The 141,766-nt window shown below is 39.9% G+C and overlaps 13 protein-coding genes across 40 annotated transcripts in view; 8 read left to right on the plus strand and 5 right to left on the minus strand.

The window, feature by feature from the left end:
* The first annotated feature begins 10,525 nt into the window (after positions 1-10,525).
* LOC131676622 (receptor-type guanylate cyclase gcy-21-like) lies at positions 10,526-34,203 on the plus strand. Of its 12 annotated transcripts, none has more exons than XM_058955806.1 (11): positions 10,526-11,056; positions 16,370-16,515; positions 17,063-17,955; positions 26,158-26,293; positions 26,424-26,638; positions 26,705-26,728; positions 31,706-31,819; positions 31,882-32,362; positions 32,425-32,706; positions 32,762-33,035; positions 33,097-34,203. In XM_058955806.1, the coding sequence occupies exons 3-11, from the start codon at positions 17,675-17,677 to the stop codon at positions 33,315-33,317; spliced, it is 2,028 nt and encodes a 675-aa protein (XP_058811789.1). In that variant the 5' UTR covers positions 10,526-11,056; positions 16,370-16,515; positions 17,063-17,674; the 3' UTR covers positions 33,318-34,203. The 12 variants fall into 12 exon arrangements, with proteins under 12 accessions (XP_058811789.1, XP_058811791.1, XP_058811793.1 ...); XM_058955808.1 differs by having other exon boundaries at positions 17,066-17,955; XM_058955810.1 differs by having other exon boundaries at positions 17,109-17,955.
* An 8,227-nt stretch (positions 34,204-42,430) lies between these two features.
* LOC131676630 (CDP-diacylglycerol--glycerol-3-phosphate 3-phosphatidyltransferase, mitochondrial) lies at positions 42,431-45,903 on the plus strand. 3 transcript variants are annotated; one of them, XM_058955827.1, is made up of 5 exons: positions 42,431-42,763; positions 43,416-43,506; positions 44,042-44,931; positions 44,985-45,193; positions 45,249-45,903. In XM_058955827.1, exons 3-5 carry the CDS (start codon positions 44,073-44,075, stop codon positions 45,666-45,668), a joined length of 1,488 nt encoding a protein of 495 aa, XP_058811810.1. In that variant the 5' UTR covers positions 42,431-42,763; positions 43,416-43,506; positions 44,042-44,072; the 3' UTR covers positions 45,669-45,903. The 3 variants fall into 3 exon arrangements, with proteins under 3 accessions (XP_058811810.1, XP_058811811.1, XP_058811809.1); XM_058955828.1 differs by having other exon boundaries at positions 43,451-43,506; XM_058955826.1 differs by lacking the exon at positions 43,416-43,506.
* Positions 45,904-45,923: 20 nt separating this feature from the next.
* Positions 45,924-48,207, minus strand: LOC131676631 (aprataxin-like protein). Of its 7 annotated transcripts, XM_058955834.1 has the most exons (5): positions 47,998-48,207; positions 47,827-47,876; positions 47,582-47,749; positions 47,295-47,520; positions 45,924-47,236 (listed from the first exon to the last, which is right to left on the minus strand). In XM_058955834.1, the coding sequence occupies exons 3-5, from the start codon at positions 47,735-47,737 to the stop codon at positions 47,055-47,057; spliced, it is 564 nt and encodes a 187-aa protein (XP_058811817.1). In that variant the 5' UTR covers positions 47,738-47,749; positions 47,827-47,876; positions 47,998-48,207; the 3' UTR covers positions 45,924-47,054. The 7 variants fall into 7 exon arrangements, with proteins under 7 accessions (XP_058811817.1, XP_058811815.1, XP_058811813.1 ...); XM_058955832.1 differs by lacking the exon at positions 47,827-47,876; XM_058955830.1 differs by having other exon boundaries at positions 47,582-47,876.
* A 5,139-nt stretch (positions 48,208-53,346) lies between these two features.
* LOC131676633 (CAAX prenyl protease 2) lies at positions 53,347-55,101 on the minus strand. 2 transcript variants are annotated; one of them, XM_058955836.1, is made up of 4 exons: positions 54,944-55,101; positions 54,624-54,892; positions 54,144-54,556; positions 53,347-54,080 (listed from the first exon to the last, which is right to left on the minus strand). In XM_058955836.1, exons 2-4 carry the CDS (start codon positions 54,773-54,775, stop codon positions 53,740-53,742), a joined length of 906 nt encoding a protein of 301 aa, XP_058811819.1. In that variant the 5' UTR covers positions 54,776-54,892; positions 54,944-55,101; the 3' UTR covers positions 53,347-53,739. The 2 variants fall into 2 exon arrangements, with proteins under 2 accessions (XP_058811819.1, XP_058811820.1); XM_058955837.1 differs by having other exon boundaries at positions 54,624-54,843; positions 54,944-55,093.
* Positions 55,102-55,460: 359 nt separating this feature from the next.
* On the plus strand, positions 55,461-80,751 carry LOC131676634 (baculoviral IAP repeat-containing protein 6). 3 transcript variants are annotated; one of them, XM_058955840.1, is made up of 22 exons: positions 55,462-55,738; positions 56,315-56,655; positions 56,723-57,033; positions 57,088-59,552; positions 59,663-59,889; positions 59,952-60,173; positions 60,483-60,671; positions 60,900-61,320; positions 67,287-70,610; positions 70,669-71,347; positions 71,407-71,650; positions 71,717-75,151; positions 75,224-75,390; positions 75,446-76,126; positions 76,186-76,395; positions 76,453-76,627; positions 76,685-76,865; positions 76,933-77,174; positions 77,243-77,697; positions 77,760-77,948; positions 79,087-79,604; positions 79,773-80,751. In XM_058955840.1, coding segments are annotated over exons 2-22 (14,514 nt in total). In that variant the 5' UTR covers positions 55,462-55,738; positions 56,315-56,477; the 3' UTR covers positions 79,774-80,751. The 3 variants fall into 3 exon arrangements, with proteins under 3 accessions (XP_058811824.1, XP_058811823.1, XP_058811822.1); XM_058955839.1 differs by having other exon boundaries at positions 79,087-80,751; XM_058955841.1 differs by lacking the exon at positions 60,483-60,671 and having other exon boundaries at positions 55,461-55,738; positions 79,087-80,751.
* A 7,153-nt stretch (positions 80,752-87,904) lies between these two features.
* On the plus strand, positions 87,905-96,195 carry LOC131676635 (general transcription factor 3C polypeptide 1). The gene is made up of 8 exons (XM_058955842.1): positions 87,905-88,073; positions 88,148-88,484; positions 88,540-89,406; positions 89,464-92,821; positions 92,884-93,863; positions 93,934-94,126; positions 94,199-94,289; positions 96,044-96,195. Exons 1-8 carry the CDS (start codon positions 87,995-87,997, stop codon positions 96,193-96,195), a joined length of 6,057 nt encoding a protein of 2,018 aa, XP_058811825.1. The 5' UTR covers positions 87,905-87,994.
* A 66-nt stretch (positions 96,196-96,261) lies between these two features.
* Positions 96,262-97,574, minus strand: LOC131676636 (TIP41-like protein). The gene is made up of 4 exons (XM_058955843.1): positions 97,410-97,574; positions 97,173-97,342; positions 96,715-97,114; positions 96,262-96,657 (listed from the first exon to the last, which is right to left on the minus strand). The coding sequence occupies exons 1-4, from the start codon at positions 97,425-97,427 to the stop codon at positions 96,376-96,378; spliced, it is 870 nt and encodes a 289-aa protein (XP_058811826.1). The 5' UTR covers positions 97,428-97,574; the 3' UTR covers positions 96,262-96,375.
* Positions 97,575-103,002: 5,428 nt separating this feature from the next.
* On the plus strand, positions 103,003-103,583 carry LOC131676641 (small nuclear ribonucleoprotein F). Its single transcript, XM_058955853.1, has 2 exons — positions 103,003-103,160; positions 103,243-103,583. Exon 2 carries the CDS (start codon positions 103,266-103,268, stop codon positions 103,530-103,532), a length of 267 nt encoding a protein of 88 aa, XP_058811836.1. The 5' UTR covers positions 103,003-103,160; positions 103,243-103,265; the 3' UTR covers positions 103,533-103,583.
* A 60-nt stretch (positions 103,584-103,643) lies between these two features.
* On the minus strand, positions 103,644-107,106 carry LOC131676637 (ileal sodium/bile acid cotransporter-like). 3 transcript variants are annotated; one of them, XM_058955846.1, is made up of 3 exons: positions 106,666-107,106; positions 103,905-105,247; positions 103,644-103,844 (listed from the first exon to the last, which is right to left on the minus strand). In XM_058955846.1, exons 2-3 carry the CDS (start codon positions 105,224-105,226, stop codon positions 103,796-103,798), a joined length of 1,371 nt encoding a protein of 456 aa, XP_058811829.1. In that variant the 5' UTR covers positions 105,227-105,247; positions 106,666-107,106; the 3' UTR covers positions 103,644-103,795. The 3 variants fall into 3 exon arrangements, with proteins under 3 accessions (XP_058811829.1, XP_058811827.1, XP_058811828.1); XM_058955844.1 differs by having other exon boundaries at positions 103,644-103,821; positions 106,666-107,105; XM_058955845.1 differs by lacking the exon at positions 106,666-107,106 and adding an exon at positions 105,393-105,549 and having other exon boundaries at positions 103,644-103,821.
* A 2,993-nt stretch (positions 107,107-110,099) lies between these two features.
* LOC131676638 (delta(3,5)-Delta(2,4)-dienoyl-CoA isomerase, mitochondrial) lies at positions 110,100-111,872 on the plus strand. 4 transcript variants are annotated; one of them, XM_058955850.1, is made up of 4 exons: positions 110,100-110,221; positions 110,279-110,335; positions 110,396-110,425; positions 110,900-111,872. In XM_058955850.1, exons 2-4 carry the CDS (start codon positions 110,290-110,292, stop codon positions 111,760-111,762), a joined length of 939 nt encoding a protein of 312 aa, XP_058811833.1. In that variant the 5' UTR covers positions 110,100-110,221; positions 110,279-110,289; the 3' UTR covers positions 111,763-111,872. The 4 variants fall into 4 exon arrangements, with proteins under 4 accessions (XP_058811833.1, XP_058811834.1, XP_058811831.1 ...); XM_058955851.1 differs by having other exon boundaries at positions 110,903-111,872; XM_058955848.1 differs by having other exon boundaries at positions 110,153-110,221; positions 110,283-110,335.
* LOC131676640 (transcriptional adapter 1-like) lies at positions 111,767-112,968 on the minus strand. Its single transcript, XM_058955852.1, has 2 exons — positions 112,078-112,968; positions 111,767-112,012 (listed from the first exon to the last, which is right to left on the minus strand). The coding sequence occupies exons 1-2, from the start codon at positions 112,869-112,871 to the stop codon at positions 111,886-111,888; spliced, it is 921 nt and encodes a 306-aa protein (XP_058811835.1). The 5' UTR covers positions 112,872-112,968; the 3' UTR covers positions 111,767-111,885.
* Positions 112,969-114,500: 1,532 nt separating this feature from the next.
* The window catches only part of LOC131676642 (GIGYF family protein Gyf), a 43,764-nt gene continuing 16,498 nt past the window's right edge, over positions 114,501-141,766 (plus strand). The window contains exon 1 of the mRNA XM_058955854.1: positions 114,501-114,701. The gene's annotated coding sequence lies outside the window, so the exon portion shown is untranslated. The remainder of the gene's footprint in view (positions 114,702-141,766) is intronic.
* Positions 133,461-139,934, plus strand: LOC131676644 (organic cation transporter protein-like). The gene has a single exon (XM_058955857.1). The coding sequence runs from the start codon at positions 133,956-133,958 to the stop codon at positions 135,705-135,707; it is 1,752 nt and encodes a 583-aa protein (XP_058811840.1). The 5' UTR covers positions 133,461-133,955; the 3' UTR covers positions 135,708-139,934.

Below are 141,766 nucleotides of genomic sequence, written 5' to 3' on the forward strand. Positions count from 1 at the left end.
CTAACGGAGAATCTACACGCAGAAAAATTTAACGTATTTGAATCTAAAATGTATGTTACTGAAATATTTCTTCGAACGATAAAATTTTTCGCCTGAAAATATATTTTTAATAATGCAACGATAAGCTTTTAATAAATACATCGTCAATTCCGATAATTTTGCTCTAATTTCTATAAAACAATTATTGAGATAGGAAACGATAACATTTCCGCTGTTTCTGAATGGGCTGTTTGATGGTCATGAAGTTCTTTAACGATTTAGACATTTTGCAAACGGTTGCTTTACTAGAGATACTAGAGCATTCCAAACTATCGTATGTCTCGCTCTTCGCTGACTCGTTGTATTGACGCGGAAATATCGGATGCCATAGTATAGCACTCAATATTTCCTTGCTCCAAAAATCATCTCACCAGGAATCTCAGGACTTGATACTTTACGACAACTCTAAATCATTTGGTTCATTACTGCCTCAGCGTATAAATTTTGTCAAAAACAGCTCTGGCGATGGACCGTGATCGGTCTTAGCCGTCTAACAGAGAACACAAAAAGAGCTGTCGAAGTGAACCTGAAAAGGATACTAAATTTTATCAGATATATAACACAATAGTCAGAACTTACCGTTCCGTTATCAATAGTTGTTTAAATATATTTTCTAATCCGTGGAACATACCGTAGCTGACTCGGGTCAACACACCGGGAGATAGTGAAACGTGTGAAATTTATTTCTCCGGTAACTAGGCATCTGTCCACAGTAAACATAACATGGTTGCTATACAGCAACTGAGAATCAATAAACAATAAAGTGCTGCTGGAGAAATTATTTTTACGTTCGAATCAAGGGGTCACTCAATGCACGGGTAACTGTTGGTAAATGACTCGCACACTTTTTCTTCAAAATATTTCATTAAGTTTCAGGTCGTGTCGTTGGTTTCTATGTAGTGCAATAATTTCGTGGATAACCTTTACTTCTAAAGTTAAAAATAACTAATAGAAAATTTCGGTTTCTCCGCGTCGCTTTCGAAGGATTTACTAAAAAGTTTTTGCGTTATTTATAAAAGTCATCAGCTTCGCATTTTAAGACAAAATTGGTAAACATTTTTTGAATTGATTTGTGTGAACATTGTATAATTCTATTCAGTACAATGAAAGTTTTTAACGTTCAAAAACTCACTGCTGTTTTTACGAAAATTTGATGAGGGACCGCTATGTTGAAAGGTTAGATGATGAAGTTGAAATACATCCCATGACTTACTAAGTTGTAGGAATTGTGCTGTTCACACACAGAAATGTTTTCTACGCATTTTTTCTCCATTGGGAGTAATATGAACAGTAAGTTGATATTTTCAAAATCAGCAGACCGAAAATTCCTGAGAACCATACCTTTTGCCGAAATGTCATTATTTTAAGAAATTTGAAGATTATTGTAGGACGTAAGAGTCGGCTTTCCGCATGTTCAGCTTGGTGCTATTGTGAGTATACTTTCGTGGAAATTTTGAACAAACGAGCACCCACTCAACCATTACTGTATGAATATCATGTTCATACCAATCAACCGTAGCTGATAGGATTACATGCTTCCCGTCGGTATTATATTGTGATACCCTAGACAGAAATATACTTTCTCTATCAAGGTCACTGGCGCAATTAGCGTGATTTGTCGAAATCGGCTCTGTGGAAGAAGCCGAGCCTCGATCCCCAATCACGGTTGAATGCATCCCCAAATGATAATAAAATGCACCCCCACCAGTAGAGGGTTCAAGGATCATGGATCACATAACATACACACGAAAAAAAATCCCTATCGCGAAATATGTACTATCTCATTAATTAATAATTTAACTAAAGCGCAACATAAAGTCATGGCCATGGTCAACCTCGAACCGCACGTTCCTTCCACTGCTCGATAGCGTACACGTGCGGTTTTGTTACGCATATATTTAATTAGCGCAAAACTTGGGTGCTGTCCACGTGTGATTTTGTGATAAAGAAAACATTTAAAATCCACAGCGGCAGATTCTGTTTTGTTTTCCACAGTTCACATTGATAGAGTATCAGCTAGCACGCCTGTCAGAAGTCGGAACATTGTGTAATATGGTAGGATAAACAATTTTTTTTTTCGAGCGGCTGAAATTGAAATATGGAGAAAAAATATTGTTTCGAAATTGGCAGCATTTTTAGTTATGCTGTTACAAACCGTACCCATTAATTTTACATAACAATGGGAGGGGTTTGTGAAGGTTTCAGCTTAAAAAAACAATTTTTCCATGCAAAAATATTGACAAGCGATTCGGTGACGAAGCTTTTTGTAGAATGTCTCTGGAAAAACACTATTTGCGGTGTTAACTGCCATTCAAACATTTCTTAAACGATTTATTTCAAACTTTGCATGCACATTCTATGTGTAAAATATCTAACCCCAACGTTGAGTTTTTGAGACAATTTTTGAATTAATGAGGTTTTAATAAAAAGGCGCAAATGAAAAAAATACAGAATGTTATTGAAATGATGCAGTATAATGTACAAAAGTTTCAACCAATTCGATTCACCCAAATTTCTTTTTTTTTGAGGTCGCTAGCCGTACATTGAAGAATGCCTAAAACTCTGAACTAGGCCCCGTCGGGTCCAGTCCGTTATCTGTCCGTCTCGTCCTGTCGTGTCTGGGGCTTCCAGGTTACATGCATTCACCAGACGAGACTAGCTTATGTCAGCTTAATTGTGCACTGGTTTCGTAGAATCGAGGCGATCATCGAAATGATAGATCCTACGAGTGAATGCACTTGGCCCAGTCACCTGTCGAGCATTTGTATATTTGCGAGTTTGAATGTTTACGTGTGTATGGGAAATGTTGTGTGTTGAGATATGTGTGTTACCTGTAAATAAGGGATCATTCATAAATTACGTAATGCGTTTGGGGGGGGGAGGGGTCCGAGAAGTTGTGACATGTTGTGACATATGGGGGAGGGGGAGTAAGCTAGACCGTTACGTAACATGTTTTTACTGAACAAAAAAAAATTTTCGAAGAATTTGTTACGTAATAGGGGAGGGGGGGATAGAGAAATTTGTGACAATTTGTTACATGGGGGGAGGGGGGAGTCAATTTTGGGCAATTTTTGCGTTACATAATTTATGAATGGTCCCTAATATGTTAATACAAATATGCATGATGTTAAAATAAGACATGTGTAATATGCTGCTTGCAGTTTGTTGTTCGTTCCTACTTATCTGATTCAATTGAGTATGAAAGTACATCTTCATTTTTCTAAAACCTGGCGACGTCTGATGGCAGCGAATAGTCATTGTTGCCAGCAATGTTGCCCTTTTATGTTAAATTAACTCGGAGAAGTCATCAGAGGAATATGACGCATGAGACCGAATATAAATAAAATAAAATGAAATAAAGAGCAGAGTTAGTACTGTTATTGAATATTAATTGAACAACACACATGTACCATGCAATAAAACTACTTGGAATCGTCTAAATGCCAGAAAATGATATATATTTACCATTAACGACAATTGCATTCCGTTAGAAGTTTCTCATGCTATGCTGGACGGGAATGGATGATTGACGTGCGTCGGTAAATTAATCGTACCTTCATTTATCCAATCCGAATGAATCGAATCGAGTGCACGAATTGAACACCAGTAAAAAGTGACCAACGAATCCCAAGAAGGATCAGCCACTATTCCATCATATAAGCCAGTTCTGCATCCATTCCCTGGTCCATATGTCACAAATACTCAGACAGACACGACTAGCACACAATTGTACACTAGTACCAAAAACTACAATTATTACAACACGACACAACTAATAGGGTTCTACTGTTATTTTTTTTAATGCGCCTGTGCACGTTGACGAGGTCGACCGATAATTCGACACACAATGACTTCCACTGCGAGCCGTGCTCACAAAGACTGCCGTTAAGCTGTTGAACAATGTCTGCAAACACAGCCCACAGAAAAAGTCAATCCACGGCGACCCGCCAATCGGCCACGCCAGTGTGCACAGGCTCTTAGTTGACTGTTAGTTTGGGCTGGTGCAGAGTATGAAAAAACACAAAACATAAAAAAGGCCCATAAGCCCTCTCGGTCTCCTCGATGCACCACTATCGAGGCGTAATGCAATAACCATCTTAAAGCAGTTGTCTACCGTCAAACCCGTCAACCTAGGGGAGGGCAATTCGCTTCACCCAAATTTCTAAAACAAATTTGCAAAAAAAAACGTTTGTTCATTACAACGATTTCAATGACGTCACAGTAAACTGACAGTCACGGAGTAGGAAGCTTGGAATATGTGAGCCGTGACCGGCACCACTGAACACTGTGACGATTAAAATACGCACCCTGAGATCTCGCATTTTTATATTACCGGCCTCCTCTGGTACCGTTGATGTTGTGTGTGAATGACTCCATTTAACTGCACGTAACTAATTTTGACGTTCCGTACCGGTGACGGAAGCCTGATGTATAGCAACGCGGCTGGATAAGTCTAGGAAACCGCAAATTAAAAAAAAAATATCCTTTTAATTCAAATTTGCATTTTCACGTCATGAAAACAGGATCCTATCCAAAACAAGTTTTTTTAAATTCATATTATTCAGCATTTTTCCCATAACCCTTTCATGCCCAACTTTTTACTAGTGTATGTAGGGTTTCAAAACTATTTTTCCTTGACAACGGTGGGGTCAAGAAAAACGAAAAGCCTTTTGCCTTTCTCATATAAAGAAAGGCTATGCAATCACTGTAAAAATCGACTTTTTAACGGAGGCCCGGAGGGCCGAGTGTCATACACCATTCGATTCAGTTCGTCGAGATCGGCAAATGTCTGTGTGTGTGTATGTATGTGTGTGTGTGTGTGTATGTGTGTGTGTGTCATTTAAACTCACACAATTTTCTCAGAGATGGCTGAACCGATTTTCGTAAACTTAGTTTCATATGAAAGGTATAACGCTCCCATAAGCTGCTATTGAATTTTTAGTTGATCCGACTTCCGGTTCCGGAGTTACGGGTTGAAGAGTGCGGTCACCCAGCAAATTCCCATATAAACTGGTACCACCATGATGTTCAAATGATGTAAAACATTAAAATGGATGTAACATCACTCTAGTTTGCGGGTCTGGATCACTAATGATCAATCAAAGCAGCTTTGACCACATTGGCCACCTATGACAGTTCATGACGCCCCCGGGGAACCCGCCAAGTTCCTAAGCTAATATCACACCCATTCCCCAACGAATTCTCTACTGATTTTTACAAACTTGATTTCAAATGAAAGATACAGTAATACCATTGACTGCTGCTGAATTTTATTCTGTTTTGACTCTTGCTTCCGGAGTTACAGGGGTGTTAGTAAGGATACACTGGAATTTCCCATATAAATCGGTACAATCGTAATACCTCAGAGGCTAAAAACTATTGAAATGGTCACCAAATTACTTCTAATCGCAGATCTAGATCACTGATTGCCAATCAAACATTCTTTGAATATATTGTCCACTATCGACGATTCCGGAAGTCCGGAATTCCGGGCATATTCCACAATTAAAGTCACATCGGTTCTTCGGTGATGACTGAACCGATTTTCTCAAACCAAGTCTCAAATGGAAGGCAAAATATGCAGCTGAGTATTGCATCAGAGCCCCTCCGCCCCCCCCCCCCCCGCCTTGCCCTTACATCTCCCTCCTTCATCACTACCGTCCCCTTGGACCACCCTCACGCCCGCATTTCCTTCATCCACCCCGTATACCAAAATAAGATGAAGGATTTCTGACGCATCCTCCACTCCCACTCTACTAACCCCCCATTCCCTCCTCTTTTAAACCCATTCCACCAACATTTCAAAATATAATCACATGAAGATAACATTGAACTCATGCTGATTAAGCTAATTAAATACTATTCTTTTGCCTTTCTCATATAGAAAGGTTACGCAATTGCTCCAAAAACCGACTTTCTAACCGAGGCCCGGAGGGCCGAGTCTCATATAACATTCGACTCAGTTCGCCGAGATAGCAAAATATCTGTGTGTATGTATGTGTGTATGTATGTATGTATGTATGTATGTATGTATGTATGTATGTATGTATGTATGTGTGTGTATGTGTGTGTATGTGACCAAAAATGTCACTCATTTTTCTCAGAGATGACTGAGCCGATTTTGACAAACTTAGTCTCAAATGAAAGGTGCAACGTTCCCATAGGCTGCTATTGAATTTCTAATGGATCCGACTTCCAGTTCCGGAATTACAGGGTGATAAGTACGAACACGCAGAAAATGTCGATTTTAATAAATTCTGCAATGAATGTATAAAGGTGAAATTTTTTCCAAAACATGACCACAACTGCTTCGATTTGTAGTATTAGGTCACTAACATCCATTCAAAGTCTATTTGGCCACATTGGCCACCATCCTCGGTTCCGGAAGCCCCGGCGGAAGTATCTAAATTCAGAATAACAGTCACATCGGTTTCTCGGAGATGGCTAGACCGATTCGGCTAAACTTAGCCTCCAATGAAAGGTATTGCGTCCCCGTAAATGGCTATTTAATTTCATCCCGATTCGACTTCCGGTTCCGGAGTTACAGGTTGTGGCGTGCGATCACATAGCAAATTGTGATTCAAACCGATACTCCGATGAAAGCAAAATAGGTAAAAATTTCGCTAAAATGTCTCTCAAATAACTTAAATTTGCTGTTCTAGGTCACCGACGGCCAACCAAACTTTCGTTGACTACATTGACCACCATAAACGGTTCCGGAAGTGCCCGGGAAAAGCGGCCATCTTTCAAAATTTACGAATTCACATCAGTTTCCCGGAAACGGTTGGGCCGATTTTCACAAACTTAGTCCCAAATGATAGCTATAATATACCCATAGATGTCTATAAAATTTCGTACGGATCGCTTATATGGTTCCGGAAATATAGACTAAACCGTCCGGTCACATATGAAATTCCAATATAAGCCGGAACTCAATTTTTTTTTCAAAGGGGGGACCTCATGAAATTTCAGAAATCGAATTCGTATTTTTGATGCCAAACATCTTTTAAATGCATGAAACGTCGAGATTTTATGTTATACGGAAAATTTTTTTTTTATAAAAATCGACTTTTTGGGACTGCTGATTTCGCACCTTTTTGCCTTTCTCAATAGAAAGGTATTGCAATTGCTCTGAAAACCGACTTTCTAACGGAGGCCCGGAGGGCCGAGTGACATATACCATTCGATTCAGTTCGTCGAGTTCGGCAAATGTCTGTGTGTGTATGTATGTGTGTATGTATGTATGTGTGTGTATGTGCGTATGTGTGTGTGTATGTGACCAAAAATGTCACTCAATTTTCTCAGAGATGGCTGAACCGATTTTGACAAACTTAGTCTCAAATGAAAGATGCAACGTTCCCATAGGCTGCTATTGAATTTCTAATGGATCCGACTTCCGGTTCCGGAATTACAGGGTGATGAGAACGATCGCGCAGAAAATGTCGATTTTAAGAAATTCTGCAATGAATGTGCAAAGGTGAAAAATTTTCCAAAATATGACCACTACTGCTTCGATTTGTAGTATTGGGTCACTAACATCCATTCAAAGTCTATTTGGCCACATTGGCCACCATCCTCGATTCCGGAAGCCCGGCGGAAGTATCTAAATTCAGAATAACAGTCACATCGGTTTCTCGGAGGTGGCTAGACCGATTCGGCTAAACTTGGTCTCAAATGAAAGGTATTGCGTCAAATTGTGATTCAAACCTATACTCCGATGAAAGCAAAAAAGGTAAAAATTTCGCTAAAATGTCTCTCAAACAACTTAAATTTGCTGTTCTAGGTCACCGACGGCCAACCAAACTTTCGTTGACTACATTGACCACCATAGATGGTTCCGGAAGTGCCCGGGAAAAGCGGCCATCTTTCAAAATTTACGAACTCACATCAGTTTCCCGGAAATAGTTTGGCCGATTTTCACAAACTTAGTCCCAAATGATAGCTATAATATCCCCACAGATGTCTATAAAATTTCGTACGGATCGCTTATATGGGTCCGGAAATATAGACTAAATCGTCCGGTCACATATGAAATTCCCATATAAGTCGGAACTCTAATTTTTTTTTCATAGGGGAGACCCCATCAAATTTCAGAAATCGAATTCGTATTTTTGATGCCAAACATCTTTTAAATGCATGAAACGTCGAGATTTTATGTTATCTCGAAATTTTTTTTTTATCAAAATCGACTTTTTGGGACTTTGCCGATTTCGCATCTTTTTTCAGTTCAATATTACCATGGCTGTTTTTTCTTTTTCAAAATTTTAGAACTCGAATAATGATTTATTTTCCTGAATATAGTTGTCATGTGATGTATAATAATAAAATGTAATATATGCATTTAAAAGTTTTGTATGAATATAAACAACGCACACATTCTCGTGATTCATGATTGAGAAAGGCACAATTGCACCGCTAGGTGGATTAAAATAGGTTTTTTTCTTAACGATAGGTGCTTCCCTTGCAGTGCTAGAAGCTGCTCATTTTTTACCTTCCAATGCTCAATACAATTTTCCTAGAATATTTACAATAGTCCACTTGCGTGGAAAACGTTGCTAAAGACAGTCTAAATTGATGTTTTATCAGTTTTCAATAATATTGCAACATAACGAAGATATATGAAAAATTCATTTTCCGTCGTCAAGGTAAACTGTCCCTGGCAGCACTGCGCTATCGGAATCCAATCAGACTAATTACAATAACTTCAGTTCTAGAGCTGATCCTTATAAGTTTTAATACTCAAGTGAAAGGTAACAGTCATATTTATTAGCCTTACTTGTTTTTGTGAGCAAATCTTACTTGAATCAAAAATTACAGCTGTTTAAAAACGTTGTTGTCCACAAACAACATGGGCATGAATGGGTTAACGATTCAATCGTAGCAACCGTGAATTCAGAAGGTCAAAATTGTTCGCTGTCATGATTGTGTCGGGAATAAATTCTCTAATAGCGTTTTCGTTTTTTCTTGGTGCTACACCGGTGTAGTGGAAAGAAAGAGATAGACTGATTACACCCAAGTTTTAATGAGTGTAGCACCGACTACACCGGTGTAGTGCACTGTCAAAATCGAAAATGCCATAAGAAATATATGAGACTGGCAAGATTTAAATTGAATCAAAAGTTCCTATAATATTTTGTTGCCTTAGGATAAATTTGAAAATCAGAACTGCGTGCTAAGAATACGATCTAATGCCGAATCCTCAGTTCAGGTTGATGGCCAAGCTGCCGCAGAAAGCAGATAAGTATTTTTTTGAATATTTGCTATTTTAATGAAATTTATTATTTTCATGTGATACTTGTTTTCTTTGTTCTCTTAAAAAGAGCCTTCCAGTGCCGTTAAATGTTGCACATTGGAGTCGTTTTCTACGCAAACAACCCACTTCCGAACGTGTCCGTCATCTCCAATTTCTCTTCAGAGAAACAGTTATATTGAAGGTTTCCAGATCGCATACAAACTGGACTGAAGCTAAATTCTCGGATACCAAGAATAAGTTTGCATTGTGATAATTAATGGAGCGCCAGAACAAAAAAACGAAAGATCGTTTGAAATAGTCCAGAATAATTTACATCATATTCTTTATATTCACATCGACGCATCTTTATCGTTACCAAGTCGCATTTTTCTAATAAAAATGCTAAATTTTTGAAATATGTGAAAATCTATAAAGTATTATTTTTTGATAATTTGTCAACTAAATCCTCCTGATCGCAGGTTGAAAGTTGAGGTGCCCCATAAACAAGGATGTGATAAAGCTAATTATCTACAAACAGCTAACGAGACTGTTTTAATAAATTTTATTTTTTCAAAGAAAGCAATTTAAAAAAAAGGATAATATCAATTGCACAAGCTGAAATTATAGCATATTAACCCTTTCAGGTCCAACTTAATTCTAATTCCCAATAACTACATATTTCTAGGTTGATAGTTGACATACCTGGCCAACGAGAAACGTTGCGACCGTTGTTTAATCAATTTTTACTATTTTCACATAATTTGATTCTACGAACACATATTTAAAGTTGTACATCTTAGTTGATTTATTCGCTGAGTTCAGTAGCATGCAATTTCCTAATTAGATTTAATTGGAACGAACGACAAACAGAATGCTTTCAAATGTGCAAACATATCCCCAATTAGAGATGCGATGTTCCCCATTCAAAACCGGATCTCTTTTCTACCTACGATTCCGCTAAACAACCGCATCGACGCCGATCATACCAATGTAACCCTAGTGACCGTTATTTATAAAATCATTAAAAAAGCATTTCCAGAACCTCAACCCAACCCTATTTCAATCAGAACTCATTCGAATAGCTTTCGCATTCCCGAAACTGAATCGTCGCCTATTCCCAAAGCTCTGCAAGCAACCGTGCCTTCCATTCTGTGTAGGAAAATAGCATCTCCTGCTCACAGCCTGCCCCGATGAGTATAATAGCACCGCAGCCAGCCCAGGCACAAACATCGATGGGGGCATGGGAGGCTGTGTTATTCCATCCGTGGCACTGTACTGTCGCGTCGTCGTGTGTGAGCTCGAGCCATCACTATATAAACGGCATCCCAGTGTGCCAGGAACATTCAGTATCGCGTGTACCGTTTCCGGAAGTGCAGCTAGGCTCGGAAGTTCGAAGGATGAAATCTCAGCGTGCGTGGTACCAATTAGTTTCACTAGCCATGGGCCCTTGATCTTCATATGCCTACTGTGGATTACCTGTTGTACAGTTGCACTGCAGTCATAATATTGGCATAGAACAATGGATTACCAGTGATTGTAGAGGTCAAGTGCGTGCGAACGTCACGAAGGAAGTGCTACGCGAGGAGAACTGCAGCTGAATTCAAAAGAGGATTTGTTATGTGTACGTTGAGAGAGTGATGAAAATTGGGATCCAGTGTCATGAATGGACAACATAAAGATGGTATAGCGGAGGGAGTGTGATGACTCAATCAGAATATTTTAAAATGGATAGTTTGCATGAAAACAGTGATTTGTGTGAATAGAAACAGCGTTCCTTGACAGATGGTATAGAATATTTTCGTTGCGGTTGAGGAATTGTGAAATTAAAATAGTACAAATAAAATTTAACTAAACTAATTTATTTATAGGTTTTGTGCCTTCCACACGCAAATGTAATTTTAAAAAATTTTCTCCTGACTGGAGAAAAATTGGGTTTTACCTAAATTTTACTATTTGGGGAGAATTATAGCATACTGCATTGGCTTGCCAAGTCGAACCTAGTTCCGATTTTATTAATTCTCATAACCTTAATCAGAACTCCTTTTCTTGCTGGACATCACGCTTCTCTAGGGGTTTGCTCAGAAATACAAATAGTATTTTCGTTTTTCGGGCTAGCGTCTATACGGCGCTAGCTTTTCAAACCCAACTCTGCACAGTAGACCTGACCGTTTTAATATTTGCGACATATTATAATATGCTTCAAATATTATTGTTGACAAGAATAACACTAAAGAATAACTGCAGTGTTTTCCAGGATGCTTTTCAATACTGGCTGCGTAAGGGTTAGAATAGAATAGAATAGAAAATGGAGCTAGCGTCACTAGCTTAGTTCTGTCACTAAGTTAGTTTCGGATTCTGATGAGACGCAAATTCCATAACTAATTCAAATAAAATTACTAAGACATTCAAATTCAATCAGTAAATAAACCAACAGCGTTAATTAATGAAAAAGTTTGATGGTTTAGAATATCTTAGGCAGAATTAAGTTTGTGAAGTTTAAGCTAAAGACCATCCCATTAATCATACTTATATCATGTTGTATAAAATTAAACTGAAAAGCTCTAAAAAGTGTTTGTGATCTATACAATATGGTAATATAATCTATAGTATAGAAGAAATTCAACAATAACAAGATCGACAGGGCTCTCCAAAATATTACGAATAGTAGAAACATTGATTTGATTCAGTATTACGAAACTGAGCACTAAATTTAAAGAAAATGTTTAAGATTATGGTGAAATGGTCTCCCAATTTCTATTTTAACTCATTGACACTTTTATTCGCGATCCCCTCACATTAATAGGTTCTGTGCTGACAAAATGATTCCCAAAATTGGTTTTGTTATATTCATATTTATATTTCGTCGGCATCTTTCCGCACTGAATGATATTCGCCTACGCCAAAGAGGTGACTCCACCATCTGGACCCTAGATAGCGGTCCATTAACACATGGACCAAGGGCTGTTCTTCTTTACAGAACAAATCCACAAAATTGATATTTGCATATGTTGGGTGAACTGTTTGAATTTAGTGTCGCATTTCGATTTATCGTCTAACTGACTCCAAGTTGGTGTCAATTACTGTCGAGTAGAAAACTAAACGAAAATTCCACTTGTTCACGTTAAGCATTCTGCCCTTATGCACAAACTGGATCTGTTTGCCTTTCTCAATAGAAAGGTATTGCAATTGCTCTGAAAACCGATTTTTTAACGGAGGCCCAGAGGGCCGAGTGACATATACCATTCGATTCAGCTCGTCGAGTTCGGCAAATGTATGTGTGTGTATGTATATGTGTATATGCGTCTGTGTGTGTACGCAAACAGAATCTCACTCAATTTTCTCAGGGATGGCTGAATCAGAAACTGAGTCCCACATGAAAGGTGCAACGTTCCCATAGGCTGCTATTGAATTTCTAATGGATCCAACTTCCGGTTCCGGAATTACAGGGCGATGAGTAGAAAATGTCGATTTCAACAAATTCTGCAATGAATGTATAAAGATGAAATTTTTTCCAAAGGTCACTAATATCCATTAAAAGTATCTTTGGTCACATTGGCCATCATCATCGGTTCCGGAAGCCCCGGCGGAAGTATCCAAATGCAGAATACCAGTCACATCGGTTTCTCGGAGATGGCTTAACCGATTCAACCAAACTTAGTCTCAAATGAAAGGTGTTTTATCCCCGTAAATGGCTATTAAATTTCATCCCGAACCGACTTTCGGTTCCGGAGTTACGGGTTGTGGCGTGCGATCACATAGAGAATTCCGATTCAAACCGATACTCCGATGAAAGTAAAAAAGGTAAAAAATTCGCTAAAATGTCTCTCAAACAACTTAAATTTGCAGTCCTAGGTCACCGACGGCCAACCAAACTTTCGTTGACTACATTGACCAACATAGACGGTTCCGGAAGTGCCCGGGAAAAGCGGCCATCTCCCCACAGATGTCTATAAAATTTCGTAGGGATCGCTTATATGGTTCCGGAAATATAGACTAAACCGTCTGGTCACATATAAAATTCCCATATAAGCTGGAGTTCAATTTTTTTTCAAATATTGTCTCAAAAAAAAAATTTTTATGAAAAAGTTTTTGGGATTTTGCCGTTTTCGCACCTTTTTGCCTTTCTCATATAAAGAAAGGCTATGCAATCACTGAAAAAAATCGACTTTTAAACGGAGGCCCGGAGGGCCGAGTGTCATATACCATTCGATTCAGTTCGTCGAGATCGGCAAATGTCTGTGTGTGTATGTATGGGTGTATGTGTCATTTAAACTCACACAATTGCTGAACCGATTTTCACAAACTTACTTTCATCTGAAAGGTATAACGCTCCCATAAGCTGCTATTGAGTTTTTAGTTGATCCGACTTCCGGTTCCGGAGTTACGGGTTGAAGAGTGTGGTCACGCAGCAAATTCCCATATAAACTGGTACAACCAAGATGTCCATATGACACAAAACATATTAAAATGGGTTCAACATTACTCTAGTTTGCGGGTCTGGATCACTAATGATCAATCAAAGCAGCTTTGACCACATTGACCACCTATGACGGTTCATGATGCCTCCGGGGAACTCGCCAAGTTCCTAAGCCAATATCACACCTATTACCGAGCGAATTCTTTACCGATTTTTACAAACTTGATTTCAAATGAAAGATACAGTAATGCCATTGACTGCTGCTGAATTTCATTTGGTTCTGACTCTTGATTCCGGAGTTACAAATTGGTTAGTAAAGGGTACATTGGAATTACCCATATAAATCGGTACAATCGTAACACAGCAGACCAAAAATCTATTGAAATGGTCACCAAATTACTGCGATTCGCACGTCTCGATCACTGATTGCCAATCAAACATTCTTTGGATATATTGTCCACTATCGACGATTCCGGAAGTCCCGGATTCCGGGCATATTCCACTTCGGCGATGACTGAACCGATGTTCTCAAACCAAGTCTCAAATGAAAGGCAATATTTGCGGTTGAGTATTGTGTTGCTACTCAGCACCCCCCCTTCCCTTGCCCTCACACCGCGCTCCTTCATCGCTCTTCTCCCTTTTGACCACCCTCACATCCGCATTTCCTTCATCCACCCCGTATACCGAAATAAGATAAAGGATTTCTGACGCATCCTCCACTCCCACTCTACTAAACCCCCACCCGCCCAACTTCCAAACCCATTCCACCAACATTTCAAAATACAATCACATGAAGATAACGTTGAACTCATGTTGATTAAGTTAATTAAATATTAGGGGGGCCGGGGCTAGTTGGCGGAATCCCTTTGTCACCGTTTCTATTAGACATATAGCGCTGCCTCTCATTGTGTACCTCAAGTTATGTGAAACCCATTATCCAATGTGTTTTTGTTAAAAAACATTTTGTTTTGTAGAAGTTGTGGGCGATATTGTGTTTTCGAGCATACCAAGTAATTTTTTTAAATTTTAAACACTTGTTATTTAGGGTGATTTTAAATCTATTTCCCAATTGATTTTATTTTTCGATTGTGCGTAAAAAAAGCTTTCAGTATCCGTGTAGATATTTAATCTATCCATGAATTAAAGTTATTTTTTAAATAGTTTTTTGTAAAAATGCGGTTCGGGTAATATGGGGGTGACGCACGCGGGGCAAGTTGGCGCTACTAATTAGAGTGTAAATGTAGTCATCAAATATTTTTATTTTTGGAGTTCACTCCAAAGTAAAGCTTTGTGTATCTCGTCAATGCAGGGGATATTTCATTCCGGCAATCGCCTGAATAATTTCAAAAATATGCTTTTGAATAGGAATACGCGTCAAAGTAAAATGCCGCGGCATTGAGACTGAAATATATTGGCAATTGTTGGTTAATATACAATTTTATTGAAAAGACATTCAGCACGAACCTTTGATGTAATTGAATCTCCATTTTCTGGCGTATTCATACATACCGCCAACTTACCCCGGGGCCGGAGTTAATTGGCGGGTTTTCCGCGTCATACATTTTTGTCTATAAAAACAAAGACAATGCAACAAACATTTTGATAAAATTCAGGGATGTTGGCAACAGCCACATATTCTATTTTGCAAGATCTATCTACATCAAAGCTGTGAAAAATGGAAACTGAAAACACCGGAAACTAGACCCGGACCCGGACTTTCGTGGTAGTCGTGGGATACGTGCTAAGTGAAATAAGAATGTAATAGACATTTCCACAATTCTATTGAACAAAACCAGTTAATGAATCATAGTTTAGATAAATGAGAAAGGCGCAATTGCTCTGGGTGGATTGAAACAGGTTTTTCAGTTCAATATTACCGTGTCTATTTTTTCTTTTACAAAATTTTTGAACTCGAATAATGATTTCTTTTCTTGTATACAGCTGTCATGTCATGTATAATACTAAAATGTAATATATGCATTTGAAAGCTTTTAATGAATATAAACAACGCAAACAGTCTCGTGTTCATGATTGAGAAAGGCACAATTGCACCGCGAGGTGGATTAAAGCAGGTTTTTTCTAAATATTTTGCATATTTTTAATGCAACCATTACCAGAATTACCCGCAATCGCCTGCAATATTCAATGACCCTACCGAGAACATCAGACAAATCAATTGCGCTTTCATTCAATGCGAATATAATTCTCAAGAGGAGACGCATAAATAATAAACCCACGACATCACCTTAACCTTAGATTGGCTTTATATTCGCTCTTTAATAGCACTAAATGCATTTGTAAAGCATACATGCTTTAAAGATCATTGAAGCATGTACGCGCTATATCAGCTTTGTATACGTAATGCTACTTTTCGGCTGTGCCTTTATTTACGATGTTTCAGTTCCGGACACTATATTCTCATGACTTGTATTCGCCACACGCCGCAAGCCGGTTGTTTTCTCATATCATAGCTTGCTTCCACTCCATTCCAAATACTTTCCGGGAAGTATCACACCGAACGCTCCAAAAAATTCACACAGTAAAATGGCGGCATTTTTCCTCGGCTTCATCGGAGCGTTCTTTTCGCTCCCTTCTCTCAAAATGGCTGACGCAGTAACGTGAAGCCGCTACCGATCCATAGCACACGAGTTTTTTTACGAAACTACCATGAACGTTTCCAGCATCGTAATCATGAAACCATGATTAACCACGAAAGAAATTTAAGATACCTAAGCTAAGCAAACTGTCAGGAATGAAAGAATCAGTGAGCGGCTATTTCAGCCCCTTATGTCGTTACCCCTACGATGGACGATCTCCCAAAAAATAGGTAAGCCAAACCAAATTTCGTAAGCCAAACCAAATTTCGTCTTCATTAATTCTCATCAGTTTGATCAGAACTTCTTTTCTTACGAACCATCACGCAGGACTAGGGCTTTGCCCAGAAACCTAGTGTATTTTTGAAGCTAGGGTCAATCCGGCGCTAGTATAGCCGTCACTAAGTTAGTGTCGGATTCTGATGAGACGAAGTCGAAACGCATATTTTTTTTAAGTAGAAAAAAGCTGCGTAGAAGGCAATCGGTTTCTCAACTACGCTATGCCGTCCCACAGTTAATAGGTATTTTATAAAACGATGTATTATTCAGTTTCATACTTCGTGCAGTTCGCGGTTTTCGATTGTTTTTGAATTCGTTTAATCGATTAGTCAAAGAATATCTGTGCAAAATTTGAGCATTGTGAACAACACAGATGGGACTAATAGATGTTTCTTCGTGTTTTCGATTAATTTCATCCACACTTAACTGGTTTTGAAAATTTGTTTTACTCTTGATTGACATTCAAAACCCAATTAAAAACTAAAAATCACAAACAAAAAGTAGAAAAAATAATTGAAATCAAGCAAGTGAAACTTTTCGGATCTAGTAGTCGGGTTCGAATGAAAACCAAAAAAGACACATATTTATTGGTCATAGTACTCCCATGACGGCGGTAGCAGCAGCAAGTAAAAGAACACGACACAAACAACGCTCTGGACCATGTCCAGCAGCATGGTGAACTGCAACAGCAACAGTGATCTGAAGCAGATAAAACTAATTTGATTGTTCCGGTGTGATCAGACTGTTCGAACAGACTGTGCCAAGGTACGGTGGTGATGGTGGTTGTTGTTGTTATGTTATTGTTTCGATCCCATTAAATTGCAGTCCTCTGGCGGTTTCACTTCAATACACCTATAAATATGACTATCAGACTGACAAAACAAACGGAAACAAGCAAACGTAGCCTTTCGTGCAGCAAAAATACGGTGACCGAGTTCGAAAATAAATCCCCGATTGCTGCGTCGAATCAATAATGATTTCAATTTAAAATCGTCATCCCTTCGTATCCTGAACGGTTTGGTGCATTTGTAACTGAAACCCCCACAAAAAGAAGACCTTGTGTCGCTGGCCAAAAGAAAAGTGAAAACCAAACTCCCACCGAACAGGGGAAGGATGAAAGTGTTCGACATAACGTGCGACAAACCGACGACGCGTTCCCCGGTGGACCCGGAAGCAATAAGCGTAAAAATCGACGGCAATTGCCTGGAGGACGACCCTTCGGCGTTGCGGCGATACCTGCGAAAGCATACGAGTGCTTCCCGGCGCTCATCACCTTCGATTGCCAATTCCTACTCGCGGCCATCCAGACAGTCGGTGTCGGACATGGCGACGGCCCCGGAACGGACCCAAAAAGTGACCATTTATGGCTGTGTCAAGTTTAATCCCAACTCGAGGTAAGCTATTTCAATGGAATCTATGGGTGAAAAAGGGAAATCAAATTACTTTCATAGAGTTCTTTCGGAAACCATTTTGTTGTGTTTGACATACTGTTGATGATGTTATTGCTAGTCTGCAGAGCAGATTGAAATTTATCGTTGAAAGTGTGCTGAGTTACGACGGTTGATGGTGGGGTTAAATAGTATCTGCTGAAGTAGGTTACGGCAATGGTGAAAACTTTCGCCAAACTTTCAGACATCAATTTAGTGAGAGTATCTATGCTGCGTGTTACTGGGCTGAGAACTGAATCCCGTTGTGAGGCAACCATCTGATAGCGTCAAAGACATAGACTGGTAAACAACCGTCGCGTACTCTGTTAAAGAGATGGAATCTTGCCATGGGGAATTGTGCGATGAAACATTAATTTCGATTCAAGTTCTTTTGAACGGAAGCATCTTTCGTTGCATGTGCTTTGATTTGATAATGTTTTTATTTATTTGACTAGCTTTTCAACAATTAACAAGCAGTTGTTGGTCTCAGCCTGCCAAATATTAATTTCGTAATTGAAACAAATCCACGTACAATACTCAAAAGCTGTAGCAAAATGTATTCCAATGATTGACACCCACTCAAATTAGCATTCCAATTCATCGCATTCAAAATTGCTCAATTCACACCGAAAGCATTTGAATGGAGACACATGGTTGTCAGTGACGGTAAAGGTTAGATAAGGAGGCCATGAAAAATGAACTTTTCCGATGAATATCGTTGATGAGCTGTCACGGACAGATTCGCATTTTTTTTTATGAAACTTAAAAAAGCTAAACCACTACAAACCGTTTATCACCAACGCACTACGGTCCCAAATCTGGAAGGACAAAGGAAGACAAAACTGTTTGCGCCAAAACAGTTGGTTTTAGATATATAGTATCTTCGGCAAACTTTGTTAGTACTTTCTTGCCGATTTTTTTTATATTAGTGTTCTACAAAGTTATAAATCAATCCAATTGAAGCAACTTTTCTGAAGAAACTATGTGGCTATCTCTAATGGTTCATGTGCTATGATTTTTTCAATATTTAAGGTAGGGTGGCTCTTTAAAAATTGGTTTTCTATTAATATCTTTTTATGTGTTAATTTCTCGCTAATACTTTGTTCTAGAGGTTTTTAGAACTTTTGTAAATACACATTTTTGCCGAAGCAATAAAGTTTCTATCTCTTTTGTTTGCATAGTTACAGGCGATTTTCAAAAAAAAAATGGTTTTTTTCAAAGCTATATATCTTCTAATATTGCAAATGAATTTTCAATTTTTTAATTTCATTTGAAAGATCGAAACTTTTGTAGTTTTTGGTGAAAAAACTGCGGGAGCGTTATTTCTGTAAAATAAATAATTAATTTTTGAAAATGGTGTATTTTTCAACAAAAATCGTTCATAACTTTTCAAATAGACAAGATAATAACTTTGTTACTTCAGCAAAAATATTCGCCATACAAAGTTCTAAAAGTGCTGCAAACAAAGTATTTACGATAAATCAATGTATGAAGTGACAAATGAAAAATAGTGATTTTAAGGGGTCACGTTTTCATCGCTCAATCTCTTATGGTAAAATCAACTGTGAAATAGTCATTGAGTGTGATAATACCTAATGTCATGGCAATTCTATTAGATTTGTAAACGTTTTTGAAAGAACAATCTACCGTACATCTAAATAGTACAGTGGATTTACAGTAGTGTTAGCTGCAAACTATCGTTAATTCTAAATCGGCCAACAGAAGTTATCTATGTTCACTTAAGTAAATCCTTTTTGGTTTGGACTAGTGCTCAAAACAAGTACTAGAAAGAAAATGTTGGAAGATATATAGCTTTGAAAAAAACCATTTTTATTTTGTAAATCGCCTGTAACTATGCAAACAAAAGAGATAGAAACTTCATTGCTTCGACAAAAATGTGTATTTACAAAAGTTCTAAAAACCTCTAGAACAAAGTATTAGCGAGAAATTAACACATAAAAAGATATTAATAGAAAACCAATTTTTAAAGAGCCACCCTACCTTAAATATTGAAAAAATCATAGCTCATGAACCATTAGAGATAGCCACATAGTTTCTTCAGAAAAGTTGCTTCAATTGGATTGATTTATAACTTTGTAGAACACTATGTAGCTGAATTTTACATATCTAAGAAGTTGATACTTTGAACACCCTAACCACAAGGACCACCCTAATTCAACTAATATAAAAAAATCGGCAAGAAAGTTCTAAGAAAGTTTGCCGAAGATACTATATATCTAAAACCAACGGTTTAGGCGTAAACAGTTTTGTCTTCCTAAATACAGATTTGGGACCATAGTGCAACGGTTTCAACTGCTTTCGCAGCCGATTCTTAGGGTACGTGCAGTACTACGATCCTACTGACACTGAGAGTTCTAAAACTATAGGCAATACAGAAATCGCTTTGTCAACATGATTGCAGCCTGTATGATGCTGTGGGTACAGGTTTATCGGAGTTATCGAATTTCACTGGTGGCAACCGATGTCATCTTAATATCATTACCGCATTCCATCTAAAACTGACTTTAATATTTACTTAATTTTTATATACGTAACTTTAGAACGATTTCAGTCACCACGATCGGCAGAACAAGTGTCTTCCACTATTTTAAGAATTCACCCTGCTTACCAAAAACGATGAACGGTAGCATGACGATAACTCGGACCTTTTATACCAAGTTTCTCCATTCAATTACACACTTCTACAAAAAGCTGGAATTCATGCTATAAATCAAGAATATCGTGAAATACATTCGCTTCCATATACTTCCTTTCTTCATTTGACACGATTGTTCTAATTTATTAAACAGGTAGGTACCAAAGAAAACCTACATAGTGCATGGTCAATGAAAAATAATCCACCCAGGGAAAGCTTCGAATAAGCTAGCATACAGAATTGTGTTTTAACTGCATATACATTGTACCTATACGACCATAAATTTCAAGCCAAACATCTCGCTTCTAATTTCATTTTGGTTAATAATTAGCTCTAGTAGCAACGTAGGGGTTACTATTTGGAAGTGTTCCAAAATTCAGCGCTGTGCCATGGCTATGTTGAACAAATTCTAGCGTCCCACCTAAGCATAGAGAACACTCACTATATTTTAGCACTTTTTTGACGTAGGACTACGTTTTTATATTCGATATGGAGGTGCAAATTCAAGCTGATAGCTCAGCAATGTAACAATTAATTCTTGATTTTTTTTTGCGATCATCGCACAATAAATTTTTGAAAATTTTAATAATGTAAAGGTAAATATTAGTTAAAGTACCAGGCATTTCCATAGAGAGAGATACGCTTCAAAAAACGACAGATCTAGGCCTCCCGCTTTAAAAAATGGTCGTGATGTGCCCCTTCCATGTTTCTGATTGGTTGGAACGCTTCTACGAATGACGTAAATAGTTCTTTACCGTACAACTAACGCCCTTATCAAAGCTAAAATAGAACATTAGTAGAAAAATGTTTATATAGTTGTTCCATTACATTTCTCTCCAATGGCTAGGAACTTAGGAAGTTAGTAAAACGTGGACACGATTCTTTTTTAGGTTTATGAAGTTTGTTAGAAACAATTGATTAAATGATTTCCACCGCATTATAAAATAAAACCGACTTTTTGTTCCTGAAGTGTTTTGGTAGTTTTACTTATGCACAAATCGCTTGCCAAATCAGAAACTTGTTTAGACTTTATCTTCTTTCGGACATGCTTTGATGTCCGAAAGAAGATAAAGTCAAAACAAGTTTCTGATTTGGCAAGCGATTTGTGCATAAGTAAAACTACCAAAACACTTCAGGAACAAAAAGCGGTGAAATACATCACAACACTAACCTTCCATATTTTCGTCTTTTGAAACCGACCCAGGAAAGTGGGTGCTCATTAAAACATTCAATGCTCCGACATTATCAGTTTTGAGAGAGGGAGACATTTGCCTTTCTCACTTACCCTAGACTGTTTTTATTTTTCATGAGGCGGCTCGCAACGCTGATGCATCCTATACGGACTGTTCTATTATAGCTCACCAACTAAAACAGATCGATCGCAATGCTGAGAAGCAGTTCTATTTTTCGAGCACTATTTTGGATCAGATTTAGAACAGCTCAACTATTTTGTTTTAAATTTTCCAGCATTTGTAACACGAATAGAACACTGTTTGAAATATTTTCCATTATTAGTATGACAACTGACAACAGAAAAAAACAATGTGTCAAATAAGTGATAACAAAACCAAATAAACAATATTTAGAGCAAGTGGATAAATCATCGCATTTAGAACACCGTGTTCTAGATGCATTTTGACAGATCAAAATTATCCGATTGCTTGTCGTTTTGGAACACATTTACATCACAACATTGCGAAGAAATTTCCGATCTGATCCCTTTTATCAGAGGGCAATTGTCCTCGTCGGCGATTATGATCCTCGCGGTAGGTTTATTTACATTGTTGCATACATTGACATCATTTGACGAAAGGTATTCTAGAAGGTATCTCTGTTATTTATGTCCGGTGCTACCCCGTATTGTATGATGTGTATTGGTCTCACATCAACTGATGAAGGGCTTGTTGCAAGGTATCAAGGCTAGCTGATCCAAAACATGAGAACCGAATCAAAATAGGATAAAAGAATGTGCACCCCACAACCGCCCAATAGTCGTAACGTTCTCGGAGGTTTATCTACAGTCGTCCGTGATTTCCGCACGCTTCAAAGTGCCAGACTGATTCGGAAGAGATTAAATTTGCCATCTTTTTCTCCACTTGTCCCGTGATAGCTTCGGTCACTTTCCGGCTAATCTTGGGAGGCCTCAATTTATACCTCCTTTACCAACGCACACAACATTTGCTGATCGTTGACACTTTTTCACTTGGGCTCAACACATCCGAAACTGATTCACACCCGAAATATTTAGCACTACAAGATCTGTTGCCAATCACCAAACAACATGGACGCAACTCTTGCGCTTGTTGAGCAGCATGTAAAACGGTCCACAATGGATGGGTTTGTATGCCAATGCTACCACGATGCTGACGCAAACTTTCACTGACCAAGGCAGCAGAAAGAACGGATGCATCATGATTTTTTGGATCCCGATTTCACGCCATACGTCCTCGATATCACACTCGGTTAAGCACTCTTTCTCACGGGTTCACGACGCCTGTGCTCGCGCAAGTGAAGCTTTTCGCTGGTATCCGACTGATTTCCTTCTCCGAATCAACACGCCCAGCAATTCGCACTGTATTGTCGATGTAGCAGCACAAAAGAAACGTCGCGACTCCTACGCACGACTGCACAATGCCGGCGAAAACACTTTCTGGTTATACGGTTTTTTTCGTGTTTGACTACTCCAGTGCTGCCGTCATCCCGCCACTGTCAAACCCATCGTAAGTGGGGTGCGTTCACACCCTCCCGTTTTTTCGACGGCTTGCCACACGTTCCCGCCCGTCACTTCAATATTGCACTTATATTTCCCTTTAACCCATTTTAGACGTAACATTGATTATGCTTCTGCAGTACTTTATGAGGGCGTCAATTACAGATGGTGGTACTGTATTCGTATCTCCAGGAAATAGGCAGATGCGATCGCAAGCTCCTACTCACCGCTAGTTATTGATACTTCAACCGTTATTGCAATGACTTCTCGCTGAATGAATCCTGCGAGTGGGGAGAATTTAATTGCTCAGTGTATCAATGCAGCAGTTCTAAGAGTTAGCTGGTCTTTGGAATGTACTACTTTGTCAGGTGATGTATTTAAACCAAAGATTTTGTGTTTCTTTGCCCACGGCTACTGTGTTAGAACGATGTTTAGACGCTTCCGTGAACTTTCGAACAAGAATGCTTGTCAGAGTTAGAAATAATCGAAGCCGTTTGTTGACGGCTGAAAAAGAACCTGTTGCGACTCGCGGTGAATAGAAAAAATATTCATTCAACTATCCATCTTATTCATTCAGTTGAATATCCTACAATATATTCATTACACTAATTATCTAGGAAAATGTTTTCAAATGTCGATAAAGCATATGAAACAACAATCATCATCGCTTACATTGTGCCAGGGCCTACTTTGATGCGTTTGATTCGTTGCTGCACGGTCGCTTCGTGTAATAATCGGAGCCGAATGAAAATCTGCATGGATGAATGGGCGGTTTGTTCGTTTGACATTTTCAGCTGCGTCACTGAATATTGAAAATGAATGCGGCTGAATATGATCAATTTTCATTCAATGAATTTGAATATTTTTAACTCTGATGCTTGTAGCACACGTTGCGTGATGAAGAGTAACCTGGTTGCAGTGAAAGCTGATCAGAGGCCCGTTGTGTCTACATGGAGTCAACCATGGGAGCCCTGTTAACCCATACTTTGCTAAATCTGCGACATTCGGTGAACATGTGAACTGCCTTCAACTGGAGTATTCTGGTCTTTATGATCAGATTTAGTTATTTAGTCCAGCTGGTTGTACTGATCAGTTTTACTGAAGCCTCCTCTACCGCCAATAGGAGCTAATGTTTTAAGGACTGTTTCTTTTCATGGCCTTCCAAGGATCTATGCAGTATATTGACTGAAAAAACAACATGAAAATATAAGAAATTGATTTAGAAAACTTAATTAGAACATCAATAGAATGAACAAAATATCTGTCATAGCTCAGTCTGCTTCCTCGTCTCGTACAAATCAACTACATCATACGAGGAGTGTAGTACTAAGAACGTAGCCGAAACAGAAAACAGCGAAGAACAACATGCAACACGACGGCGAATATGATTAGTCAATACCAAGATTCTCTTGTATACGAACGATGATCTGACGGAAGTTCGCCTATACGATTTAGCACCGCGCACGAGCACGGATTATATTAAAAGATTCATGCCGGAGTAGTGGAAGCGCCACAAACGACATTTGGAGAAAATTTTCCCTGGCATTCCCAACAATGTCCGGGTGGTACGAATGCGTATATACCGTCTTATTCGATTTTCGACGGTAGATACCCTGGGCAAATGCTGACGTGCCAATCCTATAACACTACGGTCTGTCACAGCTTTGTTAAGTTTATATTCACTCATAAAAAATTGAACCATATGTTATAATTTACTGTCATTGATTCAATTTAAAGGATTAATATTAATCACAATACGTAGAAGTGGGTTCCTTTTGAAATGGGTATTGGAAGATATCTTTCCAGACATTGTTACTTTATTCCTTCTATTTTTGATTCATGCCACGTTACTGACTTATGAGAATCAGATTACCATGTGTCAATCCTGTACTCAAACTACGGGAAACTCTGTGCGGAGTCTACAAAGAAATTGGCAACCAAAGCAAATAAATTTAACAGACAAACTTTAATATCTATAGCTAAATCATGGATAAAAGAAAGAATTTCCAGGTGTAGATTATGCTAAAAGAGAAAGTATACTGCGTAAGCATCGGGAAACTGACTGCACAAAAGCAATGCATAATAGTAGCTTTTAAATGCAATTCAATTATTCACTGGCCCTAGAAGAATGACGACTGAGTTAAACTAACATATGAAGTCGTGTGAACAAATGCATTACTAACAGAAATCTTGAAGAATCAATTGAAAGTTTCTTCGACGGTTGATTAAAATTAAGAACGGCGATTGCAATTTCCCCCCACCGAATTGTTGTCTGCTTGTCTATGTTTCTACCGGTCAGCATGGAAACTATAGGTTTGTTCCAGTACATGGAAGTTACTCCCTGTTGCTCCGGAGCAAAAAATTCTTGCTCCTTTTTACTCCGGTTTGCCACCAGAAGAAGAAAAAAGAGAAGAAGATAGTACAGGAACGATTTTCTCCCTGTTTGCTCCGGAGTACTTCCAGTTTCTCCTGGTACTGGAACAAACCTTATGTCTGCTGCAACCGACCTCGGTAAAACTGCGCTCAACCCATAGCATTGAACTTTCCGAGCATATTTCGTTATTTATCCACTTGGTACACCTTCTCAATTCAGGTTAAATGGAAAATCGATACTCTTTGGCACTGGACGCAATTTTCAGTCGCACAAATTGTGACCAGACAACCCTAAAATAACTCAGAAATATGGCAAAGTGCCTGATTGTAAATAGAGCAAATTTGCTCTGTACCATGAGATTACTTCATATACTTATGCCCTTGAATAATTGTCTACGCGTGACCCTGACTACGCTTTTTGCCCTTCCAGAAACGGCCGCCGTTGGTTCATGTGCCACATGATACTGGTACTGCTGATCCCAATCGTTGCCGTCGTACTGCAAAACGCCATCCTGCTCTGCCAACAAACGATTAAATACGAAACGACGAAGCGCGTTGATGGAGAAGTATACTAATAAATTAAATTCTATTATACCGCACTACTGTGTGCGATTAGACTTGGATGCTTGTTCCTTTCGGCGTACACTCATGTTTAAACCCGATATTTACTGTCTACTGCTGTTGACCTTTTTTCAGATGCGTATGACAATGAATATGGCGATCCTGGTGAGTGCAGTACAAAAAGAACGCAAACTACTGGCCTACTTCGTGCTGACCCGAAGAAACCGGACCGATGCCGAGCAGGCAATCTCCCAGACCAACACTATCCTGGAACGGCTAGTCGCCCATAGCCAAGATTGGGACATTGAGTTTGGCGAAGGATCAAATCAAACCATTGCGGAAGATTTGAGGTATGTGAAGTTTGTAGGACCCGTCGTGGCTTGATTATATAAATTTTATGATTCAAATATTTCAAGCGAAACAAGGAATCTACTGCTAAGGTAATCGTTCATACGCATGCAACTGGGAAATACCGTTCTGATTCGAATGTCTGAGAAATGGAGCAATAAGGTTAATACTATTGAATTAATTCAAGGACCCTTAATCTCACCCCAAATATAGTCACTACTTTCTACCGAGAAGCCTAACAAAGTATCTGAAAATCGTTAAACGCTGGTCCCATACTGAACGCCTGTTGAATAAATCGATGGACACCGTCGCACGTTGAAGCAATAATTTTTTTTCGTCAATGGTAGATAGTAGGCTTAAAAAAACGTCATCCAGTCGACTAGCGTTTTTCCTCCGTGTTTACAATTTTCGCAATAAAAACATTGATTGCAGTTGAAAATCGAAATATTGAACACTCGCATGTTTGTTTGTTTTTTTGCTATTTTCCGTTTGGGCAACTAATGCGCATCTTGCGTACATTGTAACAAAAATCAGATTGCCTACAATGTATACTATCCTATATTCTATTTTAACTACAGCAGTGTATTTCTAGAGCGTTTTTTTCATTACATCATATCTAACAGAAACGTCAAACGGAGAAAATCGCGTGCAAAAATTTCCTTGCAACCTTCAAATTTATTTAACAATTAAAGCACACAGTCTATTAATTCTACTATCACCTCTGCGTTTACTCATTGCAGGGTCGTATAAGCATATTACATGTTTTTCGCGAAGATAATAGGGAGATAATTGATAACTATTATTTTATTACGTTTTGCCGATCACTTTTGCTATTATGCTCTTTTACATATGCGGTCTTGGCAACACCATTTGTAGATGCCACATTTTACTGTGACGTTTAAGAGACGGACTTGTAGTTGTGATATATTTCAAGTGCTGTATTGCAACCGAGAGCGTAGATATGAGGTTTGGCATTGGAAAAACATACTAACTACAGTCGACTTGGAGAAACATCACAACGCAAAACATCACATCTACAAAATATTAGCAAAGCTTTAGTATACTATATGTGACATTTTGACTTAAGATTAAATTAACATATAAAGAGTTATTATTTTTCTCTATTATTTGTGGACGATAAAGAGTCAATGCTTAGCTTTTATTTGGCATAATAAACTCAGTTTGTTTACATTTGTTAGATATTACGTTTTGAATAAACGGTATAGATTTGTGCGTTGCAGTTATTAAACCGGTCGCACTTCGGAAAATCTGGCCAAAATTATTTAATTGGAATGGAGTGTGATGAAAAGTTGGTTTTGACCTCCTGGCCGGCAGCGATTTAAAAAAAAAGTTATTTCCATTTATGCACATACCTGTAAATAATCTGGTTCCAGGATTTAGGTATGAACTTAATTGACCACCGTGGCGTTTCCGAACAGAGTGCGGAAGACGCCGACGCGACACGAAAATGATGAGCTGCTCGAGCTCCTCCTTCGCCGCCACTTACGCCTTTATGGTCACTAGCTGTAGTCACTATTAAATCACATCACACATCATCTAACGTATCGCGTAAGGTACGTACACAGAATTGCGCAATTTTGATAAATTCAAGAACATCAAAGCATTTAAAAAAACGTGTTGCAGTTTTGTCAGTCGAGTTTTACACTAAAATAGACAATATTTTATTTTACATGGCAGAACGTGTAAAAACCGTAAAAACTGCCAAATACGTCGTAATATTTGTTTGCGTTACATAAATGATACGTTTGTTCTAAAAGTGCAGAACTTATGGCTACTTTGTCTTTATTAGTCTTAGTTTATTATGCGCAGGGAACACTTCCCGCTACTCACCTGCAGATGGCGAATTGAGCGCGATATATGAAAATTTAGTAGGGAATTACGCATAAGTCAAAAATCAAAACATAACTTTTCACTTTGTGGAATGGCATTCCGATGTCAGATTTTTTTCGCTTTTTGTCACCACACGACCGAAAATCAATGTCACGAATAAATTGAAAGTCACTATTAATTATGTCAGCAGGACAGACTATATGTATACCGCCCAAAAATACCTAATTAATATCGAAAACAAATTCAAAATCACGAGCGCAAAAACAACAAACCCAATCACAACAGTGTTGCCACTTGCTCCCAGTTTTTTTTAATTCAAGTAAAACCCAGTAAAGTTCAGCCGGAAAATGAACCGGAATGCTGACTAGTTAGAAACGGCTGTCACTGGAGCCGGAATACTAATTAGAACCAACCAGAATTCCGGCTGAACGTTGCTGGAAAGAGAAACAAAAAATTCTATAGTTTTATTTGATCTCATTTTCTATTGAGTAAAAAGTATGAATTCTTATAGGTTTGGCGCACAGTTCTCTATTGAGAATTCTGTGGATAACAAGCAAGTTTGGTAGATCTTTTTTTTTCGAGAGTTATCCTACTGGAGCTGTAGAGCTAGGTTCTCGGAAGGGCTCCCCGTCAGAATCACATACTACAATTTGCAGACGAGACAGGCAATGTCGCCCAATAAAACACTGCATTAGGCCAATTGTAGCGGGCCGTGATTCTGAATGTGATATTCATTGTACGGTTCAGGTATGTGCGGGCTTAGGGACTCGCGATCGCGTGTATCATCGCGAAGGGCTCGAACATTTGTACGTTAACGTGCTCGATCGCGTGTGCGTTTGTATGTCGCGTGTGCGTTTGTATGTCGCGTGCGCGTTTGTATGTCGCGTGTGCTAACGTGTATGAACTTCGCGTGTATAAATTCTATTTGATAACCGTGTGCCTTTTGCATATTCGCATGTGTTTTAGAATGATCGCGCGCGGACCGTGAATCTGATACTTAATTTTTGGTGTACGGTTCAGATTCCAGAAGAAAGTGGGTTCTTACATATCATTAGAATTCCCATTCATGTCGCCGTAGAACGCGCGGTCTAGTGGATATGAGCTTTATTTATTTTTTTTTTGATTGATCCAACTGAATGTATGGACCTAAATTGCTAGAATGAAGGCTAAAGATTTCCGGACGTGACCGATTCATGATCGCGCGCGTTTGCGGGTTCGCGTTTGAGACCGCGTTTGTAACGTCGTAAGTACTAAAACGTTCACACAATTGCCGGAGTGTTATCAAGTTTACGCGATCTCGGGCATAGGTGTGCGTAGATGATCGCAAAGGGCTTAAGCGTTCGTATGTTGACGTGTTTGTCGCGTGTGCTCGCGCGTATGTGACTTCGCGTGTATAAATTCGATTTTGAAACCCTGCGGCCATTCATATATTCGCGGACCGTCATTTCGATCTTTAGCTTTCGGTGTACGGATCACATTCTGACAGGGAGAGAGTTACCCCATATCACTAGAGTTTCCGATCATGTCGCCATGGAACGTTTTGTCTAGTGGATATGGGAGTTATTTTTCAATTTTTTTTTATTAATTAACAAGGACCTAGATTGTTGGTACCGAGGATAGAGACTTCCGGACGATCCCGATTCATGATGGCGCGAGCGCGGGAGTTTGTAGGTTGACGCTTGAGATCGTGTTGCTAAGTTTATGAGTGCTGAGATTTTCACCTTATCACCGGGGTGTAATCACGTTTGCGAGTTCGTGGGCGTAGGTTGCTTGGAAAATCGCGAGGGGCTCTAACGTTTGTGCGCTGACGTGATTTTGTAACGTGTGTTCTTGAATGGTCGCGCGAACCGTGAGTCTGATATTAAATTTTCAGTGCGCGGTTAGAATTCTGGCAGAGAGTGGGATCGTTTATATCGATAGGGTTCTCGGTCATGTCGCCATGAGAAGTGTTGTCTAATAGGTATGAGCGTATTTTCTTAATTGGTCCAGCTGAAGGCATGGACCTAGACTTCTAGGATTAAGGGTAGACTTCCGGACGTGATCGATACGGAACCGCGTGCGCGAGGGCTTTTTTATAGGTTCATGCTTGAGACCGCGTTGGAGAATGTGTGAGTGTTAAGACGTTCACTATCACCATCTTTGTTGACCCAGCTGAAGGCGGGTGTATAATGGCAGTATAGGACTCGAAAAGAAGAAATAAAAGACAATATATGAGAGACGTAATAGATTAGATAGGTACAAGATACAGCTGAAGTTATGATCATCACATGAGACATACATTAGTACTTCAAACACTACTAATACTTGAATAGCCAATCACCACACATAGCACATCCTTTCTCAATTATCTATTTGTTATTGGTTGATTTTTGGTTATGAGCTGGTAAATAGAGGAAAGGTATAGAACAGAAAAAAGGCTCATATCAGCCCTCCCGGCCTCCTCGACACACCACTATCGAGGCGTATTGTAATCAACATCTTGAAGCGGGCTTCTTATATAAATCAAATCCTCAGTAGTCATAAAGTTTGGTGGATTATTAACATGAGAACTAATTAACCTTTAGTAGTAGAACTTGGTGCAAATAAAAACTAAAAAGAGCGAAGGTCCTTATATTTAGATAACTCTATTGAATCTATTGTGGCTTGATGATGTTTACAATACCGTCAATCCCATCAACCTGCGAGAGGGAACAAGCAAGTTTGGTAGATTTTAGGATGAAATAACAAAGGAAGACAAGTTAGGTGGCTTTGTGCACTAGCTTATATTTCCTTCTAGTAAAGGTTTCTTAGCTTCGTGGATTTAAATTTCAATGAGCGATTGATTACAACGGCCATTTAATAGAGGGTATAATTATATAGTAAAATGGTCCTGATACGGGTTTTAAATATTGAATTACTGCCAGTCTTTTCAGCTAATCCTTCTACTTGAATTGAAAGAACTAATAAGTGCTCTCAAAATCTACTGAATATTGAAAGACTACTATGCGTTTAATTGATCTATTGCACAAAATGATCATCGGTAAAGATGTTTTTGCGATTTGAATCATAATAACGGAATGCAATTTTGGGATTAATAAACCACAAACAGAAAATGATTATTTTAAAAGAAAAAATAAACCTAAGAATTAAAATTGACGCCCGTTCAAATTTTGAATCAGAACGGTATATTCTAACGAAATCGTAATGGATCGTAATTACGAAATTTCTTCCATTTTCAGCAACAATGAAACTTTCTGTGCATCAAACTTCGAGTCCTATAATGATCTCAACCGACACCTGGTGGACCAGATCAGCCAAAGCGTGGGTTTTTTCCTGAGTGGCATCGTGTGGCGGTAATTCCGGTCGTCTATCACCAAGCGCACTAGCCCTAATAGTGATCATTCTCTTCTCACAGGCAACTGGTCGTGTACAAGAATGTGATCGAAGCGGCTGAGAATATCAACATTGCTGCCATTCTGGTGCTGCAGTTCATCAAACGCGGCTGCCTTAGCTTGGATAATTTCGCACAATTCGTTCGAAGGGATGCAGCTGCGATGGATCATCTACGGGCGGCGGAAAACTTCATGGCAAACATGATCATCATGGAGAGCAAAGAATTCCACGTGTTGAGTAAATGGCGTCAAAACGTGCTGATGAACGCATCCACCGAGGAACGGGAGAATGCATTTGCTGAGTATTACCATTCGGTGAACACACTCATCGATAATTTGCAGACTCTACAGGTCGATTTACAGGTCATGGTGAAGACAACAGTCAAAGACGAAATGCAAAACGCCCGCTTGCACCAGATGATCTCGTTCGGCTTAGTATTGCTGATCGTTCTCATCAGTCCCATGCTGGTACTGATGGTTCGGAATGCAACCAACACTATCCAAGTATATTCCACAGTTCAGTATGAACTCCTGATTCTTCAAGTTTCAAATTATTCCCTACCTAGGATTTTTCCACCCAGCTAGTAACTCGCACTCTGGAACTGCGCAATGAAAAGGTCAAAGCCGACCGATTGTTGTACCAGATGCTTCCGCCAGCAGTCGTTCGGCAGTTGAAACAGGAACGCCAAGTTCCAGCGGAAACTTTCGACTCGGTTACGATCTTCTTCAGCGACATCGTCGGCTTTACGTATATTTCAGCCGTCAGTAGTGCGATGGAGGTGGTTACCATGTTAAACACACTCTATCGACTGTTCGACTCGATCATTTTGAAGTACGACGTGTACAAGGTAGGCTCTACGATCACCGATCAACAGTATAGATAACCATCATTCTAAATTTCAGGTGGAAACGATCGGTGACGCGTACATGGTCGTTTCCGGGCTTCCGCAGCGAAATGGAGATAAGCATGCCGGGGAAATCGCGATGATGTCACTGGATCTTCTCTGTGGAATCTCTGGATTTATTATTCCCCATATGAGAAACCGAACGCTCGAAATTAGAGTCGGAATCAACACGGGACCCTGTGTTGCCGGAGTGGTCGGAACGACAATGCCTCGGTACTGTTTGTTCGGGGACACAATCAATACCGCCTCCAGGATGGAGTCAACCGGTGAACGTAGGTATCTGTTATGAAGGGGAAGAGACAGCAATATTGAATAGAGTTTACCTATTTGCAGCTATGAAGGTGCACATTTCAGAGCATACCAAAGAGGTTCTAGACAAAATTGGCGGGTTCAAGATCAAACTACGAGGATCGGTCGAAGTCAAGGGTAAAGGACAAATGGAAACTTTCTGGTTGCTCGGTCACACCAACTTCGAGCACCTTTCGCCTGATACGGCTATCCCGATCTATAAACCGAGCGTTGTGACGGAACCGGAATTTCTACAGATGATTTAAAGAAATGCTGAATGTTTCCAATAGAACTAGTTGTAACTCCAGTAAACAGAACGGCGTCACGGTAGCAATGATGCCATTGATGTTCTGTAGTTGTTTTATGGTATATACCCGCTGTGTAAACGTATAGCATATCTTAATAACAGAGGTAGTGATATAGTAGTGTTGGACATATGATGAACACCCAGCTGACTGAATAATTAAGTAAATTTAATTAAATATTAAATTCGGCAGTGTTTAGGTATTGTTGATCAGATTTACTACGATGAAGTTCCTGTTAATTAGTCAATTACTAAAAGTGGTGAGCAGAACGAACACGTATGTTGCGTTCTAACGAAAATGAATCAAAATGAAACTAGTTGTGGCAAACGTACATTTTAATGTATTTCCTCTTGGTGCTAATGTCCGCAGTAAGAAATAAAAAAATACGTGATAAACAAACACTTTGAGCGAAATATAAAACTAGGTAAATGTGATGTTTTATGTAGAATCTCTGTTGTAAATATTGCCTGACGTCTAGCATTGGCCCATTTGAAATACAATTTAGCGATCGAAATGTGAAATTCTATGAAGTAATTTATTCGCGAACCAATTAGTCACACCTGTGATTTGAAATGAGATTTTTGTCAACATTTCTAGCTGTTTGTTTACAAAACATTTTTTACTATCAATTTCCTTCGCAAAGGAATAGAAACATGCTGAAACGTCGAACAATGTTTAAAAATCAAGATTTTATGCAATGCTACCGAGGTTTGAATGTTTATGCTTAAAGTATACCGAAATTTGTAAAATGAAAATGATTAATGACAAATCTGTGTACCTTTTTCGAACCAGCCGTGGACCATTGAGAACAAAATAAATTTTAGTAACCAAAAAAATTGATCAAAATAAACTATTTACTGTTGTTTATCGGTCCGTTGACCAACAATCAAAGGGACAGCAAGCGACTATACCTATAAACAACCCGTCAAGTAATTACATTATACATACACAGTAATTCACAATTAGTTCCTTTTAAATTCAATAGTAAGTATGTATACTTCTGAAATTTGTGATTTGCTCAGCTTCAGAAAATTTATTTTCTACCTCGCCATACAGGAATGAAAAATTGGTCGAACCGAAGCAGTTAGGGGTAAAGAGACTAGAATAACAAAGAGACGCCATCTTAATTCAGAGAAAACAATTCAACTAGCAACCAAGTTACGGGTCACAATCAACACTGCAAATGTGCAAGCCTCACAAAACCTGTTATGTGCATCATTTGGTATTCGTTACCCTCATGCTGAATCAGAGATGCCAGATACTTTTTTCAAATGTCTGCAATAATAATTTTCAAAGCCTGGGAAGTAACAAAAATGCCGAAAGTAGATAAAACTGTAATTTGAAACTAATGTAACCAAAGGCCTTTATTTTCAAAAATCTGTAAATATCTGCAACCAAACTAAAAAAAAACTGTAAATATCTGCAACCAAATTAAAAAATCTGCAAATATCTGCGTCATCGAAAAAATCTACAGCTAAAATTAAGTCTGCTAATTTGCAGACATGTCTGCAAATTTGGCATCTCTGTGCTGAATTTCGTCCTTCCATCAAATCCAAACGAAACATGGCGTCTCTTTGTTATTCTAGTCTCTTTGGTTAGGAGGAAATTTTATCAATAGGACCAAGTATACCAAGAACTTTCCAGGAAATAACGAAAGACGACAGTACACATTCCTGATTATCACTCTCCGTATAGATAAAAACCATTACCACCCCTACGTCCGAGCGCATCAGCGAGTCGTAGAGTATGGTGATGTCAAATCAGTACACGCTTGGGTATATTTCGCATGCAACGTACCTTACGCGCATTTTGTATTACCACAACCCATGCAGTATCCCAAGTATAGACACTTCAAAATTATTGTGCCTGTTTCTCTACGGAAAGTAAAGCTGATGGGTATTATAGAATCTCGAAAATTTAGTGTATTTAGGGAGAAAGATAACAAAGTCCACTCACCTACATTCGCTGTTGGATCTGAGTCATCATGCGACAGGTGCCTCACGAGCCTAGAGATTTCCACCGTCACTTGTGTTGTTCCGGCCGCTGTTAGTGCGAGATTGAGATCAATTCGGGTGGAATTTTTGAAGTGAGGTTAAATTAGGTGGAAACTATCACGCACGCACTCTTATTTCGTATACATGTATGCGCATACACATTGCAATTGTTCTAGTATCATAGACATCAAATAACTCAATTTCAATCGCACTTTTCTATTCGATTTTTTAATTTTCGCGTCGCACAAAGCACTGCTCCCGAGAAAATCACAATATTTTGCTTCTTAAGAAGTTAATTAACACGACCAGATACGCACACAACCTTTAACTTTCCCACATGCCCATGCGGCCTTCCAAAGAAGATGGCGACCAGCACCTCCGCTATCGCTAAGTAAAGTTTAGCCGGAAATGATGCAGAATTCCGGCTGTTTCTAGCTAGCTTTCCGGTTCCAGTGACAACCGATTCAAGTTAGAATCGGTTGTGTCACTGGAGCCGGAATACCAATTAGAATCAGCCAGAATTCCGGTTCATTTGGATACATCCCAGTAAAGTTCAGCCGGAAATGAACTGGAATTCTGGCTGGTTCCAGTTCGTATTCCGGCTCCAGTTACACAACCGATTCTAGTTAGAACCGGGTTTAACTTGGTAATCCCGGTTAAGCTCAACCGGAAATGAACCGGAATTCTGGCTGGTTCCAGTTCGTATTCCGGCTCCAGTGACACAACCGATTCTAGTTAGAATCGGTTGTGTCACTGGAGCCCGTATACGAACTGGAACCAGCCAGAATTCCAGTTCATTTCCGGTTGAACTTTACTGGGTCCTATAGAGTTCTATGCAAATCATTTCACACACACTACTTCCCAGTTAAGCTCAGCCGGAAATGAACCGGAATTCTGGCTGGTTCCAGTTCGTATTCCGGCTCCAGTGACACAACCGATTCTAGTTAGAATCGGTTGTTGCACTGGAGCCGGAATACGAACTGGAACCAGCCAGAATTCCAGTTCATTTCCGGCTGAACTTTACTGGGTTGGGGAGTTTGTTTTCCTCCAGCTGTCATATATAAAACTGTCAACCAAATTAAACGTTTGAAAAGGCTCGTTTTAAGTATTCAGAATGGTGTTGAAATGCTCTACGTCGCTGAAAAACTTATTCCGAACGCGTACATTACAGGTTGGTCAGGTTCCATCGTGAAGATAATCCGACCGAAAAGTTATTTCCGATATGTTTTTCTCCACCAGTGACAGCTGGAGGAAAACAAATCGTTGAATACACAAATACAGTTACCGATTGTCAAGTACTCTATTAAGGACGTTCGTTGGACCGATTTGGACAACGTCCAAATAACCGTTCAACAAACGTCCATCGTTGAGCCCGTGTTGAACGATTTTGAAACAATTTTTTGGACGTCTCAATGGGTACCCACTGAGAAGCCCAAAAAATTGTTTCAAAATCGTTTATCACGGGTCCAACGATGGACCTCTGTTGAACGGTTATTTGGATGTCGTCCAACGAACGTCCTTCATCGGGCGATTTTGAAACCAACCGTTCTTAGAGGGTATTCGGAATCCCGAATGAATTAAGCACAGACAACAGACGTCCATCTTCAGCATTCAATTTGTGTAAAAATCTCTAACGGTTTCGAAGGTAATTGGGATATTCAAACCAGGTGCACTACTGTCGTCATGTTTTTTTGTGGCTGAGTTTGACTGAATTGACAGCGGTTATTCGTCTACCCAGTCAAACTAGTCCGGAACCGGTTCGGACTTCCAGCATGAATTCCAGCTCAAATGCATCAATCGATAGTCGGAATCGGTTGTTTTCTTTGAGCAAGATTCCATATTGGATCCATTCATGATTTCAAACCGGTTTCGGAAGGGATTTGACGGATAATTGGGATAGGTTGATGTGGCGACGCTAGTGTTTTGTTCGATCATGGATGTGTTCTCTGTGGTTCAATCAAAGATATACTCAAGATCCCAGTTAAACTCATTCCGGAACCGATTCGGATTTCTGAATGGAGCCAGTATGGATTCCAACTCAAATGCAACAACCGATTCCGACTCAATCGGTTTCAGAATCGGTTGTTGCATTTGAGTTGGAATCCATTCAGGATTCCGAATCAAATTCCGATTGGTTTAACCGGGATAGAGTGATCAGGTATTTTCCATGTACCATTGAAGTACGACCCCTCGGTGAATCCGGTTCACCGTTAAAATGACAGATCAACGATGGATTGAAGCAATTCTTTGAGCAACAGCAAGCAACGTCGATCTAGGCGTCGTTTTCACGGTAATGTTTGTTGTCTGCTGAAAGCATGTTAGCACAGAGAACAGATATCGGCCCGGTCAGCGTGGCAAGCAGAAAGTTAGCAAACGTTGAGCAAAGCGAAATTGATGCTGGCAGAGTTTCTGTGAGCATTTTGCGCGATTTGTGCGAGAATTCTGGCAACGAATTCGCTCAAATGCAACAACCGTTTCTGACAGAAGCGGTTAAACCAACCGATGCTGCTCACTTTTATCCAGAATCGAGCCAGAAATGTACGGCCAAGATCTCTGCACGCTTCCTGCCACATCTTTGTCAGATGTTTTGCTCGATTCGTGCTGAATTCAACCAGGTAGAAATTGCCAGGATCTTTGCACAGTTTATGTCCGAGTTATGCCAGGGTTATGCTCGGTTCCTGTTAAAATTTGCCAGAAAACGCGAGCGAAACCGAGTTCGCCCTAGCTCAACTAACCCCACAGGATACGCGCAGAAGGTTTTATCACATTCGCCCGAATGACATTCACCCGAAAGTCATTTACCCGAATGACGTTCGCCCGAAAACCATTTACCAGAATGGACCATTTACCCGAATGTCATTAACCCGAATGGCCCATTTACCCGAATGCCATCAACCCGAATGGACCACTCGCCCGAATGTCATTAACCCGAATACCACAAGCATAATATAAAATCGGTAATTAGTGACTTTTGTGATAGAAGTCCGACTTTAATGCGGTTTTTTTGCCAAAAGGATGTATTTTAACCTAAATAAACCAAATCCAAGCGGGAAATGTGATATCTTTAACAAAAGTTTGATAAACTGAACAATAACAAATGAGCTTATACAGCGGAGCTAATGTGATGCGGCTTGGCCGCATATCCGAGGCCAAGGATCCGAAGCGGCGCAAAGCCGCTGAGGTTCCGTTGGACGAGGCGTTGATCCACCTGTCGCCGGAGTTATAAGCAAACCTGTCATCCTCTTGTTTGCCCAGTTTACTCAAACATAGGGGCTATAGCTAGTTTAAAGCCGACTGAGCGGCAGCGAAGTCGGACAGTGCACCAGAAAGCGATGTGGCGTAGCCACATTAGTCAACCGTACACTGACCAATGTGGCTATGCGACATCGCTTTTAGGTGTACTATCCGACGTCACTGAGGTTCTGTTGCCAACGCCACAAATGCTCTTCAGGTGCAAACTGATGCATATAGGACGCAGTTGTCAGCTCGAGCGGTGAAATCTTGTGATAAACCGGACAAAATAATAAGAAATCTTTCCGAAACACGACCGATCGAGGTAAATATATATTAAGATGTTCCGTTAACGAATTGAATCAATTAAATTAGTAATTATATCTTGCATGGTGGGAGTCCATTTGGCACTACACCGTTAGTAAATAGTAGCTCATAAATGTTATGGGGCGAAGCTGGTGTGATGCGGCTTTGCCACAATTACCGAGGTCGAGGAACCGAAGCGGAGGTCCCTACTCGGCAAACCTGTGATCCATTGGTATGCTTGGTTTACTGAAATATAGGGGTAGATTCCTTCTTTAAATATGAGCAGTTCTTTGAGTTTGTATACCAAATAGACCTCGCAATCAAACCGGTGATCCACTCGTTTGCCCGGTTTACTCACACTTAGGGATTGATTCCTTCTTTTAAACATGAGCAGCTCTTTTCCCACAATTAGGGGTTGATTGCTTCTTTCAAACATGACAAATCCTTGGATCTGCATGCCAAATAAGTCTGCAAAGAAACTGTTGATGCACTCGTCTGCCCGGTATACTCAAACATAAGGGTAGATTCATTCTTTCAAAACAAGAGCAATTTCTTGAATCTATATACCAAATAGCTCTCTACGTAATATTGGATTTCGAGACAGTTCAAGTTTTTTTCAGAAAAATAAAACAACTTGGTCGTCAGACAAAATATTCGGAAGATCACCGAATACAATTAATTTACAAACAAGTTGTTGCCTTAGCTTTCTTGTCCCATCAAGGTATTCCAATGGCACTCGAAGAATTGAGGAAAAGTTGTCCAAAGGCTCTCGACGATTTTTTGGATTACATTAGTAAAAATTGTATTTTTGGTAGGAAGGAAACTAATCAAAAAGTTTCTCGATAACCCTTCTTTGCCCCCCCGCTCCGTGGTCAGTTTTCGAAAATGTATCGACAAAGTTTCCTAGAACCACCAATAATGTGGAAGACTAGCACAATAAATGGAACGGTTTGTTAAGCCGTGGAAATTCTATGGTGTGTTGAAGCAGTTGCAGCTTGAAGAGAAAAACCCTAGTGCGTATGTTTACGTACACTACAAGCGGTGCCAACAACCAAAAAGTCTAAAAAGAACTCACGAAAGGACTTAAAACTGGAAACCCTAGTTAAATCATACAAACCAGGTGATTGGATTAACTATTTGACTGGTATAGCTTTAGTGTTAATTTCTTCATATCATCAAATGTAATAAAATTTGTATTTCATCTTAATAAATTAAATTTTTTCGATTGACATTTCGATGTTTTTCGGGTATATGGAATTCGGGCGAATGGCATTCGGGTTTATGTTGCATTCAGGCGAATGTCTTTTGGGTGTTCGTGGCATTCGGGTGAATGACATTCGGGTTTATGTGACATTCGGGCAAATGTCCTTCGGGTAAATGGCTTTCGGGCGAATGTCATTCGGGCGAACGTGACAGAATCGCGCAGAAATCTGACAGGGCTGCCAAACCAAGACTTACAGAAATCTAGCAGAGCAGTCTCTGCCAGAAAATTTGCTCACTAGGCCGGGTTGCTGGGCACGAGATTGAGTCAAAAGTACTCAATTTTAGGTAGTTTTGCGGTGGCATGTATATTCTACCACAGAGAACAGACATCCATAATCGAACAAAAATATTTAAAAAAACGTGTGTAAACATTTGAATCAATATACGATAAACACTAGCGCCGCCACACCAAACTATCCCAGCTATCCGTCAAATCCATTCCGGAACCGGTTCGAAATCCTGAATGGATTCAGTATGGAATCTTGCTCAAAGAAAACAACCGATTCCGACTCTATCGGTTGATGCATTTAAGCTGGAGTTCATGCTGGAAGTCCGAACCAGTTCCGGACTAGTTTGACTGGGTAGAGGAATAACCGCTGTCAATTCTGTCGAACTCAGCCACAAAATAACATGACGACAGTAGCGCACCTGGTTTGGATATCCCAACTACCTTCGAAACCGTTAGAGATTTTACACAAATTGAATGCTGAAGATGGACGTCTGTTCTCTGTGATTCTACCTACACGCAGCGAAATTTCACATGATTAAACCAACAAAATTCATTTTTGGTATCAATCGACAGTCTATTTTAGATTCGAAACTCTTCAATTGTTCAATATACAATATTTTATTGTTGAACTAACAATATTATGTTCATTCCAACCAAATTTTATTTAATTTGGTTTTGACTAGTAGTAAATCAGTGTGTATTGAAAATGTTTGTGCGGACCGTATTTTTCATTTCTTAATGAAAATTACTATTATTAATAAAAATCAAAATGTATGCTTCTACAAATTTTGGAATTCCGATTTCAACAAATCTCGAAGCCCAGTTACACCAAACTAAACACTGTGGTAAGTGTCAATGTTAAAATAATTAAGAACATTGGAAGTAACATAACCTTTGACACTTTCAAAACAACCTCAAAATGCTGAAAATAAATAGCTGGCAAATGATCCTGCAACGTCTTTGAATTTACAGTAAGTTTAAAAATAAAACAATAAAATTATTGAATTTTATGTTTATTAACAAACATCAACAGTAAATATTTTCTTCTATATTCGTTGTTGTTTTAACTGAATCATATTGTTGGACCAATCGTGTTCACAATATTAGATCAATAATATTGGCAATCGTTTCAACAATTATATTGTTGATTCAACCGATGATGTGATTGAAATCTAGAAACGTCAAAACCAGAATTTATTGTAGAAATAACAATATTACGGATTGAATCAAGTATTGAATATTATTAGCCCTGAGATAATAATAATTATTGCTGAGTTTAAACCAGAATATTGTTATATCTACAATTCATTTTTCTGCGTGTAGAATCGGTTGTGTCACTGGAGCCGGAATACGAAGTAGAACCAGCCCTCTAAGAAAGGTTGGTGTCAAAATCGTCCAATGAAGGACGTTCGTTGGACCAATTTGGACAATGTCCAAATAACCGTTCAACAAACGTCCATCGTTGGACCTGTGTTGAACGATTTTGAAACATTTTTTTGGACGTCTCAGTGGGAGCCAGCATTCCAGTTCATTTTCCTGGTAGACTTAGATGGCCAGTAAGTTCAGTCGGAAAATGAGCCAGAATACTGACTGCTTCTAGTTAGTACTCCGGTGACACAACCGATTCTAATTAGAATCGGTTGCGCCACTGTCGCCGGAATACTGACTAGAACCAGCCAGTATTCCGGGTGAACTGGCGTCGGTAATGCAGGTGTGCCCTGTGCTCATAAAGAAACTATGCTTGCCAAACATAGGTCTATCTTTAGTAAAAATAGCTGGACATTTAAGAAATGTTCAAGGAAATTTGTGTTCGGGGGAAAATTTTGACACATTGGTCATCGACGATAAATCGTCAATATTACTTTATGCCCAGTTTACATTAGTGCTGGTTGCCATCTGCTGGTGCCAGCATGCTGGCAACCAGCACTCTACCAGCATAATGTAAACGCTTGCCAGCAGCTGGCACCAGCAGATGGCATGCGTTTACATTATGCTGGTAGAGTGCTGGTTGCCAGCATGCTGGCACCAGCAGATGGCAACCAGCACTAATGTCAACCCTACATTAGAAAAGTTCAGTGTGTTGCTAATTTACCAATCGGAACAGCAATTTCGGCTGGTAAAACAATAAAATTCAATACTGTTTGTCCAACAATCTACTGTTGCATTTCCGGTCCAGTGAATTCTTCGCACCATTTCATCTGTGCCATTGGAAAGTAAAGTGAAACATTTGAAGCTTGTATCTGTTGTGCATCGTTCATTAGAGTTTAAACCATCATCAACCCTCAGCCTTGGTTCACTTTCCCTCGAGAGTAATGTGGTGTATCGTCGAGTTGACCGTAATCTCAACGCAGTGGAATAATGGGTCTTATTGATTTCATATTCAGGTAAACGAGTGTTATTCTGTTCTCTTGATTTTCCTGCACTTGCAACAATGATGTTTCTCCAAACTGTTTCGTTGACAGTGCCGTCAAGGTTTTTTTTTTAGTTTTATTTCTATATCAGTAGTAAATTGCTTTAAAAATAGATCTGAACAATAAGGGCCGCTGAAACGAGTAGTGTCGCAATAACATTCTAGGTACTTCGATCTGCAAACTTGATTGTTGACACTAGAGATGGTCGGGTTCGGGTTTATCAAATTAAACAAAAATTAATTTGAACGCGAGTCGAATCGAACAATCAATTTGTAGCTCGAAAAAAATCGACCGTCTCTAGTCCCATCTAACACCTGTCTAATCAGTCAATAACTATTAGGTCTGTTCCAGTACCAGGAGAAACTGGAAGTACTCCGGAGAAAATCGTTCCTGTACTCTCTTCTTCTCTTTTTTCTTCTTCTGGTAGCAAACCGGAGTAAAAAGGAGCAAAGATTTTTTGCTCCTGTTTACTCCGGAGTGACTTCCGTGTACTGGAACAAACCTATTATTGACTAGTTTCTCCTTGCTCACTTGATTTCTCTGACTTTAAGGTTATACAAATTCTGGTTTACTTTTGTTGTTTTTTATATAATCCAACACTAATTATTTTTTATTTGGATACCAGTTTAATTGTTCGTCGCTTATCCCTTGTTTTATTAGAGTTTATTACAAGTTTGTGATGCTGACGAGAATATTTGGGAAGGATTTAAGCAAAGGTAAGCTACCCGTTGATCTCATACTACCTACTGCTACCAGTGTCTTATTTCATGGTGTGTTGATATAGTGAAGTGAAAGTTCCGACAAAATTGCTACTGTTTCCAATAATTTGATCACGTGTTACTGTTGCAAAGGTTTTCTGGGTTTACTCTTGGCAAGATGTCTGGTATTTTATTCTCTGGGGGCTTTGTATCCATAGATTGCGTCACGCATTGAATGTTTTTCAGCATTACTGTCGCTACTGCACATCACCACTTGTCAGAAATACAGATGCAATATGTATGTAGACAGCGTAGTAAGCCATGGTATTTTAAATATGTGTCAAACTTTGCTCAATAATATTCACACTGTTAAATAATAACTCCGATTTTACGTCAACGTGTCATCTAGTGAATGTTTTGAGATTAGGTTTAGCGTTTTCTGTTGTACAATGTGAAGACATAACAACAAGCTTCCCAACGTGGTATCGTCCAGTAAATGTGATGAATAATTACCACCATTCTCTTAAGCTCCACATTTGTGTTCTTCTTTCAGCTGGCAACTCATCCTACAACCTTTGTTCAAAATGATTCGCCGCCTCTTTAGCACCCTGGTAACCGATTATCCACCAGTCGGGGAATTTCTGCCGGCAGCCTCACCTAACAGCAGCCAGCAATCCACCGGTCCCGGTTCAAGCGCCTTTCGAACGCGACAACTCGAGTCACTAAACTGGTTGCATTCAGTATCCCCATGCTTTCCGGTTTCCGGCGATCAAATTGATGTCATCTACGAACCGACCGTGTTCTACAATACCCTGGTAGGAAAATGTGCAACCGCAAAGCGACGGATCATGCTGGCCAGTCTGTATCTGGGCGTGGGAAATTTGGAGACGCGCCTGGTGGATGCCATTCACGACAACATGAGGAAGAATGTGCATTTGCAGGTGGACGTACTGTTGGATTTCACTCGTGGAACACGAGGAGAGAAAAATTCTAAATCAACACTTATGCCCTTACTGCAAGGGAGTGACAATTTTCGATTGTCTTTGTACCACACGCCAGTTCTGAGAGGACTAACAAAGCGACTAGCACCACCGCGGTGGAACGAGCTTCTCGGGATTCAACACATGAAGCTATACTTGGTGGACGATACGGTGATTTTGAGCGGTGCCAATCTTTCCAATGACTACTTCACCAATCGACAAGATCGTTACGTAATGATCGAGGACCGCGGATTGGCAGACTTCTATGCCAACTTTTTCCGAAAGGTACAGGAGTTTAGCTTGAAGGTCAATCGCAATGGAGAGACGAGTCTACACGAGAATTGGAACATGCTGCCATACAAGAGCGCACACTCTGATTTTGCTACCGAAGCGAAGGAGCGGGTGAGAAACTACTTCAAGGAAGTGTTGAAACGTCAACGAATTGTATATGAAGAAAACAAAAGTAGGTATTTGTTGAATAAACAGAGTCGAAAGTTGACACGCATTTATTTACAGCTTCCGACACCTGGATATTCCCGCTGATTGAAATGGGACAACTGGGCGTTCATCACGACAGTCTGGTTACCAAGGGACTCCTTTCAGGTTGTTTGCCAGACTCTAAACTAAAGCTAGCGACCGGATATTTCAACCTAACCGAAACTTACATGGAAACACTGACGAACGATTGCGAGGCACAGTGCAGCATCCTGATGGCACATCCGAATGTAGGTTAGCTAGAGTCCGACTCGAATCCTGGCAATAAACATTCCAATATTTCAGGCAAATGGTTTTCTGGGTGCTAAAGGTCCGGCCGGTGGTATACCGGCTGCCTACTCTCTGATCGCTCGCAAATTCTACGAAAAATTACAAAAAGCTGGCCAACAGCACCGGGTTTCGCTGATGGAGTACGAACGTACCGGGTGGACCTATCATGCCAAAGGGCTCTGGTATTACCTGCCGGGATCTTCCCTACCCAATCTGACACTGATCGGATCGTCCAACTTTGGCGAGCGGTCAGTGAATCGCGATCTGGAAGCACAAATCTGTGTGGTGACCACAAACAGTGGGTTGCAGCGGAAATTACAGTCGGAGTTCGATAACATTTTGCAGCACTCATCGACAGCGGAAGCACAACTGATTTCCCGATCGGTACCACGCTGGGTCCGAGCCGTTGTTGGGTTATTTAGAAATTTTTTCTAATGCCCTTATTTCCTTCTCATTGATGTCCCTTCTAAGTTATTTATTGAAAATAGTCAAAATGTGACAAATCAGTACCAAAAAAGGTAGTTCTTAAGTAGCCTCTTTCGATCAAAGTAGTTCGAGTTCTCATTCGAGAGGATAAGGCCATAAACTCTACAGCGTTGAACGCTTGTGCCTTGTTTACTCAAACTCGTGGGAGACTTAAAAATAAAATTTGAAATGATTACACAATCTACTTTTGGTATATTTCCATATTGATCACATGCCATTTTATGGTAATTTATTGTTTCATTACAATTACTACTCTACACTGCTTTCAAGTCAATTTAAAAGGTTGTTGGTTGTTAGAAATTAGCCCAATGCTCTAGATTTTTTTTTTAAATTTGTGATTAAGTTGTTATAAGATGAAAAAATGTTTAGTTTACATACATGAACAATGTCGGAAACAAAAATACAAATAGCACAAATAGCATTTCATGTGTGCCAGTTACTCCTGAAAAGGAAAATTCATTTTGTAATACTATTCGTTGACTCAGTGGCACCCAGGTAAGCCGGATTGAACATTAGCCGTGGTAAGGTTGTGAACCTTGGTATCATATCCTTAAGGTAAGCCGTATAGACCGAACGCTACTCGTGGAAATGTTGTAAATATTAGCTTTTCATACCCTTCGGCTGAACCGCATTTTTTGGACGTTGTCCGTGTTTCCGTTGATAACAAATTATTTCTAAGAGTGATACATATCCCATTCATGCCCATGTTGTTTGTGGACAACAACGTTTTTAAACAGCTATAACTTTTGATTAAGGCAAGATTTGCTCACAAAAACAAGTAAGGCTAATAAATGTGACTATTGGCTTTCATTTGAGTATTAACTGTTACAAAAATCAGCTTTAGAACTGAAGTTATTGCAGTAAGTCTGATTGAACTCCGATGGAGCAGTGCTGCCAGGAACCGTTTACGTTGACGACTGAAAATTAATTTTTCATATAACGTCGTTATGTTGCAATATTAGTGAAAACTGATAAAACTTATCAATTTAGACTATTTTTGGCTACGTTTTCCACGCAGTTGGACTATTGTAAATATTCTAGGAGAATTGTTGTGAGCATTGGAAGGTAAAAATTGAGCAGCTTCTAGCACCGCAAGGAAAGCACCTGCCTTTATGAAAAAAGGTTTTTCGAGTTTCTTGACCCCACCGTTTTAAAGGAAAAATAGTTTTGAAACCCTACATGCACTAGAAAAAAGTTGGGCATGAAAGGGATATTAATCAGAGTTTGTTGTACAGACTATCCGATGTACATACGATAACATTAGAAAAACAATTCCAATTCGTTTTCATAAAAAAAACCTTAAAAAGATTAACGGATACAATTTGTTTAAAATGTTTACGCAGCGTTGTACCGCGTCGTCGAGTACAGATGCTCCTGAAGATGCCTCTTGAGAAACGCAATCGTATGGGTCTGGAAGCTGCATTGATTGCATATCAATGGACCATTTAGCAAGCTTTCGATATATTGCTCCGAACGAGGTTCAATTTTTCCGTTCCTCTTTAGTTCATCGACAATACCTAGGTAAAACAGATTTGAAAATTAACGTCTTTTTTTCAAATCAAGTCCACCGCCTACTTTGAAAGGGCATGCAAAAAGCGGTGTTGAAATGGGTCCAGTGACGTTCACGTTTCAGACTGTCTGACACAAAATCCGTTGAAATCACGTGCAAATGCAAACGATTCATGCTTGGCCGCATGTGAAAACCCATTTTGAAGTCCTGCAGTTTGGCATGATGGAACTCGATCGTCTGTAATGCTAACTTATGCATATCTTCTAGCAATCCCAGGTGTTCGGATTTGAGCTGTGGAAGATTACAGATCAATACGGCTGTCAGCTCGCAGAAAAAGAAAATTTCAACTTACCTGATAAACGGTGTTGATGTCTTCCCATGGAAGCACCAAGAAATGGTGCCGAGCCTTGGGATACCTATCCCGAAGAACAGCAGCAAGACTACTTCGAAGGATCACCTTGGACGAATCCTGCATGTCCTTGATCAGATTACCGGACCAGTTGGCCATGGGTAGGTTTAACTGTTAAAATCGTGGAAAATATTCGTGGGTCACTGAAGGGATTGAGACGTGTCTCTATAAAATAGTGTCAATCATACGAGAATAAATTATCGACGAATTCGAGAAAGATCCAGCACTTGAAAAAGATCTAGATGGAGTAAATTTAATGATGAAACACAAACGCACAGGGTGAAGATTAATAGTTGATTGAAAAACTGTGATGTTCATAGTCAAGGGTTGCTGTGATTTTGAGTATTGCTTATACGGACCTATACACGAAACATGAATATTGCCAATAAAAAGCAAATATGCATCAATAGTTAATTTGCTTTTGATTCCTATGCAATCAGCATTTTTCTTTAACTTGGCATAGGGTGTACAAATGCATCCAACAAATTTTGCAATATTCTCAAGATGCCTTTACAGCATAATAATAATATTATATTGTAATCAGCGGGCCTTCACATTTAATATTACTGTCAATACTAAAGCATATTGACAAAAGTAGTGAACACCCACTAGGAACGGTTGGTTTTAAAATCGTACAATAATGGCGTTCGTTGGACTAACATTGGACGACATCAAAATAACCGCTCAACAGACGTCTTTCCCCGGTCAAACCATTCGGAATTTGATTCGGAATCCTGAATGGAGTCAGTACGGATTCCAAATCAAATGCAACAACCGATTCTGAGTCGGAATCGGTTGTTGCATTTGATTTCCCACTGAGACGTCCAAAAAATTGTTTCAAAATCGTTCGACACGGGTCCAACGATGGACGTTTGTTGAACGGTTATTTGGACGTTGTCCAAATTGGTCCAACGATCGTCCTTCATTGGACGATTTTGAAACCAACCGTTCTTAGAGGGTTGGAATCCATAATGACTCCATTCAGAAATCCGAACCGGTATCGGAATGAGTTTAACTGGGTCTTAGAGGGTGGGAATTCCCGGAATTCCATCAGCCCGTTAATCCCAGTTAAGTTCTAAGGCTCGTTCTAATCCGTATTCCGGCTTCAGTGGCACAACGACTTCTAACTAGAATCGGTTGTCACTGGAATCGGAATACGAATCAGGACCAGCCAGAATTCCGGATGAACTTTACAGGGATATTTAAAACGTATACGCACTGAGAAGTGAGACATCTAAAAATTGTTTCAAAACCGGTCAGCACGGGTACAACGATGGGCATCTGTTGAACGGTTATTTGGACGTCACCCAACATTGGTCTAACGAACGTCCTTCATTGGACGATTTTGAAACCAATCGTTTTTAGAGAGTAATTGATTAATAACTCCCAGTAAAGCAAACCAGTTATGAGCAAGAATTCCGGCTCCAATGATAAACCGATTCCAGTCAGAATCACTGAATTCGGAAATCTGGCAAAATTCAGCTGGAAGTCCGGCTGACTGTACCGGACTTTCACTCGTGCACGCCTAAGACACGGTGCCACAAATTAAAAAAAAATCAATGTACTTTTGAACAGGGTTACCAAAAATACAGAATAATCTGTATTTATACAGATTTTTCAGCCAGTTTCAGACCAAGAATCTGTATGTGCAGATATACAGATTTTTGCGTGTATGTACAGACATACAGATTTTTGAGAAGTGATGTTACAAAACCTATTTTAGAAATATTTTTTTAGTTTCAGTAATACTTCCTCTGTGTCTCTCTCACCCAGTTAAGCTCAGCCGGAAATGAACCGGAATTCCGGCTGGATCCAGTTCGTATTCCGGCTCCAGTGACACAACCGATTCTAGTTAGAATCGGTTGTGTCACTGGAGCCGGAATGCGAACTGGAACCAGCCGGAATTCCAGTTCATTTCCGGCTGAACTTTACTGGGCAGCTTAGCCCTCTATATTTAGCTGTGCACGCCGATGAAATCGACTTAAAAATGACTTTTACTGTGAGCCGTGTTTACAAACATTGCTTCACAGTTTAATAGCAATATTGGTAAACACGGCTCACAATAAAAGTCATTATTTATGTCGACTTCGTCTGCGTGCACAGCCTTAATTAAAAATAAATCAATATATTTTCACTTTTTCGAGTGGTCGCTCATTCTGAAAGGTAAAGATTTGTAATGCACTCAGGTTGTAATGCTCTTTGACTTTGTGAATTCTCAATTTTTTGTCCGAAAATTAGACAGCTACATTGGTTAGTTAAAATCTGACACTTCAAAAGTTATTTGCAAAATAACCCTACTCTGGAGCATGGTTAAAATTGACAGAGCGATAGTTAAATTTGACAGCTCGATGGTTAAAATTTTTCCCATGATGCAGAATGAAAAGGTGGAAACATTTTCTGTACCTAATTGAGGTTGTCAATATTTTTCAATACAAAATTAAGGGATAAAGATGGAAACGATAACGTGTTGTGTAAAGATTTGCTTGGGTTATTTCATGATGTGAATGTTTACTTTTCGAGGCTATGACTGTCATACTTAATGTAATAAGAAAAAAAAACTAATTTTAAAATATCGACAAATGTTCACACCTCTATCAACTTGTGGTCATCGCAGCTGTCAATTCTAAATAACTATCCATATGTCAGCTTTTGAAATGGTTCGCTCTCTCAACGACTCAACTGCTTCGATACAGATATCGACACAGATTTTTCAAAGAATAAATACAGATGAAAAGATTTTTTAGGACAAAAATACAGATTTAATTTTGGCAACCCTGCTTTTGAAGTTGAAGCACAGAGAACAGACATCCATGATCGAGCAAAAATATTTAAAAAACGTGTGTAAACATTTGAATTATTATATGATAATTATACGTCTCATCAACTTATCGCACCTGGTTTGGATATCCCAACTGCTTTCGAAACTGTTAGAGATTTTTACACAAGTTGAATGCTGAAGATGGACGTCTGTTCTCTGTATGGTGGTGTTGCTGTTTCTTGGTTGATCTGGACCGCGTGAGTCCTCTCCAGCACCCGGCTAGGGTGTGTGTGGGATGGATTTGTTGTTAGGCCACGAAAAAAACCTCCCCTATTGCCTGGGCTGGATCGGCGGAGGCCCCCCGCTTTGTTGTTGTTGTTCCTTCGGGCCGCGAGAACCCTCCCCAGCACCCGGTCCGAGTGTGGCGGAGGGCCCACGGTTGTGTGTGGTGGTGGTCTCCCAGATGTCTGTCGTTTGGTAAGCTTACTTCTAAATTTGTCCATGTAGGCCAGCGTCTCTTAACCCTAGAACGTTGCACTTGCGTTTTCCACCCTAGAACCACAGAGAACAGACATCCATGATCCAACAAAAATATTTAAAAAACGTGTGTAAAGATTTGAATTAATATACGATAAATACTAGCGCCGCCACACCAACCTATCCCAACAAAAGAGATTATAACTACTAGAGGTCGCATGTCGCTGCTAACACTGATAATTTATTATCTCGCTCTTACATATGCTAGGCCCATTAGTTTGACACATATTGCCCCGGGTACATATATGTTTCTGTCCGTGAATACATGAAGACAGTAGCGCTCTGCTCCCTCTAGTAGTTATAATCTCTTTTATCCCAACTATCCGTCAAATCCATTCCGGAACCGGTTCTAAATCTTGAATCGATTCAGTATGGAATCTTGCTCAAAGAAAACAACCGAGTCCGATTCTATCGGTTGATGCATTTGAGCTGGAATTCGTGGTGGAAGTCCGAACCGGACAAGTTAGACTGGGTAGAAGAATAACCGCTGTCAATTCAGTCGAACTCAGCCACAAAAAAACATGACGACAGTAGCGCACCTGGTTTGGATATCCCAACTACCTTCGAAACCGTTAGAGATTTTACACAAGTTGAATGCTGAAGATGGACGTCTGTTCTCTGTGCTAGAACGTTGCACTGGGGTATAAATGTACCCCACGCGTTTGATCGCAATTTTCGCAGCTAAAAATGCAAACTAAAGAAATGTATAATTTTTTTTTCGTTTTTTAATTGTATTTTTTTCATTTTTTAATTGCGAAAACAGCTGTGTAAGTAAAACTGTGGAATTTATTGAATCAATGATAGGTACATGAATTGGTTTGAACAAAATAAAAAGTGAAAAAATCGAGGTTCTGACTTTTTTCACAAAAATTACTATAACCAAATACAAATACATATTTGTATTTGCTATAACTTTGCGAATTTTCAACCGATTTGAAAAAATCGAATGATTCTTAAAGTTGAAAGAATGGTCTTTAAACGGTAAAAATGAAATTGCGATATTTTTGATAAAGTGCAATTATTTTGAAGAGTAAGAGTTTAAAAATCGGGGTTTGGAAAATACCACGAAATGGGGTGGAAATTGAAATGTAAAAATATTTCTGACCAGTAATACATTGGTAACACGCAACGTTACTGTTACAGCAGTTATTGTGCGCAAATTATACTTGCGAGTCATTGCTTTGAAAAACTATGAAAAATAAACAATAAAAATCAGCAAAAATGAGAACGGTTTTTTATTCTGCTACAAAATTAAATTAAATAAATGATTAAAAACGATTATATAATACTAATTGTTACTTACGTAGTAAAACAACCAGTGTTTAAACTGATATTGTCACGAATCACATTTCCACTGACAGCACGAAATCTGACGTGACGAAACACTAACGGCAACCGTACACTGGGATACAAATGTACCCCAAGCCAACTTTGACACCTGCTTCTACAAAGGCTATGCGCAAACTGGCTGTACCACCCTTTCCTACTCTTACTAGGAACTCTAAATTGAAATATGGTTAGGATACCAGGTCGGTAAATGCCGAATTCTTGTCTTCACAACCCTCTAAGAACGGTTGGTTTCAAAATCGTCCAATGAAGGACATTCGTTGGACCAATTTTGACATCGTCCAAATAACCGTTCAACGAACGTCCATCGTTGGACCCGTGTTGAACGATTTTGAAACAATTTTTTGGACGTCTCAGTGGGAAAGAAGGCGTGGGGTACATTTGTACCCCAGTGCAACGTTCTAGGGTTAATTAGGACAGCAAGATCTCCTCCCTTACTGGGTCGTTATCAAGTACTTCCCTCAAGGATAGTGGCAGATCGTACTGTCGTCGGAGGTCTGCGAGTTCTAGACGATTGATTAGGAGGTGCTCTACCGTTTTTCTAGAGTTATAAGCTTTGTACGTTGGAGGGTCCGTTCTGGTGATGGTGTGCGCAAGGGTTGTTCTGGTGTAACCGGTCTTCAGTCGGGAGAGCACCCTTTGCTCTTCTCTAGAGCCTCGGTCGATCCATCTGGCTGTGTCCCCCTTTGTCTTCTGGGTGGGTCCCCAGGATGCCGTCCAGAATATGGCGAAGTGCTGAGCTACGTTGTTGGTGAAGTCCTTAATAACTGTTATGTCTACTGCTGGGGTTTCTTGGTACGATATCCGTGTGCTGGTGTACTAGTTGAGAAGCATGCAGTGCGATGAATGAAACACCCGTACTCGTACTGCCCTTCATTTTCGACACCGGCAAACACGGGAGCCGACTGTTCTCAAATTGAAATGTCTGTTATCTGTGATTAAACCAACCGGAAACAGGCTCGGTATCATGAATTCTAAGTTAATTGAGTCGAGTTCGGTTGTGGCATTCGAGCTGAAATCCATTCACCATACCAAACTGATGCAAAATCGTCCAAAGCAAAAAAAATACAATAGTATATGGGTACTAAATCCATCTTCTTTTATTAAAAGCAAATAAACAGCCAAGTACAAACAAGAAATTTTCTATTTTTTTTCTAATAAATGCGTTTTGTTGCAATGAACTAAATGAATGCATTACATTTTTCCTATTTATCTAAAGGCCAATGAACGGTACGCCCTGTTTAGCATTGAACGAATGTGGTTCCTTCAAATCTGACTATCGTTTGATTCCATAGTCTAACGACTATATTGTTCAATAAAGCCATGCAGAATAAGACTAAATGTACCAAGAAAATTGGGATAGTGAAGACAAATGTAACGTTAATTTTCTTCAAACAATATCACACCTACATCTAAAAACATGGCAAAAATGTAGTCACGCTTACGAGTGCACTCTCTCTTAAACATCATCCGCCCAGAACAAATGGTTTGCATACCAACTCGGAGTAGTAACTGCCGGTAGCAGCAGAATCCATCCCACTAACCCAAGCAAATATAGACCGAAGAAGATGATCTTTCTGTGGTGCGTTTGATTCAGTACTTCCTGGATATCCGGGAATCCCATATGATTGCAGAAAGCGTGCGCTACGAACGCCGCCGCAAAGTGTCCGGAGCGAACAAACAGATATGCCGAATATATACCAAAAATAGTGGTATAGAAAAACTGGAAAAAGGAAACCGTGAGGACAGTTTTCATAGGAGTTCCGTCCCGGAGTCGTTCCTTTATGTGATGGAGATGCGCTGAAAGAAATAAAATATATGTGTATCAAAAAGATCTCTCTTTTATCCAATCAATAGTTCTACCTAATCCGAATAAAAGCGGTGTAATCAGCATGGCAACATGCGGGCGGAATGTCTGCAGTAGCAATGGCAGCATACATGCACGGAAGGTGAATTCCTCGGAGAGTGGCGCCACTAGATGATTCCGTAGCCACATCAAATTCTGAACCGCATTGACCCAGTACATTGGCTCCGAATATATACGCCAGACACCGTTAGTAAGTGTGACGCTCAGTGGTCCCAGAAACAGTATCGACGTCAACAACAGAGGTAAACATATGGCCGTTAATAGACCTTCCAGCCGAAACCCCATTATCTCCCACATAGTGTACTTCTGGAAGACGGCATCGCAGGATAACAAGAGTACAAAGAGGGGAGCTATTAACATGACCACAAAAACGCTGAAGAATCGTCTCTTAATGGTGAAAGGGTGATCTCTGTAAAAATTGGCGCATGTTTGTTTGAAGAGATAATCGAACAGCTGTTGGATAGTAGCACACTTACCGATCATGCCGAGACTTCCACACGTACAAGCTGGCCACGTAGATGACAGAAATGGTAAAGCAGGCCCCTACTGATACTAGCGCGGGAAGGTGAATGTCCGGAACCAACTTTTGCGGTGGCATTTCGGCCTCCTCCTGTGCTCTGGCTGCCATCCAGATGCGGACCAGTTGATCCCAATGAGACAGCAGAAAAATTAAACTATCCACTTTGAAGAGTGCATCTGTACTTTATTATTGTTACAAGTGAAAATAAATGGTCGACGTGATGACCTGAAATATATCATAAATAATTAAAGTTCGACGGAAATTTTATTTCTGCACCTTAGAACACTCGCTAGCCAACAGACCAAAACAAAACTACATTCCCGGCAAATCCATTCGGAATTCTGAGTTTTTTGTGTAGGGATTACCAGCTCAAATGCAGCAACCGAGACGGAATCCATACAGATATCAATCAGAGTTACAGTCGGCTAAATTTCCAATTAGAATCGGTTGTGTCACTGCATGTCCATCCCAGTTACTCATTCCGGAACCGGTTCGGATTTCTGAATGGAGTCAGTATGGATTCCAACTCAAATGCAACAACCGATTCCGACTCAATCGGTTTCAGAATCGGTTGTTGCATTTGAGCTGGAATCCATACTGGTTCTAATCAGGATTCCGTATCAAATTCCGAATGGTTTGACCGGGACATAGAGCCTTATGAAATTGTTCGACCGGGTTGAATCGGTTCACATCCTATAATATGTGATAGACCGGCGATCTGTCACCTGCCATCTGATGATGATGGTTGAATTTCGCACACAAACAGCCGTTCGTTGTCAATCCATCAACCAACCAGAAAGTATAGTCAGTCAGTGCGAGGAACGAAGAGGAGTGATTCTACTTGCGAGACAACACACACAGTTAAGATACCAGTCTGAAAGGAAGACCAGAAAAAAAGTTTGATTTTTCACGCGTAAAATTTCCCTTGCTAGAGTGGCAGACAGTTTCGGAAAACTAGTGAAAAGTGGGCCCCGTATCGTATACAATCGAAGGATTGTCGATTTCAGGATTAGGTTGGATTTTCCCGTCCCACAACCAGGACCGTGTGTCGACGCAGGAACAGAGAAAAATGTGAGTTTTCGCTCATGGTAGCAGTTTTCGGTTCAGTTGTCTTGCTGATTTTCTTCTTTTAGTGGTTGCCAAGTTTGATTTGTTTTGAATGTTAAATTTATAACAAAGTTGGTTTCATTCGTTTCTCTGCACTTGAAAGTCGGAAAAATTACCGTATCATTTAGAATTATCGCAAAAAATGTCTTAAAGTTAATCTCTTGTAAATCAAAGATCAATCAACGTACTTAGTTAAAAGGATAATATCGATACTGGTTTTTGTAATGACAAAGTTTGCTGGCAACTCGGCGTGACACATACTCGAGTTCCGATTTTGATGATGGTGGAATTGGATTTTGACAGATCTTTGTGAAATCTTTTCTCAAAATCAGAACGAATTCAATAGTGAAATGTTTGAAGTAAATTTTTCATATTAGAAACCTTCCTGCTTTCCTGGAACACGCAACATGAGCCCTGCCTGTAGCAACTATTACACAATATTAGATCCCATCGTCGAATCGAATTAATCATTCTAATTTTTATTTTCTTTGGTTGTTTCATGTTACGAAAATACACCTCACTTTCTACGCAACAAATCAGGAAGAGGATTCGCTGACGATTTTTCGATTTAAGGAAACAATTTAACCAGCAAATTAGTGACGGGAGAAGAACGTTGGTATACACGCAGGAAGGGGCGGAGTATACCTAGAGTGTTTTTACTCTAATTATTGTTGCCTCGAAGGGGCGGTTGGAGCCGTACACGATGACCACTAGTGATGACCAATGGCTGAAGGAAGATGGTTATCTGAATGTGGACACCGATTCGGTCCGGATTGTGTATCATCCATTTCTTAATGTGATTCTGGTGTTTACCCGCTCAAGCGAGGTCAAGGTGTTGGATGTGAATTCTGGTGTGATATTACAAAGTTATCGAATTTCCGGTTAGTGTTGATTAATATGCACTAGTAACGTTTAATAATCTGTCTGTTTTTTACAAAATCATCTCAGATCAACACCCGCCACGATGTCGTTACTTACCTGACCAGGACAAGATACTGTTCTGGAATGGTCATAACGTTTCGGTACGAGGGGACTACAACGGTGTGCTGCTGTTGGACACTATTTTGCAAGCACCCATCGCCCACGCGGACGACATTATCCGGATAGAGCTACTGTTGTCGGAAGCAGTGTTATTCCTGCAGTGTCTCCAGAATCTAGAACAGCACGGGTTAGAAAACACGACGGATATGACGAATGAGTTGACGCTGAAAATCGGCGAAGCTCAACAGCATGCAAAACGAGGCATCAAAGCACAGAAGGTAAGTGAAGGTTTAGGAATGTGAAAAGAACTACTTCATTCATTACTGTTTCAGTGGGAAACGATTTGTTTGGAGCTACCACACTCTTCTTTACGGATGGTTGCTGGTGGAATGGTGATGCAGCTGAAGCGATTGGAACGGCACATCCCTGCACTGGCCATAGCATCCGCTATTAACGAACGTTTGACGGATCTTCTGCAGGGTGCCCGTGTGACGGAACCATCAGCACTGAATCGTTTTCACATGTTCTCCGAGGCCACCCGAAGGCAAACATTTGAAGGGTGGCCACACATGGATTATAAATGGGTCTTGCCAGATCAGATGGCGCAGGCCGGTTTTTACCACTATCCGGGAGATAACGGAAACGATGACCGGGCTATGTGCTTTACGTGCAACGTCTGTTTGGTGTGTTGGGAGAAAACTGATGAACCATGGAGTGAACACGAGAGACATTCACCCGAGTGTCCGTTTGTGAAAGGTGAATTCACTCAGAATGTCCCATTATCGGTTACATATGCCACAAGCCCTGCTGTTTCCACGGGCGGATTTAGCATCATGTCGTCTGGGGACCGTGGAAATGTGTTCTGCACGGGCAACACCTCAGCTGATGTAACGGTGTGGAATGTGGAACGACAATTGAAGAAAATCTACGACTTCAAAGTGAAACTGCACCCGGATATTCTCACGACGACGTCGATTAGTCCCACTGCAACTGTTAACGAGATCGAGTTAACTGCCCTTTCAACGTACTTCGTCAAACCGCTTATGGGAATCCCAAAACCCAAAGTTGCTACTCTCTCGCTAAAACCTAAAATGTTGGGAACAAAAATCATATGTGGCGTCCGAGTGGAAAGCGTCGAACCGGAAAGTGATCAGGTCGAAACAACGCTACTTCTGATTGTCTACAACATCGAGGACGCAATCTGTTCGGAAGATAACACGCCTGGGACTGGAAACAACAAGCAAATAAGTCCAAACTCTCCTGCTTGCCCGCCTGTAAAAAAAACTTCACTCAGTACAATCGACGAAAAGTACGAGGACAACTTTCTGAAGTTCCTCTCGGATAACCCGGACTCGCAGCTACAGGAATCTATCGACAAGTTAATCTGTATGGACGCCCTAAAGAAGACCGAAAGTCAGCTCAGCCAACAATTCGGTGCCAAGTTGGACGATACGTTAAGCAAACTAATCAAAGCTTCCTCTTCATCATCAACTGTCGGTTCGACGGAAAAGTTAGCTGTGAACGATTTCTCAACACCTGCCAAATCCTTGCCAATGAGTTTAAACTTGGGCTCTACCAAGGGACCAACAAGCATACTTTTCCCGGCATCAGACCAATTTATTAGCGGATCGTCGTCCACGCAGCTGCTTTCGGTTAAAACTTCCGTACCGGACAGTGTCAGTAGCGGAGGTATCAGTGCGAACGTATCAACTTTACTCTCGACAGCATCCAGTCTGTTCTCGGCAAACTGTGACATAAGCTGCATTCCGTTGCAGTATATCGAAATTCCGGATATGGAAACGCACCGACACTATCGTATAGGGGAAATCGTTCCTTCCAGTGATAACAAACATTTGCTGGTAGTGCTACAGGCAAACCAGGAGGGTGATGATAATGATTCTAGCATGGTTGAGAAAACTTCAGATGAACAACAGGAAGGCCAAGACGAAGAAATACCAGAGGTCATTGAAATTGAAGACTATGGAAGTGAATGGAAAACATTGTTACTATTGTACAATTTGAATGAGGAAGGTTTAGTTAAATCGGACGAGCCGCTCGAGAAAGTTTTATCCAAAGTTGAGACACCCGTGGAAATAGTTATGTTGCCAAGATGTGATAGCAGCGGACGTAGTTTTGGAGGTCCGGACACGGAGAATGGTATCTTTGTTATGACCTGTGCAGATGGAAAGTTGAGAGTCGTTTCGTTGAAAACACTAAACATTATTTCGGAAGCAAGCATCAAAGATGAACGTTTTGTATCAGCGACCTACTGCAAAAGCTTGGAACGGTTGTGCGGCTGTACTGCTAAAGGTTGTCTACATTTCTATTCGTTCTATGATCTGGATGCTGATTCCAGTGACGAGCGAGATGACGACGTGTCTTGTATGATCAGTGGCAATGGCAAGCTAAGCACGGAAACCGAACAAATACAGTGTAGTTTGGAGGCTGCTGGATCTTCGATGACTACTTCTGCAAATTTGCTGAAGTATGAAGCAACTCCATCGACATCTAGTTCACCGGCACAGATTCCAACTGTGACGGGCAGCAACGCAAATCCCGCTGGAGATATTCACCCCTCGGACGTTCTATTGGCATACAAAACGGACGTTTCAATGAACACGCTGCGAGTGCTGTACTCACTGACACTGTTCAACGAAATGTTAACACCATACTCAGCCGAGGTTCCCGGTTGCTGGAGTGAACTGGAGCAAGCCCAGAAGCAGCGACGACATCCGCAGCATCTGCGACCCGGTGATGACACACATCTCACTAAAACGTGGAGGCTACACAATGATGCGTGAGTATTGATTTGATGTTCAGTTCTTTTAAATCGTTGTAGGTAAAACTCTTCATGGAACAAATCGAAAAGCGACGATAATACACTAAAAATCATGTTTTTATTTACAGCACGACGTGGGACGAACACTTGATCGAGTTGAATCTTCCCAAGTGCACCTCGCTGGGTCATATCGATTTCAAGTTTTCCCTGTATCAACCTTGCACGAATCCACCTGCCATTCAGGTTACCTTGCTTAAGCAGAAATCGATTGGACTTTGTTCACGGCGGAAAACCCAGTCGATCAATCGCGTTGATGAGTCCATCAATTTCAACATCGGTTCAGCCGATGGAAAAAGTAAACCCTTTTTATAAACGTTTCAATACTCATCTCATACTCTGACTAACGTTTCTTTGTAGATTCGATCGAAAATCCCGTGCTCAGTGAGGAATATCTGCAGGCAAGAAACGCAGAAATACTGGTAGGTCCGATTGAGCTGGCGTCGTGTATGGACCTTAGCGAACAAGCCGGATCAGTCACGTTGACCAGCCCAAAGCTGCTTAAATCCAAAGGGCGCAACTATCTGCTTCACATCAAAACTATGACCGACCTTTCCAAGGATGGGCAAACCAAAACAAGAGGTACGCTCTGCTTCTTTCACAAGGTGAAATCGATACTTGGCTATCACTGCTCATTATTACCTAGACTCTCCAATAGCCCTCATTGCTCACTATTATGTTCACATTGTGTGTACGCGTGTGTGCACTGCTATCATTCCTTATTACTCAATGTGCTCACTTACGAATCGCTTGCTAAACTGTCCCTTTTGCCGCACTGGCCAATCATCGACGAAAGCAGTATATCTGTCTAATCATGGGAAATCTCGTTTTCCCACCGTGTGTTTTTTTTTCTCTATTGTTCTTGACACCTCTCTTCGAACATCGCTTCAGTTCCAGTGCGTAAGAAGGGCATAACCAGTATCCTGCTAACATCATTCGCAAATATATCGCAACAAAATCACACCACAGCTACGAACCACGCGACCACTGCGACGGCGGGGAATGCGGGCAAGGACGGCATCAGCTTCTTCCCCGACTCCGCCGGCCCTAACAAGACGCGCAAAAATGACTTTTACATAGGTAATACTGCTCTGTCTCTGTGTGTTGAATATTGTATCCCGGAATTTGTTAATTGTATGCCTTCGGTTTTACCATAACTAACCATTTGGTCTCCTGTTCAGATTTGGAGAAGTCAATAATTTCGTTTGGCCTGCTTTCTCCTTCATTTGTTTTGTGGCAGTGGTTTTAAGCGTATGCCTGTCTAATTTCTAAATATCTAATTTTCTCTTTCTGTTCCGGAAACCACAGGTTGCGATTGGTTGAACGAGATATCAGTAACAGTGCGATCGACCCGGCAAGTATACAAAATCGAGAACGAACGAGCCCAACGACTGGCCATGCTAGACTCCAATCTGCTACTGGAAAATTTGCTCAAACTGCTCTACGGTGAGGATGAATCGCTTCAAATGCAGCAGAATGTTGTCCTCGATGTGCTCATTTGGATCGTTTCGATTCGTCTGGTGCGGTACCGCTATCCGAAGAACCCGTTCGCCAAGAAAATTCTTCCGACGGAGATCAAAGACGTGGCATCGAGCGATGTCAACATTCAGCAGTCCGAGTGCGTTCAAATCATCGAACGGCACCTGGAGGAGATTATCAGACACTGCGTGGTACTAGGCAATCGCAGCATCGCACATAAATGCGTCAAGCTCGTCAGCGTGGCGTTGGAGTAAGTATCTTGGAACAGTTGTAATTGCTAATGATTTTTGGTTGGGGTACTCTAATTTCGTTCAATCAAATTGATTGGTTTTTTTTTATGGTCGGAGACGAACCACTGCGACCAATATTTAGATCTATTGTTGTATGTCCCTTTCTTAACCTAAGTGTACTATGACATATCACCATTTATGAGTGATTATTGTTATTCCCAGTTAGGCACATCACTTCGTATGAAGTTTATTATACCTCTTTTATGTTTAGTCCAGGCAATTCCACACTTTTTTTCTCGTTGGGTGAGTTACATTTTTCCCTCACGAGGATTACAACATCATCTGCAAATCCAATCCATTGGTATCCTATTTCAGTTAATGATTTACATAGCTCGTCTAAATGCCTTGAGGACATCCCTTATGTGTTTTCATAGTCGGTGACGTGTTTCCAAGCGTTCAAACTCGTTTTCGCATAGCATATCGCATTGAACTATGAGATGCAATGTCGAAAGCTATTTCTATGTTGAGAAAAGTCGCTAGTGAGATTTCTTTTGTTTCAATAGAAATCTCTAGTTTTCCAACCAACCATGTGTAATGCATCTATTGGTGTTTTTTGCTTTGATATGCGAATTGAAACTCGCTCAGTGGAGAGTATTTCAAGTACTCTGTTTGTTTTGGAAGTGATGTATCGCGCTTCCCCGATTTTGCAATAAATATCACCATTATCTCCAGCTTGTAGGTGTATAGCTTAGTATTAGACTAGCCCTAAAGATTCCCGTCAGGTATTCAATGATATGCTGTTTGCTTTTCTGTAGCATTATTGCCAATATTCTATCCATCCCCGGCGATTTAAATGGCTCAACGGAGTCTATTGCACATTCCAGCTTTGCGTCTGTAAATATAGCACTGACTATTTCGTGAGCTTCGGTGCCAGCGTCATATGACTCAGGCTGTACTTCAATTTGGAAAATATTTCTCCATCATAATACCAAGTGTTTCTTGCGAATCAATGGTGGAAGTTCCATCGTCCCTCTTCACACTACCCATTGTTTGATCTTCTGAGATAGCTTTTTGTAATCTTACTACGATGGAAGTTTGTTCAATCCGCTCGCATATCAGCCTCTACCTCTTTGTCCGAGATTTCCTAATTTCTTCGTTATATGTCGAAAGAGACTTTTTATACTCATTCCACTGTACAGTGCTGCTTTTGCACCCAGAAGTTGAGAGCAGAATGTATCCCAATCAGTGCTGAGCTCCATCACGGTACTGATGGCAAATCTGCTAGACAATAGATAATGAAACGGTTAGCAGTTGAAACAGTAGGCGATGCTTATTGTGTTTCGGTTCTCACTCCAATAAATTGACAACAGTAAGACGGTTCTCTTCTGAATCTTTCCTTACTGGAATCATTACTGAGAGGAATTGAAACTGATCAGAAATTTATTTACAACACAAACAACGCGCTAGTATCAACAAATAGGTGGTATCATACTAATAGTTTTGAATAAAAGAAACAGAAAGATGGAGAAAAAACTACAAGGAGCAGCCCTATGGGGTTGCACGAACTGTAGACGTAGGACTATACTACTTAATGTAAAATATTTATTTTCTTAGTACTTAGTGTGTGGGAAAAAAACACCCGGACCGGTGAAGAAAAATCAAATTTTAGACAATATAATCACATCTCATGTATAGAACAAGCTTTCTAGTTGCTCTCAAACAAATCCTAAAAGTTCAAAGACCCATGGATAACCCCAAGTTTGTAGATGTGTTTCGATGCCACAGGATTGTAAAATGGTTAATATTACGTCATGAAAATTCAATTCTTCCGTGACAATTTTGTTTGCCTGCAAAATGCCCTGTGTGTATGCAAAGCTCATGATTTGTTGGGATATTAGCATTGATCGGAAAATGCTTTCCAACGCTGCGCATTGCATACATACAGGACATTTTGCAGGTCACCAGAAGCTGTTCATTTTACCACCGCCACATGTTCATTTTACCCACTCGCTATAAACATGTCTCATTTTTGGACATGTTTAGAAATCAAGAATCATGTTTGAAAAAATGTGTTTATGACGAAGTATTTTTACCAGATATGTACAAAACATGTCTAACAAGAAACAAAAGGTGATTGTAATATCTCATTCACTTATTAGTTAGAAAATAATGACTGCTTAACGTGTTCATTTTACCGCCAGTTCCCCTACCTACCACCACATTCACCTCAAACATTGAACCCAAGCGTACAATGCAAAATGAGTCAACGCTGATGATGATGGGTAGAGCGAAAGAGACAACTAGTACCACCACGACACTATTAGCGCATTTCACCAAAATTCCACGCGGCCTTTCCGATTGAAAGGAACGGCCGCGCTTAGCCCATCTGTCATAATATCGTGATTTTGCATAGCGAAGGGCTGAATGATAACACATTTTGTTCCAAAAAACAGCCCTGCGTTATGCAACACTTTGTGCAGGTTGATTATACCAGTTGCAAGTTGGGCCAAATTCACCAAGTTCCGTAAAATTTCTTTTAAATTACAGAATTGATAAAATTGCTTAGATGAGCTAAACTAATTAATCAAATCCTGTTTTAAAAAATGTCCTTGCGTTTAAACCAAAATGGGAAGCTTAGTACTACCACTACATTACTTAATTTCAAGCGCAAATACATATGCTAGTTAAACCAAAAATTTACTGGCAACATTACAGCGGCATTTAGGAAGTAGTTGTAGCGGTCACCTGTTGGACGACACAGGGTAGCGTAGCTCCACAGCCAGTGTAACAGACTTCTAGCTCAGCTATACTGGCTGTAAAAAACACAGCGCAGCTGAGCGTGTCTGGCCAAGTCCGTTTTTTAAATAGTCGATAATGACGTCATTCATAGAAGCGTTGCGCGCTAGGTACACCAATCTCGCACAGGGCTTGGGAAGCGCTATCTTCTGTGTGTTAATGCGCGATATTTTGACAAGGTTGTATATTATTTAATTTTTTAATGCTATGGTATCAAAAATCTTTGGGTTTATCTATTGGAATCTATTCTTAGAAGTATTTCGGGGCGATTTGTGCAAAAAAATTGAAAATTTATCGTGAGATGGCTGAATTATATGCGTTTAAAATTGGACCACTTTTCGTTACATACCATTTTTGTAGAATTTGCAGAGTTCACCCCCATATCGAAAACAAAGACGTAGTCCTACGTCAAAAATCAACAAAGCACCGCATGCTGCTTGAATACAATATACTGATAATATTTCATTTGCCATACCAATACAAAATAAATGGTACTCAATCTGTCTATCATTTCAATGCGCTCTCTCTCTCTCTCGCACGGCTTCTGTGAGAGATAGTTACCTGAACACAGTTCGAGGAAAATGGGAATGAAATAACGGTCATTTTTGTGGTTGTACGGTCACTTCATATTTACCGTTACAATTCAAAGACCATCGTGAGATTCTAATTATTGTTCTGGGTTTCTGTAGATTTCCGTTAAGGGTTCTTCTGCTTCATATTCGAAGATGGGTGGTCTGATAGAGAAGGTTCTTCAGTGACATGCCAGTTTATGATGCGCCTCTATTACACATATCAAAATTGTTGGATAATATATACTCTATAGGACACTTACCCCTTTCGTTGATAGCACTACTTCCCCGTATCCTATGACAGACGTTTGCATCGCAACCTATAATGAGCTGCTTATTTCTTAAATTAGTCATGGAATTTGTGTTTCGACTTTGTCTCATCAGAATCCGACACTAACTTAGTTTCTGGATTGGTGCTAGCTCCAAAAACGGAGACATTGTAATTGTGTTCCTGAGCAAACCCCTAGTCAACCACATATCGATCACAACAACTTAGCCAGAAACTCATCGCAATTGATTTGACCGCTGTGTCCAGTAACCTGGCAGTGGATACTTCCTGGGAAGTATTGGATGAAGCAATAGGGAGCCATCACCTACTGATTAGAATAATACTCGCTTGTACGGACCACGAAAAAAGTAAGAGAACAGCTGACAGTTGAATAAAAGCAGTAGAACCAAGAATAATAGATAGATAATCTGCTACACCAAATGCGACAATCAGCAATATTTCAGAGCATTAAAAAGAAAAGCAACAAGATCAACTTTAAGAAATTTGCCGAGGTGATAATCCCCAAGCCAGCTCCGTAGAGCTATACAAGAAAATTCACAAACTAACCGGAAGACAAAAACCAACTTGCATCAGTTCCTTGACCTACACCGAGGACCTAGTGAAGTAGCCACCGAAGCCTACACGGCTTAAGTCAGAGCAACAATGACATCATAATCGTGGAAAGTAGAACTTCGTATTACACGCGAAGAAAAGCTCAGCACCTGGTACAGACCAAATTACGTGATCTAAATGCCATGTGCCTGAAATTCGGATTATCGCCATACCAAAACAGGACAAAAATCAGTCCTCATTTTCCAGAAACAGACATATATCATTGATCCCAAAACTCACCGAAACCATCAATACAGCAATACTACGCGAACTCCGTGAACATATTAATCACCGCGAACTGCTACCGAAATTATTTGGCATTGGTAAAGAGATCAACAAACACGTGTATCACCTATGTGACAAATCTGATCCAGGACAACCAACGGTAAGGATGGCTCACAGCGGAAATCTTCGTAGACCTAGGAAACGCATTTAATGCTGTACGTACAGACACGCTAAAGCAAAAAAAATGTCGGAAATGAGCATTCCAAATCCATTTTTGACGTAGAACGCGTCATTCTTAAACAATGGGCACTTGAAAATAAGAAGCGGAGATTCGGTTATCACTTACGTTGTTAGCGATGGACTCCCCAAAGGAGGACGTACTGTCCTCGATCTTTTTCAACATATTTACAACAGCGGTACTGAAGGGTACAGGGTCAAGCGTTCGAAGCTGACATCATCTGTCTATAAATTGGCTGACTGATAGTTCGGAGTATTGTTTATAAGCGTACAAAAGCAACTTATTAAAAGTAAAAACAAGGAAAAGTGGTCAGCAATAGATTTCAAACGTAATAGCAGCATTGCTTTATATATAGCAGAAAAATCACAATCAACGATTGATCGTGAGCTCAGCCGCCTTAATGTGAATAAAGTGTTTGTTTATCACACTATAACTCGTTATAATAATACTGGTAGCATCACAAAACGCCATGGAGGTGGTTATCAAAAGACTGCAACGTCATGTGAGATGGTTCGAAAAGTGAAGCAGCGACTTGAGTGAAATCCACGACCAAGTGCCAATCTTAAAGGTTAAAAATCTGAAAATTTGCCTTTTTTTAATTTTGCCAGTTAAAGTTAAAGTAAAAAGTGGTTATATCGGTCAAAAGTGAATTAATTCTAAATGCTTGTTTATTTTCACACCCTCTGTATCTTGAAGTAAATAAAATAATATTCCAAACTGAATTTATGTCCTGTTTAATTGGCTACACTTTGAGTGCTGGACCCTGAAACTTCTGGGCAGTCACCGGTCTTATTACACTCACTATGACATTAAAACGTCATAATAACAGAAGAAGAAGACGTGTATAACGCAATGAAGCTTTTAAAATAGTAATGCGAAGTGAATAACACGTGATGGTACCATAGTAACAAGTTGTAGAAAAAAATGCGGAATTAGAGCAGGCCACGGTATACTCAGCAATAGGTCTTTACGATGTGAACGTAGTTTATGGACGACCCTTAACAAAATCTAGTTGAGCCAACATGGTCTCTAGTGTTTTAAATAGAGTAACTGGAACAAGGGATCGTTATATCCATCAGGATCCGTAATTTCCTACTGTGGCTAAATTGATGGCCTTTCACGTGTATTACGATATGATGTGAAATTCTTTGTCCATTTTAAGTTACACATTTAGGTGCTTAGGATGGTGCTCTTAACTCTTCTTCTCCTACTGTTATTACATTAATTTCTACAGACTATCAATAACATTTTCCATCTACCTTCCCCCCGACCTTCCAGAGGTGCCCAGAACATGATCGACAAGGACGTATGCAACTCGTTTGAGAAGGCACTGAAGCAAGCCATCATCACCTGCCTGCCGGAGATCATAAATTCCAATCATGCCGGTGCGCTGCGTTGGTTTACATTGCTCATATCCGGTGCATCGACCACCGATTCGCACGGTTCTATTTCGGAAAAGTGTATCTCCCTACTGAAGGACGTTGCTAATGAGATGCGCAAGCGAAGCAACCCGTACACGGCTCTACTACGGACTCGGTTCGGTTTGTACGGGTCCCCATTCGAGGCGGAGATTTTCGACTCGCAACCGCTGACGTCGAAGAACACCAACGTGACGTACACCTGTTCGATTACGAAAACTACCGGTACCGGTGCGAACAATCAATCGATAGATCTGCGCTCGGTTTGCATTGCCGATGGTTCGGAGTTGAAGTTTCTGCCGTTGCAGTTGAGGCGCCGAGGAATCGGTAATCATTTTAAGGGACTGCTGGAGGTGGAACCGTTGCACTACGTATGCAGTTCAACGTCAGATGCTACTCGATTGGAGAACGTTGATGCCAGCAACATCCAGGCGACGAATATTATAGATGATTTTCTGATGGAGAACAGCACCCAGAATAACATTGAAACAGTGCCGAACCACATCAAGATGGAGGATAAGGAAAACCTGGACGATGATATGATGAACAATGTGAAAAATATACTGGTTGATAAGATCTTCTATTCGGCACTGAAGAAGCACAAGATGAAGGACGACATCAACGAAGCGAAAAAAATGGTTGAGGAGATTGGTGCGCAAAACGAAAATTTCAATGAAATTGAAAGTTGGGGTCCGGCAAACGAACCGAGAATTGTGTTTGTTGGAGAGAATGGCAATGATTCGTCGATCATCTATGATAAATCACAGGCTTCAATTGCACTGAACAATAAGATACAGGAGTTCTTCGAGGACAGCAATGCAGACGAGCATGCCAATGGGCTTCCGTGGCATAAGTTGTTGAGTACACCGCCGAAGCAGACGATTGTGGTAGACCGAATGCATTCGGGAGCGATGCGTTACATTACATTAGACTTTGGAGCACCGATTATGTTGACTGATCTAATCATTCCAGCTTCTTCAGATTTAGCTTCCCTGTTTATAGACATCTGGTGCTTCGAGGAGGAGGCCGATAGTGTACGCTTAGTTGTTTCGCAAGATATTGGATCTCGAACGTTGGTGCTGAGTGATCTTCAGCCTCCACCAATTTGTCGCTACTTGAAAATAACAATCACCGGACGGTACGGAATGTCTGCTACTAGATGTAGAATCCCTATGGGTTCGTTTTACGGCCACATTGTGATCCTGGATCGCGAGGGCTACGGAGATCCCGTTATGAAGTATCTTAAGAATAAGAAAAGTAATCTGCCAGCTCAGGTTAAGATTCTCAAGGCACTGTACGAAGACGTTCACTGTCGGTACTGTTTGTCAAGCAGCAAACTGATGGATCTTCTCCAACCCCTAATCAACAGCGAATCTTCCAACATAGCTCATATGCAGGCATTCCTGAATCGAATTAAAGAAAACAATGGAGACTCGGCGGGAACCAGCCATCCGAGTGCATCCTTCCAAGACAATCATAAGGTGTACTCAGTTTACGAAGAATGCATGGCCTTTCAGCATCAACTGAATGTCATCAAGCGAGTTATTGATCGTATCAAGGGACCATTTCCAGCAGCGGAAATGCCAAAGCAGCTCAAACCTGGTTCCGATCTTTCCCCGATCTACACCGATAAACTTCGCGTGCTCAGCGAATGCCTTATCGAAACCCTGCTGCATCTCATCACCACGTACGGAGTTCAAAACGTTACCAATATCTATCCATACTTCGATCTGGACACGTGCAATCTTCTCTTCGACACACTGGTCATCAACGGGGACACTCACATTCAGCTGGCCACATGTTCAATGCTTGTTCGAATGTGTTGCTTTCAACCGTGGTGGGGTGAATTCCTTGCCGATAAATTTCTGAAACTGTATTCATCTCAAAACAGTCGCATTTTCCCGCAAGATCGCGTATTTTTCCTACTCACCTATCTGGGTCGGAAAAGTATCTCAATGGGAAGTTGTCGAACGATTGTGATTGATGCTATTTTGAAAAGTTTGGCAACACTGTTGGCACCACTTTCACAGAATAGTACCAGTGGATTGAATATCTGGTGCAACACTGATCTGAACCTACTCGGGTGGATCCTGTTATTCCTTTCGGTTTGTTTGGACGATGGAACGGTTGAAGGGAAAAAGGACCAGAGTAACCTTCGGTGGGACTTCATGTCTGGTGAAACCGATATGGTGAAGGCAAGGTTGAACATGGGCAACGGAGGTTTAAGGACGCTGACCAGAACATTCAAAAAGCGATTCTTGCAAAGTAAGCACTCTAGCGCGGGTTTAGGTGGGGGAAGTAGCAACGCAGTGGCCGAGAAAATGTACACGATTCATTCGGATGCGCTGCAGGGTACCGCCAGCAAGTTGGAAATGGCACTCAAGCAGCATGAGAATCAACTGAAGAAACTACAGAATAGCATGAATTTTGCCAATTATTTCAACGAAATCGCCAAAGTGAAGTCTGCCCGGAATTCAAACAGCGGCGAAGGAGCGTCGCGAAGTTCGCACTCCGGCGGGAGTGGGTCAAAGGATAGTTCTGAAGGAAAGGCAAACGATAACGAAACAGCTTTTGACAAGGGTCTGAAATCGTTGAAGATTGGAAACATAATCGTAGTTATACGCGGGCTGATCGGTTTGATATTAAGCATGGATTTCACGTGTAATATGGACTTGTTTCTGATAACCTGCAAGATTATCGCCCGTTTAGTGCTAGCCTGTAGACCGGTTGTGCAGTTGTCGAAGATTATCACGACGAACCAGTTGCTGCAGTTGGTGCGAATTGCGGTTTGGGAAAATCAACAGCAACCATGGGCTGTCCATGCCATAACCTGTCTACTGCAGGATGTGCTCGAGGCAGACAAAAACTACAAGGACGATGACAATGATTCTGGTAACTCAAGTGGGGACGAAGCATCAGCTTCTGCAGAATCTAGCTCTTCGGCACGACCACCAGTACCGGAGACGGCTTTCAAACCGGTGATGCACAACATACAGGTCACGAAGGATGTTAGCTATGCGGATGCAGTGAAAAATCAGCTGCCTTCGTTGATGGAATGCGATGATGCCGATATGGAAGATATTCTGATCTTGGATGATATGTTGGAACGCGAGAAGCGAGTCTTCAAAAAGGACGCCGGTACGAGCGTTGCAAGTGGAAGAAATGGATTAACGTTCCTGTACAAGTAAGTTTGCATAGTTATAAGATTTGAGACGAGTGTAAAATACATTTTTTTTTATCAGGACTGTTTCCTCTGCAATGGATTCCCGACTAGAAACCGGTTTGGATACGAACGTGGAAATCACTCTACGGAGGCTAGCGATGAAAGCGACCTTCAATCTGATCGCTAGTCTTCCCCAGATGTCAGTTGCGGATTCACTTAACAATAGTAACCTCATCGAGCTTACTGCCTGGCCAGAGACGATCGTGGAAGCGTGGTCAGGAGTCGAATATCAGCAAGGACTGGAGACAAACACCATGCTGACGGACGTGTTTGACAACATTCTTTGTGATCTGCATCTAGTAGATTCATGGTTGAACCTGGAGAAGATCCTCCAGCTTTGGTTAACACTGAATGGTGAAACTCTTGAACAGGTCCCGGGGAGTAACGCGCCAGGATTGAATGCATATTCTTTTCCAAAAATCCCCTTTGGAGATCGAGCCGTACACGGACTGCTGAAGGCGTTGGCTTCTCATCCGAACATCAAATTACGAGCGTGGTGTCTAGGTTTCCAGTGTTTGATACTGGCCTGTAAACCGCACTTCGAGGCGGACTACATGGACTCGAGCTCTACTAGCAGTGACAATCATTTCCGCAAGATGGGAATTCTGATTGTGAGCGATGACAATTTTGAGAAAATGCTGCTACGCTTCTTCTCCGGTGTGGATCAATCAGTATCATCGCTGGACAGCAATCGCTATGTAAGTAGACTCCTTTGTAACATTTTGAACATTCATACGATATGAATAATCGTGTTTAGGCCGGTCCCACCGTGTGCAAGCTGATTCTGGAGTTGTTCATCTGGCTGGAACTCAAGTGTAACGTCAAGGAGAAATTGAAGGAGATCCTGTTGAAGGTTATTCTGCATCTGGTACAATTTGGTGGTGCTATATCCAACCAGCAGGGCCCCATCGATGCCCAAAGCCAACTGATCAAAGAATTGCTGTCATTCTCGTACGACAAGAGCGACCTAGGTGTTGCCATGAGCATTATCGAGTGTGTTTGTAAGTATTAATGAGCAAGATATAAGATAAATTAAGATCAACTCAATTTTCCCTTTTTTTCTCTAGCTCATCTAGTGTATAATAACATCGTAAACGTGGAGAAACTGTACTGCTACCGTGCATCGGAAACTAGCAATTCCAACAACATGTTCGGCACCCGCTTCGGCAGTCTATTCGCAACCGTTCTCGGCTCGGAGAACGCCCGCCAGTGCAAAACCGTCACGGACAACACCCTGCTGATTGATCTGTTGAAACTTGCTTCCATTCTTGTGAATACAAAAAATCCACGTTCGGGCGAGGACAATAGCACGGCTTTCGAGAACGTACCGTTCAATGAACTGAACACGTCCAACGAGAGCCAGACGGACGAAATTAAAGCAGAACAGCAGCACATTGAACCAAGACCAAAGACACCGTGTTTTGCGGACACGGTTCTCCAGCACACACCAACCATGACGCGACTGTTGAGCTCTCTGTCACACTGTTCCAACTCGTCGTTTGCAATGCTGGTAGCATCTTCGATGTATTCGTCTACAATAAGTGAATCGAAAAATACTCTCAGTGAGCCACAAACTGTAGCTGATGCTGTTTTTCAATTGCTGCTGTACCTCAGTCGATCAGCTACGCAGAACATACTGGTGGTGAAACCTTTATTCGACTACATCAATAATGCTGCTAGCATGCGACACGCGATGCCAAAACTTCAGCTGTCGGAACCGTTCCTGTGGTTCATTCTGAAAGTTTTGGAAACATCCTCTTCCGTAGCCATTTTCACTGAAATGGGTGGTATAAAGGTTCTCTGTGAAAGCTTAGTTCGCAGTAACCGAGCACTGATCAACACTCAACCAAGCCTAGTATCGATGATCATGCAGCGGCTATCCAAATCATCAAATCTACAAACTACTCTGTCCAGCTCATCCAAGAAAAGTACAATCGTTACACCACGCAACGAAGATGGTCTCATCAATTTCGCCCCGTATTGCACGATATCGTCGGAGAATCAAACTGCTCAGCCAGCGGATGTGCTAATCCAGGCTCCCATAGCATCGCACAGACGAGCTCGGAATCCGGCTTGGAGTTACCTGTTCTATCCTAATGAGTCTCATGTCGATTTGACGATTACGTTACCAACTGCTGTTCTGCTTAAAGAGGTTCAACTACAGCCACACCTATCCACGCTCGCTTCATGTCCTTCGGCAGTAGCAATAGAAATCACTCGGGACAGCAATCTGGGACCCATTCCAATCACGCAACCGATATCAACTGTTGGAATGACTTGTATTCGATTAAAGTTTGCTCAACCGGAAATAGCCACCAGTGTAATCATCCGCTTGTATCGACCCCGCGATGCTACAAACATTGGATTAACACAGATATCGGTGCTTGGAACGACAACCTTCAGTGATGTAAACTACGGAACTACAGCCGGGCCAAGTTGGGCCAGTGGTGCCCCTGCGATCGGTATCCCGAAGCCTGGTGGTGATGGGCTTAACGAGTATCATAACGATGATGACAAAGTGGCAAAAACTAGCTTGGGGTGGCTTCGCATCCTTGCCCAGTGTTTCAGCGTTGTGATCTACGCTTCGGATCAACAGCTTTCAAATCGAGTAATCGTAGCGGCGACAGAAGTTCCCGGATTTCTTGAAGCTTGCTGTTCACTGTTAAACATTGCACCGAGCAGTCCAAATTTTGCCCTGCAAAATCTGGAAACGGTTCTTCTGAAGCTCGGATTACACAACCGCGAATTCGGACTGAAACTAATCAATATTCTTCTGAAAGAGAGCATTCCACAAACGTTCCAATTATGCAATGACTCGATATCGGATCTTCTGTACCATCTATGCACGACTCAAAACGACCACACCCGAGATCGTTTGGAGGGAATTCTGTTGTGGGTTCAGCGACTGTTCGAACGATACCACCAGAACCAAACCCACCGATTTGTTCTGCACGCAACCAATCCGTACAGCGGCTTTATCAAATGCCTTGCATCCATTTTGTGGCAGGTCTATGCAATCGATCTCATACCAGATCTTCCGATCATGATAACCAAGGAACTGTTCGAAACACTTTACGACTGGAATCAAGAGCTCGAGCATGACGAACCGCTGAAGAAAGCTATTGATGCTGTGCTGTGCTCGGTATGTTGCATTCGACCGGAATTGTTTACAATGCTGCTGAAAAGGATGGGTGTTCTGGTGCCGAATCTATCGACGGATTTGACGGCATCGATTTCGGATGATCGCAAAGATGGTGAATGCATAACGGATGACATCAAACAGGAAGAATCGGATGCAGCAGAGTGGTACAGCCATTTCGTGATCGAAGATCTTTCCCGGCTGAATTTGTCCAAGTCGCAGTTGACCACAATTTCGATGGCCTGTCAATCGCCACTTGCCGTGCAACAATTAATCGATTCCGGGCTACCGAATTTGCTTACATCTGTAATATTGGAATTCTGTCATCGGGTGCTGAATAGTATAAATCAGCTTCAAAAAAATAAATCTTCATCCGGTAGCTTGGAGCGAGATAATCGGGAAGTTTTTGAAGAAGAGCAGGCAGCTGCAACAGCATCTGTCGGTGGGGCTCCAGGAGAATCCAGCTCTTGCATGACCGACGCCGACAAGGAACACCACAAGTACTCAGGTTGCAGCTCCAAGGAGGTAGTCTTCTATCCAATGGTCAACATTCAAAAAGTAACTGAGATCTTGGAATTCTTTACGGAAGTATGCTCCGAGGGGCACATGAGGGATTGGTTGGGATGCTTCGAAGGTTCCATCTTCTGGGAACCAATCCTGTTGCTGCTCTGTAACAACAAATTAGCAAACATCGCTCCGGAAGTGACGCCTCAGGCATGTCTCGATCTGGAAGAATGCCTTATAAAGTTCCTTTCCAGAGTTACGTCTTGCCATCCAAAGAACCAAGAAGTGCTTACTGTGAACCTTATTTCTGTCATACGCAAGTCTGATTCTAGCGCTAGTACGAACAGCAGTGCAGCCAGTCTGAGCAGTGCCAACAATCGCACTTCAAACGGTGGCAAGTCGTGCATTTCAGGATTCACACGTAGGCTAGTGTTACAGATTCTACTGGAAAGTGAAAAGATTATGATCGCTGTTCGTAGTGATCTGCCGCTGCAGAGCAAAGATCACAATTTGTACAACGTAAGCCATCATCCTTCGAAACGACCGAATAGCCATTTCCTGCTGTTTTACGTGAGCACTAATTCCAAGTGTCAGGATATTCTGGATCATTGCTCAACGGTGTACAATCAGATAATTCCAAATCTGCCCTCAGATAGTCGAGTGGGTGAAGTACTGACGGGTTCTTCAAGTGCTAGTCATGTACCTGGAGGAAGTGACAGCCGGAAAGAACTGTGGGAAATGGGTCTTGGAATGGAATTTCTCAGCGTAGCTGCCGGTGTTACTGCAAAGGACAAGCGACTTAAGGAGGCAAAGAATCAGGCGACCACCATGAAGCAAAAGGATATCATGTCAATGTTCAGTAAGATCTGCTTATACATGTAACGGTTTTTGCTAGAACAGTATTTACTAACAAGGGGTTTTTGCTTTTAAGAAATGAAAATCGACGATCCTAAGCTGACTGTTCCGGATGGTGTTGCGTTAACTCATACAACTGTACCGCACGGACTGATCACGAGCGATGCAACGATCTCGCAAATTTTAGCTATGTTGAAATCCGTCGGCATATCTTTGTCAACGCCGTGCATCAATCTGAATTTGGTGAGTACCCTAATATTAATTCCTCCAATCAATCAGCAATCATATTCCATTGCAGATTGAGGCCAAAAACAAACCGGACATCGAGTTAACCTGCGATAGCAGTAGTTCATCAACCGCCTCCCCATTACTTAAAGCGGCCGATTTCATACCGCTTCCCTCGCCCTTACAAATCTTTTCTAGCCGAGGTGGTCTGTCGCTGCTAGCCCACTTTTTGCCAACGGTGTACCCTGAATCACCGAAGAACCAACAGCAACTAGGTGATAAAGACAAAAGTCCGCCGGGGAACGAATGGGTAAAAGTCGAACAGAACGAGGAAATATACGAAGACTTGGATGACTTCCTCGCAGAGTCTTTGCCGAAAACGCAAGCGATTTCAGCAGTTCCGCAACATTCGTTAGCGGCATTTGCACTGTTCCTTAAGCTCCCTGCCTACTCGGAAGTACTGCTACGAGATAAGGTTCGGGCGCAGTGCTTGCTTCGGTTGATCCTCGGCGTAACCGGTGACGGAGAGGGAAACGAGATCTACAGCTTGGCACTTTCGTCCTCGTTGCCAACACTCCCGTTTGAGGTTTTCCGACAGTTGCTCGACAGCTCTCCGCTGACCACGGACGATGGAGTGTTGCTCCGGCGAATGGTGATCGAGGTCGGGGCCATTCATCTCGTATTGAACTGTCTGAGTATCTTTACGCACCACAACAGTGGAGGCTCCAGCAGTAATTCGAACTCTTCTGATAATGTAAGTAGTTGTGAGAGTGTGTTTGCAAGTGAACATTTTAATCCTTAAATTGTTTATAGATTCAAACCGCTACGGCTAGCAATAAACCAGCAGCACCAGTCGCTAACGGAAATGGTGCGGAAGAACAACTCAATTCAGATGACAAGAGTCATATGTATTGGGCCAAAGGAACTGGATTTGGGACGGGATCAACACAACAATCATGGAACGTAGAACAGGCACTTTTGCGACAGAAAAGTGAAGAGGAACACGTGACCGTACTGCTGCAGGTTTGTTAGAATATTATCATGAGCATGGTAACTCTTTCTCACATGGTTCCCTTCCAGGTGCTATCAAGCTATATCAATCCTGGTGATAAGATTCCATCTAATCTAGACAGCGAAGAGCTGAGTTACAGAGAATGTAGTGAAACGCTTCCGGAGTTACCACCAATCTTTCTGGATTTGCTGCAGCAATCCTGTTTAATACCTGCCCTTAGTTCATATCTGCGGAACGATTCAGGTACTACATTTTTCATAAAACCAAATTCAACTGATTTAAATTTGAATCCACTTGTAGTATTGGACATAACGCGGCACATTCCATTGTACCGAGCCATTCTTCAACTTTTGCGAGCTATTTCCCTCTCGAACCAACTACTGTCGCTTTTGGTGAACAAAAACAACGAGGGCAAGATCTCTATCGCATCGTTGCTGTCCAATATGAAAGCTTGCGTTGATACTTATGCTAGTCGTCTGAAGTAAGTAACCTTATCCAGTGTTTGAGCTTGAAAGACTGAACTTATTTCCAATCTATTCATTCAACAGAGTCAACAAAAAATCCAATCTTAAAGGGCAGACACAGAAAATCACCGTCAGCCTAGACGATGGCGATGACGAAGGGCTGGCGCTACTGATACCGGATATCCAGGAAACATCGCTACTGGTGCAAAGCGCAACTAATCTGGAAGCTGCCGTATCTGAAGAAGAACAGAAAGAGTACTTGCCAAGACCGATAGCTAAATCTGTGGAGGACAAGTATCTGGAGTTAATGAAGGCACTTCAGTTTGGTAATTTTTGTATAGAAATATTAGGAATGATCATTACGCTAATAGTTGTGCTACAATTTTGTTTATAGACACCTTTGAAATGATTGCGGAGACCGACAACGGTTACCGGTTCACCATTTCACACCACTTCGAAACCAACGTTCGCATGGCCGGCGATCGCGGTCACCCTGGTCGAGTGAAGCGGTTAGCACAGGAAACAGTCACTCTTTCAACCAGCTTGCCCCTATCCTATAGTAGTTCCGTTTTCGTGCGCTGTGATACCGATAGACTAGATATAATGAAAGTATTAATCACCGGCCCGGCGGAAACACCGTACGCGAACGGTTGTTTCGAATTCGACGTGTACTTCCCACCCGACTATCCCAACTCACCGATGATGATCAACCTGGAGACAACTGGTCGAAACACGGTCCGTTTCAATCCAAATTTGTACAACGACGGCAAAGTGTGCTTATCGGTACTGAACACTTGGCATGGTCGACCCGAGGAGAAGTGGAACGCGCATACATCGAGCTTCCTGCAGGTGAGCTCCATATTAAAATGAGGTGGCGGCACTGGTGATCTAATTAAGCTTTGACCTTACAGGTACTAGTCTCAATTCAAAGTCTAATATTGGTCCCAGAACCATATTTCAACGAACCTGGCTTTGAACGGAGCTGGGGCACACCAAGCGGCACACACAGCTCGCGGGAGTACAACAGCAATATCTACCAGGCTTGCGTGCGATACGCAATGCTCGAACAGCTTAAAAATCCATGTCCCTGCTTCAAGGAAGTAAGTATTAACTGGGTGGGAGTTTCCTCGAATGGTTTTAAAAAATAGTAGAAAATTGAAATAGATTTAGAAAGAAAATTAGTATGATGATTATCGAACCACCGTGTTGATATATTCGAATGATTGGTATGGTGGATCGTAGCAGCGTATTTGAGCATCATCCAATAGAAATTGCCGTCGATTTTTTTTTACAAACTTCCCTTTGATGTTTTACAAATGAAAATATCCCAAAAATGAAACTATGAATATTGTGCTATTCATTTGAAACCGGCGCTCCAGATGACGTTCACTGTGGTCCAGTTTTGCTCCAAATCGATGGCTGCCGTTAACCACACGCTTCGCCCTTCACCGTGCGAACTGGCTGGGTCAGTGGGTAGCCTATATTGTTCCGGCTCTCGGTATGCTTTCACCGCATTCGGACCATGTTCTGAAAAGGTCGCTCGTGATCCGGCTCTTCCTACTCACGTCACGATCATTTGCTCGCTCAAACCCGACGCGACACTTTTCTGTCTTTGGTGGTGCGTGCTCGGTCCCGACGGCTGCGTGGGAAGACTATCACGCTCTCTTGTCACAGTTCTGGCCTGATACAACCCCCCCCCCCCCCGATCGGGTCACCACTACTGTCCAAGCAGTCACTGCTCCACTATATTCACTGGCCGGTGCGGCTAGTTGAAGACCATTTTTACTAATTTTCATGGATAATGGGCGACTTTTGTGGATGTAGATGCAGGTCTTCTGAGAAAGTTTCACTCGCTACAAGGAGTTTTCCGAAGAATTTTTTTTCACACGCGTCAAATCTTTTTCCGAAAAACGCCCGACCCTATTCTTCCGCGTGTCCGAACCAAGGAAGTCTGCCGTGAGCGGAAATTGTCTGCTGTCAACTGCTTTCTCAAGGCAATATTTTATTCGCCGTTCTTTTCAAGCCACTAGCCCTTCAGTATATCCTTCGTTTTTGGTTCAGCCGGTCTCATCCTCATTTCGATGGTTGGATTTTTCATTACACACATTACCGAATCATCAAACTTGACTTTTTTTAACTAACGTAACAATTCATCACGTTACCTTTCGAGGAAACTATTGAACTAGCCATAAGAATGTTAGCTAAAGTCCCATGATGCGACACTCCTTCTCCCAACAGGTAATTCATACACACTTTTGGTTGAAGCGGAACGAAATCTGTGCACAAATTGAAGACTGGATCGCAGAACTTAGTAAACCGCTGCAGAGTGAGCGCACCGGGCGCACGATCTCTTTCAATGCAATGGTTTTGCGTCGACAGTACCGGCAGTTGCGTGAAGAACTTGCGAAACTGGCTCCTCCCGATGGGCTGAATGAGATCGATTATCCCTTCAGTGTAGGCATGACACCAACCACGCCTTCCGCTCAAATCGGTGGCAGTGTTACAAATTCACCGCCAGAAGTGCTGGCTCCTCCGGAGAAGGATGACGATACGATGGACCTCCAATCGAGCGAGGAAGTCATCGAGATGGACGTTCAGTATGAGGCAGACGAGATGATTGTTAAACCGGATGTGGATGAAGTAGATGAGGAGGAAGCGGGAAACAGTGGTAACGACAAAGGGACTAGCATTCCGGATGAAGTGCAGGATGATAATCCGGATTTGTCGCCAGAAGAGATTGTACTCTCGATGGTGTGGTAAGTTTCATCACTTCAGTGTTCGTGTCTTGCATGTCGTGGTCGTTACGATCAGGATTTTCTGCGACCAGTAGCGGAAGACAGAAGATCCCAATCCAAAGTTCGTGTGCGCTGCGTGTTTTCGTGTAGTAACAGGTCTAAACTATGGTATTTTCGATGATTTTTCAGATTTTAGAAAATCCAATCTTGACGCCTCTTCTACTTTTGTGACTAGCTAAAATGAGGCAAATGATTGCATATAAAACAGAAGCAAACAAGCCAGGGTAGTTTGATGCAATGGCTGAGAGACCGCATTAGGGAAATTCAAGTTTATAATCTACTAGGGAAGTCACATAGGAGTAGAAAGAACCCAACATATACAGAGAAAGAGCGCTCAGCTTGATTATCGAAAAAAAACGATATCAATTGAATTGATGATGTGAATGCTTAAAATTTAAAATGATAAAGAAAAATAAATTGAACACTTAGCCATACTAATAAAGCGAGATATAAAAAGTTTATTCCAACTCCGTTTCGTTGACTTCACTTGTAAGGATAGTATATTATGTTTATTTATTTATTTTAACCCAAGTGTCTATTACAACAACTCTAATTAGGTCTCGTATACTGGACCACAGAGAAGAAACGTCTAAGCTAAATTAAAAAAAATCAAATCACGACCCGCTATGCCTGTAAAATGATAGCCTTGAGGCTGCAAGTTGATTGGAATGTTGCTTGTTATCGCAAAACTTATTACACACAATCAAAACATGACTTTGATGTTCAGTTCTCTGTGACGGGACGGGTTTCGTTTTGTCATTCAAATTCATGGGATATACGAATCACTCATTTTCCATTATTCTTTTATCAATTCGTTAAACACATGTTTCAACCAACAGATACGCTTTTCGGATTATTTGTGTAGGTACCTAACTTTACGACTTGTTTTTACGACATTGTTCAGTACACTCCCAGTGGAATAGAAGCGAGAGCGATTATAACAATATAGGACTGCGATGAAATTGATTGTGGAAAAAATACATGTAGCAGTAAATCCAAAAAAAAACATACAAGTAAACTAAAGCCGAAATTATACAAAATAAAAACCATCTTATATGGATATTATTGTATTGTACTAGTAATACAGGACAAAAAAATTGAATTAAAATTATTTTTTCACTTAAAAGCCGAAATGCTCCGTTTTGTCTACCGAAAAATTTGTAATATTTCAATTTTTCTATAGATTCATTCAACCGTTTCGGATTTCCTAAAGCTCGTAGGACATTCATGCAAGCTCGTGAGCTATGGGCAATCTTTTGATCATTACTTCGTCAAAGTGTCGACGAGTAACTGATCATAGTAGGCCCAGTATCATAAATTTTGGATTCTCGCTCCTTTTAATTGTTAATATGTTACCGGTTTTCGGAACTCATTCCGAAATTTGTTATGGGGAGGGTGATATGACTAATAGATCGGAACGATCAATTGGAGTAAGATCATTTAAACACTTTGGAGTTCGAAAAAGGTTTGTATATTCATTTCAGTGATCTCTCTGGTTTTGTGGGCGATCTCCAGGTCTCTCCAGGAATTTTACGGTACTATGCTATATTTCTTCTTAGTGCAAAGCAATTTGAGTAAAAACTATTTTTCTTCATTAATTAGAAAATTGTTAGAAACCGTGAAGAGCACAAATCCTATAACTAAATTAGTTATAAAATTTGCGTTTCGTCTTCGTCTCATCAGAATCCAACACTAACTTAGTGACAGGACTAAGCTAGTTCTGGATCGACGCTAGCTCCAAAAAGCGGAGACAAATATATGTCTGGACGACTCATAAATAATTGGAAGAATCTAGATGTTGAAGATTGGCCATCCCTGGTTCATACACTAGGCACAGAAATTGTCCGTACAGTGAATGGTTTAAATTGTGGTTTAAGTTCTTTTGACCTCCATGTACAAATAAAACACTGCATATTTAATACATTTCAATTGACTTGATATACTGGAAGGAAGCTTTGTTGAAAAACACATAAAACAGACGCCTTCGAATTATCCGTTTAGCTTCCGTTTAAATCTAAAACACAAATCAGTATCGTATCGTGGATGCCCCCTACTTTCGCAGCAAGGACAACATTACACTTTGTTTCTCATTGATAGGACCAAAAATCGGGTTGTCTGTCGGAATTTTTTCCCTTTCTTCCATGATGACTTTTTAACTGATTCCTAGTAATTATATGCTTCTGAATCTTCCTTGGGCTTGAACTTGTGCGACCTTTCCTGGCTGCTACTTCGTTATCGATCTGGACTAGCTGAAGTTGCACAGGGAATCAGTAGATAGTTACGCTTGGGAATAGCGAAAGATCTTTCAATGTTCAGCTCCTGGTAATCCTAAACTGTTTTATTGATCAATACCGGCGCTGGCCAGGCTCGAACGTAAATCGCGGAAGAAAAGGGAAGGAATGTTAGTCCGATACTTGCTTTTGCTAGAGGCCGTATACACTACTGCGCGCTCCACAAGTATCACGAGAGGAGAATATTTGTTAATAAGTATAGATGTTGATTCTACTTCATTACCGATGCCAGAGAGGTGGGGAATCAGAATATATTGGCTCAAATGGCACGTTCCCCGTACATAGTCGGGGATTTGTGCCTTGCCGTGTGTTTTCATCATTTCCTGAGCGGAAGGAAAGGACAAGGAGGTGTGGGGAAGTAGACTTGGAAGGGTGGGAAAAACAGCACAAAACAAAAAATAAACAACAGGTAAATTAAACTCACAAGTAGTTCAACTTGCCTGCGAATAAGCCTAAAGCTCTTTACCACATTGGATAAGAAACTTTAGTATGTCTCTGAGTTTCAGTCGACCAAACATGGTTTCGTCTATATAAGGACGGCTGAAGACTCGTAATCGCAATTGCGCTAGCGCTGGGCAGTTGCATATCAGATGATATGAAGTTCCGTAGTCGGATTCACAAAGATCACATGAAAAAGACTCAGCGCGCTGAATAGTTGCCATGTGATAATTGAGTTTGCAGTGGCCGGTTAAAGCCCTGGTCAGCATGCCGCAGTGGAGCTTCGAAAAATGTAAGAGATTTTTCGAAACCACTGGGCATGGTTGTTCTAGAAACGCCTTTGTTTGGCGACACGTTTGTAGATTTCTCCAATAATTGCGGTGCTCGGACGAAGCCCAGGACCGTATTTTTTCCCTTATCCAACTTGTCGAAATTGGCAGCGCGGGCTCAGGACCAATGAAGTCAATCGCTGAACCTGCCCTGGCCAATTCGTCAGCCCATTCATTTCCAGTAATACCGCAATGTCCGGGCACCCAGACAAGGTAAATAGTGTTGACAATGCTTAGTTCTTCGATTTGGGTTCGGCACGCGATCACTAGCTTGGACCGGGATTTGTCTGAGCTAAGGGCCTTGATTGCAGCCTGACTATCGGAGCAGAAGTTTATAACTCTGCCGGACAAACTCAGTTGAAGGGCCGATTGCACCCCGCACATAATCGCAAAGATTTCTGCTTGGAATACAGTACAGTATCTACCTAGTGAGTGAGATTGTTCCAGTCTCATTTCACGACAGTAGACACCAGCACCAGCACGTCCCTCCATCAGAGAACCGTCAGTGTAACAAACCACTTGCGTTTGTTGTTGTCTTTCCATAAAGCCAGACAACCACTCCTCTCGAGAGGGAATCTTAACATGGAATGTCCTGTAAGGAAAACTACAAGTGAGTGTAATATCGCTAGGAGCAAGAATATCTTCACCCCATGTAACCATTTGTGACCACAATCGTGTATGACTGGTAGCAAGATCAACATGATTACTGTTCCAAAGCCCAGTAACCTGCAGTCTGTATGCACATGATAGTGCTTCTTGTTTTAAGTGTATGTGTAATGGTTTGATATTTAGAAGTGCCTCAAGAGCAGCAGTCGGAGTCGTGGTGAAAGCACCAGTCAACGCCATGAGCGCCATTCTTTGCAGATGGTTTAGCTTTGACTGGACTGTCACCACCTCTCCCCTCTGCCACCACACAAGGCATCCGTATGACAGTATTGGACGTACAATTGTCGTGTAAATCCAATAGATGTATTTAGGTTTGAGACCCCAGGTCTTTCCAAAAGTTCGTCTGCACTGCCCGAAGGCCATGCACGCTTTCTTGACTCTGAACTCAATGTGAGCAGACCAATTCAGTTTGGAATCCAATATGACTCCAACGTATTTGACTTGATCTGCACACAGCAGCTCAGAATCAAAGAACTGCAAGGGACGAACCCCGGTTGTTATTCGCTTCTTCGTGAAAAGAACCATTGAAGTTTTGCTTGGGTTAACTAATAGTTTAACTTGTCGACACCACTGTTCGACAGCTCTTAATGCCTGTTGCATCAAGTCAAAGATTGTTCCGATGCAAAATCCAGTAATTAGTATTTGGTAATCGTCAGCAAACCCGTAGGTTGGAAATCCAAGCTCATTGAGTTTCTTCAACAAGCCGTCAGCTACTAAGTTCCATAACAAAGGTGACAGAACGCCGCCCTGAGGACAACCGCAAATACTCAACTTCCGTATCTCAGCCTGTCGCAGTGACGAGCGAAGTATGCGGTTACTAAGCATTGCGTTTATCCAACCTGAGATACATGCAGGTATCCCATGACCGCGCGTCGCTTCCAGAATAGACTGGAAGGACACATTGTCAAAAGCACCCTCAATATCTAGGAATACACCCAAGCTAGATTGCTTGAGCGAGAAGGCTTTCTCAATGTTGTAAACAACATCGTGAAGCAGAGTGATCGTGGATTTCCCACACTGATATGCATGTTGCATTTTGTGCAGAGGATATTCAACTAAACTAACGTTCCTGATGTGATGATCGATTATCCGTTCCAAAGCTTTCAGAAGAAAAGAACTTAAGCTGATAGGCCTAAAACTCTTGGCTTCTTCATAGCTTGAGCGCCCCCCTTTGGGAATAAATCTAACAGTTATTTCTCGCCATGCTTTCGGGATATACCCGGTAGCAAGACTGGAAAGCAAAATCTTTTTCAAGACATGTTTAAGAATATCAAATCCCTTTTGCAGTAGCACGGGAAGTATCCCATCTTTTCCGGGTGATTTGTATGGAGCAAAGCTGTCAACTGCCCACTTGACCGATTCAGTGGAAACCAATGTGCGTGCTAGCGCCCACGAGTCCGAATCACCAGAATGAGATCTGTGAACATTGATCAACTCCGGATCGATACAACCTGGAAAGTGTGTGTCGAAGAGACAATTAAGAACATCTTTTTCGTCTGTCACATAAACACCATCTCTGGTTTTCAAGGAGTTCATCTGAAAATCATTCGATTTGGAGAGAATTTTATTTAATCTGCTAGCCTCGTTCAGACTAGAGACATTAGTGCATAGGCTTTGCCAGCCAGCCCGTTCTGCAGATCTAAGACATTTCTTATATGCACTACGAGCTGACCTGAAAGCCCTGGAGTCATCACGCTGACGCCGGTTCCAAGCTCTTCTCATAACTTTCTTCATTCTATCAAGCTCAGCCCTCCACCAAGGGGTTCCCCTAGTCGATTTAACAGTACGAAGTGGACAAGCTTCTTCGTAGGATGCTAATATGAATGAGTTTGTCGTATCCACGACGTCATCTAAGTCGTCTAGTTGACTAATTTTCGGAAAATATCCATGAAATTTAGTCGCTAAGTTTTCCAAAAAGAGGTCCCAGTTTGTAGACTTAGGATTACGATATGTCACCACATTGAAGGTGACATCAAAATGCTCGAAAAATATATATTTATGATCGGATAGAGACGGTTCAGTTTCATTTGGAACCTGCCAATTTCCCAGTTCATGCAAAATTCTATCAGAGCAAAGTGTTATGTCTAACACCTCCTCCCTCCCAGACCTCGCAAAAGTTGGTCGGTTTCCCACATTCAGAATATGGAGATTTGTACTACTTATGTACTCCATCAGTTCAGAGCCTCTCAGATTGATGTCTGAGCTGCCCCAAATGATGTGATGAGCATTCGCATCACTGCCGATAATGAGCGGAAGCCCATTTCTGCTACAATATGATACAACGCTTTTGAAATCATCAGAAGGAGATGATTCGTTATGCGGTAGGTATGCTGAACAGTATATATATTTCTTGTCTACGTTTCCGACAGTCAATGTAACTGTGACAACACAGATATCGCGAGTTGTGAGCTCCGATATGAGACACGCGTCAATAGCCTTATTTGCAAGAATGCAAGCACGAGGCATTTCACGTGGGTTAGTCATGCCTGTCTTGTTGTAAGCAATGAAGGCAGTGTTAAGTAACTTTCCAAAATAGAAGTTTCCTTTATGGAAATACGGTTCTTGAACCAATGCTATGGAAGCTTTACCTTCCTGCATGAGTCGAGATAAATTCATAGTTGCTGTACGTTTATGTTGGAGATTGACTTGTGCTATTCTAACCATTGTTGATTAGAGAACTGTACATTTCATCTCCAACACAAATTGCACAACAACTAGAGGACACCAAGCGAGTTGGGATGTTAACGCATTTAGCGAGCCATATCAGGTTTAAATGGGACATGATCATTTGATTCCCACGATTTGCGAAGAAAATAATGGTCCACTGTGTCAGAGATTCGCATAACACAGCAAGGGCAAAACCCAAAATGCTCCGTGCGCGACTGGCATATTTTAGACCCTCCAATCATTAAGTCCTCGGCACGGAACTACACCTTGACTTAGGGTCTCCTACTTTCAGTCGCCTCCTACGACATGGCAGCAGGACTCCAGTGGCTCAATTCTAGGCCGGATACCACACGGCCTTCCATGATGACTTTTTAACTGATTCCTAGTAATTATATGCTTCTGAATCTTCCTTGGGCTTGAACTTGTGCGACCTTTCCTGGCTGCTACTTCGTTATCGATCTGGACTAGCTGAAGTTGCACAGGGAATCAGTAGATAGTTACGCTTGGGAATAGCGAAAGATCTTTCAATGTTCAGCTCCTGGTAATCCTAAACTGTTTTATTGATCAATACCGGCGCTGGCCAGGCTCGAACGTAAATCGCGGAAGAAAAGGGAAGGAATGTTAGTCCGATACTTGCTTTTGCTAGAGGCCGTATACACTACTGCGCGCTCCACAAGTATCACGAGAGGAGAATATTTGTTAATAAGTATAGATGTTGATTCTACTTCATTACCGATGCCAGAGAGGTGACTCCACTACCTGGGCTAGATATCGATCCATCTACTCATGGGCTGGGGACCAACGGCTTTACTTAGACATGATCACAGATTTTTTCACCTCAGAAAAACCTTAACAACCTCGGCTGGGATTGAACCCAGACCAACTGAAATGAGTGGCGGTCACGCTTACCACTCAACCACCAGCGCCGTCAGTAATTGTATGCTCCTGAATCTTTCGCCCAAATAGTTTCATTCCACAAACACTCAATTGGGTTTTAATGCTGAGACTGGAAGGGATGATGAAGCGTCGTTTCAGTGTTGTACATCAACCATTCCTTTAGCTCCATCAGATTATGCTTTGGATCGTTATCACGGGCAAAACGAAAACTTCTTCCATACCCCATTTTGTTTTAGCATGCAAAAACGACCCGTAGACGATTAGCATCAATGAAATTGCTGCTGTTTGCCTTTCGAATGCAAGGATAGATTGTTATTAGACAGGTTTTCATTGGTGATCTTTTGTCGGTTCTCACGGTAAAGAGGGACAAGTCTGTCTTTACCAGAAGGCATGTTGGTGGACTCTCCCCCTCCACCAACAGAAGACAAAAGTTAAGCCCGTACGATATTAAGTCTGTTCTAATGACCCTGCCAGTTCTAGTTTTCCGATCTGCATACTTTACATCCTTGCTCTAACTTGAGTACTACGGCTCTAAGTTTTCATAACTTTCCCTACCCAATAATCTCTCGCTAATTGAATGTCGTTAAAATGTAAAATAGATATTGATAGTAAACAAAAAAATAGTTTTCTCTTCCATCAACAGCTGTGAACAGTGTTCGGCCAGTAACGGTATGTACGGAATTCGTTTTCAAAGATTTTCTTTGACAGTTGAGTTTTACGCCGTAATCATGTGTTTGTCGAGATTTGATTACACGTTTTGGATCGAATTATAAATTTTTTGAGTAACTAGCATTTAGGTAAAATAAATAGTTTAGATTACAACATAACTTTTGTCCGTGTCAATTCGATAATTTTGCCTGATGAATATTGAAAACCGATTACCCAACTTTCGGAAGCATTCGTTTTTGCCATGTGCTTCATGGGCTCGCTTCTGTAATCAACAGCACAGGGTGTACCTAAAAATCAGCTGTTTTCATGTTGTGTTTGATTTTATTTTTACCTTCCATCAAAACAAAATAAAGCTTTTGATTTCGCAAAAAAAACTAATTATATCCGATGTAAAATGCTTCAAAATTCCTCACTTTCGTCCGTCCTCAACGAGGAAATCGCCTTGGAAGGACTGGAAGGAACCACCATCGACAGTAAGTAAAGATTTCGTTCAATAATGCGAACCTTCCAAAAACGACGCTTATTTGCATATATTTTGATTCCACAGCGCTATGGAATCATTTGGCCATTCGATTGAAGATGAAAATGCCACTTCCGCAGAAGTTCTGCGACACAATCTGGCCGATGGTTGTGCAGCACAGGGAGTACAGCTTTTTCGAGCTGGAGGAACCCCGCAAACCGTTTGTCTACTTTGACCGGCTGGAACATGTCGATTTGGCAACCGGAGTGATGAAGGAACCGAAAGAATATCCCGGGCATCGGTTCAAATATAATCCCGTCGTGACCGACGATGGCGTACGAGGATCCTGTGAGTGTTTTGCAACAAGAGTGAGCATACCCCGGGAAGAGGTGATGCGTATGACTTGGCACGAGGTGGAGTACAGGTAATGAGCGGGTGTTGATCGATTTCGAATTTTATTGAATTAGATTTTTTTTTAGGTGGCCACAGAAATTTGCTATAGTCGCTTCGCAAAAAATGCGCGAATCTTTTATTCAGCATCAGAACTGCACCTACGACTTGACTATTATTCAGTACTGTATGCTGGAGTGGATCGCTCGTTCGCGTTTTAATGGCGAAACGTCGCAGGGCAAATACTCGCTGGTCGAGCTGACGAAAGATTCCAGCATTCTGTACTACAATAGGAAGTTTCTGACAGACTGTAAACTTGTCACCCGACAAGCATTTTGCCAGCGCACGGGCGAGACCAGCATACAAGGAATGATCTATCATTTACCCCGCTATTACAACGAAATGAAACCGAAAACATTGGTGATCACGGAAAAAGTAGTTAATATTTTGAAGCAGCGTCCCGGTTATATCGCGGACTATGACGAAATCAAACACATCGTTCTAGGTAGGGCAGAAGCACGCAAGTGGTTCCGCGGAAACGAATTCACTAAGTACGTTAAAACCGACGAGGCGGTTCCTTACCGAACACTCTACCCGGACGCACAACCTCGCGAGTGGAAATTGAAGAATAAGAAAAATGAAGAGAAACAGGTTCGTGTTATGCGCCTGATTGATCCCAATGCGGATGTTTACGATCTGTGGTACAAGGAAGAGGTTCCCGATGATGACCAGAAGGATGGAATTCTGAACTCCCAGAAGGCGTACATTGATATGCCGGTGCTGCAGCAGGCTTACAATGTGATTGCAAAGATGGGCGAACAGGGAATCTCGCAGTCGTCACTGGCCGTCGAGATGGGGGTCGATAAGTTGAATTCCAGAGCGATAGTGAAAAATTTGATGCGACTAAAGGCGGTCGAGGGACATGCTGTTGACGAAGGTCGCCAGCGGACAACTAAGTGAGTTAATAACTTAATGTTTTGAATGATGTTATGTTATTTATCGTTTACTTCTAGGTACTTCTTACCCGGTATATCACAGCGCATGGTAACATTTGACCGAGAAGCAATCCAATTGATGAGCACTCATTTAAATGTAATGGAACAACACTGTGCTACTTCGGGCAACAGTAGTGTTGCTAACAGTAGTGAGGCCGGTAGTAGCTTCGTCCATCCTGTCAATGTGCCGGATGATGACGAGTTGGACGATAGGGGAAGCAGTGCAAAAAGCGGTGACGACAGTTCCAGTCTATTTTGGGCATCAAAATCGGACATGCTGGATTCGATCGAGGTGGAAATTAATATTAGCAACGATGTAGCGTTCATGAAAAAGGCTCACGGCGGAATAGCGGCGATGATGAGCACAAAACACATCAGTGCGAAGGTGTTGAAGCGTTGCAATTATATGCTGGAGCTGGTCAAGCAGTATCAAGTAATCGAGCCAAGAACGATTCAGAAAAGAATCAACCAGGACGAGAAGGCAGCCGGATCAAAAGCTGAGGTATGCCACAAATCGGTGTTGCGATTGCTGGGTAAACTGGCACTTGATAAGTTTTTGAAGATTGCGAACGTGAAGCTGACGAAAGAAGACAAAGTTTTAAATATAGCGTATGCTTGCGATATGAATGTGGATAAGGAAAATCCAATTTTGATGGCGAAGATTGAGGCGGCCAAGACAAGACTGATTATGCAGACTCCAGCTCCTCGGCTAGCAAGAAAACAATTGCTGGCTTGTGAACCCTTAGCCACGGGTTATAGCTATGACGGGACGCTAGCTAAGTGTCTTCGCATGAAGCTGTTTCATGAGTTTTTGTTTTATGTGATCTATACGCATTCGCCGGAGAGCGGACCTTTGCCGAAGGAATCGCTTCGAGGATTGGGTTTCGAAGATGTTGGTGTGGAGATTGGACAGGTCTATAGTACGGATGAATGGAAGATGTTTGTTGCTCCTTTAAATATGTACGAAAGTCACGGCCCCGGTTGGGTTTTGTTGACTGACATAACACTTAGGTTACCGTTGTCGATATTTTGTAAAATCTGTACATTTGGGTTTTACACCAAAGATCTCGATTACTATTTGGATCATCCGATCAGACGACACATGTTGATCAAGCAGCTGCCTAAACAAATTCGTCAGCAACTGTTTCGACAGCGTAAATATGTATTTAACATATTCGAGTTGACACAGAAACTGTGCTATGCAGGATTGGTCCAATTCGGGCCTCAAAGAATGAAAGATCGGGATCAAACATTTTTGTACTTAAATAGACACGCTGCTCTTTTTGACACTCGAAGCTCCCGCATAGGTTATAACGAGATCGAAGATAAGGAATATCCTGTCATTGGATTCACCTTCGATAGACAGGAAGATTTGAGCCATTATTGGGAGATGCTGTACAAGATAGCAATGGAAACTCGGCTGAATAGGCGGAGCGTTGCGATCGGAAAAGAGATTCTTGTTCAGCAGATATCGGTCAAACCGGCAATGATCGAAGCTTGCAAAGCACGTACCCCGGAGCAGGCATTCGAAAATGATAAAGAGCGGTTGCCACCGGGGGATAATCTTGGAGCAGCCGGTATGGACACCGCCATGTTTATGCATTTAAAGTCCAACTGGAGTAAGGTGATGAACTATGTGCCGGCGGCATCTACTCAAGCGGCCAAAGTGAAACGGCTAAAGACTATGAAAAAGATCCTTACCATGAGTAAGGAAAGATCTGCAGCGGTACGGGTAGGAACAAGCAGAAAACCGCTTGCCGCTCCCAAGGAGAAGAATCTATGCTTAAAGGCTAAACTGACGGTGAAACCTTTCGCTTCCGCTTTTCGTAGATACGGCGAAAGGAAAAATGCCATTAAAGTGCGTAAGATTGAGGCGCGAGGGGTTCAGAAGAAAAAGAGGAAGACTTACTACGACCAGGTCGATCGTCAGGCATTAATGCTAATGAAGAAATTACGCGTCGATTGGAATAGGAGTGAGGACGCTATTTTACTGGCTTGTCGTGTGGCTGCGGAATACATATACAATGGTGCCCCGAGAGCTGGTTCCATTATCAACTCGGTACTGTACAGAGACATCCTGCACTGGTCGGATCCAAAGTCGGCTAACAAAACTGCTCGTTCGTGTCAGCGTAGAGTATGCTACATGATCAAAGCAAAACATGGATGCGCCTCAACGTTGAAATTGTGTGTCGAGGAAGCAAGACTTAACCCAATACTGCAGAAGCAATTCGGACTGAACTTGTTGGACCGGCTAAAAGAAATATATCCCACACATGATGAACAAGTAATGGCTCTCAAGGTCCTCTTTGTTGAGTTGGTGCACATGATTAGAACTAATGTCGCTTCGATTAATGCGGAAAATATGCGACCGACGGTAATCTCTGCTTATGCCGAAAAACCTATGATTCCGGATACGGTATCCGAACTGCAACGACGCTTCAACATTGTACACTCGCACAACGACAGTGAAGTTCTAAACTTTGGAAAAAATCCAACGGAAACGGAACAAATCATTTTGTTCAAACTAACAACGCTGATTCACAGTGCGGTCACCAACGTCAAGGATAAAAGCACCTTTAACATTCAGCTATTTAACATTTACAAAAACTATTCCGAAAAACATTTATCCCAGGCCATCCGATTACTACGAGACTTCAAAATGATTACTCTCGCTCGTAGAAACAGAACCAAGACCGACACAAGCCCGAACATCATTACGGCCTGGGACAATCCGTATCGTGTGTCCGCTTCCTACATGCACCAGACACTCACCAATATTCCATTCGAAACGTTTAAATACGTTCACGGTCACTATTTAAGATTGTTGGCTCGCCACGATTACGTGGAACCCGTCACCTTCGAAGACGGTGGTCAAAGTGTGATATTACTCATAGCCGAACTTCTCACCATGGACATGGTCGATCTCGAATTGGAATCACCCAAAGATTACGTGCAGATGAACCCGGAACTGGAAAAAACTAACCCAGAACTCGCTGATGCATTTCCGGACGCCTTCGGTGAGTATCCTTCTGACGCAGAACAAAACGTCCGCGTTAGACCGGCTTCCCGTATCAAACAGGAACCGAAATCCTCAACCAAAGTCCGCTTTGACACCGGCAGTGAGGTGTACTTCAACTACGTAATGCATCCGATCGAGAAGCTAACGAAGATTCCCGCCGAATATTTGCATTTTTTCTGTCTGCTTAACAGCTGCAACGAACGAACACACCTACGAGCGTTCCAAATCGATGAAAGGTTTAACGTCTGCTCGCTGTCCGATTGCATTCTGCGAAACACAGATCGACATCTAATTCCAAAGTGTATTGCCATCGCTCTTAACCGCCGGGAAGTAATCGAAAGGATTAAAATGTCCAAGGTAAGATTGCAAGTCATAATGGAATCCGATTCGGTTCAATTTAAAATTTCCTTCCCCGTTAGGTATCACGAATCGAACATCTCCCCAAGTTGGTCGGTCGTCAGGATGATATTGTCCCGTTTTTTACGAAAGCTGTTCATGAGTACGGCAAATCCCACGACGATTGGCAGAAACGCGATCTCGGCAAGATCGCAGACGTTCTGCAGAGTCCAATCAACATGGTGAATCTGACGGAGGAAATCATTCGATTCGAAAATGTGCGCGATTTCAACTGGTTGGATCGTTACGAAATCACCCAACCAGATGAGGAGGACACCATCTTAGAAATCGATGCGGACACCAACGACACTGCATTCAGCCGTGAACAAAGTACGCGAGAAGAGCTTAGCGATAAGGTTTACAAGCTGCACAGCAGTTTATATGTGATCGCGTACCTTAAAATAAACCTTCGGCTAACCTACCCGGATGCGACTCAGCTGCAGCATCGTGTACACTACTGTGGCAGTCAAGTTCCGCGAATATTTCTGCCACCGAACTTTGAACGGCGTCATGAAATGCTCACCAGAGTAACCAGTGACGCGCTATGGCCTCCACAGAAAGAACTTGCCCCACTGCTGGAGCAGGCTACTCCACTGATCCATCGCAACGTACGACTTTCCGCGCTGGCTAGTTTCATAGAGGACAAGAAACAGGCAGGAGCAACGGTACCAGAGTTGACGGAACAGTTCCGTGATCGACAGGAGCTGGCCACAGATTTGTTAACATTATTAAATTTCAAATTTATTCTGCGCACCGGTTCCCGATACGTGACCTACGTTCACTGGCAGCATGTGCAACCCTGGCTGCTTCGAACCAGTTGCGTTGTACAACCGGACGTGAAAATTGTTAAGCAAGAACCGGAAACGTCCAGCGGTCGTAAACGGTCGCTCGAAGACGATTCATCCGATCAATGTGAGGATGAAACTGATGAGGAGCCTCCGCTCAAGACTCGTCGACAGGAATTGGCACGTCAGATTGAGCGAGCAGAAGAAAGGGATAAAAAGTAGGTTGCCGATGGGCTGCGTGACAACTCGAATATAATGTTCCTATTTAAAAAAAAAATGTTCTTACAGTAAACCGATTAAGAATCTACTGTTATCACTGACTCCCTGGATTAAGGTGGATGGAGGCGTGAATCGTCGGCTACTGTACCGTTGGCTTACCACTTTGTTGCTGTACTGTATCTCTCATCCAGGAGTGATGCTAACCATTATTCATGCCCGGTTTAATTTAATGGCCCCGGTACATTTGAACTATCTTCTGCAGGTGAGTGTACTAACTAGCTGTGAAATAGTAGAACGTATGCACGAAGGTTTTCCTTCGTCACTCTTTTTTTAGATTTTGGAAGATTACGGTTGCCTCCGAATGTTTGCAATGGAAACACGAAAAAAGAAAACACTTTTTTCCAGCTATCGTTCCGTAACAATTCGTAAGTACCTACACTATGATTTAATCTCATTCACCATTCACAGCTTGTGCATTAAATATATCTAAGGCAGTTATGTCAGGTGGACACTAAATTCAAAAGTTACACACAACTTACGAGTACGATGAACCAACTGATACGAACTATTGTCTGGGTGATACAGAAGTTCTAGTGAGGACTGAAGTGAATCGGTAAAATCTCAGAGATAGTGCGTGTCGATAATTTGAAGATTGTACGCAGATCACCTGGGTTCAATTCCCAACCCCGCACATAGGGTAGAGATTTTTCTAAAGAGATTTCTCTAACCCGACAAAGAGGCGAATGACCCTAAGGTTAAAACCTCTATAATAAAAAAATAATAATAATTTGAAGAGACAAAAAACTTGGAAATTTGGCATGCTTATAAAATCCTTCACAACTATGTGCGTGAAGTTCGTTTAAACGAAAAAACCTATCAGTTCAGCAAAAAATAAATGAATGAGCTGGCGACTCCAAGAGGCTTTGAAAAAGTTTAAAAACTTATTAAACTTGGAGATGGCAAAAATTCGAATAAGGTGTACTCTGACGAAGTTACGACAGAAAAACTTAACAAGTTTTTTATCCAGAGTGTTGAAGAAATCCACAAAGTGATTCCATCACCTACAGAGCGACCAGTGGAGGAAAAAGAGGTAACCGAAAATTAGTTTTGTGCTTTGAAGCCTATCAATAATGTAACTAAGCGGGTGTTGGTGGATGCATATGACATAATTGCCGGCAAATTGTTAACAGTTGTTAATGAGTCGCTCCGGCAAGGTGTTTTTTTCCGGAAGGGTGGAAGAATACGGTCGTAATTCCTGTACCAACAGTTCCAAATTCATCACGAACAAAGGATCGCAGACTGATAAATATGCTGCCGACCCACGAAAACATTTTAGAGACGTTAAAGAACAATTGACGGGTTATGTAGATAGTGCTTGTATACTGTTGTGAGATCGATCAGGGTTTCGGAAAAATCATTCGTGTGTAACAGTGCTTAATCTATTGGAAGTAGGCCATTGAGAATGGAAAAGTTGTTTTGGCACTTTTTGTTGACTTGAAACGAGTGTGAAACAATTGATCACCGTAAACACACTTGTGTAATGGAGAGGTATGGTGAAAGAGAAAATGCTCTTGAGTTGTCTCGCTATTATTTAGAAAGACGTACGCCAGTTACAAAGTACAGCAGCTCTACATAATCGGAAGCTGGAATTAACCTCGGTGTTCCACATGGTAGTGTACTGGGACCACATTTATTTATCATATACATTAACACGAAGAAAATCTTGGAGAATGCGGTAGTTAACCATCACGCTAATGCACTTTGAATTGATAAAGTTTAGTGAATGGTTGAAGTGGAAAAAGCCCGAATATATTATTATAATTATTTCGACTATGCGGCAGAGGAATGAAAGTATTACAACAGTCGAAATAGATGGAGAAATGGTTAAACGAGTTGCAACTGGTATCTTGGGATCACATTGGTCGAAAAATTGAGTTTTAATGAACACGTGAACTATACAATTCAAAAAGTTGCCAATAAGTTAACCTCAATTCAACTCTCAAGGCTAAGCCTAATTTAATTCTCAAGGGAAAATAAGCCTAGGGACTATAGATATAGATAGTAGGAAGATATAGATTAGTGTTTCACCTTCAACTCATCAGTACTGCAAAAATAGCTTTAACCAATTTTCTCCTTAGCGTGAGAGACAACAAAATAAATATTCCAATTCTTTCTGCAGACTCCGCCAGCGAGCTAGACGACGAGAAGCAGTGCTACGTGGAGACGGCACCGAATGCACTGACCCTGTTGGCTGCACTGATAGGCGACTACACAAAGTTCCAGGAAGATTTCCTTGTGCCCTCTAAATCCGCCGATCTACTAGATGACTAACAGCTAGTGGATCGAGATGCGCCAGAAGGAATCAATGTCATCTAGTTCAACACAACACACATTAGGTAAGGTTCATGACTGGTTTTTCAAATGAACTATCCGTACGACCAGATTATATAATCCGCTGAACACACCAAAAAAATGGGATAAAACTACTCGGTAGATAAAAAACGCGATCATTTAGGATGACACTTCTTGCTCACTATCGTTAGCTACGATGATGAGTTTTTCGTTAATTCGCGAAATAACCGGTAGATGATCAGCGATTTCATTTGGGCTGGTAAAAAGAGCAGGAGGAACATGTCTCAGTTGTTCAATCTTTGCCTCCCGGTGAGTGTACTCCCTTAGGATGTAGTTGCTACCTTTCTCGTAGTGAAAACGGGTGTCGTTGATACGTATCAACACATGATCCACGCGTAGAAAGAAACGTTGCAAAATGTAGAATCCGGATGGCATGACCCGCTAAAAATATAAATTGTAATAGCTTCATTAGAGATATATACCTCCATTGACACTCACCACTTTGACCGAGAGCACCGAAATACCGTGATCGTGTAACTCATCCTCGAACAGTGTCAAATCATGATAAAAATGAATCGGTTCCCTTTTCATCAGTTTAAACATATCGATTTTCTGGTCCGTTTTCTCCACGCGAATACCGTCGTTGACTGTCCCGGTGTATTCAGTGGTAAAAGACCAATCGAAGGGCTTCACCTTTTCCTGAGTATCCGCCGCCTGTCGACTGCCTTTCCACTCATCCGAACAGGCTACTTTAAGGTCCAGTTTCTCGTTCCGAACCAGCTTCAGTGCATCCATTGGGTTGAACTCTAACCGAGCACCACTTTTGTGGCTAATGACTAAAACATTCTTGTGAAAAACCATATCTGGCAGATGCGGCAACTCAAGCGCAAAATTGTACCTGAGAAATATTATTCGTGTCAGTTTTTCGGAAGGCTTTTTTTTGGGAACAATCCTACACGCATAATTCGCAGCAGTTTGGTTCGCCAGCCACGCATTTGTTATCGTTGGTGCATACACTCTTCAGAATGTGGGACTTGGTGTAGGAGATGGTCCAGTCGTCGAACGAATGCGATTCATTGTCCAACGGTAGTCGAACTGGGCCATTGTCCGTTTTTTGGGTCTGAATCTGTGCGATGAAATGGAAGTCAAATTACACGATGTTCAAACGAGGCTAGAAACATTTATTGACTTACGATCTGTTTCATCTCCATATTGTTGGTTTTGCCTATATAGGATGGTTTTAAATGTTAATAAATTCACCATAAATTTTGAACTTGATAGTCGCAAAATACTCCGGTTTTCCTAGACCACCGATGGCAGTATATTTTTTTTTTTGTTTTGATTTTTCTACTTTCGTACAAGCTGAGAAACTGTCAAATTTTAATTCCAGCGTAGGTCCAAATTTGTCGAACAGGTCTTATCGCCACCCTCATAGAAATTCAGCTCTTTGTTGGTGGCTGCGTGCCCAAATGCGCATCCCCACTTTGATATGTCAATTTTGACAAATCAGTCATGTCAAATTTGGCAATTGTCCTTCAGACTCAATTTTTTAAATGTGGTAGGCGTCCATTTCTGCTCCCAATTAAAAATTAAAAGAGAGACATTCGACTCAGTCGAGGCCTTCCATGGAATAACCCTAATAAAAAAATATACACAAACTTTAACGTATATAGTCCAACGATACCACATATTGTTTGGATGATACCCTGAACAGGTCGTTAGGCTCTTAAATCATACGATGTTTATTAGGGAAGGTACTTTTGAGTTGTTTGAGGTATACTCAAAATTAGGTAGATTCAACTCAAATTTAGGCATATTTAACTCAAGGTTGAGTATAAAAAACCTGTTGTGGTTGTGTTGTGGAGTTGTGGTTTTTGCCGTGATTAAAGGGAAACTACCTTCAACACGGTTTACCTAATTTACCTTATTCCACGATACCGGATACGATAACTTTTGGTAGTTTTTCGTATCCGTGTAAGATAAAATTTTTATTTTTTTCCGCACAGTTAATTGTAGTCCCATTCAACAGCGGCACTCGACTCGAAATGTAGATACAGAACATCTATTATACGAAATTATGGATACGCAATCGGCATAAAAATTGGTCGAACAACGGCGTTCAATACGGGAATTATTCAGTCCTATAATGTAATTATGTGGTTATTGTGCTGAGCAAAAGAAAAAATACAACTCAATTTAGTAGAACCTAATAAGACAGGTAAATTGCAACCGATTTCTTCGGTAAACGCAGCTGGAGCTGTAGCTGATAATTGTCAATTTTTGTATAAATTTTTTTTGCACAAATGGAAACAAACTTTGATTAGGTACTGTTCGTTATAAGATGCTTTTCCGTCGTATGGTGGTTTAAAGGCAAGTTTCATGGGTTATCATTGGTCATTTCATGTGAATTTAGGTAAGAGCGGAGGTTCTATTCCTTTATTCACTTGACACTAGTAGCTTTCAAACGGCTGAGAATATGCTTACAAATAGATTCGTGAAGAAATTGATATGATCGAATTTAACAACAAACTAACAAATTTCAAATTTGACGTTTAACCGTTCGAATTGAGAAACGGGCGGTTTGTCAAAATTGACAAACTGACAAGGTGTCAACGTTGACACTGTACGGATGACTGTCAAAGTAGAGTGCGCATTTAAAAACGCAGCCACCAGCAAAATTCTGAATAGAGTCAATGCCGCAATGTTGCAATTATTACACATTTATCTTTATCATACAGATGTACAAGCGCAGATCTTAAGCAGAATAATACATAATATGAATATAATAATTGTAATTTTATTGAATACGGTATTCTGTTGGTTTACACCTAGTATCAGGACAAGGAAAAATGCTTTGGATATAAGTTACTTGATTAGAGCAGATAAAATTTGAGTTTCAATGTAGAATAATCTTAGTTTAGCCTAATTATTGCATGTTTAAACGCGCCATCAAACAAGAGCATCGACAAGGCGCGTTTAAACTTGCAATAATTAGGCTAAACTAAGATTATTCTACATTGTAACTCAAATTTTATTTAATGGAAGTGCATTCCAGCTTGATACCCCGTGCATTAGCACACTTTTGCCACTGGATGACAGCTTGCACAAGCTTAAGACGTGTCGATAGTGGTAGCACAGTTGCGAATCTTCTGAAAGTCCTGAGCGTGTTGTAGGCCTTCATCACGATGTCGTCCACTTGGTATGTCCAGGTTAGTTTGTTATCCATGCGTAGTCCGAGGTTTGTGACACGGTTGCCGAGAGGGTTTGCTATGCCACTGAACTTGATTTCTACTTCTGGTACGACTGAACCATTTTTGCTGAAAACTATCGCATGCGTTTTCTTTGGGTTCGGGAAAAGGCGATTTTGACGAATCTACCTTATGCGCAGGTCAAGACAGGTAGATTTGAAGGTCGGCTGCGTACAGCTGCCATTCACATTTCAGCGTTTCAGATTTCAGCGTAATACAGATTTTTAAGCATATTGCATATTACATATTACAATCAAGTTAAAAACGGTGAAGGCTAGTTTACAGTTCGGGAAACGTGTCACGAGATTTCGACCTTTGTGTACTTTAAATGGAGCCCAAGTTTTCGAATTGCGTGGCGGGAAATGAGTCTACAGAAATGACAGTTTTGAAGTGTAAACCCAACTGTGGAAAATGTCCAAATTTTCAACCCTCAAACGCTATAATGGGTCGTGTTCGACCCACACGATTTGTGCAAAAACGTGTTTTTCAATTCAAAAAGCTTTTTTTCATTCGCAGATTTCGGTTTTTAAAATAAAACATGGTAAGTGAATATATAATATTTATTTAAATCAAACATTAAACTACAATGTAAAAAAAAGTTTAAAATTGATGAATTTAAACTAGAATTATTGAATTTTACACCGGGTCGAAAATGACCCATTATAGCGGCAATGGAAAATTTTGGAGTTATAGCAACATCAAATTATGGTCTGGTCAATGATGGTCTTATCAAACTGTGAACGACGTGAAAGCCCAAGATGATACCATATAAAGTATCCAGCTTTTTGCGTGCCATAATGGCGGTTTAAATTGTTCAGTTCGTAATACGTCCAATGGCCCGTTTTTGACAATAATCGTTTACGTCAACCGCCCAATGAGATTAAGTCATCCTACGTTAGTCCAATGTGTTGGATGTTTTATTCAATGAACGCCCGACATCTTCAACTGGGCGTTGCTGTCAAGCTGGCGTAAACGATTATTGTCAAAAAGGGTTGTACGTCATTTCGCGGTATACCATTTCCCGGTATACCATATTCCGGAAAACCATATCCCAGAATGTACTATTTCCCAGAAAACCATTTCCCGGAATGTACCATTTCCCAGAAAACCATTTCTCGGAATGTACCATTTCCCGGAAAAACCATTTCCCAGAATGTTCCATTTCGCGGAATACCATTTCCCGGAAAATAAATTAAACCACGTACCTTGCCACCACTCATTTTGATTACACTTGCTACGCAGCAAATGTCAAACAAACTACGAAATTCTCTCTACTTTAGAACATGAAAAGTAGTTTGGAAATATGTTTGGAATTTTATTAATTTTAAATGTAAGTTAGAATAACATATAAACAATGCTTCAGATATATTTATTTTGGGATTTTTATGGATTATGCATCTAAAAAATCTGCGGTTTTTCTTTCTTATACATGCATGCTTCCTTGTCGTTATTTTTGGCATGTTTTTGATTTATATGTACTTTCTATTTCTATGTAGTTTCACATTCTTTTAAGTACTCTTTCAAAATATTCTTGGTGTTTTATTGGATTTAAGTACTAGTGGTCCTAACATACCTTCCCCATAGAAAATTTGACAGTTCATAAATTTCACAGTCGACCGACGAAAACGGGTGCATCGAGGTCGACAGATAAATTAAACGACCAAGTTGGGTTTCGTCGGTGGACAATTTTCGTCACCATATTAATCGCCAGATTTAATCTGTGTGAATCTGGTTCCAGTTTTAAACTATTCAACTAATTGGTTGAAATAGACCGATTTCAACAGATTTCGTCTGTCATATTTAATCGGTTGTTGAGTCGGCTGACGTCCATGTTAAATCCCCATAAGAGTCGGTGCGCCAATCGACCGATTAATTGGTGGCATAGTCGGCCGATTGTGCCGACGCAAGCCGGTTTAGTCGGTGGGAAAATCGGGAGGATTTTCTATGGGGTTATAACTTTTTGAATTATAATTGTTATTCTATGAGCTTATTCGCCTTCTTTTGGAGATGAGCAAATCATGAAAAATATTTTTGAATTCGTCTTCTTTAAAATTTGAGTACTTTTTTGGAAATTATTAATTCATAACAATCTTCTTTGAGACTGCCTTTTTTAAGCATAATCTGTTTTCTGGTACTTTATTGGTTTATGAGAGCTTGTTTTTTATTAATATGATCAGAGAGCAAAGATAAGGTGCCAAGCGAACCAAACAAAAACTTGGAATGCAGAAGAATGTCATCATGTTTTATTCCAGCACAGTCAATCAATATCTATAAAGCTTATCATATCTTGATTGTAATTTTTTTTTGTCGCGGAATAATGTGAAATAAAGAATAGAGGAGAATAGGTTAGTTTAGTTTAAAAGTTGGTAGCTCTCTCGGTGTTCCATCTAAATATACGTAAATGGAATGACTCCCACAAAAGGAAAAATATTTCTTTTTCACGGATTCCTTGTTAAAATAATTGAACAAATCCAAGATTACTCTTCTGTAACGGCGAAAATGAAATCCTTTGATTTCGACGATAAATTTAACCCATTCCTCTGGATCTCGAAGACCATTCACGAAAAAAGTGGTTAATTGTAAACGCTCGTGATAATTAAAGTTTTTAGAAACCAGAATTCTCTCTATGTAACCAGGCCACGTGTATGCAGGTCCACAAACATTTTGGAAGGTAAAACACACATGATTCGTTGGGCTGTTTCTGTAAACTCGGCTCAAAATCTCTAGTGGATTGTTCATGATATTACCTTCTATAAAATGATAAGATTTTGAATGCTATAGAATACCATATATGTAAGTCAACATAGCTCTGGATTTGTTCTTAAAGTTCAAATTACATGTTTACTTTAGATTTCAATAGTATAAATAATTACCGAGAAAAAGTACATTCCGGGTAATGGTATTCCGGGAAATGGTACATTCCGGGAAATATTCTGGGAGATGGTACATTCCGGGAAATGGTTTTCCGGGAAATGGTACATTCCGGGAAATGGTTTTCTGGGAAATGACATTCCGGAAAATGGTTTTTCCGGGAAATGGTAAACCGGGAATCGACGTACAATCGTCGAAAAGGGCAATTAAACGTATTACGAACTGAACAATTTAGACCGCCATTATGGCACGTGTACGTAAAGCGAGTTTGGGTTTTACGATTGAAAAAAAAAATCAAATGTGTAAATACTGCTTCACTTCCCAAAAAAGATTATTAAAAACGAAATTAATTAGAACATAATGTTTTTATTATATAGAAACTAGTGCTTTCAGCCTTTTTGAGATTCTTAAAGCGTTTGCTAGCAATAATATTATTGTACACCTTATGCAGAATATCTTGAATCTGTTTTGTGTTTGTCAAATCTGCCACTCTTCGCATTCCTATCGGGACACGCTCTTCTTCCCTTTGAAGCAGACCCTCGTAGATTACGTACTGTTATGGCAAAAGAACATTATGTTAAACTGCGTGCTCCCATTTGTGACATTACATTTCACTTTGGGTGGGGATAAAGTTCTTTCGATCTTCTATCCTTTCGGCCTACTTGCCATCATCCTTTTCCGCGTTCTGTGTTCTGTCAAACGATTTGTTTGCCAATTTTTGCTTTGGACGCCCAGTTGCATTGGGAAATATCTATTATTTCGTACAAATCTTTAAAAAGTACAATTTTTCCCAATATAAATAGTGTTGTTATTTTGAAATTACAAGTAAGTATTAACCGGTTAGTGTAGATAGACATTTTTCAGCAAAAAAATAAAACGTTTATCTGTATTCATGTCCTGCTTCTAGGAGATAACCTCAAAACAGCCAAAATGACGACTGCTATGCCAATCAATCCGAAACCATTTCTGAATGGTTTGACCGGCAAACCGGTATATATTAAGCTTAAATGGGGTCACGAGTATAAAGGCTTCCTAGTATCGGTCGATGGGTACATGAATATGCAGCTGGCAAATACGGAAGAGTACGTAGATGGACAGAATACCGGCCATCTGGGTGAGGTACTGATTCGGTGTAATAACGTTCTGTACATCCGCGGCATCGATGATGACGACGAGGAGGGTGAGATGCGAGATTAGATTAAGAAGTGCTGATCGGATGTGTGTGAATATAGAATACGAGAAAAATAATATAGTTGTTTGAAGTCTAAATGGAGAAATTTCGGAGTGTGAAATGATGGATCAAAGGTCTTCAAAATCTGACAAGTATAATATCTATCAACAATAATGCTTTTCTAAAACACTTTACAATACACAATTTATATATGGCTAAAAACATTTGATCATAAGTGGAATTGAGTGGGGTTAATCCTTCAACGACTCATCTGTTAGGTCTTTCGGCATTATCTCAAACTTGCGTACCGCACACCTGGAAAAGGATGGTAAAGTTTGCTTCAGTAAAAATTAGAAAAAACGCACTTCGACTCAAGTGCTTCCGATTCGGGGACTCACTTCTCTCGTATTTTCAACCATATGTAGAGTATCAACAAAGGAATCGGTGTCATGATGGCTGTCGACACTGGGACAACCGTAGTCAAATCTGCCGCTGGTTGGGGCAAAGAGAATCTGAGCAAGAAAATTGCAATTCCAGTGTTTTGGATTCCCGTTTCAACCGCAATGGCCAATGCATCGGATGTGGGAAGTCGTGCAGTCTTGCTTACGAGGAACCCAAACAGATAGCCTATCCAAGGCAAACCAAGACCAGCGGCGATAATTTGCCAGGAGAATAGTTCGAACAGGTAAAGGTTGGTGATGATGGCAAACACGACGATGAATATAATCAACAGGGCAGACATTGGCTTAAGAACTCGAACCAGGAAACGAGCAATTCTTGGTGTGTACCGCTGAGATAACAGTCCTATTCCCATCGGAATGATAAGTCCAACGGCAAACGTTGCTAGATTCCTGTAAGGTACCACTAGATTGCCACGATCGAAAATTTTCCTACCGAGGGTAAAGATCCACAGTGGCATCATCCCGAATGCGGCCAACGTGCTAATAGTCGTCATGGCTAACGAGAGGTTCAGATTTGCTCCAAGAAGTACAGTCCATATATTCGAAGCACCACCTCCAGGAGAGACTCCAGTGAAAAACAGACCAAGCTGTAGTTCGAAACTATCCGGGAAGAGTAGCAATCCTAGACCATAACTCAACAGAGGCATAAACAGAAATTGCGAAAAGAATCCAATGACTGGGCCTATTGGTCTGGCTAAGATCGCCTTCACCGTGGGCAGATCCATAGCGGCTCCAAAATTAATAAACAGTATGCACACCAGGACTGCAACTGATCCGGTAAAGATGTGGTCGATGGCTCGTTCCTCTCGGATAACCGTTACTGGCAGCTTTTCATTGGATTGGGCCGTCTGGTTATCTTTCTTTTTTACTTCCACGAACAAATTTGTCGATCCCAAGAAGATCGCCGAAATGTTGAATCCACTTTGAAAGCTTCCATCATTTGCAATTTCTACAACTTTGATGAGCCCATCGGGTACTGTTGCCACGTGTTCCCGTTCACTTTTGAGCTGAATGCTCTCATAGTCCTCTAGTTGATCCTTGCTAAAACCCTCGATTCGGAGGCTTATATTGGTCATAGTGTTCATGTGTAGTTCTATCGTTTCCGGGTCGTACTTAACGTGCCACGAGAGATCCCCATTCTGTAGTCGATTGTTGGCTGGTACCGAGGAGGCAGTGACAAGAGCAGCCTTGCAGTAGGTTATCGCCTGTAGTGCTACCATCGACAAGAACACAACCAAGCTGAGCAATGGACAGGCCATTGTCGGAGGTAAATGCTGCAACTGGAATGGAAGGTAAGAGAAAAAAGATGGGAGAACGTTGAATGAAATGGTTTGCTGATTAGATCGATCAGTTTGTAATAAGTGGTTTGAGTGGGTGGTTGATAATTTTTAATGTGGCACGAAATGGTTGATGATTGATGTTTACCACGCGGTTTGTTTTGGGGGAAGTCTAAATGGTTGCGTGACTGTGGTTCGGGATAATCTATCTCGTTATCAATCGACACGAAAGGTGTTCTAAATAAACTGATGTGTTTGCTAAGTCATTATCCACAATTATGTTATTGATTAATCCCAATTAAAGTTCAGTTTTATACACTACAGGACGATAACTTGAAGCCTTCAAACAATTCCGCCCATAGCTTGTAGGTACAGTTAGAGTGGTCTAACAAGACCTGAGTTACGACTAGTACTAACTTTATAACACACCTTTGATGCGATGTAATTGAGGCAACTTTCAATTCAGCATGCATTTGTTCCACCTAAATAGATTGAAGACGACAATGACATGCGTGAGACAACTATGGCCGATAACTGACTTATCTGAAGCCTGATTACTGAAACAAACAATATTCGCGTATGGGTAATGCCAATAATAATAATACCAAATCTCTCAATATTATCAAATAGGCGATTAACGTTGCAAACTCCAAGGAAAATAGGTGCACACGAAAAATTAATTTTTAGAGCCTAATAGATAAGATAAACTAAGGTAAAATAGTACATAGTTGCTACAGTACAGGACTTTCTTTTTGTTGGCTTTGTAATGTTCAAATAATTTTAGTTGCACGACACATGACTAGACAGGTAAGTATCATGCTGATGGTGATATCTACATTTTGAGCACGACACTCTGCACGTAGAAGTGTGCGCTGATTCGAGATAATTATTTGTTCTTTTTTTCTTTATCTTCAGAGGCAATTTAACTAACTAGATGGACATGGCTTGCTTCGTCGTGTTATGCATAGTCATAAACGTGCTGTTTGTAATGGCTTTTTCGTTTTTGACAGTGAGCTACACCGATACACTTATTCAAACTTGGGTATAATGTTGAGAAATGTGTGAAACATTCTGTTGCTAAGAGCCACTTCCATTGATAATTCAGTGCCCTGGGTACCACAAGTTTTACGTTGTCATAGCTGTAATAGGAGGATAACAAATTTTTAAACATTAGAAATGTACTGTTGACAACTATGACCTCAATCAAACTTACCGGCGACTACGCATTGTTTGATACTTTCAAGGCCACAGTACATGTTTCAAATATTTTAGCAAGCAAAATAATTATTGTCCAGTGGCACAGTCTGCTTAGATATTAAAAAGGCAACAATAGTCATAACTTTTCTATGGAATCGACAACCCAGAAAGGTGGACGTAGTACAGTACGTGCAGGTGATTATCTCTCGTAATGGAACACTTACCTGTGATCAGTCCTGAAACCTGCTATCAACTATTATGCAAAAATGCAATAATTCCACTATGGGAATCACACTTTTATGATTGAGTTTGTTTGCATCCGAGAATATTATAAGTATGTGTTGCTTTACATCTTACTAGTATGTAAGCCAATGCAATTTTTAGACTTGTTGCACAAAACTAATACTACGTTACATCACTACAAGACACTTTGCTAGCACCTTCTGGGCATAGATAGCTTCTCCAGGAATGAATACTTCGTTCCTCTAAAAACCGAAGCTCCTGAGTTTTAAACGAGTACAGCGTAGAATGTACTTTCTGGAGAATCGTTCAGTGATTCCTTCAAGGATATTTTTTATATTCGCTGACACGTATCTCCACTAAAGAATGCCCAACAGGCAACTAAAATGGTATCCAATCTCACGACAGCTTTCAAAGCGAATTAGAGTGTATGGTGTAGAGCCCATTTTGGTCTGTTGGTCATCTTTGTTTAACGCGTTGGCTCAATGGAAATCGACGCACTTGTATCGAGTTTTTATTTCGCTCAAATACGCATATTTCAAAAACATCAATACCATTTTTTACATTTTAAGATTCTGTAAAGATTAAAAGTTTATAATTGTAAAGATTAAAAATTTCAACGAATTTCCCTTGACCTGGTGTAGAGTATAAAACTGACAGGCTATCGTATAACAAATACAATTACTTATACTGAAATAGACCTATCACCCTACTTTAGTGCGAATCGCACGATTAATCTGCTTCCAGTTCAGCGCGTTTATGCGTCTCGTGCGAGTTCGAGATGTACCTACTATAGTACCATCTTGCCATAAGTCAAAATTTCCTGTGTCGTTAATGATGTGTATTTTTAACGTGTCCCCATAAGAACTACTTGTAACTTTAACTGACGTTCCGTTGACTTACTGTACCGGTTACGGATCGTTTAGATGGTACTTTGTGTCAAATAAGGGTGGAGGCGTGACTTACTGTTAGGGTGACTAGGTGTTTACAATTCATCACTCCAAAAATAAATCACGTTGCTTTTACGTGACAACAAATATGAATTTCAATCACCACATTTTTCACGTTTTTCACTACAGAATCTTTTTGAACCTACACTAATATTAGTTTTTCATTTTTATGCCGTTCATATACCAAGTGGACAGACATCCCTAGATCCCCCTCCGTGGACTAGTGTGGATAAAATCTGTACCCCTACCTCCCTATTCATGGCATGTGGACTTTTCCGTCTTTTTCCAAAAATTTTACGAAAGAATTTCAAATTCCAGGAAAATATGGATTTTTTGCAATAATGTTTGGATGTGGTCCTAAAGACATATGTTTTTCTTTAGTTTCGAATAAAAATCGATTAAAATGGGCAAATAACCGTAAAGGTTGAAATCCAAAATAAACAAAACAAAAAAATTTAGCTTTTGAACAAAATCATGAGATTTTAGAATTTGTGTGTTTGAAAGATATTTTTTACATTCATCCTAATGTCACAAAATTAATATTAATTAGTCAAAAGGGCTAAAGAGATTTTTGTAAACAAACTTATTTCGCTCATTCACCCTTATTCTTGTTTACGACGAATGCAAGATTCGTCCGAAAGCGATTCGAACGAATAGTAAGCCCATTTGATTTTGCTGTCGCATTCGTCGTAAACAAGAATAAGGGTGATTATTCAGCTGCCGAGATGAATTTCATGAAACATACCCATGAATCAACATCTTTACACTTGGTAGAATCTATTTCATGACCATTTTCTGGGTTAAAATTATAACAAATTAATAGAATTTAGCAAAACAAAAGTTTGTTTACAAATCTTGTAAGCCCTATTCAAAAGTTGACATGGTAATGACAGTAACGCATAAATTCTAAATCCACGTGTACGATTCTTATTCCACCCCCCCCCCCCCCCCCCCTCAGTGGGCAAGCGTTGATTTCCCTAAACTGTTCACGTGTTATGTGGACGACCCCTTAGATTTGCTTTAAAATAAGAGAGGGGTTTGGCCTAGGGAGAAATCACTCTAAACTTGGCCTAAAACAAATTAGTGAACTTTTCCGTTCCCAAAATAACCCCTACTAGTTTTAGCTAATCTTGAAAACTTTTGCTATTCTCGAATAATCCCACCTAGTTTTCCAAAGTCTTTGTTTAGATAGCAAATGTCACTGTCACTGTCAAATATTCTGATGCCAAACTATCTCGCTAAACTATTTCAATCTCGGTTAAACTTTTCTAATGCCGCCTAATGTTTTTGGTAGGGGTCGGACTCAGACCAAGTTTAGAGTGATTTCCCGATAAACGCGAATCCAATCGATCCAAAATGGAGTCTCCGCAGTTCTCTTTCTAGAATTTTTCTAGTTATTACTGTTTGACGCAGGGTTCTCGCAGTAGATTCACAATAAAACTTCCTGTAACAACTAATTTTACTGTCCAGTGAAAAAATGATACAGTAAATTCACAGTAAATATTATGGAAAAAATCGATTTTTTATTGTTAAGATACATAACCATCCCACTTTTTACTGTAGAAGCCGATTGATACATTGTATCGCCATATTTAGACAGGCGAACTCTATCGGTTTATGTAATAAAAGAAGAATTTTATTTTTCATTGATTTACACCAATTTGCTACAAGAGGCTAATTTTTAACATGAAATGTAAATTCTTTGGACGTGACGTCACATTTTATGGCGTTCATTACACTAACACATCTGCACTGATGAAATAAAGTACACATTAATGCGTGGAGTGGAATAATCCATTAAATGGGTAAAATAATAAATAATAAATTAGTACAGACCTTGTACGTCAACTGGGTATGTTTTACCCATTATTTTTCGCGGAACTGTTACAACAAAATGCGTAAAAATTCCCCTTTCATGAAAATCGCGTCAGAATTCATAAAACCTGTCAATAGAATTATTTCTGAATTTAAAAAAACATAAAATAACATTCATTTCACATTATTGTCTCCTTATAAAAGATGACGAATCTGTACAAATCCTGTTCTAAAACTACTTAATGAAATAAAACCGCCAACTGGATATATTTTTGATGGCTGGATCTTTTAGCTGCTCTAAAAATGCCGAACTGGCGCATATTTGCAACATCCTCAGTAGTCTAAACAGCTGTTGTTTTCGGAGCATTGCCGAAATGTTCCGTTTCCGCCACGGACTCCGATGCAGGCCGATAATTTGCAGGTTCCGCTACGATCCTTAGTTTGCAGGTTAACTCGTTTGAAACGCTTCTTAAGGATTTTTCACCCATTATTAAGATCAATATACCCATTGACATTACCTCATCGAGTAGTTGTGAAATGGATAAAAAGTACTCGTTAGAAACAAAAAAATACCCAATTTGAATACATAAAATGGGTAAAGTTTTTTTTACCGTGCACATGTACATGTAAAAGAGTTGAATGCTCTCACCTTTTCTCGCTCTTCTTTCAGTTTGTTTCTCGCCCTTTTCGTTTTATATTTGTGTTTATTTTTTATTCAGTTATAATCTCCGTTCCAAAGTCCGCTCGTGATACGTTTGATGACATTACATTTTAGGTAATATTAATTTCACTTATTAATGTTATGTTCTTATTTAATTGAGCAGTTACTTAGATAGGTGCACCATGAATAGCTACATTACGGTACTTCAGAAATCAGCCAGAATGATCGGTAAGTCAGCTTTAAATTTCAGTTTTGCAATGTATCACTGATTTCTAATTTTTTTTCCAGCCCAATCTGCTGCAACTAAGAATAATATAGGTTTGTGTAACACTGTAATCCTTTATCTGATATACTTATACTGACAGATTTTTGTAACTAATGAAACAATCGAAAAAATTGTTAGGGTGACTAGGTTAAAGCCCCATACATACACTCGAATAAACGACCCTACTAATATTTACATTTGCTAAAATACCAGAAACTGTGGCATAATGCCTCAACAAGAGACATTGCATCTATACCTGAAAATGGGTACCTAAAAAAATAAAAAAATCACATAAAGGGTTTTCAAGTACTTGGCAATGCAATTTGTTTTTATTATTGCATGCAGAAGTAATAAAACTAAAACATTTACATGAGATTTTGACAACAAAAATTGAGTATCCGTCCGATCCGTAATCCAATATTTGAATTCTATTAAATACGATATCCTGTCAGTTTACACCTATTATCAGGACCAGGAAATTGTAGATTTATTTACAAAAAAGGCAATTCAATTTCATACTCTATCAGCAGCTCGCACGCTCTGTTCGGCACCGGCTGGCTACAATTTCGAAACGCTCAAACTGACCACTCCTCAGCCGTTCGTCGTCCACGTAGAGTTAAACCGTCCGGATCGCCTGAATGCGTTCAACAAGCGCATGTGGATTGAGCTGGGTGAATGTTTTAGCCAGTTACACAACGATCCAGACTGCCGAACGATTGTCCTGTCGGGTGGAAGTGCAAAACACTTTACTGCCGGAATCGATTTGCTGGATATGATGCAATTGGGTCAACAGCTGGGCGATATCGACGACACTGGTCGCAAGGCACGACTCTTCGAGGGACTGATCAGTTTGTACCAGAATTCGATAAGCTCACTGGAACGATGCTACAAGCCGGTTATTGCCACCGTTCACGCTGCATGTGTCGGCGCCGGGGTGGATCTGATTACGGCTGCGGACATTCGACTCTGCACTAAGGATGCCTGGTTCCAAGTAAAGGAAGTCGATATCGGAATGGCTGCGGATGTCGGTACACTGCAACGGCTGCCGAAGGTGATCGGAAGCCAAAGTTTAGCTCGGGAATTGTGCTTTACAGCACGGAAGTTTCAAAGCGCGGAAGCATTGAGTTGTGGCCTTGTTTCCGCCGTGTACCAATCACGCGAAGAAATGGTCGAAAAGGCTATCCAGTTGGCGACAGAAATTGCTCAGAAGAGTCCCATTGCTGTTCAAGGAACTAAAAAGAACATGGTTTATTCGTTGGATCACACTAACCAGGAAGGGTTGGATCAAATCCGAGAGATGAACATGTCGAATCTGCAAAGTGAGGACTTCATTAATGCAGTTATGGCACAGCAGAGTAAAGGTGACAAACCGACGTTTTCCAAACTGTAATGTCTGATTTAGTTGCATGTGTATTTTTGATATCAATAATCAAACAATTATTTTTATAGTCTTTATAAAACATGTAAAGATATAAATATACATATTTTCCTTATTAAAAATTGACTTTTTAATTTACGACAATAGACTTGATATCCTTTCCATATTCATCGAATAGACCGAATGGGATGGAATCACACTTCTGTTGAGAAGTGTTTTGTACACATCATATACAGTTATCTTTCTCGTCTGATTCTGGTAACTGCAAAAAAAAACAAACTCAATTATATAACATGTACAATCAATCTGAAATGTTGTAATCATTACGGTTCCCCACACGAAGCCAGAAATATTGAATCCCCCGCCGGAGGCTTCAAATAACAGACAGTTGTGATTTCTTTATCCAGCTCCATTGGCTCATCATCGACTTTCGTTTTGGTGACGGTGTTACGATTGTAAGGATGAGCCAACTGATGACCCACGTCGTAGGCAAATGTCCCATTGGCCGTGGTGCGAAAATGCTTCCTCTTCATGATGACTGCGGTTAGGATGTTTTTCAACATTACCTGAACAGCTTGAACTATTAAGTCGACAGCGTTTTCCTCCACGTTGATCAGACCGTTTTCCCAAGCACCGACTAGCAATCTACCCAGGACCAATCCGTTGTCCGGCAGGAACAGCTCTTGTGCAGCATAGCGAATGGTAGGTACTGTGTTGCTCTGGCTAGCTGCCTGTTCGTAGTCTATAATTTCTTTCGGAATAAAATCGTGTACCGTAGCCGGCTCAAATGTTGCACGATCTGAGGAAGGTTTTGATGAACGCTTCCGCTTCTTTGAACTACCACTACTCTTTCCATGGCCTGCATTCACCCCATAACTGACACTTTGAGGGGGTGCCACAGCATCTATTTTGTTCAAAATCGCAAGGAGAAATTTGTTATGCAGATGCATCTGATCTGAGTTGAACAATTTGCGGCATTCCAAGTCAAACTCTTCCTTAGAGGATTTTTTTCGAAACCACAATTTCATGTTGGCCAGATACAGTGGCCACTTGTCACCCAGGGCAAACATTAGAGCCTGTTTCGCAGTTAGCACCGCGTCTACCTCTTCTGCGGACGTCATTGGTAGAAAATTTATAAAATAGCACTATATAATATATTATTCTGAAACTTTATATTGGGATTGGTAGTAATTTGAATTTTATTTATATTATGCAGCGTGACAAAAAATTATGACAGAACAAGCTAAGCGGAAAATAGCAGAACTATAAAATTAGTACAAGAGAGGGATAAGAACGTACTGAAATCCCGTACGCTTACACTGATAAAAATTTAAATTCAATTTGTTTCACACACTTTTGTCGTGACCAGAGCTTTTGCGTTTGCTCTCATCTATTTCCTTCTATATATATATGGAGAAATATGTTAAAATTACCAAGCGCGCACATTTGTTTTATGTGCTAACTCTACCTATTATTAATGCACACACAGAAGTTTAATGTGCGCTTTATTATAAGCGGCCATCACACGTTCAATATTTTTGTCAATACTGAGAGTAATGGATTTTTTTTTGAATTGACAGTGTGTATTTCAAAAGCAGACCCTACACGAGACCGGAATATTGTCAATAAAAATATTGACAAGACAGCATCAATATGTCAATCTCATTTGAATTCTACAGAGTCAATATTTTTTAAATGGCTTTACACGATCAATATATTATTCAATAATTGGTTTATTGACAATATTCTTTAGCGGACCCTACACGGGACAAGAATATTGTCAATAAAAACGATTGATCAATATATTGATCGTGTAAGGACACTATGAAAATATTGATTCAGTAGAAATCAAATGGGATTGACGAATTGAAGTACTCTTGTCAATATTTTTATTGACAATATTCTTGTCCGCTATTAGCGGACCCTACACGGGACAAGAATATTGTCAATAAAAATATTGTCAAGACTGCTTCAATACGTCAATCCCATTTGATTTCTACATGATCAATATTTTAAAAATACCCTTACACGATCAATATATTGATCAATAATCGATTTATTGACAATATTTCTGCACGTGTAGGGTCCGCTATTGATTTAAATCAAATGGGATTGCTTATTGAAGCAGTCTTGACAATATTTTTATTGACAATATTCTTCTCCCGTGTAGGGTCCGCTATAGAATTCAAATGGGATTGGCGTAGTCTCGTAAAGCGGACCCTACACGAGACAGAAATATTGTCAATAAATATATTGACAAGACTGCTTCCATCCATCAATCCCATTTGAATTCTACAGAATCAATATTTTCAAGATGACCTTACACCATCAATATATTGATCAATATATGATTTATTGTGAATATTTCTGCTCGTGTAGGGCCCGCTTAAGAGCGTAAAACTCTTATTATTACCAACATTTTTTTTCTGTGTGTTATGGTTCTCAATTTTTGGGAAAGGGATAATGAAATTAAAAAGGTTGAAAATCACTGGTGTAAACTAACTTTCTCAATAATCCGTCAAATAATTTTAAAATTTAGCTTCTATCGTTCAATTTTGTCGCTCACGACCCGTTGAAAATTTTCTCTACAAATGCCCCCTCGCCATTCATTTCGACAGCTGTCACGCGCCCGAAATTCGCACATTTTCGAACCGCAGTCCTAGCCCCCGACGAAAATGGAGAGCTTCTTTTTTGCTCGCGACCTGCTGCGTTCGCTCATCGCCATCAGATTCGACTCGCGACTTCGCTCCGTACAGTATTAGTACTAAATTTTCCATTCATGGTGTTTTTGTTGTCTCTCAAACACGCAGGCGGCGGTATTTTGGCTCTCCTCGGGGTTTAATCCGATATATTATTCCGATTTTTTCGGTAGTGCGACAGGTTAACCGTGTGCTATTCCTTGCGAAAAGTGTTCTTCAGCGGCCAGTGCATCGTTTTCGAGTGGAATTCAGGTAAGCGGCGTTCGAAAAGTTTGCGCAAGTTGATCGCAAAATGGTCTCGGAAGACAGCAGCAGCGCTGCTGCGAGGAGAAAAATTTTCTACGACTGCTGTGCTTCCATTACCTTGTTCCTCATCGGAGCTCTCTTGATGTGTGTATGTGTATGCGAACCACTAGTCACGACGGCTACGGGGCTACTTGGATTGGGCCTTCCACTTTTCCGATTAGTGCTAGAATGTGCAATCTTTTCAAGCATTTTATGGATGTTCTGTTGCATTTTTAGCATAAATGTACATTGTCTAATTGCTATTTCGAATAGTAGTCGGTCTTCCGCCAACCAGAAGTAGCGAAAAAATCCTGCAATAGTGGCAGAAACACTCGATACGGAGGTTTCCTTTCCTTTATTTTTTAGGTTAGGCAAGTGACAGATCGAGTTGAACGAAAGCAAGTAAACTGTGCAAGTCTATTTTTTCCACGAACATTACTCCATACGTATTACGGATAATCGGTTCATAAGGACACTCCTAGAGAGTTGGTCAAATCGGAAATTGTACCGCTGAGAATGCAAGCGACAGGGAAAATTTAGGACGTGGACGAAGTTTGACAGTTCGCACACTGAGCGAAAAGGAGAGTGACGTCACAAACGTTTTGGTGTGAACCATGTGAACGTTGTTCGTGTTGCACAATGAGTTGTTTTCATGTAGTAGGTGGGCAAATTATGTGGAGTATTTAGTTCAGATGTAGATTTGGTTCATTATTTTCTTTGAGGATATGGTCTATATTCTAGGTTTACTCGCGCAAAGTTATTATAGTTAACCTCATCATGTCTATCTTATTTTTATTCATCTTCATTTTGCCTCGGTATAGGCAAGTATTGCTTGACGTAACAAGTGATATTTGGGATTATAGGTAGCAACCTAGTGACCGTTAAAGCTACCTTGATTGCAGGTACCAGACTAGTACGTTTTCCTGCAATCAAATTGCAGCTAATTGTATGTTAAAAATCATTACAGTTTCATCGGATTTTGTGTGTACAAACTAAAACTTGTTGAGAACTACGCACTACTACTTAAACATCGAGTTTCAATTATTTTCACAATTTCTAGTAAACTTTTTTTCTATGGACCTATGTGCAAATGATAGCCTCTTTATTTACTTTCCCTTCTGCAAATCAATCTCCTAAACTCTGAAAGGCTTGTCATAGGCATATTCCAGAGTTGATATCTCTTCGGATCCTGTAGAAAAACCAGAGCAATTTTCACAAAAAAACGTCGAAACTGTATATTTATCTGAATTCGAAGCCACGTGTTTGAAGATGATGGAAGGTATTTTTCAGAATTTAAGTTGCAATCCGTTTGAACCATTTTTAATGAATAATAATACTTCATGAGCATCAAATTTGGTCAGGTCAAAAAGCTGACAAAATCGGGTTTTCACCGCACTGCACAATGTACATACATACCTTTTTGAGCATGGTTACCTAAGGATGTAAAGAGGCAAATTAACTATAATTAAACCAAAAACTAGGAGTGGGTAATGTCCGGGACATAACCGCGGTGTTGACGTAGGACTAAACTTGGGCATATCATATGATATTCATGGATAATTTGAACCAATGCACTTTTTGAATGAATGTTTACTCGAAATTTTATGTCGAATGAGATTGCCACATTCACTGATTTTCTAGGACTTGCAAAAACCTACGGGTTTGTAGATTAATTTGATAAACATTTGCTTCTATGAATCACTGGTACATGTACAGCAGAATTGACAGGCGCAAACTCAATCCAAGTTATTAAATGGAACTTTCTAATTCAATTCTTTCTCCACTATGTTTTCATCCTAATAAGAACGGTTTGCAGATAACTATTTTTGGTGATACCAGACGAGAATCCTTTCTAACGATTCGAACCTTGCCCGAATTCGCTTCTGCTGCGTACATACACGAACATTCTCCTTTCGCAGCTCACATCGAATGGGCATTGTATATCGCAATGCGATCTCTTTTATAAACTTCTTAGTGCAGATGGAAGTCCATCCTTTTGTGTGACAAATGGAAATATTTTCATCATTCTTTTTGGAGTGACTTTCGCTTAGTAGCAGGGTTGCCACATTCATTAATGTTCTTGAAAGATTTGCAAAAACCACCAATCAAAGCACGGCTAATTAATGCTTTTACAAAATCATTTCTGTCAAAATTTACGGTAAAATCAACGGAATCTACTACACAATTGTTTTGATTATTTCCCCACAAATCGCGCAAAAATCTGTTTGTTCTGTACAGCACAGCGCAAATAATTGATGTTGGAAAACAAATCGGCAACTTCAGCTGCCAAACACTTAGAAACGATCGAAGCATTTTTCCGTCAATGTCACTTTTCTGACTCAAATTTTTGTAGGTATTTTCTTGCTTCCGTCCAATTGGTTTTGTCGTACATTTTTCGGATATTATTATAGAAAATAACTAACCCGATAGGAGGGAAGTTATTTTCCAAAGCACGAAATGGAAATTTCAATTGTAATTCTTCTGAGAACGATTTTGTGGTCCTAATAAGGACCGTTTGTTGTGAATATTATTTCGCCGTTTCTCGCTCGGCATGATGATTATTCGCTTGGTATGGATAGCGCACAGATTGGTATCTTCCAACAAACTAACCAGGTAGGCCTCGCTGGCTTCTTAGAGGGCCATTACGGCTGAGCTCCGGAAGGGTAGATCGGTTTTGAAATGCTGTGCAATCTCACGGACCAGGCACTGGAAGAGCAGCTTGCGGACTAGTAACTCTGTCCACTTCTGAGAGCGATGAATTTCACGCAGGGCGACGACAGTTCTTGGTTGACAGCGATAAGGCAGTAGCTATGATTTGGTTGGTGGTCCAAATGCAGCTTCTCGTTGAGCAGCACACGTACGTGTGTTCGGCTCTGTGGCTTAGACACGTCTGGCTTTAAGGAAAACTGTGACACCCATATTTATAGGTTCTAGCATTAATGCTGATTCGCATTAAAAGTAGTTTTTGAACTTTTTAAACAAGTTTTACATAGCAAACAAGGTATCAATAGCAAGCGTTGAACATTTTCCTTTCGATTTATGAAACAAAATTAGTAATTCCTTTAGTAGGAGAAAAGTTATTAAGGTTCAAAGTGTACGTAACGCATCCGCTTTGAAAATTTTGAAATGACACCCAGTATAGTAAAGAAAGACGTAAGTCCCACGTCAAAAGTAACAAAAAAGTTAAAGGAATAAGAATAAATTAAAGTTGTCAGATATTGGTTTGCGTAATTCACTGAACCGGTACAATTTTTTTTATTGGGTTCTATTTTTAAATCTGTAACTCATTACGTCAACGTTAACATAGTGATGCAATTGTGCCTTTCTCATTTACACAAACTATGATTAAATAGCATTAGTCAGTAAAAGGCACTCGACAATCACGAACCACGTGTCGACGCTAATTGATCAATTGGGAAAATATTTTTAAAAAAAATAAGTCTAAGCCCATTTTTCACATTACTTTTTTTATATATTCTGGTTGCAGTTGAAAATCGAAATACCGTAATGTTTCGATTATATCACGGTCGGTGTGTATTTTAGCGTTATATATTTGAAGCGTGATATATTGAAAACAAAACAAAAAATGAGATTTAAGCATTAATCCATGTATTTCTATTAACAAAGAGTATTAAAAAGTTAATGTTAGTCAAAAAGAATAAATCATAGTAGGGTAATGAGCCTATTTTTGCCATGTTTCTATTATCACACTACCCATTTGAAGCAGTTGGTTAGAGCAGCGTCCGCCATCTTTGTTCAACGCATTGGGTGAAATGGTATGGTATCAGCGGATAATTTTTCCCCACACAGCTTCACTTTACGCATCCCGTACTGTTTCTTAAAATTGTTGATCCATCCAAAACTAAACTTGAAGGAATCTGGCGCGTTAAGTTTTTGGGCAAATATCTTGACTATTAAAATCAGTGTATTCGAAGGGCCTACGATTCAGTCCTCGTTGTTTCAACATCCATAGAAATAGTCCCATATCCAATTGTTGATGTTGTCTTTCCAAAAGAAAAGTATTCACATCAATTCAAGAGAAAATGCATATCTCGGCTTACCTACCATATCTTGCGTATCTTGTTTTTCTCATTATTTTGTTAGATTTTCCTGCGGATAACTAACAATTAAGCGAATAAAAAAGAAGTCGATTTTTTACCCGCTGCCCCAGACGCCCCCTTAAGGATACGGCAAATAAGTTACGAAGAATTTAAAACAAAAATTGAAATCAGCCGAAAGATATTTCTGCAATCCTAGTCATTGCAACAACTTTTTTGGTAAAACATGATTTTGAGATTATTCACGTTTAATGCTTCGCGCCACGCCCTCCGCCCACGGTGAACAGCGTCATAATTTTGCTTCTACTGTTTAGACCTCTATAAAAATTTCAGATATATTCTATACTTTAAGAAAAAAGAATAAAAAAGTTTGACTTTATGACCGAACTCATCATATATAAACGCTTAACGCAATAGTCCGAAACCCAATAATAGGCTCATTACCCTACATGTAAATAAGCAAATCAATTGTAAAAATATCTTAAAAGTGCCAGGACACAACATGGGGCTTAATTGGATCAAAACGTACTGTGCCTTGTCTGTTTTTCAAAAAGCGTGATATAATCGAGATAAAACCGTGATATAATCGAGGGTGATATAAACGAGTATTGATATAAACGCATAGTGATATAATCGAAATATTACTGTATTGAACTTGCGCCTTTCGCTTTTTTCCCTATTTGCAGAGTGGGCAACTAATGCGCATCTTGTGTACATGTTAGAGAATCATCTTGCGCATCATCTACACCAGTTACGCTTTAGTTGTACAAGCTGAAAATAGGAGAAAAACCGAAAGGTGCAAGTTCACTATTTCGATTTTAAACTGCAACCAGAATAATATATCTAAACATTTATTGCTTTTTAAACATTTTTTTTTCAAAAATATAAATTCATTGAGCACTTTGTTCGCAAATATGCACGCCGGTTCGTAAAACATTGTTTCGAGATAAATGCTTTATCAAGCATGTTTTTTTTCAATTATGTTCAATCTACAATTTTTCAACAATAGAGTTGTCCTTTCCTGATAAAGAAGGGACTCACGTGTGTCACACGCACAATAAGTTATGAAATTTCGAGAAAGAATTCTAGAACTTTTCTGAATTTCTAAGATTCATACAAATTCTTTTCTAACGTTCGATACTACAGTACTTTTTACACTAGATTTGTAACCTAACGATTTCAATCGTCAAATAAAGAGGGTTTGTTTACACCTCTAATGTGATATGATTGGGAAAACTGCAGTCCATGATGATACCCTAGAAATGCTTGAAATTTGTTGGCCTGTAGCTTAAAAATCTTTCTAAAATTTAAAAACTGAAATTATCAGGGCTTATTTGAAGTTCAAAAATATTTGTTTAAAGTTTTCGAAACATCCCTGAGTTGCATAAAACTTTGAAATTTTCTTGAAACCCATAAAATGTCTCAAAAAGTTGTCCCATTTTTCTGAAGTTTGCAAAACCAAACAATTGTTTTATGACAATGTACGTATCGAGACAGATACAATGAAGTGGAAGGCCAATCGCAGTCAAGGAGGAAAAGTGTTCATTGTTCCCGATAGATAAATTTCTCTTCAACAGTTGTAAATGATTTGATGCACTCTTCTTCAAACAAGCCATCCCGTTGAAAGCTTGATAAGTATCGCGAAATTCGTTATTCAATCTGTGGATCCGATTGTTGGAAGGAGATTCTTCGATTCCCGCGGATACTGAGTAGCTGTAATTGCCTACGGGTCCGCTACCCCCTTTGGCTCTTCATACAGCGGTATGCTGAATGCAGAATAGTAACGAAATTTGAGCGTACTGTTAAGTGGAGCCGCATGCAGAGCAAGACTCAAGCTAGGATGGTGGCTACCTACAGACATACATACTAGAGTGACAAGAAAAAAATGACCCCTATCGGCCCACTCCTGATTCCATTCCTAGTCTTACTAGGAGTACTTGCTCCAAATTTGAAGCAAATCGGACAAGTCTAGCTACCGGACCAACGTGCCCGAAGTTTGTATGGGATTTTTCAACAATTTATATGAAGAAAACCCACTAGCTCGCATTTTTGCCGTTAGGTGGCACTGTATGCATCGTTTTATCACTATAAGTGAAAATAAGAAAGATAATTTAATTCTATACAACTTTGCCGAAGACTGCTAGCGAATTTAGCTTTGTTAAAAGAAATTAAACTTTTAGTGAAGTGATGTCTGAGTCAGTTTTGCATGGGGCCTAGCAGTGCATGGTTGTGTATCAGTACGCGATTCGCGCAAAGCAAGCATTTTTGTGAAATAACCGTAAGATTTAGCTCTATGGCATCTTCGGAAGAATTGTAGTCAATAACACGGGCCATGTTTTGGTTTGAAAATTTTAGTTCCACATTTTACCACATAGGGGGAGCCAACACTAACTTTTCAACGGAAAGAGAAATTAGGTGTCTTCCACAAAGTTGTAGAACAGGCATTTTGCAATAATTCTTTCGAACATCTTGATATTCTATCTCTCTTCTATGCAAAGTTAGTGTTGGCGCCTTCTATGCGGTACCATGTAGAACTAAAATGTTCTAGCCAAAACATGACTCGTATTATTTACTATAATTCTTCTGAACATGCTATCGAGCTAAGCCTAACCATTGTTTCACAAACATGTTTAGTTCATGCGAATCGAGTACTGATACACAACCATGCACTGCTAGGCCCCATGCAAAACTGACTCGGACATCGCTTCGCTAAAAGTTTAATAACTTCTTTTAACAAAGCCGGATTCACTAGCAGTCTTCAACAAAGTTGTAGATAATTAAATTATCTTTCTTATTTTCACTTACAGTGATTTTTTTTGCCAAGTTGTACAAACACAAGCGGAAAAGATTGCGTTTCACAACAAAAGTGTTGTACAATTGTTATTCTACCACCACGAAGCTAATATCACATAAAATTTCTTGAAAATTACGAATAGTTCGAATTTATGACCGTAAAGTACTAAAATTTGTTTTGCCAGCCTTGGATTTAGATTTAGAAGAAATTGTCGACTACTGGTTAAGGAAATTTGCTATAATAATTATTTGTGCCGGATACGGGGTAGAAAACCGAGTACATCACGACTGTGTTCCGATTGTATTCGACGGGATGTTTTCTTTCGGATCACATAGGTAGAAGATCGCGCTCCACTACTTAACAAAAGGATAACACAGGTGGAAAATTTCGCTCCACTCCATCAAAAAAGAAGTCTATAAGTCATATTTCAATGTACAACATAGGTTCATTAACTAAACACAGCAATAAGTATTTTTACCCTTCAACCACTTATAGGTGAAAAATAGTTTCACTAGGTGGCACTCTAGGCATCAGAAAAACTCAGAGATCGAGATTCTGAAAGAATGCTGTATTACCTGGAGCTTTATGGAAGAATGTTAGTTGATCTAAAATTATTCGGAGAAATGAGTAATCATCTGAAGACATTGTTTCTGAGTTAGTTTTGCCCAGGGACTAACGCGCATGGTAGTGGTTCAAAATTGTTGAGTTAAGCTGAATGGTATGTTCGGAAGAATTTTAGTACCTACGTAGTGACATCTTTAGGCTGGAAATGTTTTATACCCCATTTCACAGGGTACAAAGCATCAAGACTAACTTTTCAACAGAGAAAGACAGAAGATTAACTTCGGAATTATTGCAAAAAGAACAACACGAAGCTGAAGAAGACACCAACTTTCCATCTTACTCCGAATAAAAATTATTTATGTCGCACTTTTAGCGGTGAAATTTAGACCTACAATTTTTCGGCCAAAGGATGACTTATGTACTGAAACAAACCAGTTCGACGTCTAAACTACCACCACTGCATTAGACCCTACGCAAATCTTAGATACTACATCGTTAAAAGTTTAATAATTTCTCCGAATGATTTAAGATCAATTAGCAGTCTTCGCCAAAGTTGTGGATAGCAAAATTTTCATTCGAAATTTCAGTTACAGTGATGTTCTGAAATTTGATAACATATGTTGTATTTAATGAACAAGCCAATGCAAATTTTGTCGCTTTTCAGCTGCTTTGTACCAGTGTGCGACGTCCGGCAACGCGCTGTCCGTCATTATTTGCGTATTCACACATCCAAGAATACATAGGAAGGTATCAACTAGAAAGGTGCAAGAGTTTTGCCGTGGTAGTGAATATGACATAAGCTGCCAGCTACTAACAAAAACGTGCCTCGCGAGTCGCGACTTATGTCTATGCTACCGTCTTCTGCCAGTCAGCTCTATTTTAGCCTGTTGGCCCTTCAGAACAAGAGGCTTCAGGTGAGCTCGGGGAAATTTGCGCTCCGGACAACAAGCAGAAAAATGCATCGTTGGTATATATTTCAATCTAAGCGAATTAAATGTCGGAGTTTTTATAGAGCGGGTGCTTTTACGCTTGGCAATTAATGGCGATATCTTGATTTTTGTTTAATGATGAGTAAATGATCGGATTAGATTAATGGAATTATGTTGATTTGGTGGAAAACACGCATATCACTATAATGATGAGTGATGAATCAGTTATCTGTTTCTTCAGATGCTTTTGAACATGTTACAATGGTTTATGGAGGGTTTACCTTTTGTGAGTTTGTTCACGGATCGTGAATTTCATCTGAATAATTAAAAATAATGCTTCTATGAAGGTGTGATGAAGTGGACAGCTCACTTTGAATAAGCGTGGCACACAAAGCTAGTTTGTGACGTTGGTAGGTTTGCTTTTCTATATATTATAGAGACTTTCAGCCGGTTCGTTTCTGACGTATATAATGTTAACCTTCCGGAAGTCGAGTAGTCAGAAAATGAATTACATTTAGGCGACCGCCTGGCTTTATGGTAATTCCGCTAGAATTCCTGAACGTGGTATGCTCAGTGCACTACGCGATACGGATTAAGGATTCGAATATTTTTCTGTCGACGAATTTGGTACACCACTTACTCAATGATATGTGGTAAATTTATAATTTATTTATTGAACTGAATGTTGTACCTACTAAAATTTATGCTGAAATAAGATTGAAATAAAATACATGCCATTTGGAAGCTTACAGTTTTTCTGGTGTATTTTGATTTGCAGTATTAGACGCAATATCTCCGAAGGGTATCGTCATTTATTTCACATCTTAAGTACTATGTGCAATTTTAGCTCACTATTCAGCACATAGACGATGCCTAAGACGATGTCTTAGAGGTTAATAAATGTTTGTAACTGCCAAGAAATCCAAACACGGAATAAAGTACATATTTGTCAGCACACTGAGTTGTGAAAAGATAAATTGCAGCGCTATTAAAAATAGCTTCGTACATTGAAGAAAAGTGTTCCTGTCGTGGAAGTGATCAACGATACGTGTTATCTTGTTCACTTGTTTCTAGTTGATCCACTCATATTCGGAAGCGTAACTGGTGTTTCTTAAATCGGTGAAGAACGCACCCAGAAATAAAAAGTAAGGAGTTGTCTGTAGAAGATTAAACAAATCAAAAATAGTAATAATGAAATATCTTTTTATGCGCTTTTTTAAATAATCTTACATGTCTGGATACGATGAAAACGTAGAGCATTAATGATGTTGTTTTCACAAAGTTGTTTGTAATAACAGCGCCAAATTTGCTGAAGATCAGGAATACCTGTGCGCAGCACATGTTAAAAAAATCTGTGAAATCTGTGCGCAGTACATGTAAAAATCTGTAAAATCTGTGCTTAAAGAAAATGTTAGTTTTTTTAGATTATTGAAGCACAACGGCAGAACTTTAACAAATCTGTGCTAGTCTCTACATTATGGCAGAAAACTGTGGAAAAATGAAGGCAGCATATTGTAACAGTATGAAAAATGAAGGCAGCATATTGTAAATATGTCAAACACCACTCCTCTAACTAATTTTTGGTTAAAAAGTGAATTCTTAACGATTATTTCTAGGAGTATTAATTACAAATATTATCAGAAAGAGCGTTGAATGATCAGAAACCAATCGAGACCATTAACTTCCGAAGAAACTCAAAATGTACGGGATGGTTTTTAAAACTCCCATTGTTTTGATCTGTCAAAATTCAATCACAAATACAATTTTGGGGTATTCAGCAAAAAAAAAAACGTTTCCAGAGATCCCAGTACAAGTGACACCGCTTGTTTTGCTAAAACTCGGAAAATATATCGCTAAAAATCAGCAAACTATTGTCAATTCGCTGAGAAATTACCGAACTGAATGTGTAGTGTTACGATCGTACTGATACTAGAAATCCTTCCTGGCTCTTTTCCCATACATTCCATTGGCATCCTGGGCTCCCGAACTTGCTCTGTACGAATCGCTGATACTCCCGGTTACCCTGTAGAGACGTTGCAGGAAATAGACTATCGTGTTTCGGTGTATTTGAGATAAGAATCCAGCGCAATAGTAGGCTATATCTTTTCAGTAAGTGGTTGACTTTTTTCGCGGCTCTTTTTGACTCGGAAAAATTGTTTCATTTTCGGTATAGTCTACCCCTCCAAATCGCTTAAAACATGTTTTATCGTGAAAACCAGTGACACTAAGCGTGAAGAAGTGTAAATATCGTGTTCCCGACGTATTTCTAAACAAACAGTGAAAATTTGCTGAAGAAAAGTTTTTTCCCGCGACACGGGCGGTCGTCATTTGAAGCGGGTCGCTATAACTACGGTAGTTACCAGTAAACACTTCAGTGCGTAGCAACAACTTATGCTGATTTCGTTTTTAGAACGGAGTCGCTCTAGGTTCGCTCTGAGCTTTCACTTTTGTATGGATTTTGTAAATATTAGAGCGAACCTAGGGCGACTCTGATCTAAAACCGAAATCGGCATTAGAAGAAAATTTTCTGACAAAATCCCTTTCCATAAGAGAGACAGACACGTAACGATTGAGCGAATTCCTGAGCGTATTCCTTAGCCTCAAGTTGGAATATTGGAAGACCCGCGTGTACCAGCATTTCGCCGGAAGTTATGAAGGTACCACAGAGTTCCCGGTGAGCTTTTCTTTGTTATTTTAATTATTTCAGGAAGGCTGCGTATGCATTAGTAATTTTAATGGTATGAATGTAACTTCCAATATAGGTTTATATGCATTCGTTTCGTCTTTTGCTATCTCCGTCATCTATGAAAACTGTTTCGATTCCGAGCTTTTTCAATAAGTAGATGATCGAACTATTATCAAAATAAAAATACTTGTAAGGACTTAGCCTGGTGTGTGGAAATAGGCGTATCTACGGCACTGCAAATCGTGGCGTAAACTGATATGACAATAGATATGCTCACCTTCGATTTGTGCAGGTAGTCATGCCATGATAACTCCTTTTACGATTTGTGCAGGTGTCATGCTATTTGAAATGAGCATCCTGCGCAATACGCGCATGTTTTGAATAGAAAATATTGCTTGTCAAGAACAAAAAAGAAATCGAATAGTTTACGAGTTACTGGTGATTGGATGTTGAGAAAATGCAGTTTTGTGAAAAACATGTTCAAAGTAGACACATTCAAAAATAAATTCTTGTATCTTTACGTCTTGTAAGATGCACATAAAAGGAGCGTCCCAATTTACATACATTTACATTTAATCACATGTAAAAATGTAAGTCGTGCGTGTCTCCCCAGTTTATTCAGTTTGAGTTTCACATCGAAAGGCTCACAGGATTTTATTTCACGCTGCAAAATCCAGAAAATACGTCGCTACGTTGTTCACGTCAAATGTAATTTTCATTTTTAGGTGTTTGTACTCGCTTACAAATATTCTAAGACATTCATAAAAGTGTGGATCTGACTGTGAGAATATTCGTCGACAGATATTAAATATTTTGTGTGAATGCCTCAGAAATCTTGACTGCGCTTAACCTACTTAAATGATTCACAAATTGATTCTCGTACGAAACATACAACTTACAGGAATCTATAAATATTGGGAAGCTCAATCATTTCAATTTCATTTCATACTGGGATGCACGATACATTTTTAATTTAGTATTCTCACAACAATCTGTGTACATACATAAGTCAACTAACTAAACGTCAGTGAATTCGGACTTATTTAGCCATATGGAAATCTACCATGTCATATTACCAGCGAAAGCAGTATTTTCATAAGTTTTCTCTGGTTTCAAATAAACTGCAAGACGAATTAATTTAACACTCCTCCAACCGTGCCAGTTTTATTTACACGAACAACCATGCCTCAAAAAAAGTCGGTACGGTATTTTCAAATCGCTATATCTCAGCAGTCGCTTGACCACTTTGGACAATTTTGGTATCAATGGATTTTTTGGACTCTTTAGATTATTTTAAATTAGTTCAAATTTAAATTTGACCACAATTGGTCTTTTTACGACAAAAAAAGTCGGAGCAAGTACTACAAAATTTCCAATATTTGCGAAGAACTTAAAATCTAGCGCGATGACCAACGCATATTATTATGTTAAATTCTTTGGATTGATGTAGGCAACCAATTTCTAGCAGATTGTTCATAATTTCTTATGAAAGGAACTACAATATCTTCACAAAATTGCATACAATACAGAAAATGACAATTTTCGGAAATAATTCAAATTTTATAGCGATGACATGCATATATTATATTGTCAAAATGTTCGTATATATGCGAGTGACAATTTTCAAGAGCATTGTTCATAGTTTTTAATTCAATGAACTACAAAATCTTCACAAAATCACGTATTTTAAAGAACATTTTTTTATTTTCCATTGTAACTTTAAATTTTCACAATGAATATCGCATTTCATTATATCAAAATGTTCGCATTTATGTTTTAGACGTGTTTTCAGAACATTATTCATAGTTTTAAAATCACTGAACTACAATATCTTCACAAAATCACGTATTTCATAGAACATTTCTTTATTTTCCATTGTAACTTGAAATTTTCACAATAAATATCGCATTTTATGATGCTAAAATATTTTCATTTACGAGATAAACAAGTTTTTGAAACATTGTTTATAGCTTTAAATTCAATGAACAACATTATCTTCACAAAATCACGTATTTTACAGAACATTTCTTTATTTTCCATTGTAACTTGAAATTTTCACAATAATTATCTCAATTTATTATGCTAAAATATTCGCGTTTACGAAATAGACAAGTTTCTAGAACATTGTTTATAGTTTTTAATTCAAGGAACTACAAAATGTTCAGAAAATCGCGTATTTAAAGGCACCTTTTATATTTTCCTTTGTAACTTGTAATTTTCACAATGAATATCGCATATTATAACGCTTAAATATTCGCATTTACGTAATAGACAAATTTCGAGAACATTGCTTATAGTTTTTAATTCAATGAACTACAATATCTTCACAAAATCACATATTTTACAGAACATTTCTTTATTTTTCATTGTAACTTTAAATTTTCACAATGAACAGCGCATTTTATAATGCCAAAATAGTCTCATGTATTAATCAGAAAAGTTTCGAGAACATTGTTCATAGTTTTTAATTAAATGAACTACAATATCTTCATAAAATCACATATTTTGCAGAACATTTCTTTATTTTCCATTGTAACTTGAAATTTTCACAATAATTATCTCTTTTTATGATGCTAAAATATTCGCATTTACGAAATAGACAAGTTACGAGAAGATTGTTCATAGGTTTTAATTCAATGGACTACAATATCTTCACAAAATCACGTATTTTACAGAACATTTCATTATTTTGAAAACATTGTAGATCAAATTAAATTAAATTCAATCAACAATGTTCTACAAACTTGGCTACCATATATATACAAATATTTTGGTGTCGTAGCATTATTCATTATAAAAATTTCAAGCTACCCATGAAAAAAATGCTCTGTAAAATACGTGATGTTGTGCAGATTGTGTATTTCATTGAATTCAAATATACGGACAATGTTCCACAAACTTGAGTATCACATATGTTCGAATGTTTAGATATAAAAATGTTGCGATATTCATTGAATTCAAGTTACAATGGAGAAAAAAAAGTTCCGTAAAATACGTGATTTTGTGAAGATTTTGTAGTTCATTGAATTTAAAACTAAAAAAAAATTTTTTTGGAAACTTGTCTGTTTCGTAAATAAGAATATTTTAGCATAAAAAATGCGATATTCATTGTGAAAATTTTAAGTTACAATAGAAAATAAAGAAATGTTCTCTAGTACACGTGATTTTGTAAAGATATTTAAGTTCATTGAATCAAACTCTAGGAACAATGTTCCACAAATTAATCTATTAGATAAATGTGAACATTTTGTATTAGAGTTTCATTCCCTGTGAAAATTCAAAGTTACACTGAAAAATAAAGGAAAATTCTGTATAATACACAAATTTGTGAAGATATTGTAGTTAATTGAATTAAGAACTGAATAATATTCCAGGAACTTGTCCATCACATAAATTCGAACATTTTGATATCATATACATGGCGTAAATTTCAAGTTGCAATGAAAAATAAAGAAATGTTCTATGAAATACTCGATTTTCTCGATGAAATACTCGATGTAGTTCATTGAAATAAAAACTATTATCAATGTTCTAGAAACTTGTCTACTTCATAAATGCGATATTTTAGCATCAAGCATAAAATTTCAAGTTACAATGGAAAATAAAGAAATGTTCTGTAAAATACGTGATTTTGTGAAGATATTGTAGTTCATTGAATTAAAACCTATTAACAATCTTCTCGTAACTTGTCTATTTCGTAAATGCGAATATTTTAGCATCATAAAATGAGATAATTATTATGAAAATTACAAGTTACAATGGAAAATAAAGAAATGTTCCGTAAAATACGTGATTTTGTGAAGATATTGTAGTTCATTGAATTTAAAACTATAAACAATGTTCTCGAAACTTGTCTACTGAATACATGAGAATATTTTAGCATTATAAAATGCGATATTCATTGTCAAAATTTCAAGTTACAATGGAAAATAACGAAATGTTCTGTAAAATATGTGATTTTGTGAAGATATTGCAGTTCAGTGATTTTAAAACTATAAATAATGTTCTGAAAACACGTCTAACACATAAATGTGAACATTTTGATATAATGAAATGCGATATTCATTGTGAAAATTTAAAGTTACAATGGAAAATAAAGAAATGTTCTGTAAAATACGTGATTTTGTGAAGATTTTGTAGTTCATTGAATTAAAAACTATGAACAATGCTCTTGAAAATTGTCACTCGCATATATACGAACATTTTGACAATATAATATATGCATGTCATCACTATGAAATTTGAATTATTTCCGAAAATTGTCATTTTCTGTATTGTATGCAATTTTGTGAAGATATTGTAGTTCCTTTCATAAGAAGTTATGAACAATCTGCTAGAAATTGGTTGCCTACATCAATCCAAAGAATTTAACATAATAATATGCGTAGGTCATCGCGCTAGATTTTAAGTTCTTCACAAATATTGGAAATTTCCAATTTTTTGTAGTACTTGCTCCGACTTTTTTTGTCGTAAATAGATCAATTGTTATCAAATTTAATTCACAGTAATCTAAAGAGTCCAAAAAATCCATTGATACCAAAATTGTCCAAATTGGTCAAGCGACTGCTGAGATATAGCGATTTGAAAATACCGTACCGACTTTTTTTGAGGCATGGTGGTGGGAGTGTTAAAGAGCACTTATTTAAAAATCCGAAGTAAAAATGAGAGTGTTATGTTTATGGCCACTAACTCAGTGACAGGACTAAGCTAGCGCCGGATTGATGCTAGCTCCAAAAACGGGAAAACCCCTAGTCTCGAATTTCTTTTCTTGTGAGGACTAGGGGTTTGCCTAGAAACATAAACATTGTTTACGTTTTAGGAGCTAGGTCAATTCGGCGCTAGCTTAGTGCTGTCACTAAGTTAGTGTCAGATTCTGGTGAGACGAAAACGAAACGCAAATTCCATAACTAATTTAAAAAAAATGTCCCCAATTATTATTTTGTCTACCAAAAGCCCAATCAAGATTTTATAGTAAAAAGTTTAAATGAGAAATTACAGCAAAAAATACATTGCAACATCATAGTTTGATTGTTTGTTGGCCGATTCTAATTATTTCTTCTAAATTACACAGATCTATATTTTTAACAAGCTGCCTTAAGAATATATACAATAGAGTGATAGTAAGGTAATATTCTATATAAATATATAGAAATACAAGAATTTTGCTTATTTACAGAGTATCTCTTAATGGATTATTTTAAAATTCACGGAGTAGGTGCACGGACACCATCGTTTGAATTATGGATGTCGTATTGATGGTCATTTTTTTTGTCAGCTGTGTTGAACAAAATGTGAACTTGAAACTGAAAGGCGTACATATGATCACAAAGTGAGGGGTCGTGCCGGACGCGAACCCGTACCAATGACACGCTCCAGGTGCTAGCAGTATAGATAGTACACCAAAATTGGAATCGTGTACCTTTTCTCACAAACAAAAACATGACTACAGGTCACACGACGCATACTACGCGATGGACAATTCGTTCAAAACATTTTAAGAGCATAAGAAAAAACTAAACGGAATCCGATGCAAATGCATTTTTATTCCATTTCTGTAACGTCAAACAGTAGAGCACATTGGCACATGTCCAGTTCGAACAATCCATCTCTCTTTCTCTGACGTCTGAGCTAATGACACCGGTAACAACGACCTAGTACACATTACACCATAGGATATCCACGTTACACTTTGCTGAACGTACGTCGCTGTAGTCGTTGTACACTTTTCTGTTTGTCTAACTTGTGTAACAGCAGATGAAATATCGATTGCGCAAAACGTAGTACGGTGTTATGGTGCCACCTTCCGCTTGTGGTCGTGTCCCCGTGTGGACCGACTCAAGAGTCAGCTGTCCCGCTTTTTCCTCTCCCGTATTTATTCTGCAACAGATACAAACGAATTTCTCTCGTCTATGGTTCTAGGTTGTGCTCTGCACGACTCTCGTTCACCTGTGTGCGAATTTGCACAACGGTACCTATTGAAGTGGTAGAATAATTGGAAAGCAATTAGTCATAGTGTTGCCAGATACATTCTATTTATTTTTTCACTTTATGTTTCAATCTTTTGGATTCCAATGTTAAAATATCTATCGATCCAGGATTCGGTGAATCAGTGTTGTTTTCGAAAATATGTCCAATTGTAGATCTGTACAATCTTTATCAGAGCACATAGTTTTACCCATACTTTGGTCTTCAGCCGTCGTCGGTCAAGTAAGGACAAAGATCATTCACAAACAGTATATACATGAACGGTCTCAGTATACTGCTTTGAAGGCTGAAATTCAGAGACGATGCAGTTTAGGACGGAAATTCATCGGTAATTTCTTTCACTGTGTATATCTCCTGTGTAGTGAATTGGAATGACAAAAGCAACTTTCTAGACCTCCGGAAAGGTTGCTTCAAAAATTGTTGGACTAAAAATGTGGGAAGTGAGTACGGGGCAAACTTCATCTAAGCTGATTATCAATAAAGGGGGTTTCAGGTCATTATTTTTAATGTAAAAAAATTGCTTCTGTGTTGAACACATATCGAAATTGTTGAGTCAGCTATCTTCAATCGAAGCGAACGGCACCTTATATACATTATAAAATTCTAGAATGTTGAGGGGTTCGATTTGAGGTTTGATCATAAACAGTTTATGTAATTACTGTAACCAGAGACCTGCCGCGGTTTTTGTTTTAGAAGAAGCACTTCTAAGTTTTTTGTACACGATTTCAAAGAAGTCGTAGTTCAATCAAGATTGGGTTTGACCAATATTATACCAGATTCGCTTACGGCATTTATTTGCCATAATAGTTCACTGAATTTAGTAGTATTAGATGGATACTCTATTAGTAGAAACCTTTGTTTCTTAACGATGGTCTTGTGAGAGAGGTAAGACAAGGAGAAATTACGAATACAGTGAAGGCCAGATTTTATCAGCCCTGCCATCGACTTTGTCTGCCCCGATTTTGTCAGCAAGTTAAATTCGAGTAAATCTTTTCTTGAGCACATTTTTCTTATCTTGGAGAAGCAAAATATGCAAAAATAACAATATTATTATTTTTTTAAATTTTGTGCCCTGAAGGGAAATTTATACTGAATTATCAGATAGGGAAATGAAGGTTTGTCTATGGATTAAAGAAGAATGTTTTAACAGCTTTGATTTATTAAAAAGAAAAACAAATATGTCCAGATTTCGATAAAAACGGGCCTTCACTGTATCATGATTAAAACTGCTGAGATAATGAACATGACTCGTACTACATTACATGTCAAATTCGAAAGTAAGCTCAAGAAATAAATTTTACCAAAAACGTGCATATAAATTACGACAATCGTGACTAAGATCCTTTAATTATGAACATAAATCATACTACTCGTGACTAAAATATCAAAAATCGTGACCGAGGTCCTGAAATCATGAACCTTAATCACGCAACTCTACCAGAAAAATCCGTTAGTAATCCGATGAATAAAGTATCACGGTAAAGTGAGGAATAATTATTATCAATTTTCGGAAGCAGTCATACCAAGTAAGTGATAAAGCCTAAGAGTTTAAAAGGTTTTTAACGAAATTTATTTAAACGTGGCGCAATATTTAGAAAGACATCATCAACAAAGATTTTTTTTTTCTAGCAACTCGGTCCCGCCAACATTATTACATATCCGCGATTAGACAGCAAAACTTTCACGAACACCACTGTCAGGCAAGCTAACGAATCCCTTCGCATGTGTAATAAATTTTCCCCGTTTTGATTCAGCCAGCAGCGATACCGCCAGACACACGGCACGGGCTGAGTCATGAGAGCAACCGCGAGAGTGGCCGCTTGCATTCTTCCGTCAACAAGCGTACGGTGTAGACCGCATAATCATAGTTCCTCTGATCGTTCTGCCGAACGAGAAAAAAAAATCGGTCCTGTTTTACATTAGAAGTAGTGCGCGAACGACAGTAGGAACCTATTTGTTGAGGTCCATTCATGAAAACCGGGCGGCAGTAAATTTGACTGATGACGATAGCAGTGTCCCATTTTTGGTGCTAGACTATTTTAAGTGCATTGAAAGGTGCTTTGAAAAAACGTGTAGTGAACGTAGAGAGCGTGACGTGCGCGTGAACGGCGTGGCGTGGTTGCGTGAGGACAAAACGACGACAGGAGAGACGGAGAGAGCGTGCGCCTTCAAGGGAAATAATCGATAAATTTCCTTCCCTAGACTATGGGATACGACGAGGTGCTAACCCATCTGGGTGGGTTTGGCCGATATCAGAAGAAAATCTATGTGCTGCTCTGCTTGCCGGCTATCTGTTGTGCATTCCACAAGTTAGCCGGCGTGTTCCTGTTAGCAACTCCAAACTACCGGTGTAAGCTGCCCTTCGAAGCGAATAATGCCACTTATGAACTGCCGCCAGATGTGCTGGCAATGTCGTATCCAATGGACACGTTAGCAAAAAAATATTCCACCTGTAGCTACTGGGATGCGAACTTTACTGAAAGCTATTTTAATGGTGGCACTCCGGCCAAAGATACCGTCAACTGTGATCATTGGATTTATGATCGATCCAGATATGAGAGCAGTACAGTGACTGAGTGGGATATGGTTTGCGATCGTAGCTGGCTGCGGGCATCAGCAGACTCCCTGTTCATGGTTGGTGTTATGTTAGGAAGTATCATCTTCGGATATCTTTCCGACAAATACGGCCGAAAGCCAATCTTTTTCGCTTCTCTGGTGACCCAGGTAATTTTTGGTGTACTCGCTGGATTGGCGCCGGAGTTTTTTACCTACACCATCGCTAGAATTCTGGTTGGAGCAACAACCTCTGGAGTATTTTTAGTAGCTTACGTTATAGCTATGGAAATGGTTGGACCCAAAGACCGTCTCTATGCTGGCGTAGTTTGTATGATGTTCTTCTCCGTCGGATACATGTTGACAGCAGCTTTTGCTTATTTCATCCATGACTGGCGTACCTTACAAATCGCGCTAACGCTGCCAGGAATTTTGTTTCTGTCCTACTGGTGGTTCATCCCGGAATCGTCTCGTTGGTTAATATCGAACAACCGACCAACGGAAGCAATCGTTCTCATTCAAAAAGTTGCGAAATCCAACAAAGTAACTGTTCCAGCTGACGTCCTAGACAAACTCATGGAAGAAGACAAAGTTGCCTTGGAGACGGACAAGAACGAACCGAAGCCCAACCTGCTGGACATTTTCAAGCATCCAAATCTTCGTCGAAAAGCCCTGCTCATCTTCTTCGATTGGTTCGTCAACAGTGGAACGTACTACGGCCTCTCTTGGAACACGAACAACCTCGGTGGTAATCCATTGTTGAATTTCGTTATTAGTGGAGCAGTTGAAATTCCAGCATACACCTTTCTACTGCTCACCCTCAATCGCTGGGGCCGTCGTACGATACTTTGTGGCTGTATGATCTTCGCCGGGACCATGCTGCTCTCGACCATGTTCATTCCGGACAACATGTCGTGGCTGATTGTAGTCATGGCCATGCTCGGGAAGCTCGCCATCACCTCAAGCTACGGAACGGTGTATGTATTCTCCGCTGAGCAGTTCCCAACGGTCATTCGAAACGTTGCCCTCGGAGCAGCCTCCACGTCGGCTCGAATCGGTGGCATTCTGGCCCCGTACTTCAACCTACTCGGCGACTATTGGCAACCCCTACCGCTGCTTATTTTCGGTGCGATGGCATTCGCAGGTGGACTGCTGTCATTGCTGCTGCCGGAAACACACAACCAAAAACTACCGGAAACGATTGCCGATGGGGAGAACTTTGGCAAGGTGAAAACGGTACCCGGTGAGTCGGATCGCGATCTGGAGAAAATACCCGAAGAATTGCAGGGGTTAAATTCGGCCGCCGCGTCTCCGTCACCGAATGGTGAAGTTGTGGCGGTTAGTGCGAATGAGAAAAGATCACATCACGGCGCGGAAATGGACGGCGAAGATGGAAAAAATTAAACGTGTGAGAATTTCGCTATTCCTGTAGCTTTTAGTACTTGTTCCATAAGTATTTGTTAGATTTAGATTGATAGTATTAGGAAAAGTTACTTAACTCGCTGTAAGTATACGACTGTAGTTTAACTGAGCGGAGCGAGTGAAGCTTATCAGATCAATCGTATCGGTTTTGTTTAGCATATTATACGGGGAAATCACTTTTCCCCTAATGGCGATTGGTTGCGAAATATCGTACGATGTTTTTTTGATGTTTGTTTTCTCGTTTGCATCACGTTCTTCATCCGAGATGCTTGAAGCTGCGTCGCGGCAATGATTGGGAAAGAAAAAATGAAAATAATAGTCTATGTGCTTCTACCTACCCTCCTGCCTGTCTGTCGGTGGTCCCTAGTAACTACCATTCACCTTTGCTTCATAGCTCGGACTATAATTTTCCCACATCTGGAGTGGAATGAATAACAATAAACTGGTTTGCGAAACGCGTCATAAAGGAAGAGCGTTTTTCAGAATTTCTCTGTGTCCTTTTTTTGGCTCGCGATATGATTAAATCGGAAATTCAGAGATATCTGAATTTGGAAACGTTTACAACCGAATCAGTAGAAGCGTTTTTTTTTCTAATTTCCATGTTTAGAATCAGTATCAAAATAAATTGTCTAACGTAGCACCTTTCCCACGGTGTTCTCAGTATCGCCACGTCGTCTCATCATTTTCCTGATGTAAAAGAAAAGGGAAAAAAGAAAGACTTGCTCTTGTTACACGAAGTCAGCCGCGGTGCTTAATCCAACCAATGGTAGTAATTCCAGAATGACCAGAACCCACAAACGGTTTTTATTGAATTCGACGTGCAGCTATTAGTTTCAAGTCAAGCTAACTTGGTATTCTATTCTCTGGAAGCACACACAACCAAAATCAAATGAATCGCTTCGTATACTAACTGCTATGAACGAGTTTGTTGTATTCACGAAAGCATTCAAAATGCTAGAAAATTCCCATAGAACTTAATCATCAAACCCTTCGTAAAAGTTTTAGTTCGTAGATTTGGGACGGGCTACGATATCTAACGTAACGTACAAATCATCAAAGAAGATGTATGTTTGATCGGATACCGACGATGAGTTAGCTCAGTTCGCCAACTCATGCATTATACTGCGGGAGCAGAGAGTCTTATCTAACACATCTTGCACTCAAACATTCCTTCAAATTAGAGCCTCTCAAGTGATGTAATGGTTGTAATGGGTGTTTGAGTCACTGTTGATTATGAGTGAAAGCTTATTTTAGCATTAGTACGATACTTCCCTTTTGCAAACCATCAGAAAGTGATGATAAACAGTCAGAGTGACTGGGTGATTTTTCAATGTAGAAGTTTCTTTGTGGAAATATGGTTCTTGAAATATAAAAGGCAAGATATATTCATAGTTGCCTAATTTGTACTACTCTAACCAACACGTTGGTATATAATCGTCTATAGCGAACCCCGAAAGAAATATTAAGAACGTGACCATCATTTGAGTTCCATGACCTGAGAAGAAAAATAAACTATCGTCCACTGTGTCAGAGGATCACTTGACACAACGAGGGTAAAGCCCGTAACACGCAGTTTGCGGCTGAAATATTTTAGTTCATACAGCTCTCGACACGGAGCTACACCTGTTCCTGTTGTTTTTCACGATATATGAGCAGGAAACCAATGAATCAATTCTTGACTGGGATACCCCACGGCCTTTAGGCTGGTTTTGTCCGGAGAAAGATGTCAACTATCTAGTGGACCACAGCCGCAGCAAATCCTCAAAACTAAGATCAACAAATGTATAGGCTCAGAATTGCGAGAGCACCTTATTTCTAAATAGTACTCTACAATTCAAAGAACCAACAATTTCAGAATCAATTGATTACCTCATTTTTACCTTAGTCCTCGATGCCTGGGAGCAGAATAGAAACAGAAAAAGCAAAGGGCCGATCTCCGAACACACACAAACGGAAAATGTGTCATTTGAGTTAATTTGCTCGCATTCTTGGAGTTACTTGATTCTTCAATCTCTAACCTACTCGGATTCGCGACACACAGGTCCTGATTTTATTTAATGCTAAGTTCCTAGTTTATGTAATAATTGGTTTCCATAATTCGTTTTAGTCAGTAAACTCGGAAGCTTTAAATTTGTGACCAAACGATTACTCAGAATACTGAGCCCATCTGGATTTGATTTTTCAATGCCAAGATTCTTATAAAAAAATGCATCTTTCATCGAAATCGTAATTTCACCTAATTTGGGTGGCCCGGTTTTGAAATTTTGACTAACTTACTATTTAGTAGTGGAAAAACGCTATAGCGGATTTCATAAAAAAGTAAGGTTGAAAACCACTGTTCTACCTCAGTAGGCTGTGGCATATTCTAAACATGCCAGTTGGAAACAACCGAAAAATATTTGTTTTTTTCACTTTTTATTGCACAGTCATATCACTTACTGTGCTTCACTGTGCAAGAAGAACGAAGTACGAAACGAAATCAACCAATAACTCATAATTAAAGAGAATCTCAATATTCCAAAAAAGGCATCCACCGGCAATGGAAAATATCATGTCTGCATGTGCGATTCCTGGAAATTTCGCGGTGAAATACGGAATATAAATGAAGCTGTCATCCTTCATTAGGCCTCCTTTTATTATCATTCGTTAATCATACAGGTATTCGGTTAAACATATCGAGTTGAGTAAGAGACGGTACCATTATGTATCTGCCCTTAGCTCCCCAGGGAAGTAGATTGCTACCTTTTGGCCATTTATGAAGGTAATAAAAATTTGATAGTGGTAGTATACACATTTGATCTTTGCGTGTTTATGTTGCCAATAACACAAACAATAATAGCACAAAGATTAGCGCGGTTTTCAAACACAAAAAACTCACCTTGCTAAAAGTAACGTTTCTTCCGCCCGAACGGACTTTGGAATTTTTCCATTGCTCTCCGCTCAAATAATTACGACTGGCTGAACACACATTCCAATTAGTGCTTTAGTGATTGTTTTTTATTATGTTTATCGGCCGTCATAATGGTTCGGATTCTAGTATGTATGTATAACCAGAACAAATTGTCTCCCAGAAAACAACAGAGCAGGCTTATCGTTTGTGAGGTCAACGTATTTCGAATCGTTCGTGATGGGTATTGATGATTGATCGCTATCTTATCGCGGCTATTGCTCTAGCAAGTACCAATGCAACGAACCACAAGCAGTACACGCGCTGCCCATGCAACCACTGAGACCTGAACCTACTTTGATTAAATTTAGAAATGTACTACTATCAAACAGTTCAAATGGAACTATCAATCCAAATTAAGCTAACTCGCTCCATCTGCGTTAGATCTACTCTCAAAGCGCTCCCAGAAAGACTCTCATGGAACATAAACAAATATTGACTTTAATAGAACTATATATTTCAATTGTGCGTTGTCATCCTCATCAATGAATAACCAATATTTTATAGCACCCAGGCTGATAAGTGATAAGGTCATGATAAATACAATTTTCATTTGCTGCATTGTGGTAAACGCCAACAAAGAGAAGAGTACATACACAAATATAGGACAATCTTTTTTAACATTTTTTAAATAATTACCGAAGTCAACATTATTAATCTTACGCGATTTTTTCTGGTAGCACAATCTCTGTTATTTTCGATAGGATCCGTTGTACACATTAACAGTTGAACATAAAGTATTGAATTGGGTCGATTGCACTAAACAAAATTATTATGAACTATAAAAGTGATGTTATAAAGGGAAATATGTACTATCATTGTTGATAAATTCCATGTTCGTACTCCAGCTACATGTATTCTCAATTCTTACCAGATACCGGCATTGTCCGCTTAATTTCAAGCACAATTCTTAATCTTTGCTCAATATCGAACAGCTACAGCCACAGCATACCAACGAACAAAAAATTTAATTCGCTATAAAGACGTTTCATCAGTTTACAATAGGGTATTATTGCAATTCGATGTTGCTTTACTTGAATGGCCGTACAATATGGATAGTGTTCTTGATCTAATTAAACAAATACTACCTTTTAAATCTAACCTTAAAACACGACCAGTATCAATGTATTCAGTAGTAACAGTGTAGTATATATAATGCTGAAACAGTTCAATTTTGAACACAACTTATTGAATCGTGTACTTTTTTAGTAATATTTAGGAGTATAATTATGGATGATATTGAAACAGATTTAGTTAGGCTTTGCTTTTGAATATATTTCCAATTGTCATAAGAATAAAGTTTGTCTAACCAAAAAAACATCCTTTTACTTTGTATAATTTTACCTACTGTTTATTATTTGTCCGAAAAAAATATAACCCTGCTATTGAAACATCGTTACGTGATGCCATAGGAATACAAACTTTTACCCACTTTCACACCATATCATATTATATTTACCACTGAAAACATAACAAAGTTTGGGAACTGGAAGCAACATGTAGGGCACACGACGGAAACGATTTAGACAGGGCGACTGAAAATGCCAACTTCCTGAATAATTAAACTATGGTTATGTAGTAATTTTTTGGCGGATATAAGTGGGTATAGTAACACAATCATGTAGTCTTATATCTCACGTTCAAAGATGGCATGTGATTCTTTTCACACTTGCAAAATGTTCATATATGATAAATTGTTGACAATGTGTCACTTCGTAATCTAGGAAAGTTCAACAACATTGTTTAAACTCTTCTCGAAGATAAAATTGTGACCTTGTGATAACGAAGATAAGCATTCTTAGGTTATCAGTTCTAGATCTTTGATAACCATGGAAGCTGCTGTTGATGACATTATTTACTCTTGTCTACTTCAGAAACCCGGAAGAAAGTAACCTTGTTCCAGTATGAATCAATCACTAGTGATATTAAAGTTCTTGTACACATCCCTTAGAGCCATAAATAGCCGCATGACATACGTCTTGTGCGAAGTGTTTGGAAAAAAGTTTTTCGTGCGATAATGCCCCAACCGGATTTTTAAAATACACTCAAATTTTTTTTACGCGGTTTTTGCGCGGTATTTTTTTACGCGGATTTTGAAATTTACGCGGTTTTCATTTACGCGGATTTTGAAATTTACGCGGTTTTCATTTAAGCGGATTATGAAATTTACGCGGTTTCATTTACGCGGTTTTCATTTACGCGGCATGTATCCCCCGCGTGAAAAAAAACCTGAGTGTATAGCAAAAACAAGATCACTTGAAAATATTGTAATATTTGCTGTTTCACCAAATTAACAGTATTTTTTACGGTAAAATATACCGAGAAAAGTTATTTTTGTTTATGGTATTGATAATCATTTATTTTAATTTTTTCATGCTTATTTAGCTTGTGAACATCTGCCTAATTGTCAAAAAGTTGCACAAATGATATTTTTTTTCGAATATTTACCAAAAAAATCCAAACTAAAACACCCATTTTTTTGCATAAAAGAATGAATTTCACTTCATTATACATCGATATACGTAATAAATGTTAATATTGGAGGTCAAATTTCCTCAATAATGAATTCTTAATACACTCAAAAACAGTCATTTTTTGTAAAAAAAATCAACCTTATATTCTCACTGTTTGTAATTTACATGATTTAGTACCATTTACATAATTCAGCGGAATAAAAATGGTATTACCCCAATTTAAAGTCAAATCTTAAGAATTGGGTTATTTCTTCATGAGAAATGCTCCTATACATATTTCTGTTAGTCAATATCCCGAGCAAAGTCGAACATCAAAATTACAGCAAGTGGACATCATATTTTGATACCAGCCATCAAATTGAAATCTTATTTTGATATCGGTTTAAATTTTTTCAGATATGACATCATATTTTGATCTCATTTTGATGTGCTTACATGCTTTGCGTTTTTAGAAAAAAAAATGTTTGTTTCTATTTCTTTGGCAAACATCAAATTGATTACTTATTTTGTTATCAATGAAATATTTCAACATCTCGATGAGTTTTCAATTTGCTTTCACTGATAGCATAAATAGTTTTCTGTTTGATGTCATAGGACAATTTTTCTGCTTTCGATTTTGA

This window comes from Topomyia yanbarensis, chromosome 1 (assembly GCF_030247195.1).
Source record: "Topomyia yanbarensis strain Yona2022 chromosome 1, ASM3024719v1, whole genome shotgun sequence".
NCBI classification, from domain to species: domain Eukaryota; kingdom Metazoa; phylum Arthropoda; class Insecta; order Diptera; family Culicidae; genus Topomyia; species Topomyia yanbarensis.

What these genes read in the sequence shown, in the direction of transcription:
- LOC131676622 (XM_058955806.1), top strand. Translation starts at nt 17,675, where the DNA reads ATGAAAGTGTTCGACATAACGTGCGACAAACCGACGACGCGTTCCCCG. An exon ending in CGAAGCGCGTTGATGGAGAA is followed by an intron (nt 26,294 to 26,423) that starts GTATACTAATAA and finishes ACCTTTTTTCAG; the next exon opens with ATGCGTATGACAATGAATAT. An exon ending in ACCATTGCGGAAGATTTGAG is followed by an intron (nt 26,639 to 26,704) that starts GTATGTGAAGTT and finishes AAATATTTCAAG; the next exon opens with CGAAACAAGGAATCTACTGC.
- LOC131676641 (XM_058955853.1), top strand. Translation starts at nt 103,266, where the DNA reads ATGACGACTGCTATGCCAATCAATCCGAAACCATTTCTGAATGGTTTG.
- LOC131676637 (XM_058955844.1), bottom strand. Translation starts at nt 105,226, where the DNA reads ATGGCCTGTCCATTGCTCAGCTTGGTTGTGTTCTTGTCGATGGTAGCA. An exon ending in TGGTTGAAAATACGAGAGAA is followed by an intron (nt 103,822 to 103,904) that starts GTGAGTCCCCGA and finishes ATCCTTTTCCAG; the next exon opens with GTGTGCGGTACGCAAGTTTG.
- LOC131676634 (XM_058955839.1), top strand. Translation starts at nt 56,478, where the DNA reads ATGACCACTAGTGATGACCAATGGCTGAAGGAAGATGGTTATCTGAAT. An exon ending in CGGTTCAGCCGATGGAAAAA is followed by an intron (nt 59,890 to 59,951) that starts GTAAACCCTTTT and finishes GTTTCTTTGTAG; the next exon opens with ATTCGATCGAAAATCCCGTG. An exon ending in GGATATCATGTCAATGTTCA is followed by an intron (nt 75,152 to 75,223) that starts GTAAGATCTGCT and finishes TTTGCTTTTAAG; the next exon opens with AAATGAAAATCGACGATCCT.
- LOC131676636 (XM_058955843.1), bottom strand. An exon ending in AACTGCTGCGAATTATGCGT is followed by an intron (nt 97,115 to 97,172) that starts GTAGGATTGTTC and finishes AATATTTCTCAG; the next exon opens with GTACAATTTTGCGCTTGAGT. An exon ending in CGGTGCTCTCGGTCAAAGTG is followed by an intron (nt 96,658 to 96,714) that starts GTGAGTGTCAAT and finishes TTATATTTTTAG; the next exon opens with CGGGTCATGCCATCCGGATT.
- LOC131676640 (XM_058955852.1), bottom strand. Translation starts at nt 112,871, where the DNA reads ATGACGTCCGCAGAAGAGGTAGACGCGGTGCTAACTGCGAAACAGGCT. An exon ending in CTGGCTTCGTGTGGGGAACC is followed by an intron (nt 112,013 to 112,077) that starts GTAATGATTACA and finishes TTTTTTTTGCAG; the next exon opens with TTACCAGAATCAGACGAGAA.
- LOC131676638 (XM_058955848.1), top strand. An exon ending in GAAATCAGCCAGAATGATCG is followed by an intron (nt 110,336 to 110,395) that starts GTAAGTCAGCTT and finishes TTTTTTTTCCAG; the next exon opens with CCCAATCTGCTGCAACTAAG. An exon ending in TGCAACTAAGAATAATATAG is followed by an intron (nt 110,426 to 110,899) that starts GTTTGTGTAACA and finishes ATACTCTATCAG; the next exon opens with CAGCTCGCACGCTCTGTTCG.
- LOC131676631 (XM_058955832.1), bottom strand. Translation starts at nt 47,737, where the DNA reads ATGGCCAACTGGTCCGGTAATCTGATCAAGGACATGCAGGATTCGTCC. An exon ending in ACATCAACACCGTTTATCAG is followed by an intron (nt 47,521 to 47,581) that starts GTAAGTTGAAAT and finishes AATCTTCCACAG; the next exon opens with CTCAAATCCGAACACCTGGG. An exon ending in TTTTTGCATGCCCTTTCAAA is followed by an intron (nt 47,237 to 47,294) that starts GTAGGCGGTGGA and finishes TGTTTTACCTAG; the next exon opens with GTATTGTCGATGAACTAAAG.
- LOC131676644 (XM_058955857.1), top strand. Translation starts at nt 133,956, where the DNA reads ATGGGATACGACGAGGTGCTAACCCATCTGGGTGGGTTTGGCCGATAT.
- LOC131676633 (XM_058955836.1), bottom strand. Translation starts at nt 54,775, where the DNA reads ATGGCAGCCAGAGCACAGGAGGAGGCCGAAATGCCACCGCAAAAGTTG. An exon ending in TGGAAGTCTCGGCATGATCG is followed by an intron (nt 54,557 to 54,623) that starts GTAAGTGTGCTA and finishes CAATTTTTACAG; the next exon opens with AGATCACCCTTTCACCATTA. An exon ending in ACCGCTTTTATTCGGATTAG is followed by an intron (nt 54,081 to 54,143) that starts GTAGAACTATTG and finishes TATTTCTTTCAG; the next exon opens with CGCATCTCCATCACATAAAG.
- LOC131676630 (XM_058955826.1), top strand. Translation starts at nt 42,738, where the DNA reads ATGGGTCTTATTGATTTCATATTCAG. An exon ending in CTTATTGATTTCATATTCAG is followed by an intron (nt 42,764 to 44,041) that starts GTAAACGAGTGT and finishes TTCTTCTTTCAG; the next exon opens with CTGGCAACTCATCCTACAAC. An exon ending in TCCTGATGGCACATCCGAAT is followed by an intron (nt 45,194 to 45,248) that starts GTAGGTTAGCTA and finishes CCAATATTTCAG; the next exon opens with GCAAATGGTTTTCTGGGTGC.
- LOC131676635 (XM_058955842.1), top strand. Translation starts at nt 87,995, where the DNA reads ATGCTTCAAAATTCCTCACTTTCGTCCGTCCTCAACGAGGAAATCGCC. An exon ending in AAAGGATTAAAATGTCCAAG is followed by an intron (nt 92,822 to 92,883) that starts GTAAGATTGCAA and finishes CTTCCCCGTTAG; the next exon opens with GTATCACGAATCGAACATCT. An exon ending in GCAGAAGAAAGGGATAAAAA is followed by an intron (nt 93,864 to 93,933) that starts GTAGGTTGCCGA and finishes ATGTTCTTACAG; the next exon opens with TAAACCGATTAAGAATCTAC.